The 144,179-nt window shown below is 45.2% G+C and overlaps 2 protein-coding genes and 1 long non-coding RNA gene across 13 annotated transcripts; 1 reads left to right on the top strand and 2 right to left on the bottom strand.

The window, feature by feature from the left end:
• Positions 1–965: 965 nt before the first annotated feature.
• Positions 966–105,355, bottom strand: LOC101939719 (beta-galactoside alpha-2,6-sialyltransferase 1-like). 11 transcript variants are annotated; one of them, XM_065556986.1, is made up of 10 exons: positions 103,939–104,626; positions 84,179–84,298; positions 83,509–83,562; positions 60,622–60,696; positions 34,091–34,237; positions 30,653–31,340; positions 27,318–27,415; positions 18,089–18,190; positions 14,228–14,402; positions 966–4,092 (listed from the first exon to the last, which is right to left on the bottom strand). In XM_065556986.1, the coding sequence occupies exons 6-10, from the start codon at positions 31,296–31,298 to the stop codon at positions 3,851–3,853; spliced, it is 1,263 nt and encodes a 420-aa protein (XP_065413058.1). In that variant the 5' UTR covers positions 31,299–31,340; positions 34,091–34,237; positions 60,622–60,696; positions 83,509–83,562; positions 84,179–84,298; positions 103,939–104,626; the 3' UTR covers positions 966–3,850. The 11 variants fall into 11 exon arrangements, with proteins under 11 accessions (XP_065413058.1, XP_065413063.1, XP_065413065.1 ...); XM_065556991.1 differs by lacking the exons at positions 83,509–83,562; positions 84,179–84,298 and adding an exon at positions 104,757–104,889 and having other exon boundaries at positions 103,939–104,050; XM_065556993.1 differs by lacking the exons at positions 83,509–83,562; positions 84,179–84,298 and adding an exon at positions 61,927–62,020 and having other exon boundaries at positions 103,939–104,623.
• Positions 73,772–79,523, bottom strand: LOC135973496 (uncharacterized). The gene has a single exon (XM_065556984.1). It carries the CDS (start codon positions 79,505–79,507, stop codon positions 74,888–74,890), a length of 4,620 nt encoding a protein of 1,539 aa, XP_065413056.1. The 5' UTR covers positions 79,508–79,523; the 3' UTR covers positions 73,772–74,887.
• LOC135973497 (uncharacterized) lies at positions 93,483–100,538 on the top strand. Its single transcript, XR_010590376.1, has 3 exons — positions 93,483–95,853; positions 96,494–96,579; positions 100,428–100,538. It is a non-coding gene; the product is annotated as an uncharacterized LOC135973497 (long non-coding RNA).
• Positions 105,356–144,179: the final 38,824 nt, after the last annotated feature.

The following is a 144,179-nucleotide window of genomic DNA, read 5'->3' on the forward strand; positions in this document are numbered from 1 at the left end:
ATTAGGAAAGTCCCATCCAGAACCCACTTGCTACCTCACTGGAGACATTCACCAGCAGCCACTTCCCCAAAAACCAAGATAGGTCCTATTCCTGTCAGGATGTTGCTTTCTCTCTAGAGGCCCACAACACATCTAGCTTCTATCGTGTTCTCCTCCTTACTGGGGAAAAGTTTGCTTCTTATATCTGGCTTCCCCTTTCCCAGCAGGCCTTGCTTTTCATCTACAATTCCCGTAAGAACTGGGAATCACATCTCCCAGAATTCCCTTGCTATGCTGGGCTGGCCTGGCTCCAGGCCTGAGTTTACAGGGACAGCACACCCTGTTTCTAATGGTTATATATGACAAATAAGGGTCTAATTCTGCCTCCTTCATTCGTGGAGGAGTATTTTAGCACACAGCTAGTCCCACCGACTTCAGTGGGGCTGCTTGCAGAGTGACGTACCCTTAAACATAAGTAACAAAGGCAGAATTGGGCTCTGAAATAGCATGAGTAGGCTAGATTGCATCTGGTCCCTACTAGATGTTCTACTGCCCCACAAGCAACACAGAGGATGGGATGGGAATCCCCAGGAACTGGCCTGTGGTTCTGCTCAAACCTGGGGAGAAGGAGGTGTAAGGAGCTTTCCCCATTTGTTTGGTCTGTATAAATACCAGACAGAATTTCAGTCTGTGCTCAGGGAGCTGCCTCCCTGCTCCCACTCAAAATCAGCAAGGAGGAAGGTGGGCTGGGGCTCTACCTTGCTCACCCAACATCCACAGAGCCAGCCAGACACATGTAAGAAAGTGAGCTGCATCTAGTAATGGAGTGTAGTTTTGTGGACACTACTTGTGCACCTCTCAGAGTTCCAGCAGACTTTCTAATAGACAGATAGGGATGTCAGCAAGAAAGATGGGAGTGGAATGGAGTTATCTGGTCTGAAAGATTAATTCAACCAGATTCTGAAATAAGGACTTCAGCAGCCATGGAATTGGTAAACATTTGCCCATATTTATTTTTCTAAAAGCCACCATGTTACAGGTACTCCCTTCCATATAAGGTCCAGTATAAGAATGGAGTGCAAAGACAGTGTAATGACCAATGCAGGCAGCACCTGCACCAACAGGTAGTGCTGTGTCTTTTACCTTAATGGTGTTGTCTTGTTTTGATATTATGTTGTCATCTTGGCTGGGGTGGAGATGGCGCTAGGAGAAAATTGAGTCCTGTGTGTGCTGAAGTTTTTATGTAGTGTCCCCAAAAATTCTTGTTGACCTGGCGTTGTTGGCAAATATTGTGTAATAACCGTGATTCAAATTCCTTCTCCTGTTCATTGAAGATGCAACTTGGCAGGCTGAACTGTCACATTATTTGCAGCACCCCACTACATCCTTTGATTTCTATAAGTGAGTAATACAGTAGAGTGGTGAGGAGATGTTTGCTATGTCTCTCTTGAATTATTCTTTCTCTCAAGCTTTTGCAAGCCCATAAATGGAAGGGAGGAAAAGGAGGGGAGAGAAATTAAACAACATTTAATATCCTCATGTTAGTTTAATTTAAGAATGATACAGATAGCACCTCTTTAAAAAAAGACAAACTTTATTACAAATTGTACATCTTCTTTGGATCCTTCAGTATTATTTCAAACTATTTTAAAAGATCAGTGTTCAGAAATTTTTTAAAAATGATGAGTTTGGTACTTCCACTTAAAATTTAAAATACTGCTACATAATTAATGAAAATAGCTTGATGGTTTCATTCTGCACAACAATGGAAATTGGTAATGAGTTACTGATTGGAACTCACTACTACCCAGACACAGCTTTTGCAGAACTGTACAGAAATTTAAAAAAGCATTATTTAAATGTTGGACCAGATTCTGATCTCGTATACATTGGTGTAAATCCACTGTAGCCTCTCTAGATTTACACTGGTTTGCGGAGATCAGAATCTGAGCCAATGTCTTCACAAGGTTTTATTAAAAGCAATAGGAATTCTCATTTTACCAGTACCATGATGCGAATTTTCTCACTAGGACTTTATTCGGCTAAGCCCTGATCTCGCAACTGGACCTGCACAGAGCCCTACTAAAGTCAACTGGTCTTCACATGGGATGAAAGGGTTCCTCTGTAGATCCAGATCAATGGTGGCCAAGCTCTCCCATGAATCCAGTGGGACATACAAGTTTAACAGAAGGCAGAATTTAACCCAATGGGTTCTTCACAATGGGAACAAAGTCTGTTGCTATGCAACTGTTTTCCTACCACAGTGATGCATATTATGGACAGCAAAAGTAGCATCTACTTCTTACACCCAAAACTATTAAAACCCATATCACTCAAAACCAGATAAATGACATTACTGACGGAAAGTTAAATAATATCAACGTTGTCATAAATATAGGTAGGATCATGAAACAGCATATTAATTGTTGAGCATTTGTACTTCCTATCAGGTGTTCCAGCCATGGTTACACTGGCACAATGCCATGGACCTGAGTAGGGTTACACCAGTGTACACAACAGAAGAGTGTGACCTGGTGGCTTCAGCTTGGAAGCGAAGATCCTATGAATCTGAACCATGAGAAAAGGGATAGTGGATCTGGAATAGGTGAACAGAGGGAATGGAGACAAACCGAGGTGACCCTCTGCCCAGACCAAAGAAAAACTATGATTGGGGGAAATCAAAAAGACTACTCCTTCCATGAACTCTGGGGACAAAAATCACATCAAGGGGGCAGGAAGGAGTCAAAAAGCTCTGCCCACCTCCTTTTTGCACTGGCTTGAAGAGCAGAGTGCAGCTCCCCCTTCCCAGCTGCTATTTCAAGAGATAGTGTAATGTGCTCATTCCCTGTGCACTTGGAAAGGGTGTATATGTGTGTGAGAGAGAGACACTATCTGAATGTCAGGAATAGCTAACAGAGGTCAACTTGGATAGCTGATGAAACCTAGAAGGGGAGATCTGGTCTGCGGCTGGCTAGTAGCCCCATGGCTTATTTAGTTGCCTGTGACTATGTAGCATTTTTGTCCTAAATTACTAATGGGGAGACTTTCACAGGGCCCAAATGGCAACTGGGCACCAACCCCCATTACAGTTGCAAACTGCCATTCATGCCTTTCAAAAGTCTTCCCCAAAATGATTTGGAATTAAAATATCCTGTTTCCCTAACAGGACGCTACATTGAACAAACTGGACTGAGTGGTCACCAGACATTTAAATTCAATTTAGCAATTCACTGAACATCATAATTTTTACAAAGGTAAAAATTTCAAAATAAATTGACACTGAACAATTCCTCCTTGATTTGGCAGAATCACCATCACAATTCCAGAATATAAAGGACTGTTTCTCGAGGTCGTTAGGACTATAATTAAAGTAATAGATTTTAACATGTTGAATTACTGCCTATCTTAACAGGCAGCCTTCACAGTGGGTCCATAATGGTAGGCCTGTCTTTAAGATTCCAGAACTATGGGATTATTTTTAGCCATTCTTTTATAAAATGGGCCAGATTTTCTGCTGGCATAATTCCACTGAGTTCAGTGGAGTGACACCAGCAATACGTTGGTTTACACTGCATAGAAAACAACTCAGGTGGCCAATTACAGCTGAAGGTACTCAGCCCCTCAGACCCACTAATCTGACTGGAAGTTCACACAGTAGATATTGGATAATTGTGGTGGAGGATGTGTAATTCTTTCTGCTATTGTACAGATCGGAGAAGTTGCATCACAGGAATCCTAAGGGGTGTAAGGTGTGCATTATGGAAGAACTGTCAGGGCACATCAATGTTTAGGCCTAACAATCTCAACAGTATCCTTCTAAAAGTGCCTTGAAAATCAACAGAAGTATCTATGCACAGTAGAAGTTGAGTTGCTAACAGTGCATGTTTCTGAAACCGGGCAAAGTCACTTTCCCATGGGTGTAAATTAACTCATTTTGGCCTTGGTTAATGTGCTTCACCAAGTTTTTCTCGAACAGCAGTGGGTGGTAAGCACCCATGGTGCAGGCGCGGTCGTGGTATCTCTGGTAATAGTGGCAGATATCTGTCTGTCGTTTGGAAGGGAGGAATTCATAAACATCCACTTCATCACAGAGGGTCATCATGATCACAATGCCTGGCAGGGGGAGAGCAAGAACCAGTTAGTCAACCTCAGGGCAAACAGGTTATGAAACAAACCATCTTCTTGCTTAAATATGAGGCAGGAGGTTTAAGCGAAATATCCCCTTCTGTCTTCAAAGATGGGAGGCGGTGGGGTTTCCCTGCAAGAAGTGTTCTTCGTAAAGTTCAGACCACATGGAGAGGGAGAAAAGACTATGACTGGAGGAGGCTATTTTCTGAAGCTCCTTGAAGTCTGCACAATTGTTGAGCCATTCGCTCATTCACATACAAATTGGTTACACCTCCAAAATCACAGATGCTGTGACTGGCATCTGCATCCTGCTAGACACAGCACAATCTGCCCCATTAAAGCCTCATGAAGATACTGTGTGACAGCAATATGCCATGAGTTATAAGATCAGCATTAAAAAATGCTACTACTTCTTGATAGCTGTGTGAAAACTTGCTGCGTAGCCAAGCATGCACTATATCAGCGGTTCTCAAACTGTGGGTCGGGACCCCAAAGAGGGTAACAACCCTGTTTTAATAGGGTCAGTAGGGCTGGTTTAGACTTGCTGGGGCCCAGGGCTGAAGCCAAAGCCAGAGCGCAACCACCCATGGCTGAAGCCAAAGCCTGAGGGCTTCAGCTTCGGCCATTGGTGGCGGGGCTCAGGTTACAGGTCCCCCGCCCAGGGCAGCGAGGCTGGGGCTTTGGCCCCCTCACCTGGGGCAGTGGGACTGCGGCAGACTCAGGCTTCGGTCCTCCCTCCTATTTAACTTGGCCAAACTTCCCAGTCTCAAGTCTAGGGTAGGGTTTTGTGTTGTGGGGGAGGAGTGCAACACCTCACCTAATGAATGCACAGCCATTAAAATCACAAGTCTAGAGAGGGCTTGTTTTGCAGTTCAACACCGCTGCACAGTATGCTACTGTTCAAGCTCAAAGCAATTTCCCTAGATGGAGCAATGTTGTCCTCATGTGTCTTATGTGAAGTATACAAGCAATTCTAGAATGCAATTAATAATGATAATCAGCCAGATTCTGTGGTGTGTTCTGTGCAAAGCAACTGTTAGAGAGGTAACAATTAATCCCGGTTTACAGGCTGCTTTACATTGCTAAAGCATTGCAAAGCACCCAGGGCATACCAGGGAATCTAGATCAATATTTATTTTCTAGCATCCCACTGAATTATGCTGAGTTTCAGATCTGAATAGATTTGTGACATCTGGAAGAACGACTAGGGAATCTACTAATGCTACACAACAAATTCTTTTTAATTTTGTGACTACTTTGTCAAATTGTATTCCCCGTTTTTTTTTTTTTTTAAATTTGATCAGAATTTACCATAAGTAACTATTTCCAGTTACATGGGGCCTTCCAAAGGTTCCCAGAGCACACTGAACAATTTAAGCTTCATACCATCACTGGGATATACAATGTAGTTGTAGCTGTGTTGGTCACAGGATATTAGAGAAACAAGGTGGGAGAGGTAAGTAAAGGTTACTTACTGCAACTGAAGGTTCTTTGAGATGTGTGGTCCCTATCTGTATTCCACACATGGGTACACATGCACACCATGTGCCTGAGTCCAGAAATTCTTCAAAGCAGTCTCCATTGACCCGGCACATGCACAGTAACTCTCCTCATGCTCCCGACTGAGAGTATAAGAGGCAGTGTGAATCAACACCATTCCAGTTCCTCTTCTTACTGCAATCCAACGAGATCCAAAGCAGAGAACATGGAATGCGGGTAGTGAAATACAGATAGGGACCACGCATCTCAAAGAACTTCCAATTACAGCAAGTAATCCTCATTTCTTCTTCAAGTGCTGGTCCCTATGTGTATTCCATATCTGGGTGACTGTCTAACAACATTCAGACCGGAAGATGATGTGAGGAAACTGGCAGCAGAGAGGTTTGTAGTACTGCCGTTCCTACAGCTGCGTTCACCATTGCTGCTTGAGTTAGAGAATAGTTTAATGTCAAAGTATGAATGCCCTGTAGATGTCCTGTAGTGGAACATCCAATAAGGATGTCGGGGAGGCAGCTTGTGTCCACGTGAAGTGAGCTGTGATATGCCCAGGATGGGGGAGCTTCGATGTTTTGTAGTGTTCTGAGATGCATCCCGAAACCCACTTAGAAATCCTCTGTAATGATATAGCCTGTCCCTGTGACCTTTCTGCCACAAGAAAAAAGAATTTCTGAGATTTTCTAATGTGTTTGGTTCTCTGCAGGTAGAATGCCAGGACGAGCCTGATGTTAAGGGAGTGAGGTCTCTTTTCTCAGACGAAGCATGGGAAGAAGAGGAGGTTACTCACCCTGTGCAGTAACCGACGTTCTTTGAGATGAGTGTCCCTGTGGGTGCTCCACTCCAGCTCAAGGTGCATCCCAGTGCCTTTGATCGGAGATTTCTACAGCAGTACCTCTACGGGCCATGCATGTGCTGTGCCTGCCTCACAAACTGTCAGTGTTTGAATAGCATGTGCATGGCCTGGGCTCCTCAGTTCCTTCTCTACAACAGAGTGCGTTCCAGCTTCCGAAGTAGAGGGGAGGAGGCCGGGTAATGGAGCACCCACAGCGACACTCATCTCGAAGAATGTCAGTTACTGCACCTGGTGAGTAACCTCCTCTTCTTGTTCGAGAGAGGTCCCTGTGGGTGCTCCACTCCAGGTGACTGAAAAGCAGTATCCCTTAGGATGGTTGGGACTTCGGATCAGGTAAGAAGGCTGTTGACAAGACAGCTCTACCCATCTTGATGTCGGATGCTGCAGTGTGCATGACAGCACAGTGATTGGCGAAGGTAAGGTTTGATGCCCAGGTAGCTGCCTTGCATATGTCAAAAAGCAGGACATTACGGAGCAAGGCAGTGGAGGTGGAGACAGCTCTAGTGGAGTGTGTCCTAATTGATGTAGGAGGGTGTATTTGCTTCATTTGGTAACAAGAGACGTATGCAGTCAGAAATCCATTTGTAGAGTCTCTGTGTAGAAATAGCCTTTCCCTGTGATCGCTGAGTAGCAGAGACAAAAAGTTTGGGGTTTTTTTCTAAATGGTTTTGTTCTATCCAGGTAAAAGGACAGTACCCTGCATCCACCAAGAGTGTGCACTGCCGTTTCAAAAGCATTAGTGTGAGGTTTTGGGGAAAACATTGATAGGTGTATAGGCTCACTGAGGTGAAAGGAAGAGTGTATCTTAGGTAGGAACTTTGGATGTGTGCAGAGTATGACCTTATTGCGGAAGAACGTGTTATACGGAGAGTCCACGATAAGCGCTCCCATTTCTCCTATTCATCTGGCAGATGTGATTGCTGTCAGGAAGGCGGTCTTCATGGATAGGTGGAGAAGGGAGCAGGTAGCCACTGGCTCACAGGGTTTGTCCATCAGGGCTTTGAGGACTAGGTGTAGGTCCCAGGGTGTAGGGGCGGTTTTACGTCTGGATATAATGTCTGAATACCATTCAGGAACCTTTTGGTGATTGGATGGGCAAAGACTGTAGCATTGTCAATCTTATGGTGAAATGCAGTGGACTTTGAGTGAGCTCGTGGAGAGACCAGATGTTTTAAGGTGTAGCAGGTAATCTAGTATCATTGGGAGTGAGGCAGAAACTGGAGAGGTCTGTTTGTCAGTGCACCAAGATGTGAACCGTTTCCATTTATGCAGGTAAGTAGTGCGCGTGGTATGTGTTCTGTTGTGTAGTAAGACTGTGTGCACTTGGTCCGAACAGGTTAACTCCTCATTAGAGAACCATTGATTAGCCAGGCCCTCAGGTGGAGACACTGTACGTCGGGCTGAAATAGCTGTCCCTGGCGTTTTGATAGGAGGTTGCTGAGCGGAGGAAGGGGAATCGGTGGCTTGACTGACATCCGCGTGAGAAAGGGATACCACGGTTGTCTGGACCATGCTGGGGCTATTAGAATGATGTTGGATCTGTCTGTTCTTATCTTCTGTATAACTCTGTTCAAGAAAGGTATTGGTGGGAACACATACATGAGAGTTTCGTTCCATCGGAGCATGAAGGCCTCTCCTCAGTAGTGTTTCCCCAGGCCTGCTCTGGAGCAGAATGTTGGGCATTTTTTGTTTATTGCTGTGGCAAATAGATCCAGTTGGGGATAACCCCACTTCTGGAAAACGTTGGATAGAATGGTGTCATTGAGTTCCCATTCATGCTGTATGGGGAAGGATCGACTGAGCTCGTCTGCGGTGGTCTGAGAATCTGGCAGGTATGAGGTGGAGATATGGATATTGTGTTGAAGGCACCAGTTCCATAGTTTTACCGCCTCTGTGCAGAGGGAGTGGGACCGGGCTCCCCCCGTCTGTTGACATAAAACATGCACGCGATGTTGTCGGTCATGATCCGAATTCAGCGGTTTTGGATAATGGGAAGGAAATGGAGGCAGGCATTGCATTCGGCCCTGAGCGCTAGCAAATTTATGTGAAGCTTGGTTTCTGTAGAGGACCGGAGGCCCTGAGTGGTGAGGTGGCCCATGTGCGCTCCCCATCCTGTGAGGGATGCATCTGTAGTGATGGTCATTGAAGGGGGATCTTGTCGGAAGGGAACCCCAGTACAGAGGTTGATGGGAGAGGTCCACCACAGAAGTGACTTTGACTTTTGGGAGCATAATTAGTCCTTGACTTTCAGGGGTACAGTTAGTAATTTGTTTAGCCTGTGCGTATTCGGTTTGTATACTGTGGCTAGACAACCCTGAAGGCATCGCATGTACAGGTGAGCATTTGTGACCACAAATGTGCAAGCGGCCCTGTGTCCTAAGAGCTGCAGGGAATCTCGGACTGTAGTCTGTGGGCTGGCACGTATCTGGGTAATAAGGGTGCCCATTGTGTGGAATCTGTCCTGGGGAAGAGAGGCAAGACCACTGGGGGAATCGATGTGGGCGCCGATGAAGTCTATTTGTTGGGTAGGCTGTAAGGTAGATTTGTTTTTGTTTATTTGCAGACTTAGGGTGCGGAAGCAGTGGAGGGTTGTAAAAGTTGTGTGGATTGCTTCCAAGTGAATGGGGAATTTAAGGAGACAATTGTCCAGGTAAGGAAAAATGAGGACCCTTTTTTTTCTGAGATGTGCTATTACAACTGCTAGCATCTTTGAGTAGACACATGGTGCAGTGGAGAGGCCAAATGGAAGGACTCTGAATTGATAGTGTTGCACTCCCACGGCAAATCTGAGGAAATGTCCATGGGCAAGGTGGATAGTGAAATGGAAATATGCATCTTGGAGGTCGAGGGTTGAAAACTAATCTCCCTGCTCCAGCGTCGGAATTATCATTGGAAGAGTAACCATCCAGAATTTCTGTTTCTTGATGAACTTGTTTAAATGTCAAAGATCGAGGATAGGGTGCCATCTGCCATTTTTCTTTTCTGTCAATAAGTAGTTGGAGTAAAACCCTTTCCCTCTGTGTTGAGGCAGTACTTCCTCTATCACTCCTAGTTGCTTGAGGTGTTGTACCTCCTGACAGAGTAAATGTTCGTGAGAGGTGTCCCCAAAGAGGGATGGGGTGGAAGGGTGCGTGGAAGGTAAGCGAGGAAGGGGATGGCATAACCCGATCTGATAATTTCCAGGATCCATATGTCTATAGTGATGGCTTCCCAGTTGGCAAGGAATGGATGTAGACAGTGTCCAAAGAAATGGATGGTTGGAGTTGGCTCTGGAGAGGGTGCGAGGCTTTCTATACCCTCGAGCAAGACTTCAAATTTGTTATTTGAGTTAGGAGGGTGGGTCGCCATTGTTTGTGGAAGGCAACGTCGTTGGGTTCTGGGTCTATGGCATTGTTGTTGCTGTGTATATTGTCTTAAAGGTTGATGTTGCACAAAGGTATGGTAGCATGGTTGTTGATATTGCTGATGCTTATATTGTCTCTTTTTTGTGACAGGTGTTTCGATGCCTAGAGATCGGAGTGTGGTGGATGAGTTCTTCATGAAATGGAGGACCTCATTGGTCATAGAGGCGAAGAGTTTGTCCCCATCGAGGGGATATCTTCAACAGTGTTCTGTATCTCCTTGGGAAAAGAGGAATAAGCAAAGGAATAATCAGTTTGAGGTTTGCAGGTGATGCAAGATATCAGGTTACTCATCACGTAGAATCGGTCTGCAGGCAGGAAAGCTGTCATAGAGATTGAATCCAGCCGTGCTCCTATAAAATGTACTATCCTGGTGGGTGACAAAAAGAACTTATCTTCGTTTATGCAAACACCTACAGTGGCAAGAAGGCACAAAGGAAACTCTGTTGCTGATATAACTTCTTGCCAATATTGGCCTACCAAAAGCCAATCATCCAGGTATGGAAATACCATATATCCCTGATGTCTCATGTGGGCTGCTACCATGGTGAAAACTTTTGTGAACACATTTGGAGCTGCTGTGAGCCCACAGCGAAGGACACAGAACTGGTAGCGCTCTTGGTCAACCATGAAATGCAGAAATCTCCTGTGTGATGGGTGAATGTCCATGTGGAACCATGCTTCCTCTATGCTGAGAGCCGCAAACCACACTCACTCCTGAAGAGAGGTTTATAGTGTAGTCATCCTGAATTTCAGCTTTTGGATAAAGATGTTGCATTGCCAAAGGTCCATGATGAGGTCCATGTCTTTTCTGAGGGTTAGAAAATATGGGGAGTAGAACCCTCTTCCTTGGTACTCCCTTGGGACCTCTCTATCACCCCCTGGTGTAACAAGGATTGATGAGAGGGGTCCCTGAAGGGGGGTCAGGCACGTGTTTTGTGAGGAGGGAAAGAAAACTCTATGGAGTATCCTATGTGCAAGTGTTGACATGCACATCAAAAATGGCCTTTGGCCTATGGTTGGCAATACATGGAGGGTGCAGCAGTGAAGGGAGCTGAGAAATGAGACCTCTGAATCCTTTGTCACTTATGAGAAAGATTCACGTGGATGCTGGTAGTATGGGATATGCAAAGGGGATAGTCGTGGTCAAAAGGGCTATTCCTAGCATTTCCTCCTGGGGGCTGGTGTGTAAATCACAGGGTGGATCTCAAGTCCTTTAGAGAGCGTAGAGACTCATCTGTCTTTTCATTAAAAAGGCTGGACTTGTCAAAGATCTTGACAGGAGCTACGAGACCCTTTTGCATGACCAGTCCTGGGGCTAAAGATCTGGATGCTGTATCTGTGGCATCTACCGCAGCCTAGAGAGCCACCTTTGCTACCAGCCTCCCCTCATCCAGAAAGGACTGGAATTGGGCTCATTCTTCCATGGAGAGTTTGTCTTTACATTCTGTAGGCCTGGTGTAGGTGTTAAAATTGTATTTTGCTAATAAAGCTTGGTAATCAACTATAAAAAACTGGAGGACTGCAGAGGAGAAAACCTTCCTACCCAGGAGGTCCACTCTCTTTGAGCCTTTATGGGCCAAAGTAGATTTTTGGTAGCGTGGCTGAGCTCTCTCTGTAGTCACCTGTACCACCAACAAGTTACAGGCAGGATGAGAAAACAAGAAGTCAGCATCCTTGGCCAGCACAAAATAGCATCTTTCTTTTTGGCATAGGGGCACAAGATGCTGTGTGTGCTAAACCTCTCTGGCTGGTTCTAATATGGCCTGATTAGTTTGGAAGGGCCACCCTGGTCAGTCTCTGTGGTTGTAAAATGTCCAGTAGTTGCTTCTGAGGGTCCTGGACCTCCTCTAGAGGAATTTGTAGATCATTAGCAACCCTGTGCAACAACTCCTGGTATTGCTGGTGGTCATCCAGTGGAGAGGGCAATGAAGGCGTGACAGTGGTGTCTGGAGAGGATGATGAGGCTCCCATCGGAACCGGTTCTGGTTCTTCCTCCTCATACACATATGGAACCAGCTGATGAGAGGAGGAGGAGTGGTATGACTCCTGAGAGGGGTCCGGGCACCTGCAATAAGGAAAGATCCATTGCTCATGGTGGCCCCCTGGGGAATCAATATTAGGTGTCCCTTGGAGGGTCATAACCTGACAGATAATAGTGTCTCGACTGTCTGTTAGGGCTCCTGTGCCTTCGCAGAGATACTGGTGCAGCTATCTCCTCCAACTCCTCTGATTCCATAAGTACCGGGGCACTCCTGTGCGATGGATAGAGATGGGACTTCTCTTGAGACAATGGTAACAATTCCCCCTCCAGGATAAGGATATCTCTCAGGAGGGCAGGGCCCAAAAGGAGTGGAGACTGCAGGTAGGGGAAGAAGACATCCTCTGACGTTACAAAGGTCTCCACACAGCCCTGGGTCTGAGAAGTTCCCATAGAAACTCCTGAAGAGCCCAGTTCATCTGATGCAGCCAGTCTTTGGATAGATGAGATGGTACCTATGATGAATACTGTCGGAACCAGCGGCTCCTTTTTCCTTGCTTCTTGAAACCCGGGACCCTGGGCACAGTCCAGGGACCGAGGACGATTTCCCCTGACTGGAGGGGGGGAGTATTCTATTCTATACTAACTAGAGTTCCTAAGCTAAGATATAAACTATTTACAAATACATTTTACAGGCTGTGCAATAGCAGAGGACATGATTCTGACTCAGACCATGGGGCAGTAAGAAGAAACTGGAGAGGTGTCGAGCCACACTGCCTCTTATGCCCTCAGTCAGGCGCATGAGGAGTGTTACTGTGTATGTGTGGGTCAACGGCCACTGCTTTGAAGAAACTCCAGACTCAGGCACTTGGCATGCATGCGTACCCCTGGCGTGGGTTTAGCAGGTCAGATCACAGCCAGAATGGTTATTAGGGTCACTGCGCATAGGGCTTGGCCAGCAGGGCCATAGCGGGTATGCTGGTCCCTACGTCTATTTCACACATGGGAAGAATATCTTTTATTGAACCAACTTCAATTGGTGAAAGAGACAAGTTTTCAAGCTACACAGAGCTCTTCTGTAGAGATCACCTGAAGAAGAGCTCCATGTAAGCTCAAAAACTTGTGTGTGTCTCTCTCTCTATCATGACTGGGAGACAGATTATACTCATTTTACAAATGGGGAAACTGAGGCATAAAAAGGTCAAGAGACTGAGCTGTGCGGGAGTCCTGCCTTCTCAATCCTTTGCTCTAATCAATAATCATTTGCATTGTGTTTTCCTTCTAAAATCAGCTGTTTCCCCCATTACACATTAGTGCTGAACGTGAGCCAGCAATGATTTAATAGCTTGGAAGGCAGAAATATGAGTTTGTAGAAAGAAGCAAGAAATCTGATTGGCAGAAATATAATCAGCTAACCTAACTTTGTTAAGGTCTAGTTCTGCACACCCATGGAGGGAGGGGGGAGAATATCTTACAGTGTGAGTGCCCTCTTGCAAGCAGTAGGATGGTAACCAAAGCAGAACAATTTTGCCACCTACAAAGCAAACAAGACAACTCCACTGTAAGTGGTTTTCTTATAAATCGCTCCTTAGCGGTCAGTTCCTTTTCATTTTGTTGCTGATTAAATAAGGTTGTGAAAAGGAGAAAACCTGGCCACAATAGAATTTCTGTCTGGGAGGGGAATGGGCCTCTTCACTAATGTTTTGAGATCAGCACAAGGTGATGAAACAAAAGGGCTTTAGAATGAGGGATAAGGCTGGCTGAGGGGGAATTATTTACCATTTTTAGTTATTACTGAGTTCTGACAACTTTTTCCCTTATCAAATCTTTCTTTTTGAACTGTGCTTATCCCATAATAGGTAATGGCTCATCAATTTGAAAATAAAACTTTGTTGACTGCAATAGTGAGCTGATAAATTTATTCGCTTGTTAAAATTAAAAAAAGCAATGAAAAGGAATAGCAGTGAAAGCCCTGAAAGACATCACTGTGCTTCAGATCAGACCAGATATGAGTTGCTCTTTTCCTATTGGCTAGAAATGCTGGTGACCAGTAAAAGGTGATTGCACCTTTTATTGACAATTGACATTGTTGCACCTAACATTCCAGCCTCCATCTGTTTTTAATCTGAGTATAGCTATTTCTGGAGTCAGTGCTACACGGAACAGTTTGAGAGCTGCTGCTGAGAAATGCTGTTTTCTAACATACTTAAGCTGCTGTTTTGAGATGGGAAACGTTGCCTTTTACTGAAGTTGAACATTGTTAGGAATCTCCAAAGGGCTGCTTTGAATCTGATAAACAGAAAGCACGACCCTTATCAGCTCTTCAATAAACGGAAAAGCCCCATCCAAAACTAATAAAGCCAAATATTTACTGGGCAGGTACATTACCAAGCATTCCAGAAGAAGGTGGATTGGGCTGAATTTCCTCCAGCGAGTTCTCCTGCAGAATATCCCAGAGCTGCCACTGCATTTTTGGGTTCAGGATATAAAAGGGCTGTTCCGGATGTCTAGTACGATACACCTTGTAGTTTGCAAAGAAACTGTAGTCTGGTTTTCTGTACCACTAAAACAGAATTAACAAGTCAGATCCTTTCCCCCTCCCCTCAAGGACAAGATCTCTCACAAAACACCTAAGGAATCTATTATTGTTCTGCACTGCTGTGGGATGCAGTAACTTATCTTTCATGTAACAGGTTGCCCTTTGAAATTCCACCTGCATTCTAATTCAGAGGGCAAGGTGCTGATGGAAGAGCTATCATGCAAGAGACAGGTGAGCCCATGGCACCCACAACAGAACACAAAAGTCTACAACAATATCCACTATGTAACTTTAAAGATGCTGTGAAAGAAATTTCTTTACAAGTGGAATGTAATTTGACATGCAATCACACCAGGCTGTATTGCAATTCATAAAGCAATGCAGAGAAATGGCATATCCCCCCCACCCCGCCTTCTTGCAGTCTCTATTATAAGACACCCTCATACTGAAGACTGACGGGGAATCATCTCATCTTTTAGTAGATTGTTATGGAGTTCTAATCCTTCTAAGTTTCTCATCTCTAATGCATTAAGATCTTCCACATGTCAGTGGTGGGTGTGTCAGTGATCCAGTTCACAAAAGTGTCTTATCAACTATTTCATTTTTATTTGCATTTAGGGTCTGATCCAAAATTCACTGAAGTCAGTGGAAAGAACTCCAAGGACTTCAATAGACTTTTGGATCAGGTCTTTAATGTCTTCCTGATATTTAAATTGGGAGATTCAGGGAGAAGATTTTGCTACATGAAAGCGAGCAGCCCACTAGCAATAAAATCTGTAAAAGATCCAATTTCTTTTCCGTTTCATTCTCAAACATTTTAGGAGATACTACACTGTATCGTCTCTCCTTCTAGAATACCCAGCTGGCAGGACTGTTCATGTGGCCTAGAAAGACATTGAAAGGACAATCTTACGTGCAGTGAGTCATTTTTATACCATTCTTAATTGTTATATTAATCTCAGAGAACAAAAGGTCATATTCCAAGGCTGGTACACAAGCATCTTTGTCACAACATTGCATCAGAAGATGATAATGTACAGTATGTGCAGTGAACTGTAATTGTGTGTATTTGTGAGCTTTCAAATTTATAAGCTTTCCTCTCACTACCTTACTTCAGTAAAAATACTGAAGGAGGGCTTATGTTTCATTAAACTCTCGGACCATCTAGAAGAGAGGTTTTACTAGGCAATAAGTACCAGCCTAGCTCAGTAGAGGCTCTTAAGCATGCTAAATATATACCCTTGCTTCTTTGGGGGCGTAGAACTAGACAAAGGCTTGGACATTCAGATGACATTTTATAAGCAATGTCTCTGATCTAGGAAGTCAGGGTGTGACCTAAAGACTAAGGAGAGACAGCAGAGCTGAGGACTGTAGCAGATGTACACTCCAAAGGATCAGCAACCCTTTAGAGATATAACTCTTTGTGTGTTACAAATAGCACCATGGGTTACTGAAGCTGCACGAATTTTAAAAATCAAATTAACTTTTCACTGTTTGAGGTTTGTTTCCCTTCTACATTGCTCTCAGCTTTAACAATAAACTAGTTTATAAACACTTGTTTATAGCTAATTTCCAAATGACTTCACTTAGATTCTGATGCAGTAGCACAATGCTGCGAAGTGGGGTTTAGGAACACTGCAGGGACTCCTTGTTTAGTCGTATCTGTACCGATTCAAAGTGAAGATTGCATGGAAGTGTTTTTATAATCCTTGGCTTTCTAAAAGTTAAAAACGATTGTGAATGGGAACCAATCTGGTAGGTTACCTCTGAGCACACTTCCCGCATCGGGCTCCGCACATGAGATAGGCATTTGCTCACCTATCTCCTCCTGGTTTGTGGATTGCTCCGGGGCTTAGGTTGGGGATAGGTGTCCAGACACCTAGAGTCAGGTGGCAGTGGGCATGCTTGGAGGCAGAAACTTATTCTGGAGGGAACTTTTAGGCTGAAAATGTAGGTGTCAAGTTTAGGTGCCTACAGGATTTGGCAGGAGTTTTGCGAATGGTAGTGTAGCCTAAAAATGGGATTTACGATCAGGACCTAAGTGACGTGTTCCAGGTGACACAGAAAGTCTGTGGCAGAGCAAGGAATTGAACCCGGGCCTCCTAGGCTAGCACTGGTGCAATGTGCCTCTCTTTCTGAAAGATAACTTTCAATCACACAGTCCAGAGTTTTCAGTCCTGCTCCTGTAGAGGGGGGACAGGTGTTTCAGAGTTACATATCTTCTGTCTGCTAATTACACTGGACTGGCTTTTGAAGCTGTTGCTGTTTATCATTTTGCATGCTTTGCTTGCTGAGATTGTTTGATGTAGTATAATCCTTAGCTTTGTTATTGCGCCACTTGAGTGATGGTCCTGTGCTTTCTGGCCCTGCAATATTATGCTGAAGCTCCATAAATTAGCATATTGACAGAATATTTACTTATTATTGAAACTGTCAAGGTAAGTTATTGTTTTGTACAATGATGTAACTATTGACTTCAACTGAGATACCCCAGTGCAAATCAGGAATGAGGAGACATGACAGAAAAGGGAGAACAATGAGGCCAAATCAAAGGATGCTGCAGTATCTCAGATATTGAAATTCTTCTTCAGTGCAAATGCTGAGAGGTATTTTTAATTATTTTAAAAATGGAACAAACTCTCCCATTTCCGACTATACAGACTGCACAATCAATAAAAACGTCGCAAAAAGAGAAGAACATCCCTTGATTTTATTTTCTTATAATTTAAAGGGAGGAGATGGTTCAAAGCTTCTGACTTCTGATTGGATGAGGGGGGCACCACAGGATACCGTTCTGCAATAAAGTTCTGAATATACTGCCAACATGGGTGATCTACCCAATTACTAAGAGAGGGAGTTGTGATGACTACTAATGGAGCTATTGTGCAGCTACTCTGCAGTCACTACACAAGTAACTCCAGTTTATGAATCCAATACCTACAGAAATCCAGCTGACATGAGTAAAGGAATTTGCTGCCCTTTTAATAGAGCTTTCTTATCAATTATAAGCCATTAAAATATACCTTATGACAGACTGGTGCTTTCAAAACCAAAATGGCCACTGTGGTCAGACTGTCCAGCCTAACGTATGGATTCTTGAGACAATGGAGACTAGCACTCTCCCGCAAGTTTGAGAATGTTATATACAGTAGTGGTCACCTTAATGTGAGATCAGTCAATGGGAAACTTACTGTGGCAATAAAAGATAGACAACTCAGGGCCCTTCACCCTTGTCTGGAAAAGACACACATTTCCTATCAGTAGGGCTATGGTTTTGTCATGGAAATGTTTTGTCATGGAAAGGGGGCAAGCCAGGGATCTCGGGGGTAGGGGCAGAGAGGAGAGAAATGGACAGCGAACCCACTCTGCACTCTCTATGCACCTGCTGCTCCTGACCTGTGGGGCTGGGCCCGGCTCCCCACTCTGGGCATTGCAACCTAGCACACAAGGTCTCAGCATCACATGGGGGCATTTCATGAACTTTACTCAAATTCACAGTTTCCCTGACTGCTGTGACAAAAATCACAGGAGCTGATCGCATACCGGGATGGAAAAAGGAACTTGCGAACACATACATTGCTACATCTAGCATGCCAGAGGAATAAACAACAACTTTAAAAGGAATGACCCTCAACATGCAGGCATGTATGGCAAGAAATGAGGTCACAGCTACCCTGTAAATCTCATTTACAACACTGTTCTTCACTTACCTCATTAATTTCGGCATGATAAGGTGCTGGATCCCAGACAATTAAGATTCCAGTATTGTACAACGTATCTGTAAGGAACTTCTGCTCTTCGACAGTTACAAGCTTGAATGAGAAAAGGAAAGATGATTTCTAACACAGCAGAATATGTATCAATCTGTGGAAGGTCAGGCAGTAAAGTATTACTAAGCATGGCTATACCCATCGACTACTAAGGACGAGGTGGTAGGATTGGTTGAAGTTCAGAAAGTGTTCCATTATCCTTGGATTATACATGCTATAGAAAAGTATTTCCTCGTGTGAGCTAGCAACCATGCCCTGGCCTTTTAATTCTGCTGCTACTCCTGCCTCCAGCAGGTCAGGATCTAGTGGAGTGTCAAAGGAGCAGTGGTTGCATACCTATGCATATCAAATCTCCCTTTCTACCTGACTTTACTCAGAAAGGAGAGGATATGGGCAACACACAGCGGCTTGGAGTGCATGTGGACTTCAGCCACTATAATTACAGTCACTCAAATTAGTCGGGAGAAGAGTAGTAGTGGTAACTGAGACATCTAATTCTACATGCATTTCTCCAACTCTGTTGCAATTATAGACACAGTGCCAAAAAGGAAAAACATATGGATAGGGTAACAGGCTGCTCAGATCACATTTCACTAAAAAAAAAAAGCATGCATGGGCCAAGTTTTAACAATCAACACTTCACAGTCACGGTAAATACAAACCCACAGAGTTACACTCAGAATAATGTTCCAAGTGTCAATTCCCCCAAACAGCCACTGGTGCTAAGTTACAGTGACAAAAATCAGCCAGGGGCAGCTTTATCCTTTTAGTGATCCAACAACTGCCACAGGGCAGGTGAGAGTTGAACTTGGGGAAGTCCACTTTGGAGCTCTGTTTACAGGAGAAACAGAGTTGAATGAGGGGCTTGTCCTTTTATTAATTAGCACAATTCAAACAGACGCTGCTTGTTAACATCTGGTTAGGAAGAGGGCAGTCAGAAAACCCTGACTATGCCAGACAGCCCCTCAGAAATCCAAGCCAAACGGGAGCTATTTCAGAACGAGTTGATTCATCTTTTTAAATATGCTATTTCCCCCTCCCCCCCCCGCCTCCCCAGCCATTGCTAGCATCCCATCGCTATTCTGGCTGTCCCCATTACCAGTACATCACAACCATGTCTGCCTGGCCATTCCAGATGCTTATTATTCTATAACTGAAAAAGAGTTTGCTGGTATATGTTCTTAATTTAAAAAGAGAGAGAGAAAATTAGGTTTGAGGCCCAGAGTCCTGCCATGTGTACTGCATAGCTTCCTCAGCCTATACCATTTAATACATTTTAGTCACTTTTAAAAATGTGGCTGTCAAGTTTGAAAGTGCAGCTTGGTGCACACAATCCTTTCCAGGTGCAAATGACAGGATGTAAGTTTTTAACTCCCAGGATTGTGGGAGCTAAAAGCATTTGGAGAGGACGGGATTGCAGGGAGAGGGCGAGGAAGAGTGGCAGAGAGTAGCAGTGACCGTGGTGTCAGAGTGGGGTGAAGGCAGGAAGGGGAGGAGGGACACAGCAGAGCCGAGGGAGAGGGGATTCTTGCCAGATATTTTACAAAACAAAATGGATCCTTTTTAGCACCATCCTGGGCAGAAGAGAAGGTGGGCCAAGAAGAGCATTTCAGGAAAGATTCCAAGTGTTGGTAGGCATAGGTAGGAGGTGCAAGACTCATGGTCCTTGACACAGGGTCATGAAGTGTCTAAAGGTCTAAGCTGACGGAAGAGAGTTCTCCCATTGGCTTAATAACTCCACCTCCCTGAAAGGCAGTGACTATGTCAGCGGGAAAAGCTCTCCCACCAACATAGCGCTGTCTACACCAGCGCATAGGTCGATATAACTACGTTGGTCAGGGGTGTGGATTATTCACACCCCTGAGACACGTAGTTATACCAAAGTAATTTTGGAGTGTAGACCCGGGCTCAGAGAGGAGAAGCAGAGTTGTTCAGAAAGGAAGGGGAGAGAATGAAAGAGTATGAATCCAGCAGTCACAGGCCTCTCTCTAGACTCATCCAGCAGCACGAACGCACAGAGATGTAGCAAATGTGAGAGGACCTTTTCAAGATCAGAACTGTAGGGTTGTTGCCATCTTTCCTGCCCCCATTTTTAAGCAGGGCAGGTACTAAGTACAACTGGATGCAAAGACATAGGCACTAAACTTCTTCTGCAGTTGTCACTGCCCCCTACTTCTGCAACCAATCTGATAACTTCCTGCAACCTCATTCACACCCTGCTATTGTTTGCTCTGCATGGCGTTAATTTGTTGACTATCAGTTCTAGGTTCCACATTTAATCAACAGAGCTAACTGATCTCACCACTTATTGCCTTTAGTGCCTATCTGTTCTGCTTAATCAATTGATTGATTCTTTCCACTCAACCAACTGTCATTTAATTGCTACCACACTTACTTGTCTTGCCCAGCTGTTTTGCTCCTAATTAACTGCCGAGGCATTGATTATTGCCTATTTGTTCTGTTCTTATTTAGCTGATTTCATTGTTTCCTGATTGCCTTGCTAATTCACCATATAACTTGCTAGTACATTTATCATCTATGTAATCTCGTTTGGATTAATTAACTCATTTGATTATAGCCTTTTAGACCACATTTGCTGACGTGTACCCGAAGAATGGTATCCCTTTACCTACCCCAGCCTCCTACCTCGTACTTTGTTGTGTCATTGTCTTCCTCTCTACTTCTCCATCATCCATCTTCCCTTCCGTTTAACACTCATTATCCCAGAACACATGGATCCACGTGGGGAGTTGTATTGGAATAACTACAGCTGCATAATTATATATATACAGTTGCAGAAGCAGGACAAATGTTTTCACTGGCACCGTTTGCATATCATAGCTAGGCTGGCACTGGATATGTGGCCCCAGGAGATAGCTTCCAAAGTGGAGAACATACTATTGACCCAGTAACACAATTACACACAGACGCGTAAGGACTTAAATTGTCGAACATGTCTTATGGGAAGATCAGTTTACAAAGGGACAAAGTCCAATTCTTAATTTATGTTGTATCCATTAGTCAGGAAGCAGAGACCACTGGGACACAGCAGGCAGCAAGATAACACAAATCATGGGAGAGGAGAATTCTGATGAGGAAGTTAGATAAGATTTATGAGCAACAAAAATTCATGTAAAGGAAGAGGAACAAACATGGATTAGAGAATTTGGTTGCAAATTCCAAGGCAGTACAGGGGATTTACCCAGGAATTTTAATAGAATACATGTAGCTAAACCCTCTGTACTTCTTTGAAAAAAGTCAACCCTTATTCCAAAGCAGCAACCTGGAACTCAGGGCTAGTCTACACTGGCAACACTAAAGCGCTGCCGCGGCAGTGCTTTAACATGGCTTGTGTGGTCCCGGCAGAGCGCTGGGAGAAAGCTCTCTCAGCGCTCTAAAAAAACCACCTCCATGTACACTGTCTATACTGGCGCTTGACAGCGCTGAACCTTGCTGCGCTCAGGGGTGTTTTTTCACACCCCTGAGCAAGAAAGTTGCAGCACTGTAAATTGCCAGTGTATACAAGCCCTCATTCTCTGAGAGCAGATGACTGAACTTCAATCCCATAGAGCGAGGAGACAGAATGAAGAGGTGAGCAGGTAGTGAACTGGCCTGTTCTGGAGTATGAAGCTCTGGTTTTTGTCTTATCTGGGTGGTTTCAACCTGTGCCCCTTTCACTAGATTGTAACAAGCTCTTCCTGATTAACCCAGCTAAGTAGTGATGGCTTCAAAACACTTACTGGATGGATAGCTGGGGTGCTGTGACCATTGCTTATTTCACAACTCTCTCACTGTTTAATTGTACTCCCCTTGTCTGCCCATTGTAATTACTTGTTGTCTGTTGTCAAGTCAAATTTATTAATAGCAACTTAGCCGTAAGCCAATTCACCAAAACCAAAACATATTACAATAAAACTTAAAAGTAAATCCAGGATTTTAAAATATTACAATACATATAAATAAAAATTTAAAAGAACATAAATCAGTTAAAACATATAATCACCATGCCATTTGTCTTTTCCTGATTTTAGCTGCTGGCCATGCAAATAGGGCAACCACTCGGATCACAGATACATTGTTAGTCCCTAATAAATATTCTGTTATCTGAGAGGTTGTAGAAAAAGGCGCCCAGGACAAAAAAAGCATGGAAAACCATTCTGACCTCAAGTGGCAATACAAATTACAGTATAATAAATAATAGGGTAGGCCTTCTGCCTGCCCAGAGCTGCATGGACAGAGGTGGTTACGTTTCTCAGTGCCAGTATATCAGCCTTCTGATTTAAGCTGTCTGCATAGACTGAAAACTGAGAGCTGTTAAGGCCCTCCTTAACTTGTTATTGGACAAACTCTCTAGATATCCATGAGTCTTTTTAATAAGGGGGAATCAAGGTGACATAGTTGTAATGGAAACAAGAGCCTTGTTTAGTTGCTTATTAATATCCTCTAATCTCAACTTGATTAGGGATTTCACATACTTAAACAAATCTAATCATTTTGAATTCTGGGAAGCCTAGAGAATGCAAAAAATTTTGAATATACTCTCACCAAGGAAATGTACATGATAAAGCCCAACTGAGCTGTTCCTCTAAGCACAGCCTTGGCAAACGTGGGTACATACAACGAATGAAAAAAGCCAAAATTAATATGTTTCAGAGTGATAGCCGCGTTACCCTGTATCAGCAAAAAGAACAAGGAGTATTTGTGGCACCTTAGAGACTAACAAATGTATTTGGGCATAAGCTTTCATGGGCTAAAACCCACTTCATCAGATGCATGCAGTGGAAAATACAGTAGGAAGATATATACAGAGAACATGAAAAAATGGGGGTTGCCATACCAACTCTCACAAGACTAATCAATTAAGGTGGGCTATCATCAGCAGAAGAAAAAAAAAACATTTGTAGTGATAATCAGGATGGCCCATTTCAAACAGTTGACAAGAAGGTGTGAGATATAGTAGGGGAAAAAATAGCATGGGGAAATCGTTTTTAGTTTGTGTAATGACCCATCCACTCCCAATCTTTATTAAAGCCTAATTTAATGGTGTCCAGTTTGCAAAGTAATGGTTGAACTTTGTGACTTTGTCCTCACCCACAACTATTTCACATGTGGGGACAATGTATACCTTCAAGTTAGCGGCACTGCTATGAGTACCCACATGGCCCCACAGTATGCTAACATTTTTATGGCAGACTTAGAACAACGCTTCCTCAGCTCTCGTCCCCTAATGCCCTACTCTACTTATGCTACATTGATGACATCTTCATCATCTGGACCCATGGAAAAGAAGCCCTTGAGGAATTCCACCATGATTTCAACAATTTCCATCCCGCCATCAACCTCAGTCTGGACCAGTCCACACAAGAGATCCACTTCCTGGACACTATAGTGCTAATAAGCGATGGTCACATAAACACCACCCTATACCGGAAACCTACTGACCGCTATACTTATCTACATGCCTCAAGCTTTCATACAGACCACATCACACAATCCATTGTCTACAGCCAAGCTCTAAGATACAACCGCATTTGCTCCAATCCCTCAGATCAGACAGAGACAAACACCTACAAGATCTCTATCAAGCCTTCTTAAAACTACAATACCCACCCGGTCAAGTGAAGAAACAGATTGACATAGCCAGATTGACATAGCCAGAAGAGTACTCAGAAGTTACCTACTACGGGACAGGCCCAACAAAGAAAGTAACAGAATGCCACTAGCCATCAGCTTCAATCCTCAACTAAAACCTCTCCAGCACATCATCAAGGATCTACAACCTATCCTGAAGGACGATCACTCACTCTCACAGATCTTGGGAGACAGGCCAGTCCTCGCCTACCTGAAGCAAATACTCACCAGCAACCAAGCACCACACAATAAAAACACTAACCCAGGAATCTATCCTTGCAACGAAGACCATTGCCAACTCTGTCCACATATCTATTCAAGGGACACCATCATAGGTCCTAATCACATCAGCCACACACCATCAGGGGCTCATTCATCTGCAACCGGACAGTCTCTATGCAAAAGAATAAATGGACACAAATCAGACGTCAAGAATTATAACATTCAAAAACCAGTTGGAGAACACTTCAACCTCACTGGACACTCAAGTACAGACCTAAAAGTCGTAATTCTTCCACAACAAAACTTCAAAAACAGACTCCAACATAAAACTGGAGAACTGGAATTAATTTAATTAATAACAATTAAACAGCCCTATAATCCAAGCCCTGCAAGGGCAAGTCAGCTGACACAGGCCAGCTGTAGGTGTTAAAAGTGCAGTGTAGACATGCCCTACAAGGCAAGAAAGTGACTGACTATATTCCAGTCAGAAATTTAAACTGGCCTTGTTTTTCCAATTTTTCAGTTGCCCTTGTATCCAATAGTGACCATCAACCCCTACAGGTTAATTTCTGGCTCCTGGCCCCAACTCATCGGTCATTCCCTGTTGGGCAGTGTTTCACTTTTAATTTTGAAGTCTTAATGTGAGGCGAATTAAGTTGAATCCATTGATTAAATCTAAAAGTAAAGAAAATATTACTTCTAGTTATCTGCTAGGGCTAAAAAACCTCCCAAAACAGTTTTTAAATCTTAGAGATGCAAGTCTATCCCTTCATGTATTTCATGACATTATACCAAAATTACAGGTTGTCTCTTGTGTCTCTTAGCGCTTGTCTACACATGAAAGTTATTCCAGAATGAGATAGGGTGTGAATGTAAAGCACAACAGCTATTTCAGAATAACTCAATTTGCGAACACACTTATTCTAGCCAAAGTGGATTAAACTAATCTGGAAAAAGAGACTCTTATTCTGAGTAAATTATCTAAGGGCACGTCTTCACTACCCGCCGGATTGGCGAGTAGCAATCGATCTATTGGGGATCGACTTATTGGGTCTAGTGAAGACGCGATAAAATCGATCCCTGATCGCTCTGCAGTTGACTCCGGAAATCCACCGCGGCAAGAGGCGGAAGCGGAGTTGACGGCGGAGCGGCAGCGGTCGACTCGCCGCCGTCCTCACAGCCAGGTAAGTCGACCTAAAATACGCAACTTCAGCTACGCTATTCACGTAGCTGAAGTTGCGTATCTTAGGTCAACCCCCTCCCGTAGTATAGACCTAGCCTAAGCGCCAAGTTCTTCAGGAATAGCTGTTCCGGAGTAGCTATTCTGGAATAGCTCCATGTATAGACGAGCCCTCTCTTCGGCTGTGACCTCTTAACAGGAATAGCCTTTTTGTCATGTTTGTACCATGCTTAGCACTTTGGGGCTCTGATCCTTCATTGATGGTCTGCTGCAATACTCCTCTGCTCTTAAAACTAAGCGCCCAATCGAACATTCATTGAACTCAATGGAAGACTCTCATTGACTTCGACATGCTTTGCATTAGGCCACATAACCTTAGAACAAATGTGTCGGGAAACACCTCAGATTAAATCTTTTCTGGTTCTTTATGTAAAAAAACGATGTGCGAAACACCGGGTGCCTCACTCCTTGTTCATCACTCATCTCCACAATGGCTGAAGAAGTCTCCCGTTAAGATGCTGGGGAGCTCATACCCATCTTACTTACATCCCCTGGGACAGGCCAAGGCTTTGACAATCTCCTATACAAGGCATTCACAATTGTTTATATAACTCTGATCAATGTGCTGTCCACATGGTCCACAGCATCCTCAGCAAAGACAATGATTTTTTTAAAAGTCAGCATATAAACAAATACATCCGTCCTTGGGACGGAGGGGACTTCTCTTTCTTTCTGAACTTAATATGGCTTATGGGAAACTCTGCCAACAGACCTTTTCTTTTTAGGGTGGAATGATTCACTCTCATTTTTCCCCCCACGGCTTCTATGATAGGAAAACCATAATCCCCTCCAACTTTCTTAATTTGAAGGGAATCCTCAACAGAGTGACCTTTTCCTCCTCCTGTTTATCAAGGGCTTGCGTAACTTTGTCAACTAATGTGGTCAGTTTCTTATGAAATCTGCCTGTCATCCAACTGAGGCAGAGGAGAGGAGACATGGACACACTTAAAGGAAGAAACGTCTGTCTTGAACTTCTTGGAGTTTTTAGATTTCTTGCAGGATTTTCTGGCTTGGAAAGTTTAGAAAGGGCAAATGCTTCAAAACACATAATGCTACAGCCCTGCTTTGCATTCTCCAGCCTGAGAGGTTCCACCCATCTGACAAGAGTAAATAGGCCAAGTGGGAAGAAGAGCTGCAGGAGAAAGGCCTGAGAAGTAAGATGTAGAAAGCAGAAAGTCTCAGTGGCTTAGTTCTCAAAGGAGCGTGAGGCAGGGATATGTGTCACAATGTGGATGTGCAGAGCTGTCTCTGATGAGACAATGAGCAGGATATATCCTGTGACGGGTGTTCTGTACAGGTGAATACACCATAAATAAAAAGCTGTATTTGAAATACAGCATGAAATGATACAGCACAACTATTAAAAACCTATTGGGGGGGGGGGGGGGGGGGCGCCTGGCCGCACCTCTGCATAGGAGCCAGAGAGGGGACATGCTGCTGCTTCTGGGAGCTGTTTGAGGTATGCGCTGCAAGGAGCCTGCACCCCTGACCCCCTCCTGCACCCCAACCCCTGGCTCAGCCCTGATCCCCCTCCCGCCCTCCGAACCCTGCTGTCCCAGCCCGGAGCAACCTCCTGCACCCCAAACCCCTCATCCTCAGCCAGAGACCTCACCCCCCCCAAACCCCAACTCCCTGCTTCAGTCCAGCCTCCCGCACACTGAACTCCTCATTTCTGGCCCCATCCCAGAGCCCTCACCCCCTCCCGCACCCCAGCCCCCAATTTCGTAAGCATTCATGGCCCGTCATACAATTTCCATACCCATATGTGGCCCTCGGGCCAAAAAGTTTGTCCACCCCGCTCTAGAAATGACACCTCCAGATGCTGCTACATAAAGGTCCGAAGAGTGTGAGGTAGAGATTTCATGTTCATAGCCAGAGATGTGGCTCTATTCTTCCATAAATACTGTAAGAAAAGCTGCCACTCACCATTAATCACTCTGCTCTTGGTGTTATTCCTACCTCAATCCTTGCAGTGAAGGAGAGACTGCACAATAAGAGACCTGAATTGGGCCCTCAGACACGTACTCAATACATTTGCACTCTCTGTTGTGTAGCACGCATGCCAGGCAGACTTACCTGGGAATTAACAAGGCGGACTGTTGTCTTTTCCCCTACATCATTCTGAAACCCTATGGTAGGAGCCCCATTAAATCTCAAAACTGCGTCGTGGAGGTCTGAAAGCAGTAAAGAGGGAAGAGTTATTAAAAGTTAACCGATGGCTATTATGTGTGAGTGGGGGAAAACCATCTAACTCAGGTATGTTAAAAATATGTCAGGGATATAATCAATGCAGAATTTTCCTTATAATAGCTGTTTGTTAGAGATACAGAGCTGGATTCATCAGAAGTATTAAAAAGGTTGATTCTTTTCATGCTGGTATTTAAATGATTACTATGTGTGCTGTTTTCTCTGTCTTCTAATTTGGTTTAAATGAAACTAACCATTTTCAGCTGTATGTATTTTATTGTAAAAACTCAGCACACATGTAGAGAACACAAGTGACATCCAAGAAACCTGCTCAATACATGCTTGGGTAAATAGTTCTCCTTGTGATTCGTTACAAATCAGTGACTGGGAAATAATGAAGAGGAATGTCCTTTATTTCTCAGGGCCTGAAAAACCTGATACTCAATAGCCTGTGGACTGAGCCTAGTAGCTAGGGTGAAAAATAACTATGCTACCTCACTGCTCAACATGATGCCTCCTGCACTTTAAAGGAATACAACAGCTGTGTAATGTTTATAGGTACTTTGCCAAATGTAACTTACTATACTCTTAGTAGTGTTATACTTTCCCTTCATGGCTTCACTCTCTTTTCTTTCCTAGAACAGATGACTGCATAGCTTTTCCTGAGTTTTGTTTCTGTGTCTTCCTTCATATTCTCGCTTCCCTATTATTGGCTAGGCAGCAGTTCTGCAGAAAAGGACCTGGGGATTACAGTGGACGAGAAGCTGGATATGAGTCAGCAGTGTGCCCTCATTACCAAGAAGGCCAATGGCATATTGGGCTTTATTAGTAGGAGCATTGCCAGCAGATCGAGGGAAGTGATTATTCCCCTCTATTTGGCACTGGTGAGGCCAGACCTGGAGTATTGCATCCAGTTTTAGTCCCCCCACTACAGAAGGGATGTGGACAAACTGGAGAGAGTCCAGTGGAGGGCAACAAAAATGATTAGGGTGCTGGGGCACATGATTTATGAGGAGAGGCTGAGGGAACTGGGATTAGTTTGCAGAAGAGAAAAGTCAGGGGGTATATAGCGGGGTGGTTACCCCACTCCTGCCCTGAAGGGCTTAAAACAGCCCTGGGGGAAGGTTGTGGCTGGGAGCTGCTAAGCTGGGATGATTGGGAAGCAGCTGCAGCTGGGCCACACCCCAATCAGGCCTCCGCTGGCCCTATATAAAAAGGCTGTGAGTCAGAAACCAAGCAGTTTCTCTCTGCTTTCAGAGGGAGAAGGGCCTGGCTGTAGTGAACTAGAGGCAGAGTACCTGAGTGGAGCAGGGCTGGGGACAGGCTGGGGAGCTCCAGCCTGGAAAGCCCTAGGCTGTGGCCTAGTAGGAGACCAAGGGGTACTGGGGGTTGCTGAGGGCAGCCTAGGGGTAGGCCAAGACAGCAGGTCCAAACCCAACCTTGCCTGTGATGAGTGGCCTATACTGCAGTCTGCCCCAGGGAGTGAGGGTTAGTTGGTGACTGGCAGTGGCCTTATTCTGAGGCAAGGTAGGGATAGTGGGTGGGGGTTCCCTGGGGAGGGGAGACCCTAGTACTGAGGGGTGTACTGCCAGAGGGCAGCACCCCCAGATAAAAGGGCACTGGTGTCTGGGAGGGACACAGGGGCTGGAGGACAGGCAGACCACTGGCCTGCAGGGGGCGCACCAATGTTGAAATGAGCTAATTCCTGAGCTGACCAGCAGGAGGTGCTGCAGGGGTGAGTCTGCTCCTCTACAGGGGATTTGACAGCAGCCTTTAACTACCTGAAGGGGGTTCCAAAGAGGATGGAGCTCAGCTGTTCTCAATGGTGGCATATGACAGAACAAGAAGCACTGGTCTCAAGTTGCAGTGGGGGAGGTCTAGGTTGGATATTAGGAAACACTATTTCACTAGGAGGATGGTGAAGCACTGGAATGGGTTACCTAGGGAGGTGGTGGAATCTCCATCCTTAGAGGTTTTTAAGGCCCAGCTTGACAAAGCCCTGGCTGGGATGATTTAGTTGGGAATTGGTCCTGCTTTGAGCAGCGGATTGGACTAGATGACCTCCTGAGGTCTCTTCCAACCCTAATATTCTATGATTACTAATATTATCTATTTGGATTGCAGTAGCGCTTAACAGCCCCAACTACACCAAGGCTGGGCTAGGCCAGAGGTTCTGCTGTTACAGAGAACGGATGCGCTAAATAATGAATAATACCACCTAAACTTTTCTATAGATTTTTTTTTCATCAGTAGATCTAAAAGCACTTTAAAAAGGAAAACTGTGTTATTACTCCTAGTTTAACTGAGTGAAACTGAGGCACAGAGCGGCAAAGTGACATGCCCAAAGTCACCTGGCAGGCCAATATTAGAGTCAGGAATAGAAATCAGGTCTCCTGAGTGATAGGCCAGTGATCTACCCACTAGGAAACACTGCTGCCTCCTCTCCTCCTTCTCCAGAGCCAAAGTGCTTGTCTACATGTTTTATCAGTTATACTGGTATAATGCTATCAGCATAGTTAAACTGATACAGTGATACCAGTGTAACTACCCCATATGGATACCCATTCCCATTTAAGAGTGGCTTTATTCCCCCCACCAGTTTAGTTTAAACTTCTTCCAAAGTGACATAAGTTAAACCAAACAAAGGCACTCAAATGGGAATCGGAATGTTCACCCGGGGAGTTACACCGGTATCACTAGAGTGCTTCCTGCAGCTGCCATGGCCATCTCCTGTTCCCAGCCTGCCCTACCCTCTCTCTTTGGGGAATCCGGCTCCCTAGAGGTCCCCAGAGTGGAGACTGCAGCTGCTTTGTACTGCTGCAACCCTTCCCTTGCTGTGGGAATTCTATCACGGGGGGTCTCCATCATATTGTATGGGGGCAGAAATCAGCATGGATCTTGAGCTGGATCCTGGCCCACACTTAGTTCAATTAAACCAATTGTGTTTTCAAGTGTTAAAGATTAATGTACACATTTGAAATGTGTACTAAGGGTACACACTAAGGGTACCTGCTCATTCTCTCTGCTCTCCACCACACACACCTGCAATCAATAAGAATCTTAATTGAATATTTCAAGTTGGTGCAAGTGTCTTTGTGAATTCTCAGATTAATTTGAAATGGAGAAAATCCTATGGGTAAATCAAGTGCGATGGCGGATTGTTCTAGCCTCACAGAGTTCAAAAGCCAGATGATATTGTTTTATCCTAACAGAGTAATACCAACCTATCTCTGGTCCCAGATGCGAGGACTTCAGAGATCCTGCTGAGGACACAACAGCGCATTGACGGAAGTGGCCAACTTCTTGGCTGAGGTTTTTTCTTGGTAGATACATCTGCCATTCAGAGGTATTGAATGGACCGTCTGACCCATGGATCATTGTCACATTCACTCTGTCCCGGAGCTGGCACAGCAGTTTCTCCGGACTGAGTTTGGCAGTATTCCTTTGCCCTTTGTAAGTCACATTGTACTTGTTCATGGACAGGTAATTGTTTTTGACCTTTCGCAGCCTGGGTATGAGATTCTTTGATGAACTGTCCTCATTCCAGACATTCACAGAGAGCAATGATTTCTTGTACTTTGCCACTGCATTGTTTCCTGGAGGGGTTGGAGAGATGCTGCCATTTACTTTCTCCATTTTGACCAGTAAAGCAACAGATAACTGGTCGTTCTCATTGACATCTTTGCTTGAAAGAAGTCGGGATGTAAGTACATCTCCTTTTCCCAGAGCTCTGGGAATCTGAAAACTTTTGCTTTCTGTTTTGAAGGGAATATAGTAGCCTTTTCTTATTTCCCCCCACAAGCAAATAGTCAGAAACACAAGCAATAACAAGAGTCCACGCATTTTTTTCAATAGATTGATGCGAACCATAATGTATGGTGCATCAGAATGAGGTGATTAACGATGCTGGGCCTGAAAAAGAGGCAAGAAACAACTAATCAAAAGAAGCAGTGGGGGAACTAGAATTTTTTTCCAGACTTCTCAATCCATCTAAAGGCCTGATCTAAAGCCACTAGCATCAATGGAAAGACTTTACTGGGCTTGGATGAGGTCCTAAATTCAATATCAACCCAGGCCCATGCTCCTTATTGAGTTATATGGGAGACCTCCCTCATCCCCAATTCTATATTTTTCCTTCTCCAAAGAGTGTATGGGTGCAGAACTTTCATGCCAGGTTAGGTGAAAATCCCCACTTTACTATTTTTTAAATAGATATTTAATGTCTGAAACAACATCACCATCATCAAGGCTCCCTGCCTGAATCTGTCCCTGGTTCTTGCCTGTGGTCAGAAACTACCATTTCAATAACAAAGTTTGTTTAAAGAACACTGTGGAAAATGCAAATTTTATAAACATCATGTGAGTTTCAAGATAGCTACACTGAAACCTTAGTGAGCTCATAGGAAACTTCTGCAAATCTGTAAGTGACTGACAGCACTCCCAACATGTAGTGTCATTAAACAGCTGGCTGGAGCCAATGAGTCTACATTAGTGTTTTGTTTTTTTAATTTTTTTATTCTCAAAATGCTCTTGGTTTGATATTAATTTAGGGTACAATACAGAATATCTGGGGGAAGCGAGGAAGCTTTCTGCAGCACAGTGCTCCAACAAATGCAGAACACCCCACCTTCAGCAGAAAATAATTTCAGCAGCTGCATGGAGGAGACGGAGAGTTTGTTGTTTAGGGGAAAGACATTCTGTTGCTAGAGTGTTGTGATGCAGAGGCAGAAAATCAACAGCAGGAAAACACAGGTCAATTCATTATTCAACCTCTGTTCAAAGCCCAAGGAAACACAAGGGGACAGGTGTAAACGAAGATATGCTGGCAGTCTAAAAGCAGCTGTGGCATTTACAGCAGTGCATGGTGCCTGGACATAGGTGGGCAATGAAGGTGACCAGAGAGCATGGTTGCCAGCTCTGTACATGCCAGTGCCTTCAGGTGTGTTGCTCAAGCTATGTCGATACTTAGCTGTGCCGCTGTAGCACTTCTGTGTAGCCACTCGCTACAGCAATGGGAGGGTTTCTCCTATCACATTAGTTCATCCACCTCCCCAAGAGGCAGTAGCTAGGTTGATGGAAGAATTTGTCCATCGACCTAGTGCTGTCTACACTAGGGTTAGGTTGGCTTAACTACGTCGCTCAGGGGTGTAGGTTTTTCACACCCCTGAGTGACGTAGGCAGGCCAACTTAACTTTTTAGTGTAGACCCGCCCTCATGATATGAGAGCAGCAAAGAGAGGGCAGATGCTCGAGTGGTGTAATAGGGCCAAGAACAAGGAATTGGAACTGCTGTGCAGAGGAGCTGGGCACTGGCTCTCCATACCCTACATGTCTGTATCTGACTCCCAGGGTGAAGAGAGTAGTCTGGCCACCTTGCAATCCAACACAGGGGAATGGTTTCCCACTCCAGAAGTGCACAGGAGTTGGTGGGGAACTAGCAACCATACGCACAGTGCCTGTTACTTGGGATCGGTGCTGGAAGTAATTTTTCTGGGCTAGAGCCATAGGCAACGCTTCTGTTCTTCGGGATGTATTAATTTCATTGTTCAGGGTTTATTTTTAGCAATTTTTGAGTTCTATGTAAATGTCCAAAAACAAGTGGGGTTCAGGGTTTACTGTAATTAATTTAGTATACATCATAATGAGTTATATTACTTATTACAGTAGTATATATAATGAGTACTCTTTTTAATGTTTCTTAGTGCATTTTAATATAGTGCTGTTTGAAACAGTACTACAATTAAAGCACACTAAGGAACCTTTAGTGCACACCAGCAGGGTATAGGGTACAGGCTCCATCTACGCTAGTGTGAATAGGTTCAGCACCTGAAATACAGGCAATCGAATTTTGACCTCTTGGAGCCAGTCTCATACTTCTGATTGAACAAACCCAGTATCCCCAAGTTCCAGCCATTCATTCATAAGCAATGATGTCTGACCATATAAAGTTCCCTTTATTTTCTATTTCTATCATCCGTGAACTCCCAGAGAAAGGAATGGAGCCACTTAAAAGGCAGGTGATGGTACAGACTGAGCCATGAAAAATAGATATGCAAAACTAGGGCCCAAATACGCAAACCTTTCCTTGTGTTTGTCTTAGGACTGGTCTACCTTTCAGACTTAGGTGGCTTAACTACAGCCTTCAGGGCTTTCACACCCCATGCAATGTAACTAAGATGACTTAAGCGCTGGTGTAGACATCACTAGGTCAATGGAAGAATTCTTCTGCAGGCCTAGCTACTGCCTCTTGGAGAGGTGGAGTTTACTACCGTGACAGAAGAACTCCTTCTGTTACTCTAGTAATTGTCTACACTACAGTGCTGCAGCTCTGCTGCTGTAGCATTTCTAGGGTAGACATAACCCCAGCAACAGGAGCAGTCCCATTGAAGTCAGCAGGACTCATGTGAGTGAAGACTACTCAAGTCCATATAGAGCTGATCCTGGGATCCACTAAAATCAACAGGAACTTTGCCAACTTGCTCATAGGAGCAAGCCCCTGTGAACTTAACACTTAACCAGTGTCTAGCACTTTACATCCTCAAAGCGCTGTCCAAATGTTGACTGACTAAAGGATTGTTATCCCAATAAAGACAATAAAATCTATTATTAGACTTCAAAACAAAGTCTCCTCTGTATTATTTGAACTGCTAATGTATTTGTTACCTGTTGTTGGCTAATACTTGAGTTAGAGCAATCACTGCTCATTTTTAAGTATCTGCAGGTTTTCTAACAATGGTGAGAAGCTGTGTTCTCTTACAAATCCAACACATCAGATTGATGAGCAGATTTCAAATAAAGGTCACAAGCCACCTGCAAAAAAAGAGAACTTTATTAGAGAAATATCAAATAGCATAGGGAACCAACAAGGATTTTCTTAGGTATGTGTTGAAGTCTTGCAGAGAGAATTCTGATAGCCAGACCTGGCTACCGTCAGCAGCAAAAAAATGTTAATCAAGTAAAATCCTTCTGAGAGCTCAAACGTCTATTGAAATGAGCAGGAATTGTTCAAACTTTGCCTGTGACAAAGCAAAACATCTATCTTTCTCAGTTTAAAAAAAAAAAACCTAGAGAGTCTCACACCAAAATTTAGAGCCACCTAGCAGTTTGCATGTTCCGTCCGCAGCCTGGCTAGCAAGGATATTACAGTGCCCCCAGTATGTTTTTGGCAAATTTAAAGTGAATATGTAATGTCATTTTTAGAATCATCTAGTTAAACAGTGTCTTTGCGAGTTTCTCCTGAGTCTTAGACGCTCTGTCTTCTGACTAGTCACTTTTTGCTCTGCAAATATTTTACTGTAGGTTCTGCAAAATAAAGTGTTGTTCTTGTCTTATTCCTTCAGCACAAAAGCCACACCACCAAACACACATGAGCCTGCTGGACAGGCTCAGTATTGCTTTTCACAATAGCACTAAAGTATTTTGCATTCAAGTATCATCCAGAGGCCCCATTAGATGAGGGCCCCACGGCACTGAGTGCTCTGCAAACGCTAGCCTAAAATAGATTATTTCCTGTTTTCAAAAACGATGTGGAGGAAGGAAACCATTACAAAGCAAGTGATGGAAGGAGCTACAGTGAAAGAGCGGGGGAGACTTTACAAACCATTATGACCCTGCAAAAAGTTACACACATGCTTAACTTTACGTTAACACTGAAGTCAGCAAAACTATGCACATGAATTAGGTACACTTGTAATTGTTTGCAGGACAGGGGCCTAGATTATTAAAACTTCTTTTAATGTCAATAGTCAGATAACATTAAAAGAGAGTGCAAATCGGCAGATTTGCAACACACATGCATTCAACCCACAGAATCAGTTGTTAAAATTCAAATATGTCCCCACTTTCATTAATGAAATTTTAATCACAAGTGTTTGTTATAATGTGCTTCAGTAGGACATAATGGTATTTGCCTTTATTGACAGTTGTACATTAAACTATTTTTTTTATAAATCTGTTGCTTGAAAGAGTTAAAGGAAGTTGTGAACTTAAAAAATTCCCTTCAGTCAGGGGTTTTGGGGTTTGTTTTTAAACCTGTTATTGTTTCAAGTAACAAAATTACAACAACAGATTGGAGGAAAAAATATCAATTTCATCAGTTTGTTTACTTGGTGTAGTGGAGAGCATCCCTGCTGGAACTAGGGGTGCTGCACCCCTTTGCTTGAAGTAGTAATAACAAACAGCAAATACATTGTTTCCAACATCAGCACCCCTGCCTTGTGCCTAATCAGCTTCATGGTTTTCCCTGTACTGTTGGTAGCTCTAATTCTGCAATCAATTATGCATATACTTAATTGTTCACATTGGTAATCTCATTGGAACAAATCCCCTATTGTTTGTGTGGACCTTCTGCTCGTCAAGAAGGGAGCGAAAATCATTTACCAAGTAGGAAAAATGTGGCTGTGAAACCTAATGATTTGTCAGGAAGCCTCCCGGGTAGGAGTACCACCTAAAACTGTATGTAATGCTGACAGACCACGGTCGTCGTTGGGTGGGACTAAACCGGGGATCTCTAGAGCCTAGTGCATGAGCCTCTACTGCATGAGCTAAAAGCCAACTGGATGTTAGCAAAGCTGTAGAGCAGACTCATTTTCTCTCTCTCTCTAAGTGGTCTCGGTGTCACTAGATGGAACACAACACCACACCCAGAAGTTGTGTGGGTTAAATATACATTTTTTTTAAATGTCAAGCTGATGGTGTCCATTTAATACACAGAGAATCTCCTCATAGTTTTTACCCTCTTCAATCTAATATGAACTGGCACAGCTCCGCTGACTTCAGTGGATCTATGCCAGTTTATACAAGCTGAGAGTCTGGCAATTATTTTTGGAAATTAGTACTAAGTTACTATTCATCTTTTTGCATAAGCTGGGACACAACATTAACACAGTCCACAAAAGATGGAGCTCTGAAAATACCATGTCACTGTGCATAAAGCAAGCCAGAGCATTGACAAGAATACAGTGTATTGTATACAAGGTCTGCCATGAAGCTGGTAGTGCAAGGTGTTCCCAGGCTGCTTTACAGTTTGGCTTGGTGTGTCACACTGCCGTAGTTGAGCTCAGCAGAGGTGCTTGAGCTGGACCCCCCTTGATATAAGCTAGAGGGAGCTACTGGCAGCATTCTGTGTGCGGGAGATTTTGACTTTGGAAATCCCTCCTTGCCACAGCCCAGATCTATCAGCCTTGCAGGCGTGCTGAAAAACCCATCTTTCCTCCCCACCTCTCAGACTTCTGGGCAGGTGGAGGGTAAAGAGGTTCAGTGGCTATTTATTAATGGGCAGTCTTTTATATTGTGTTAATATATGGGCACCTACAAGTGTTTTTATATACTGGGGGGAATAAAATCTGCCAATTTCTTGTTTTTAAGAGCATAAAGGGTTGTATCTTTTGGGTCTAACCGTTTAAGTGGGAAGTGGGACTGACCTTTTCATTGCTAGGGCATTCTTTAAATCATTTACATTTTCCATGGTTAACGTTTCCCAAATTTCTTCAAACTATTTATTTAACCTAGTGACATCCTTCCCTCCCTTTTCATTTAGCTGTGATTTCACATGGGACTGCAGCCAGGAAATGCGAGAGTAGTTTGGCATTTAGCTCACATTTTCTCTTGACTGGTAGATCAGGGAGAGTAGCCAATAGGTCATATAGAAGCAGAGTCGTTACCAAAAAAATTATAGGCACCTTCACAACTTGTTTGAACTCATTCAACAGCCTGTTCCCCTCTAAGCAGCATAACCATCAAGCCTGTGTGTGTTTTAGTGCTTCCCCAACTATAGGTCTAACACTCCCCTCGATCTGTCCAGTAGGAGGTTGCCAATTCACATTGATGGGAAATCAGGTGCTTAGCACCATATTATAGCGTCCTGATCTTTGAGGGAGACCTTTAGGTGCTTCTGTAGCACAAATAATACATTGCTCCATTTTATAAGCTGGAAAGGAAAGTGAACAAACAGTTTAAAAATGGACACTACTGAATCACAAAATGTCCTCTGTTCATTTATTTTCACAACCATGGGTTAGTATTAATAATACTTCATGGTGTACTGATGTAGCATATTTGTAAAACATCACATGAGATTAACAACATGAGATTTCCCTAGATCATCCTGCGACTGAATCTGCTCTGGCAAGCGGGAAGAGAATCATTTTTCTGTGTAAATGAAAAAAAAAGAAAGGTGCAAATTAGGATAGTGCAGATAGGTGATGTTCTATTTACATAGCTGTAGATAAAATATTTGTTACAGACAGCCACATTCATTCATACACCACAGGGGTGAACATATATGTGCTCTTATAAGTGAAACTTCAGAAAGCCTACAAATATCATAATTATACCTCTTATATCAGGAATGCAGAGGTCAGATACCAGTACAGTCAAATAGGTATTTATAGCAATAATACAACATGTTGTTTTCTTCAAATCTACTGACACCTGTCAAGTGAGATTATCAAGAGTCAACTTCTACAAAGCAATAGTGCACCAATTTGTCAGCCAACGATGACAAAAATGTAAGTATTCTAGTGCCAAATCTTGGTCCTATGCACAAAGCTGAGTCAAAAGACTTTGCAGACTTCCCTAGAGCATTCCAGGAGCGAAATCCTATTCACAGGCTCGAAGATAGGCAGGCATAAGCATAAGTACCTTGCTGAACTCAACCACCAATTCTGTACCTGTAAGTATATTAGTCACAAGCCTGCCTCCTCCCACTCCCCAAACTCCTTCATGCAGCACAGGGACAGCTTCATCAAAGATCCCACTGATTTATAATGGTGAGCAATACCTATGTTAGCCTACGCCACTGAGTGGGGTGAAAGGGCAGCAGATTGCAGTGGCGGGAGGGACAGCTGCAATTGATAGCCTGCTGGGCAGCTGCTGCACAGGGAACTTAGGGGAGCGGGGAGCTGATAGGGAGAGCTGATAGGGGGCTGCCGGTCCATCCTGGTTCCAAGCCCCCACCAGCTAGCTGCAACGGGCTGCTCTTTCTGCAAGCAGTGGACAAAACAGGCGGCTGCCAAACGACGTTAGAAGGGAGCACTGCACAACTTTAAATGAGCATGTTCCCTAACTGATCAGCAATGTAACAACAAAACAACGTTAACTTTGACGACTTTAAGTGAGGAGTTACTGTACACTACAGTGCTACATCGGCTGGTGAAGACACGTTGTGCCAATGGGAGAGTGCTCTTCTGTCAGCATAGTTACTCTACCTCGGTGAGAAGCGGAAGTTATGTCAGCGGAAGAGTGTCTCCTGCCGACATAGTGCCGGTGTGGAAACTTGCATCGCTTGAGGGAGTGTGTGGCTTTTTCACACCCCTGAGCAATGTAAGTTATATTGACTTAGGCTGTAGCGTAGACCTGCCCTAAGGGAAGAATAAGGAGCATACTTAGTGTTATGGAGGCCTAAGCTAGCAGACCAAAAAAGATGTGAACTAGGCTTATTGGAAAAGGAGGTTGGAATCTGAAGCAGAAGACATAAGGGGTGAATAACAAGGAAGGGGTAGGTGAGAACCAAACCATTACATTCAAAGATGGAGGAAGAATTAGCGCCCCCCAGAAATAAATCACATTAAATCCATGTCTGCTCTTCTAAAAAGTAAGAATTCCTTCACAAGGGCCTAGTTGATGCGCTGGCAAATGCCCAGGCCCTCTCTAGATAAGCCACGCCTGTGTCACTCTTGCAAAACTGATGAGGTAACTTTGGTTTTGTGATTAAACTATCTGATAAGGATAGAATGGAACATGGGTACACATTTGCCAAAGCATAGGAACTGTCCCTCTGAAAGAGTCATTAACAGATCCTATTCTCAGCAGATCCAGTTGATCCCAATAGAAAACATGTACCCCTATTTCAAGTTCTCAGATCTGAACCTGTTAGAGAGCAGGAGAGAAAGATAACTGCTCAATTAGAAAACAAGTAAGAATTAAATGTAAGGAGGAGATAATGCTATCAGTGAGGCCCTCATTTCTGGTTGTGTCCGCACTTCTTCAGCTCTATTCTCAGAAGTTTACATCAACAGTACATGGGTGCTATGGAAGGGAACTTTGCATTCAATATATCAGCATCCCCCACCCCCTTTTTATTTGCCAAACTTTAAAAGCAAGAGTTTTGCTTTTGCTCTTTGTAAGCATTCAAATAACATTGGTAAAAAGCTGTGTCAGACATCTGCGAGGAGTCTTAATTTCAAAAAGTGACCACCAAAATGGCATGCACAAAATGATCTACAGTGCACCCAATTTCCTACTTATGGCCCAGAACCTCAGCTGCTGTAAATCAGGATAGCTGTGTAAAGACAATGAACTGCGTATACCATCTGAAGATCTAGTCCCAAATGTATAAATCCTGCATTTTCATTTACAATTAAGCACAGGCATTAATTTTAAACATTCTGAATTTAATTGGTTTGCATTAGCGTTACTGAAATAAAGAAATGTTGTGTGTTTAATGCAGAATCAATTCCAAGACACAGGATTGGGAAATGAGTTCAATTAATAGCTATGGTACATTCTAATAGCAACTGGTGGAAGAAAATAAAAGATCATTTGTCCAATAGTACTAGTCTATGTCTAAGGACTAGACATAGTTCTCCAAAAGAGGAACTTGAGATTCCTGTTTCTATTCTTGTCCAGCCAGAAACTCGCTTTCAAACATACATACAGGAAATTGAGAAAGAAAAGTGGAGAGACTTGCCAAGCATCACACAAATAATCAGAGCTCAGGAATATCTGCCTTTCAGTCATGTGCTCAGTCCACTAGGCCATGCTGTCTCTCCTTCTCATAACACAAGAACTAAGGGTCACCAAATGAAATTAATAGGCAGCGGGTTTAAAACAAACGAAAGGAATTATTTCTTCACACAACGCACAGTCAACTTGTGGAACTCTTTGCCAGAGGATGTTGTGAAGGCCAAGACTATAACATGGTTCAAAAAAGAACCATGCTCTGAAGTGTCCCTACCCTCTGTTTTCCAGAAGCTGGGAATGGGTGACAGGGGATGGATCACTTGATGATTACCTGTTCTATTCATTCCCTCTGAAGCACCTGGCATTGGCCATTGTTGGAAGACAGGATACTGGGCTAGATGGACTATTGGTCTGAACCAGCATGGCCATTCTTATGTTCTTATTTACAACCTAGGAGGTGCCTTCATGCCCACGGTATCTGGAATGTACATGTTCAAAACAAAGAGATAAGGGGTACATCATGGTACCAGAAAAACAAGGCAGAAAGATTATTGGATAAATCTAGCCTCAGATGGTCCATACAGTACCTTATTACTTTTAAACTGGTTGGGTATAAAAAGGGTAGCTTTAAGGGTATAACTTTGAAACAAGCCTTCTTCCTAAGGTGAATTCAACAACACTGCATGAGATTGCTCTCCGGAAATTGGTATTGTATTGAACCCATTTTTTCCTGTACTGTACTATTATTGCCTTTTAGCAGGCAGCCTGATTGACATTGGTTATTGAGTTTCTTTAGTATATTTTGTAATGAAACAAATTGGGGTCGAGCAATTGACTATACAATTTACCAACAAGTGTCATGGCAACAGCCAAAATAACTGCAATGTCACACACTGCTTTATCCATGAGAGACTCTTGACACAATGCATTAATGTAAAGAAAAGATGGAACAGTAGCTGCATCAATATGTCCCCGGTCAACAGGCACAGGCATGTCCCTTCAGAACTACTACACTGAAAGGAGGAACCCAGTTCTCTTCTCACAACAGTTTTACACAAAGTATACCTTAGCTAGGGGCCTTACATTGGTCCTTAAATCGAATATTCAACCAGACTATCTTATGTCCATCACTGGTGATCTTATTGTAAGCGGGGGAATGGTCCCGCTATTGTGGGGAACTTTCCTGGCTTCTGCACTACCCCGGTGAAGTGGGCTAGCGAAAGGATCCGAGTCCTCGCTCCCACTTCCTTTACCCAGAGGCCTCCCTGTCCTTGAGGTCTCCCCTTCCACTCTCCTGTCTGGCAGAGTCCTCGTAAACCCCGAAAAGGCTGGGCCCAGGATTCCTGGGGGGCTCGACCCCCAACCCTGCTGTGATCACCCAGGACAGGGGCTAGGGTGTCCCCACTCCGGGGTACTCTCTTTGCACTGGGCACCTCCCTGATCATTTCATACAATTTAAAGCAAATACAAGTTGTTTAATTAACAACTAAGTTAAAAAAAAGAATAAGGAAAAATGGGAAAAGTTAAAGGAAAACATATCACCCTGCTCTGTGGCAGGGAACATCACAAACTGTCTCTGGAACGTCAGAGCAGTTCACAGTCTGTTCCTTGTAGGCCCCAGGCTCCTTCTCAGGCCCTGGCTGTGCTGCAGAGACGCTGCGAATTGGACACTTGCTCTGGTGGTGGCCACACGCTCTCAGGCTCTAGGTGGCAGGACTCTTTTTCCCAGCATTGCCACCGCCCTGTCAGGGTTACGATCCCCTTCCAAGTCTGGCCTGCAGAGCCTCTTGGCTGAGGTGTCTCCCTGCACTGGGCCCACTGCCCAGGGTCCCCCTCCTCTCTTACCGCACCCAGCTCCAGACTGCTCCAGCCCCAGCTCCAGCTCCAGCTCCAGCTCCACTCTGCCTCAGCACGGCTGCTGCTCTGCCTTCAGCTCCCTGGGCTGCTTCTCTGGCCTCTCTGGCTCTGGTTGCTGCAGCTCTCCTGCTGCTCAATCTGGGCTGTGCCCTGGCTTTGGGGCTGCAGCTCTGCTTCCAGCAACTTAGCGTGGGCCCCTGCTCTCTCCTTAGCTCGGACCCAGTCTGTCTGACTCAGGCCATTCCAGTTCACACGGAGGACGGGACCCCCTGGCCTTCTGACTCCCTGATTAGCCTGCCCGCCCTGTCAATCAAGCTGATCTGGAGCACTGGCCTTTCCCCATTGTTCCTGGGGACAATCTCAGGCTCCTGATTTCCCATCGACCCTTCCCCTTTTAGTGCTGGGAGCTAGCAACCAAAACACCCCCACTGAATGTTAGTAAGGGGGCAACAGTCCCCTTACATTATCATACCACTGCAGCTTTTGGTAACCACATGATTGCCAGCCACGTAGTGGCATTCCTTGGTAAACATTCTTCGGAATTCATTGATCTTCCATTCTAATAATATGTCCATGTCAAGAAAGTTGGAAACTGAACCAATGCTGGTGGAGGCAATTACTGGTTTCTACTTCAAGTATCTTCATTGCTGATCTTGTCCTGCCACTTAATATGGAGCAGCTGACAGACTATGAGAATCGGAAACAACAAACCAGTGTTCTTCAGCCTTCCTCAGTGACCATGTTTCACTGCCGTACAATCGAGTTGGGATAAGTGTGGTTCTATAGACCCACAGCCTTGTAGCAAACTTGATGTGACAACATTTCCAGAAATGCCACTGAAAGACCCAAAACATGGCAGCAGCTACTGCTATACAAGCGGCCATATATTTTGAGGATCCTCCAGAACAGTCTATGAATCTTTCTAAGCATTTGACATCAGCCACCTGCACAATATCCCACGTGGACAGGTTAAATCTGAGCTGGCTGAAACCAGGAGCTCAAGTCTGCTTGATGGTAATGGCTAGGTTTTATCCAGACTAATAACCTGTGGTGCTTCTTGCCCAACTACTTAAGTGCTTGAAGTTAAACACATGCTCAAGTCTTTTTCAGGATTGGAGACTAGTTGAGAAGAGAATCAATCCATGGTTTCCAAAGGATGGCCAGTACCTTCTTTACAACCACTTCAGGTTCAAAGGAACACATGAAGTCAATGGAGCTAAGTTGATGTACGCTAGCTGAAGATATGGCCCAAAGTGAGCTGTATTTTCATTTGGCCTCTCTAACTGCACAAACTCTATTTGTAGATACATCTGTTTGTGTAAGCAAAAACCTCCACTTGTGGATACAAACTGATGTCCCCAGAGAGACTGAAAGTAAAATTAGGAAAGACTAATGCAAGTTTGATTCAAAGGGTGCAAATAGCCTACAGTTACACCATCCCAGGCTGTGATTTTATCAGATCTCCAAAACTAACCCGATTCATGCCTACTAAGTACTTGTACAACAAAACAGAACAAAAACTCTCAGATACAGCAGGAATGGGCATTGGTAATTCAATAGGGGATGTTCTTTCCTCCCAATCAGCTCTGAACCAATGCCCATAGACTTTGTGAGGGGCACTGTGCTACTCACACTTCTGTCTTACAGATGAGGCATAAAACAGAGGTCCTAATTGGCTGTGATCATTAGTGATCCCATGGCATTTTTCACAAAACTGGTGCTTGTTAGCCTTAGCACACTGGCAAACTACCCACTTGGGGAGTTATGCTTTGCTTTTGTTTTAATACCAACATCTCTTTGCCAAACCCAAATTCAATCCATCTCAAATTCCACATGCTGCTTGTACTCCCAGAGATTTTTTTTCTGCCTTGTTTATAAGCCCCTTTGTAATGAAAGGCAGTACACAAACATTAAATAATATTCTATCGCCCCTCAGTGCCTGTCCAATTATGAGGTGTTATCAATAAATCTTGTGCCACTTGTCATTAATCTGCACACTACAACAATATTTCCATATTTCAGTATCCAGACTTTTACAGATCATTCGCGTGGTACCTTTCAGGGTTGATTTAAGAGTTGTTATTCTTGGCTCATACTAACTGGGAGAAAAATCTAATTCCCTCTGTTTCAGCTAAAATAATGAAATGGAACAATAGAAATTTACACAAAACTCGACTTGATGAACACTACTTTGATGCCAGGTATGGATCTGTTCAGAAAACTTGAGCCAGATTATGTCTTTTGATACATGCACACATGCAGGGTGGATTTGATTTAAATCAAATTGATTTAAATCACTAGTCAGGCAGACTCGATTTAATCATGGATTTCTACATAAAAGTGCATTCTCGTTGGTTGTTATAACCTTAATACATATCCTTCACAACTCAGAGCTAGATATAGGTTTCATTTTTAGAAGGTACACACTATACATTTTTTAAGTGATTTATTTTGAAAACTCAGAGCTAGATATAGGTTTCATTTTTAGAAGGTACACACTATACATTTTTTAAGTGATTTATTTTGAAAACTTTTCAGATTAGTTTTACAGCTATATCAGAAAATGAATGATTGTTTGGTTATTTCATTTACCAAAGGTAATTGAAGCAGATATTTATGAAGTCACTGAGGTGAACTATCTCCAATTCAACAGGTTAATCATTAATATTTGGAGGATTGTCTTGCCATGCTGTATTAGGAGGAGAACATCACTAGACAGACATTTAAGTTGTTTTATTTAGCTAAAACAACAACATTATGTATTCTGGATTTTTTTCTTCAACAGCAAACATATAATATTTTAACAAAACAAGCATATGAATTTTTGAATTTAGTTAAACATTCAAGTTTTTTCAAATCAGGTTTGTTTTTGTTAAAATTGCTTTTAACTAAAATAATTAAATGAACATTTTTTTTTTAAACCCAAAAATTAAAACAACAGACAGGTCAACATGAGAAACTTAAAATACTGGCTTCTGCAGCTAACTTGGTCGTCTTCACCTTCATTTTCCTGTTTATTCATAGTCCGGAAAAGAAAAACAAGCTTTCCTGCTTTTTCAGGTCCTAAACGATTTCTCAGTTGGAATGAATTAGTCCAAAGGAAGAAAATATTCTTTCTACACCCGCAGAAGAAGCTACTGCTGTTAAATGTGAGATTATCACTTCAACAATCTCTGAATCCAAGTGCTTAAGTGACTTCCACCAGTTCACTGGTGTGACTTTCTTTAAAATATCATCAGCAAACATGTATTTCTTGAATGGTTCTTATTCCCAAACTGGGTCTCTGTTACGGCCTGCTGCCATTATTGGTTTTCCCTTCTAGTGAGAGAATGGTATGGTAGATCTCAAATCAATGACGGTTACACTCAAAGACCTCAAAACTTCTGGAATATGCTGCTCAAACAGTTTCACTTTTGTTTCTATTGCCTGTCCCTCCTGTCTCACATTTATCTCCAGACTTCTTCTTCCCATTCTACCCTATTCATTGAACTTTTCGAAACTTCGCACTTTTAGAGAGAGGTAAGGGATTGACTCTGTGTACACAAATTTGCAGAGGGACTATAGGGTTGAGGTCTGTTATTTCTCACCTCTATATATTATTTATTTAAAAACATTTTTGCTGTTAACAAGCATTTCATCTCTGAAGACACAAATCCACAGTTTGAGAACTACAAAACTAAGCATCTCTGATAGTATCTTCTAGACTGAGCACTGAGTCCCATTGGGTAGATAGAGAGATTAACCTAAATAATCTATATAGAAGCCCCAGGAACCCCATAAGATTGGGTACCTAATCCATGAACTATTGGAACTCATTACAAAACTTTTCTTAAACATTACATGAATATATTGTCTCATGCTACAGAATTAGAATTTATAATCCCTATTCCATGAGGAGATATCTTTGAGCTATAATGTATCTTAATTAAAATGATCTTTAGATAGGTTTTTTTCCTCAAAAAGTATTTTATAAACAAAAAATCCAATTTACATAAAAAAAACATTGATTTTTATCCACCCTGTACACATGTACCACCTAATGAAGTCAATAGTAGTTTGGTATATAGGATAAAACCCTGGTCCTATGGAAGTTAAAATGGCAATGCTACCACCGATTTCAATAGGCCTAGGATTTTGCTGGGGTCTAATCCAAATATTACTGAAACAAATAGGAGCCTTGCTAGTGACTTCAATGACTTTGAATCATGCCCATGTACCTGAAAGAAATATTTCACCCCTTCCATGAAGGAAATAAAAAAATCTCTGCTTTTCTAAGAAATCCACATGATCTATCATTTGTGATAGCTCGTTACTAATGGATATATTTGAAAAACCAAACACACTTCTGACATCGATACATCATGAGAAACCACCTAACGTTCAGCACACCCAGACTAAGCGAACAGGAAAAAATGAACCAAGAAAATAATATCATTGTGAAGGTGTTTTTATATTAAAGAAGGGTTGGTATGGATACGTGCTAGATAGTCATGAGAATGACTTGTTGAAAACACATTACAGCTAGTGTTAAATAATTTTCAGCCTAAAATATCAATAGCTTAACCATACATACACTACTACATCTTATCTGTACAAGAAGACAGTCACTGAAGAGAAGAAAAAAGAGAACAGAAGATAACATATTTAATAATCAGTTATATCTTATCCTTTTCAACAGGAAAAGGGAGAAAATGTGAAGTACAATAATATGAAAAATGTTGAGATGTCTTCCAAACCCCAGTATGTCTGAACATAATATATACCACAGTAGGGCAGACAAATCAGTACCTCCCATGGGCCATACACCATTTGCCCAAACTGGTAAAATAAAAATTGAAGTGAATAATATGTGAATGTTGAGAGCTACTGTACAAAAAACTCCTGAGCAACAACAAGGTGAATTACATGTAGGACTGTAACTGAAAAACCAAATGAAGTAGATATGCATGGATCCATATTAAATAAAGCCATAACATGGGAACATTAGTCAATGAATAGGGTGTATCTCATCAGGATCATCCGCTCAGCCCACCTGGGTGATCTCATTCCTATTTTATAGCATCTCTCTGCCTGAGCGCTGATTGGCTCAGTTCTCAAATTATGAATATTTATGACTTCACCCACCATGGAAAATAACTCTTTGGCTCATGGAAAAACACTGATCTGCCCAATAACTACCAGCCCGTGCTTCTGGATGGTTCTGGGCACTTCAAATAAATGGCCTTGCTCTGTGTTCTTCCATGTGCACACAGATAGAGATAAAAACAGAAATCTATCACTTTCTCAACAGCCTCCCTCTCAGTCTCTAAACAAATAAAATACTGCAGTGCAAAATGCATGTGGGTTACAGCAGAACCGTTGGAGGTTTTTTTGTGAGGAATAGGGAGTTAAGTAACAAGAGAGAAGGAGCAGTGGTGCAACATGGGCAGCAGGTACCATAGGCTGGGGGAGGCTGTGCCTTCCTAAACAGCCAGGCGTGGTCCTGCCCATGCTCCGCCCCCAGGCCCCTCCTCCTGCTTCCCGCTCTGCCTGCCGCGCACCACCCATTTTCCCATTGATATGGGTCTGGGGAGACTGCAGTTGCACGCTGCCCACCCTCCTGATGCTCTGGGGTTTCTGCCTGCCTTCCCGGTGCTCCAGCGCTGGGGTTGTGCCATCTGCCCTCGCAGCTCTCCGGGGCTGGGGCCACGCTGCCCGCCAACCCTCCCTGTGCTCTGGGGGAGGCTAGCCTGGGGTGGGGGCCAATGGCCCTGGTGGTGGGGGCCTTCAGGCTCCAGCGGCAGGGGAGGTGCATCACAGAAGGGGAAGGTCTGGGGGCTGGCCTCCCCCAGCTGGCGGTTCATGTGCCGCCCATGGTGTGCAACCAAAAAGAAGCAACACTGGTGTCAAAGCAAGAGGACACTGTAGGAAGAAGGAGCAACAGTCTTTAGAGAGCAGCCTTCTAGTGTTGATCTCAATATCTGGGAACTGGAGAAAACAAGTCATAAAAAAGACCCTATTGAGGAACTTTTCAAGAAATTCCTGTACTCTGGGTAAAAACATGAACATGTGCCAAGTGTAAACATGGATGAACTGGTGATTAAACTTACTTTTGCAACATTTGTATAGACTGCCTACCATGTCTTATTATGCTAGTAAATGATCACTTAGATTATTGCCATAAATTTATGTTTTGGGTGGATACTTTCTTCGGAATTTCAAAATGTTTGTGTTCAAAATATAATTGACATATTAATTTGTTGTGGGAGTATTTATCAATTACTTTTTTAGTGTTACTGCTGGATTTCCGAAATGATTTGTTTTTATTGCTCAATATAACCATGGAATCATAGAACCACAGGGTTAGGAGGGACCGCAAGGGTCATCTAGTATAACCCCCTGCCAAGATACAAACATCCTAGGTGAAGATTTCCTGTTTAAAAGTCAAGTTTTAATAGGCATTTGTGAATGATAACATTTAATTTTTTCAAACTGTTTGGTACGTTGTCAGAGATAAGGATTTACACAGATTTAGATAATTCTTATTATTTATTAAATTCCCCTATAAACTAGGTTTAGAATAAATTACATCATTTAAACAATGGTACAAACAGCTATAGGAAGAATCTTCCATTTACAATCTCATTTTTTATAAAGCAGGGCACTCAGTACTATTCAGTGAGAGTGACTTTTTATACCATTTTGGTTCAGGGTCCAGTCTAGTCATAAGGGGTCATGAACATCTGTCATCTGCAATGTCTACAACTTCAGTCATCTGTTGGTACCACCAGCAGTTTGCAACTAAACATATGTCAGACAGTAAATTACCTGTATCAAAAAAAAAAAAAAGCTTTCTTCTTTTTCCAATAAACCCATGGATGAGTTCATAATCAGGATTAGCAAATTCCAGCAAGACTCCACAGATTAAAAAATTACTTGGTTCATTTATGCAATAAATTCTCCCTTTCATCTTGTTCAGAATGAACATTTCATTGACATGGTTCAATCATTATGACCAGGCTGCACTCCATTCGGCAGAGCAGACATTGTTGGAAGGTTCCTGGATACAATATATGAGATGAAAATTGACAGTGTGCAAAAAACATTTATAGGAAATTTGCTAATCTGAGATTTGATGGTAAAGCAATGCATACAGTGATCTGTGCAAGTGTGACAACAGAAAATGAGATTATCTCACAGAAACAATTGATACATCAGGAAATGCCCCTACAGCAGAATACTTAAAAGAAGCAGCAGTAAAAGCTATTAAAAAACTGTGAATTAAAATGGCAGTGTCAAGCAAGTAGCTTTGTCACAGACAATGCTGCCAAGATGAGAAGAAATCTAGCAGAAAACAATGGAGGGAACCTGACGCTTATAACACATGGATTCAGTGCTCATTTGATGTATCTTTTAGCCAACGACTTAAGTACAACTGCAGGAAATAAGGAACATATTGCAATTTGCAATTAATAAATTGCAAAATACTTCTGAGACAACCACTTTGCTTTAGTTTCACCAAAGAGAGGAGAATCCAAATTAATTCTCCCCCACAATGTAAGGTGGAACTCAGTGGTTGACTGTTGTGATCTATTTATTAAGAACTGGCCATTTCTGATGATAATTTTGGAAGAAAATTGTGACAAAATACATGGAACAAATCATGAGAAGAAAGAGAAATGTATAAGATATGCTGAATATACTGAAACGTATTTCCATAGCCTGAGACAAACTGCAGACAGATTGCTGCAGTCTTGCTGCTGCTGTTGAAATTTGAAAAGAACTTCAAGAGACATTGAAGAAAGAAATACCCAATAACAAAGTTAAATGGCAGACAGTAAAGAAGTGGATGGACCAAGTACTTACTCCACCTCATTTTCTTGCCACATTCTCAACCCAAAGTACAAGATTAGTTGCCTAACTGTTGAAGAAGAAGATACGGTTATGACATGGGCATCTAATTCAGTCCTGCCAACCATAATACATTTCAGAGCTGTATATGTTTGTTTGATGATATTCTAAAGAAAGTCGCACCATTGAACTGATGGAAGTCACTAGCTAAGCACCTGGAACCAGACTTTGTTGAAAAGGCTGAAGGACAGTCAACTTAGGAAACCACGGTCTCATTTTCAAGGGACTTAGGCAAGTAGAAACTTAAAGCTCCAGTCACTTTCACAGGCTGACCTGAAATAATCAGTTTAATACACTGACTCCAGTTAATCCCCCTGTTTAATAAATTGTTTAGTTGCAAATGTGAAACATATTTTTACAAGAGAAGTTTATGTATCCAAAACATTTAAGTTTGTTTTTTTTAATAAAAATATATTTTGTGTGCTATTTTGTGTTTACTGGTAATTACATTTCTCTCCTAATGCAGGCTTGACACAAATCATAAGCAAAAAGTTAAATATGCAGTTAATAAGCAATATATTATTCACAATTTTCTAACATACTAAAATGCATAATTAATAAGAATCTGAAAATATTAACCTCTACAATTTCTTAAATAAATGTACACCTCTACCCCGATGTAACACTGTCCTCAGGAGCCAAAAAATCTTACCGTGTTATAGGTGAAACCATGTTATATCGAACTTGCTTTGATCTGCCGGAGTGCGCAGCCCCGCCCCCCTGGAGCGCTGCTTTACCGCGTTATATCCTAATTCGTGTTATATCGGGTCGCGTTATATTGGGGTAGAGGTGTCTATCATTATAGTATACCCTCTTGGCTAACAAAAAGATGTACCAAATCTAGTCTAAAAGCTCTATTTACCTTTAAAACAATATATTTTAATGGTTATATCAACCAATGAGAATGCCCCTTTCTTTAGAAAATAATTGAAGAACAAATGGAAAAGTTGATTAAAATTGATTATTTGAATTGAGGCTTTCCACTTGGTGATTTAAACCATGATTTAAATCGCCTTGATTTAAAAATCACCTTGATTGAAATCGATCCACTCAGCAATAAACACTGTTGAACTGACAGCCGGACTCTTGGAAACCAAAATATTTTCAGTAGCAGACACTGTACGTGCATTTTGGCAAGTAATATTAGTTGAGTCAAATTCTAATGCAGTGTCTTCACACAATTGGACATAATAGATTTAAGCAAATATTGTTCCACATTAGTTCTACTCCCAGGCATTTCAAAGATATTACAGGATGCTGAAGTTATAACAGATGATGCCTTAATTTAGAAACCTTAAAAAACACAATAAAAGATTTAAGCAGGATTTTGCAGAAAGAGAAACCCTAGCACTGAACTTAAAGGCTAAAATTGGCCTTACAGAAGCTATCTATATTAGACATAAATTGAACAGATATGGCTTACTTGCTGACCCAGATACATTAATGCAACAGTTTAAATGCCCCCTCTTAAATCAGATCCACTGAGATTTAGGGTCATGCCAAACTATTTTGTAAATCATTCCAAATCTATCTCTGGTCAATAAGGCCCTAAGGGAGTTGCTGGAAAATGACCTTGCCTGGCACTGCACCGGCAGACAGACATCAACAGGCATCTGAACAGTTAACAGAGAATGATCACAAATCCCTGCTGGGCCAGTTTCTCAACTGCTATAAACTGGGTTAGCTCCAACCAATGGGACTACACTAGTTCACACCAGCTGAAGATCTGACCCACTGTGTTTTGACTCAACATGAGTCCCAAGAAACCCAGAAAGAGGCATAAAAGACTGGACTAAGCTATTTACTTATTTATTTAATTTCTATTTTATCCACCCACCTAAAACCCTCGGCACATTAAGCACCGCAAAAACAGCTTGAAACATACAAAACACCTCTGAAAAGTCTTACATTTTAAAATCCGTGAGTGAAAACTTCTTAAGCATCAGCAAATCCCCATCACAACCCCTTTGCCATCACCACTCACTCCCTGGGAGAACAGGTCTGATGAACAGTGTCTCCAAAACCCAACTCTGGGCCCTAATGAATCAAGAAAGGTAGCAGGTTCAGGAGACTGGGACTGAGAACTCCTTACCAGTAGCTCCATCCTGAGTAAATCCCTGTCTGCCACCCACTGGAGTCAAGGGAGACTGACTTTAGTGGGCACTGGAACTCAGAGTTTTGTATTGCACAGTATCTGAATGCCAGTGCCTTGGACCAGCAACAGTACTGTGCAGAGAGGACTGAGATCTCTCTGGTATGTGGGACCAAAATCATTAGGGTTTTATATGTCAAAGTTAACATTCAACTGCATCCTGAAATTGACTGGTAGCCAGCACAGAGCACCAGTGTGATGGGACCTCTGTGAAATACTGCTTAATTAATACATGGGACGTTACTTTCTGTACTAGCTGCAGTTTCTTGACGGACTGAAAGCATGGCCCTCACGGGGACTGTGTTGTAATAATTCAGCCTCCAGGTGGAAAATCACAGACAAGGCCCAACACCAGCCAAAAAGGATGTGAGCTTCTTGCCAAGTGCAGCTGAGAGACATGAGCGAGTCAGGGAGAGAAGGGGAAGCAGTCAGCTGCTCGCCACTTCCTTCCTGCTTCCCCCTTCACTTCCCTTGCTCTGGGGGAGTAAAGCTGGTGGACAAGAAAAACTTTGCAAGTTTTTTTTTCTTCTCAAAATTTATGAAAAATTCTCTCAAAGTCTGCAAAGATTTGAGCAGATCGAGGTGGAAGGACTAAGGGCAAGGGAAGGGGGACCCCAGAGAGCTAGGGCTGCTGCCAAGACTAAGCTCCAAAGACAGGGATAGTTCCAAGGAAGGCAGCAGCCAGCAGAGCAAGGAGACATTTTTGGATCACTGCTCTACAGCCAAAATGCTTCTGAAATAAATGTAGTCGAACTGTACTAATTCTGGGTCACTGAGAACAAAAATGATGCTTAAAATTGTTATCAGCTCTAGAAATCATACAGTGTCGTGCTCTCTTATTTGTCAGTGTTTGATTTTGCAAAGGAACACATTTCTGTTTAGCCAAAGTGAGCAGAGATGCCTCATACTTGTGTGAACAGTGCAGATAACTTCTGCTATGTTTGTGGTGAAGTGACTTTTGCATCACTGAAGCGCAGTATAATCACTATGGTTAAGAAAGCCTATCACCTTTATTTTGGCTGCAAAATTGGAGATCAGGACAAGAGGTGGGCCCCACACATATGCTGCAACATTTGTGCAACAAATCTTTGCCAGTGGTTGAACAGGAAAAGGAAAAATGCCTTTTGCAGTGCCAATGATTTGGAGAGAGCCAACAGATCATACCAGCAATTCTTACTTCTGCATGGTGCCTCCAGTTGGGAAAGGTGTGTCAAAGAAGAAAAAGTGGACTGTGCATTATCCAAACATTCCATCGGCTATATGCCCAGTACCCCACGGAGAAGGACTGCCGGTTCCTGATGCACCAGAATCATTCTCACTTGAGTCAGACGAGGAAGAGGAAGAGGATGAAACTTCAGGTCCTGAACCATCAATGTCACAGGACCCACATTTTCTCCCATCCTCCTCCTCTGAACTACACCTCATAACACAAGGCGAACTGAATGACCTTGTCAGGGTTTTGGAACTACCCAAGAGTAAGGCAGAGCTGTTGGGCTCCAGACTACAGCAGTGAAATCTCCTGGCAGGTGATGTTAGGGTTTCCATGTTCCGTGACCATCAAAAGGATCTTGTCCCATTCTTCTTCACGGAAGGTGATCTTGTAGCCTGCAACAACATCGATGGTGTGATGGCAGCCCTCAACGTCGTTCACGATCCAGATGAGTGGAGACTGTTCACTCATTCATCGAAGACGAGTCTTAAAGATGTTTTAGTGCATAATGGCAATGTCTTGCCATCAATTCCAGTTGGTCATGCAGTCCATATGAAGGAAACCTATGACAACATGAAACAACTTTTGAGGTGCATAAACTAGGACCGACATCAGTGGCAGCTTTGTGGCGATTTGAAGGTTTTTGCTCTCTTGCTGGGTCTGCAGACTGGATACACAAAGTACTGCTGTTTTCTCTGCGAATGGGATAGTCGTGCAAGAGATTCCCCCTACATCAAGAAAGATTGGCCACTCCGACAGTCATTGGAGCCTGGGAGGAAAAGTGTTCAGCATCCACCACTTGTTGAATCAAGGAACATTTTGTTACCACCCTTACACATTAAGCTGGGTCTGATGAAGAACTTTGTCAAGGCCATTGACAAAACATAAGCAGCTTTCAAGTACCTCCGTGGAAAATTTCCAAGGTTAAGTGAAGCTAAGATAAAGGAAGGTGTCTTTGTTGGTCCTCAGATTCGTGAACTTCTTCGAGATGATGCATTTGACCATGCACCGCGTGGCAAGGAAAAGACGGCATGGAAAGCCTTCCAGTTAGTGGCAATAAATTTTCTCGGAAACAACAAGGCAGACAACTACAGGTTGTTGGTGGAAAACCTCCTCAAGGCATACAAAAGCCTTGGTTGCAACATGTCACTAAAGATACATTTTTTGCACTCTCATCTAGATTTTTTTCCACCGAACTGCGGAGCAGTGAGCGACGAGCACGGCGAGCGATTTCACCAGGACATTGCAACAATGGAGAAACGCTATCAGGGCAAATGGAGCCCATCAATGCTTGCAGACTATTGCTGGACAGTGACAAGGGATGCTCCATTTAATGAATACAAGAGACAAGCCAAGAAGCGCCGAGTAGACACTGAATAGGACTAAACTATGTACAGAATAGTTTTTTGCCTTTTGTTTCATAATACATTTTATTTATATAACCCTTTTGCTGATTTTTAAAGTGTTACATAAACAGGACAGGTGAAATATTATCATGTAAAGCAACCATAAACACATGAAAAGACCTAGGTTTACAATTTATGATTAAAACTCTACTATCCACACAATATACATAGACATAAAATGTAAAAATCTTAAATATCCACACAATATACATAGACATAAAATGTAAAAACTTAAACATTATCCAACCAGTTGTTTTAATTGTCATATTTGAATTCAGCACATCAAAATACATAATAAATAGCACATTTTATCTCTGAAGCAGACGACTTCTCAAAAATTGTAGACCAGTGATTTGAGATTTTCCTTAAAATTGTTTTTGTTCCAGCTCTAGTTGCCAGACCTGACAGTGAAGTGAGAATGGTGAGCACATTAGTGTTTTGCAATTTTTGATCAATTTTGGGCAAGGAGATAGAAAGCATAATAAACCCTTTAATTTCAAGCACTTGCCAAGGCAGACTCCACTCTCTTCCCAGGGGTACAGTGTAACTCTTAGCGGAGGCAACACCAAACTAAATACAGGCCAATTCATTTCTTTCTCTCACATTCACTAGCTATAACATTCAGAAACTATTTGTCTAATAAACCTTGACATGAACATTTTACATGTTTACAGAGCTTAGAGGCATGAAATCACATGGTGACTCAAGTGTCCAAAAGTCATTGAAACAATTAGACAGTTATTCTTTCCTATAACAGATAAGGTCGGCTTTATTTTCCAGTTATATTAGTCTGGAATCACCATAAAGTAGCAGCATCACCTTTTTTTGCACAAATGTCAAATGCATACACCACAATTACATAATAGTAGATTCCAAATTTGATCTTAAATATTTAACAGACAAAGAGAAGGTTAACAAGTGACGATCACAGTCTGTAAGTGTCCACATGGGGAAGAGAATGATGGGCTCTTCGATCTAGCAAAGAAAGGTATAACATGATCTAATGGCTGGAAGTTGAAGTTAGACAAAGTCAAACTGAATAAGGCATAAATTAAAGGAAAAGGAACTATTTTGGGGAAATTCTATTGCCTGAGTTATACAGGAAGTCAGACTACCACAATGGTCCCTTCTGGCCTTGCAATCTATGAGCCACCTATCTGCAAAGTCCAAGTAATTGCTGATAAGCATCTCCCCAAACAAGAACAAATACTTCAATTATTTTTTTCGGGTGCGGGGGCGGGGGGGGAGAGGAGAGAGAGTCTGAATGCCAACAGCTCAGCTTTCAATGAGCATCCCTGCAGTCACAAATCAATGTGTGAGAGCACTGGGAAAAAAACAACAACTTGATAGGGAGACAAAAACCAAAAGAAGTTTTAAGCAAGGAATAATGTAAATATTATTTACAGTCCCCTTTGATATTCTTTGGACCTGTGCATGATGCTTCTTAACATTTCTAGTTATTACAATGACACACCTATGTCTGAGCATTTCTGCTGTGGGTATAAACAGATGTAAGCAGAGTCAGGATAAGCTCTACCCTGACATCTGGTGGTGAATTATGGTGAGGGTTGAAAAGAACTTCAGGGGCTGATCTTGTTTGCATAGGCACAACCACCCGCCTAGCCTGGGACAACAACTGAAAGTGGTTACTTTGGCTGGTGTGGGATCCCCAGTTTCTCTGTTATTGGGGCAGGAAGAATAAAGTGTTGTTACCCTGATTCTGTGAACCAAGGCCAGTGGAACTGTTGTATGACAGAGGGACTCACCAGTAACTAAGTAGCACTTGCTAGACAAGGGGCATGGGTTACAAAACCCAGTGAATTGAGAGAGGTTGGGGATAGGTACGATGTGTACCTGATGGTATGGGCCCCTTTTGGGGGCCTGGAACACCAGATGCATTACCCCTTCCTCTCTCCACTGTTGAATAGCAGAGCTAAGTTTGCTTCCATTAGGAGTCTAGCTAGAAGTTGCTGAACTGAATTCACTTTGGGCCAATGGTGCATCAGCCCTGGGGCTCCCCTACTACAAGCTGAAATCACTAAGAGCTGAAATCACTAAAAGAGCTAAAATTGCTGAGCTGAGATCATGGAGTGCTGTGTTAACCAGTGGGGGAGCCTGAAGATATATTGCTAAGCAGCTGGCAGAGCCGAGCAGTTTGTGGGACGGTTGGAGCGGCCCATGGAACAGCGAGTGGAGCAGCACGGAGCTGAGCCATTTGCGGTGGCAGCTGGAGCAGTTCATGGGACAGCTGGTGGAGTGGAGCAGCTGGCAGAGCTGAGCAGTTTGTGGGACGGTTGGAGCGGCCCACGGAATGGGGAGCAGAGCAGAGCGGAGCAGTTTGCGGGGATGGCTGGAGGAGTGGAGTGGAGCCGTGTGGCGCGGCTGGTAGAGCGGAGCCATTAATGGTAAAGGCTGCAGCAGAACTCCACGGAGAGGTGGGGCAGTTGGCCTCGGACCACGTAAGGTGCCCCTTAACATCCCGTGTGCCCCCCCCACCCATTTCCACCCAGGCTAGGGGGGTAAAACTCTGCAGATAAACTTTTGAACTCTGGGGCGGCACTGACCAGGGACAGAGACTTTGGGGTTGTTGGACTTTGGGGTGATTGGACTTAAGACCCTGAGGGGAAAAGGACACTACCAAATTTACTTGGAGGTGGGTCTTTTGCTCATGGTTTGTGTTATGAATCCTGTTTGTGGTGTTTCCCCAACATAATGCCGCATTGTTTCCCTCCTTTATTAAAAGGTTTTTGCTACACTCAGACTCCGTGCTTGCGAGAGGGGAAGTATTGCCTCCTAGAGGCGCCTGGGGGGGGGGGGTGGTATGTAATTGTCCCAAGTCACTGGGTGGGGGCTCAAGCCGGTTTTGCATTGTGTTATTGAAACAGAACCCCTAGATACTGAACCCGGCCCTTGTTGCTGCCAACTCAGAGGGGCAGAAGGGTTACACATACATTCAAAAGAAACTGAGGTCCAGATTTAGACAAGCATTTAAGCATGTGCCTAAGTCCCACTGAAGTCAAGTCACATGAAAAAGAGCATTGCTGAATCGAAACCTAAATTGCCAGTGATAGCTTACTGTGGCACAGCAGACTACAGATGCGTGACCAAAAAAAGTTTGATGGCTTGGGCTGGATGTTTGTCTTCTTAGCCTAAAAAATACTAAATAAAATGTATCTCTGAAACAGGGCTGTATATATCACAGGCCATTTCCAACACTTGCAGGTTTCACTACTAACAGCTTCTCTTGTAAATCACAGCTTCTAGACAATACCAGGGAGTGCAAAGTAGGATGACCAGATCACCCAGATCAAATATCGGGAGGCGGGGGGGCGGGCAGCGGGGAAAAAAATGGCGGCTGATAGGTCAGATACAGCTGATAGTGTGTTTTTGTCTTGTATAATTTTCCTGTGTGAGTTCATTCAAGAGTGCAGTGATTGTCTGGTTTCACCCACTTAGTTAGTGGGGCATTTAGTGCACTGGATGAAGTATACCACATTGTGATAGGCATATGTAAGACTCATGGATCTTGACAGCTGTGTTGTGGGGGGGTGTTGATCATTGTAGCAGTGGAGATATGTCTGCAGGTTTTGCATCGATTGTTCTGGTCAGATGCCACTGGAGAAGTTGGGGGGTTGTTTGAAGGCCTAAAGTGGGTTATAGTTGTTTGATGATCCCCTGATTGGCTGCTCCCTGCAGGTCCTCTGATTGGCTGCTTCCCCCGCAGCCATTCTAGGCCACTTGGAGAACCTCTCTTCTGCTCCTCTCTGTGACGGGGTGTTGCAGGACCCTGAGGCCTCCAACAGGTAGCCTCTGAGCCTAGTCAACCCCATCATAGTATCTCATAAGAGTTGTAGTTTGGGTGGCTTTATGTTCCAGTTCTTCTCTCCAAGCCGGGCTCCCCTGATGGACTACATCTCTCATGATGTAAACCATGGCCAGGGTCTTCCATGCTATACCACCTCCCCTCTCCAAGAAGGGAAGCCATGATCAGAGATGTAGTACAACCAGGAACCCCAGCCCACAGAGGAGAACTGGAACATAAAGCACCCAACTGGCAACTCCCATGATGCACCAAGATGGCATTTCCATTTTCATATTCAATTTTTCAGTATTCAAAATTCCACTAGAAAAAAATTTTGAAGTTTTATCTTGAGAAAAACAAAAGAAAAAAAAACAAAACAAAAACACATTTTTGACCAGATCTGCTTCCCTCCCATTTAGCAACATATGGACAAAGTGGTCAAGACCCTCAAGTTGAGAACCCCGATTTAAAACAACACAGGGATAACATCCCAAAACTAAAACTTTTTTTCTGATTTAGAAAATTACATTTTTTGGCAAATTGAGCAGTCTGCTGAGCTTTCTGAAGTGCAAGCAGCAGAAATTGTGTTTTAAAACATTAATGATACGTTCAAGAACATTTGTATCAGTTCCTTATTAAAAGAAAGCGGATCTCCAAAATATTATTTTTTAATATACAGTATTTGCATGGGGATGGGGTCAAAGTTAAAGTGTGTGTCCAAACTGGGTAGTTTTTAAAATCGTATTTCCTATCCGGGAGTTTGTTTTCTTTACCTCTTTCAACATAGTTAACAAGCTAAAAATGTGAAACTGACTAACTATACTGGAGAACGGACCATACACAGTAAACAATTATAATAATAGAGATTATCTTCTTCTTGAAACTCCTTCAGTAACAGTAATTTTAATAAATAAATAAATCCAGTGCCCATGCTCAGTACATGATTTTCAAAAACTCATAAAACTCACTCAAACCCAATTTCCTCTTGAACAAAGCCATTTTGTGAGTTTTGTTCCAATGTTCAGCTACCTTCCAGTTTGCTCACAGGGCCAGGTTGCTAGAATGTTTCCACAATAGAAAAGTGTTTATTGTTTTTTCATCTCCTCACATTCAAGAATGGCTGAACAGTTTTTGCTCAAACTCTTTTTTAAAGGTAACTTTTGGCAGAGGCTAAACTGGAAAATTTCAGCTGAAAGTTGCAGTAAATTCTGAGTGAGGAAGCAAGAGAGTTGAATGAAAACTATCTCATAGTGTTAGCTAGAGGAGCTAGTTCTGCTATAATCTCTTAATGTTTATTTCTGTGAATTGCAATTATTGGGAAGAGATTAAAGCCCTCATTTCAGGGCAACCCATCTCCATCATTATGGCCTACATGCTTTCCTAGATTTACATGAGCAGAACTAGAAAGAGGTGCAGGAGGGAACCGTGTTAGGGATATGATGCTCTCTGGAATAGTTCCTGGTTGGATCTATCCCATAAGAAGTTAATATTGCTTCATGGCCTATTCCCGCTGGTGGAGATTCCTCTATAGCTGCTGGAAACCCCACCAGGATTCTACCAAAGACAACATGGCTCCTGCTGGAGGAGAATACAGAATGGCCAGCCCTCCACTCAGCTGCCTCTGTGTACCTGCCATGTGGCTATTGATACTGAGAGGTCAGAAGGCCAATAAACTCTCCCTGCTTGGGCACAATTTTACCGGATTCCTGTGCACTCCTTCCACAGGGTTCTGCTACAGGAGTGAATGCTGCAGCTCAGTGGCCATCCTCAGGATGGACTGGCAGATGGACACCCGCCAAAACCTCCCACAACATATCTCGACCCAGTTGGTTCTCTCTTACTTTGTCCATCTTTTCTCACATTCCCTCCTTTACTCTTTGCTCTGCAATTCTTTGCCTTTTTTCCCTCTTTTACATGTCTCTCCTCTTCCCCTCCCCTGCTCCCCACGTCCTCCCTGCTAATTCTGATCCCCCTCCCCATACCCCCACTCACCAAAAGTCTACACTGCTTTAGTATTCCGGGGGAGGGAGGCTCCCAACGGTGCAACACAAGGCTGAACCAAGTGCCACAGGAGCAAGGCAATGAAGCTTGGGGCTACTCCTATTGCTATCCACCTGAGCATGCAGAGACAATGGGAATAGGAAGGGAGGGTGCAACAAAACATTTACAGTGTAGTTCCTAAGTTTTTTTACTCACACTTTCATGCTTCCCACCAACTAGTCTGATACACCAAAGGAGGCTCCGCCCTCATGCTAGGAAACATTGCTCTACCTGGAAGAAAAGCAGCAAGTGATTAATTTAAAGAGTATTCTGTTCAGACAGAGATCCTGGAGTAGGAAGGAATCCCTAATGAACCTTTCAATCAAAACCTCAGCTAAGGAAGCTTGGCTACTTGAGAATGCATTCATCCAGGGCAGAGACTCATAATCCCATCTACAGCTGTATGACTTCTAACATTACACTGCTAAAACAAAAACAAAAAACCACAATTCCCGTAGCAGCAGCAAGCTTGTTCAGATCATTGCGCAAGAGAAGATGTTCAATGGGCAGTTGGGGTATACTTCTCGGAAATGCACAGAGCTTAAATTTTACATTACTTAACCCTGACAGGTGAGTGGGATCAAAGTGTACTGTAAAAATCCACGTGAGAGTGAAAAAAAAAAACTGTTCTGACAGTGAACTATCTGAATTTACCAGCAACCTTTGCACACCATGAAAACACGTTTATTTCCTCTTGTTATCTTAAAGGGGTACAATCATCAAAAAAACCCACTTTGTTCTAGAACTTGTAGCTAGACAAGGTTAAAGCAATTTGAACTGTAAATCAGAGGCTGAGGGACAGATTTTCAAAAGAGCTCAGCTCCCAGCAGTTCCTGGATGAATACTGGGAGTATTTGAAAGTCTGGCCACTTTGTTTTGGTGCCCAAACAGGAGCCAGGGCCCTCACTGAGCAAAGTACTGAAGCACCTAGCTAAGTTTATGCACACAAACAGGGCAATGGGACTGACAACTCCTGTTCTTAAAGTCAGGCACATGCTTATTTTGCTGAACTGGGGCCTCAGCTCTTTGGAAAGTCTGGCCCCAATCATGGTTGATGAGCACTTATGAAAATCTGCCCCTAAATGGGCCAGGATCCTCAATCAATGTAGCTACTACACCAAGTTAGACCACCTGAGGAGTTCTTCCCTATTCTCTATATTTTCAGTCTGTTTACTTTGAGCATTTGGTGGCATTCTGTATATAGTCAGTCTCACTTTGCCCTTGTGAAGTCATTTAGGGCCTGACCCAAAGCCCACTGAAATCACTAGGTGTCTTTCCACTCACTTCAATGGGCTTTGTATCAGACCCTTACTCACTTCTCGCTCCTGTTTGCATGGAAATTTCACACAGTAACAAGGGAGAGAAAATCTTTTTTTAAACGGTAGTTGTAAAACCACAAAAATAGCAAAACTCCAGGGCTAATGCAGCACCTGACACTACTTTCCACTTGGTTAAACTTACTCGATTCCAAATTGACTGTGTAACGTACCACTTTTCTCTTTTCTGCCCCCAGTGAACACCTCTGAGTGATTAATCTTGCAATACTAAAGGCGATCTAAAAGAGGAGGAAAGTATGTGTCATTTCTAGCTAGTGATGTATAAAGGTGGTCAGAAAGGTGTTTAACGTGTTTTTCTTTGCTTGTTTTTTATATTAGATATTCAGATCTTCTCTACCCTGGTTAAAATTGTTGTGAACACAACTCAGCAAACCAGGGAAAACCTTGACATTCCTTAATATTAAAACCTCTTTAAAGTAAAAGCACAACAAGAACCTTTCAGATCTTTTCCGTGCAAGAAACAAGAAGGGAACAAAACCAAATGTTCTTTATTTGCTTTTACTTTGCAGGTCACCTTTAAATTTCTATTATGTTTCTCCCTGTGGTGCATTATGGTGTAACATGCTAAATAAGGCCCTGAACCTGAGAAGTTTTATGCAGGTACTTAGCTTTATACACTGCAAGCTGTTCCACTGACTTCATTGGAACTACTTGATTGAAGTGCAGAAAGTTAAGCTCTTGAGTAACCTTTTGTAAAATCGGAATCATAAGCCAGGACCCTACAGCAAGGTCTAAGAAGGTGCAGAGTTCTGCCCATGTGATGCTCATTGCAGGACTGGGGCCTTCGTAATTTTACGCACATTACTCACAAGAGTAGCCTCAGCAGAACCACCCATAAGGAACTTCACTCATTTACATAAGTGTTTGCAGGATCAGGGCCTAAAGTAAGGAACTCAAAGCATGCAACATGTTGAATGAACTGTGCATGTCCTTTTAATAACTAAACAACCTGAGGAAGCTTAGTCTCATGACATATTTTATAAGATTAGAAATGCAACCCTACAAAGGGTATTCTGGAAGGAAGAAAGGAAAGAAAGAACAGCCTGTAATCAGCTACACAAAAAGCTCTCAGACTATTTTCAGCAGCATTGTCATGTGCGTGGGTTTAGAAAGCTGCCCATTAGATTCAATTCCAGGCCATCAGTGGCTGATATTTTTTTTTAAGGATTTCATGGGTCTCGCAATCCCTACTTCAGAACCCATGTTCCCGTATATGTTGTATATAGAGTAACTGAGATTTAAAATAATTGGATCTTTAACATTTAATTGCTTTTTAAATATACACATACATACTTTGGGCCTTTGGAATGTAATACAGGATTACAAAATGGAGCTCTTGTGCTCTCTTATCCTAACCCTGAGAAACCTTCCCAAAACTTTTGTCAAAACCAATACACTTCCTCAAAAAGTTTTGGTTTTGACAAATCAGTTTTTTCCAACCAGTTCTATTCAAAACATTATGTAACAGAAGTTGGCTTTAACTCATCTCTCTGAGTATTACCGCATTAGCAAGGTCCATCCAAACTTAATTTGCACCAGGAAAACCTGGTATTCTCTCTATTTGCCACTGTAAGTTATGGACAATGAGAATGCAGAACATGTAAACCAAGATTATACAAATTGATATTAGTGAATTCCACATCATATCAATCTCCCTCCTCTGCTCTTCTGCCTACATTTTAGATTTTTGTCTCATTTTCTCCTTCTTTTCACTAAGTTAGAATACTAGAAAACAAAAAACAACACAGAAAAGGAAATACATTGGGGCTGTGATGCCAGACTGAGATTTCTACAATGTAAATTCCACATGGAGTCTGATCCATAGATCTAACAGCTGTAGGCTGGGCAAGCCTATCAATTGACCAGTCCAATAATGTCAACTGACCACCTATTACACTGGTCTACAATTTTTGAGAAGTCGTCAGCTTCAGAGATAAAATGTGCTATTTATTATGTATTTTGATGTGCTGAATTCAAATATGACAATTAAAACAACTGATTGGCTACTGTTTCTAAGATATTTAAGTTTTTACATTTTATGTCTATGTATATTGTGTAGATGGTAGAGTTTTAATCATAAATTGTAAACCTAGGTCTTTTCATGTGTTTATGGTTGCTTTACATGATAATATTTCACCTGTCCTGTTTATGTAACACTTTAAAAATCAGCAAAAGGGTTATATAAATAAAATGTATTATGAAACAAAAGGCAAAAAACTATTCTGTACATAGTTTAGTCCCATTCAGTGTCTACTTGGCGCTTCTTGGCTTGTCTCTTGTATTCATTAAATGGAGCATCTCTTGTCACTGTCCAGCAATAGTCTGCAAGCATTGATGGGCTCCATTTGCCCTGATAGCATTTCTCCATTGTTGCAATGTCCTGGTGAAATCGCTCACCGTGCTCGTCGCTCACTGCTCCGCAGTTCGGTGGAAAAAAATCTAGATGAGAGTGCAAAAAATGTATCTTTAGTGACATGTTGCAACCAAGGCTTTTGTATGCCTTGAGGAGGTTTTCCACCAACAACCTGTAGTTGTCTGCCTTGTTGTTTCCGAGAAAATTTATTGCCACTAACTGGAAGGCTTTCCGTGCTGTCTTTTCCTTGCCACGCAGTGCATGGTCAAATGCATCATCTCGAAAAAGTTCACGAATCTGAGGACCAACAAAGACACCTTCCTTTATCTTAGCTTCACGTAACCTTGGAAATTTTCCACGGAGGTACTTGAAAGCTGCTTGTGTTTTGTCAATGGCCTTGACAAAATTCTTCATCAGACCCAGCTTGATGTGTAAAGGAGGTAACAAAATCTTCCTTGATTCAACAAGTGGTGGATGCTGAACACTTTTCCTCCCAGGCTCCAATGACTGTCGGAGTGGCCAATCTTTCTTGATGTAGTGGGAATCTCTTGCATGACTATCCCATTCGCAGAAAAAACAGCAGTACTTTGTGTATCCAGTCTGCAGACCAAGCAAGAGAGCAACAACCTTCAAATCGCCACAAAGCTGCCACTGATGTCGGTCCTAGTTTATGCACCTCAAAAGTTGTTTCATGTTGTCATAGGTTTCCTTCATATGGACTGCATGACCTACTGGAATTGATGGCAAGACATTGCCATTATGCACTAAAACATCTTTAAGACTCGTCTTCGATGAATGAGTGAACAGTCTCCACTCATCTGGATCGTGAACGACGTTGAGGGCTGCCATCACACCATCGATGTTGTTGCAGGCTACAAGACCACCTTCCGTGAAGAAGAATGGGACAAGATCCTTTTGATGATCATGGAACATGGAAACCCTAACATCACCTGCCAGGAGATTCCACTGCTGTAGTCTGGAGCCCAACAGCTCTGCCTTACTCTTGGGTAGTTCCAAATCCCTGACAAGGTCATTTAGTTCGCCTTGTGTTATGAGGTGTAGTTCAGAGGAGGAAGATGGAAGAAAATGTGGGTCCTGTGACATTGATGGTTCAGGACCAGAAGTTTCATCCTCTTCCTCTTCCTCGTCTGACTCAAGTGAGAATGATTCTGGTGCATCAGGAACCGGCAGTCCTTCTCCGTGGGGTACTGGGCGTATAGCTGATGGAATGTTTGGATAATCCACAGTCCACTTTTTCTTCTTTGACACACCTTTCCCAACTGGAGGCTCCATGCAGAAGTAACAATTGCTGGTATGATCTGTTGGCTCTTTCCAAATCATTGGCACTGCAAAAGGCATTTTTCCTTTTTCTGTTCAACCACTGGCAAAGATTTGTTGCACAGGTGTTGCAGCATATGTGTGGGGCCCACCTCTTGTCCTGATCTCCAATTTTGCAGCCAAAATAAAGATGATAGGCTTTCTTAACCATAGTGATTATACTGCGCTTCAGTGATGCAAAAGTCACTTCACCACAAACATAGCAGAAGTTATCTGCACTGTTCACACAAGTATGAGGCATCTCTGCTTACTTTGGCTAAACAGAAATGTGTTCCTTTGCAAAATTAAACACTGACAAGTAAGAGAGCACGACACTGTATGATTTCTAGAGCTGATAACAATTTTAAGCATCATTTTTGTTCTCAGTGACCCAGAATTAGTACAGTTCGACTACATTTATTTCAGAAGCATTGTGGCTGTAGAGCAGTGATCCAAAAATGTCTCCTTGCTCTGCTGGCTGCTGCCTTCCTTGGAACTATCCCTGTCTTTGGAGCTTAGTCTTGGCAGCAGCCCTAGCTCTCTGGGGTCCCCCTTCCCTTGCCCTTAGTCCTTCCACCTCGATCTGCTCAAATCTTTGCAGACTTTGAGAGAATTTTTCATAAATTTTGAGAAGAAAAAAAAACTTGCAAAGTTTTTCTTGTCCACCAGCTTTACTCCCCCAGAGCAAGGGAAGTGAAGGGGGAAGCAGGAAGGAAGTGGCGAGCAGCTGACTGCTTCCGCTTCTCTCCCTGACTCGCTCATGTCTCTCAGCTGCACTTGGCAAGAAGCTCACATCCTTTTTGGCTGGTGTTGGGCCTTGTCTGTGACTTTCCACCTGGAGGCTGGATTATTACAACACAGTCCCTGTGAGGGCCATGCTTTCAATCCCTCAAGAAACTGCAGCTAGTACAGAAAGTAACGGCCCATGTATTAATTAAGCAGTATTTCACAGAGGTCCCATCACACTGGTGCTCTGTGCCGGCTACCAGTCAATTTCAGGATGCAGTTGAATGTTAACTTTGACATATAAAACCCTAATGATTTTGGTCCCACATACCAGAGAGATCTCAGTCCTCCCTGCACAGTACTGTTGCTGGTCCAAGGCACTGGCATTCAGACACTGTGCAATACAAAACTCTGAGTTCCAGTGCCCATTAAAGTCAGTCTCCCTTGACTCCAGTGGGTGGCAGACAGGGATTTACTCAGGATGGAGCTTCTGGTAAGGAGTTCTAAGTCCCAGTCTCCTGAACCTGCTACCTTTCTTGATTCATTAGAGCCCAGAGTTGGGTTTTGGAGACACTGTTCATCAGACCTGTTCTCCCAGGGAGTGAGTGGTGATGGCAATGTCTCTTGAAGTTCTTTTCAAATTTCAACAGCAGCAGCAAGACTGCAGCAATCTGTCTGCAGTTTGTCTCAGGCTATGGAAATACGTTTCAGTATATTCAGCATAGGCCTGGTCTACACTACGACTTTAATTCGGATTTATCAGCTTTAATTCGAATTTACCCTGTAACCGTCCTCACAACGACGCTATTTATTTCGATGTAAAGGGCCCTTTAAATCGATTTCTGTACTCCACCCCGACGAGCGGAGTGGCGCCAAAATCGATTTTAACATTTCGAATTAGGTATAGTGTGGCCGCAATTCGATGGTATTGGCCTCCGGGAGCTATCCCACATTGCATCATTGTGACCACTCTGGACAGCAATCTAAACTCGGATGCACTGGCCAGGTAGACAGGAAAAGCCCCGCGAACATTTGAATTTCATTTCCTGTTTGCCCAGCGTGGAGAGCACAAGTAACCACAGATAGCTCATCAGCATAGGTAACCATGCAGGCTGATAATCGAAAAAGAGCACCAGCATGGACCGTGAGGGAGGTACTGGATCTGATCGCTGTATGGGGAGAGGATTCAGTGCTTGCAGAACTTCGTTCTAAAAGACGAAATGCAAAAACTTTTGAAAAAATCTCCAAGGGCATGATGGAGAGAGGCCACAATAGGGACTCTGAGCAGTGCCGCGTGAAAGTCAAGGAGCTCAGACAAGCGTATCAAAAAACAAAGGAGGCAAACGGTCGCTCCGGGTCAGAGCCGCGGACATGCCGCTTCTACGCCGAGCTGCATGCAATTCTAGGGGGGGCTGCCACCACTACCCCACCTGTGATCGTGGATTCTGGGTCGGGGATAGTCTCATCAGCGACGCCTGAGGATTCTGCCGATGGGGGAGAGGAGGAGGAGGAGGATGAGGATGAGCTTGCAGAGAGCACACAGCACTCCGTTCTCCCCAACAGCCAGGATCTTTTTCTCACCCTGACTGAAGTACCCTCCCAAGCCTCCCAAGCCAGTACCCAAGACTCTGACCCCATGGAAGGGACCTCAGGTGAGTTTACCTTTTAAAATATAAAACTTGTTTTAAAAGCAAACGGTTTTTAATGATTACTTTGCCCTGAGGACTTGGGATGCATTCGCGGTCAGTTCAGCTACTGGAAAAGTCTGTTAACGTGTCTGGGGATGGAGCGGAAATCCTCCAGGGACATCTCCATGAAGCTCTCCTGGAGGTACTCCGAAAGCCTTGCCAGAAGGTTTCTGGGCAGTGCATCCTTATTCCCTCCTCCATGGTAGGACACTTGACCACGCCATGCTTGCAGCAAGTAATCTGGTATCATTGCCTGACAAAGCCTGGCAGCGTATGGTCCCGGTGTTTGCTGGGATTCAAGCAACATCCGTTCTTTATCTTGTTGTGTAATCCTCAGGAGAGTGATATCACTCCTGGTAACCTGGTTGAAATACGGGAACTTAATTAAGGGGACAGAGGTGGCCGTTCCTACTGGGCTGTTTGCCTGTGGCGGAAAATAAATCCTTCCCTGCAGTTAGCCAAGCGCAGATGGGAAATTGGCCCTGAGTTTTTCGCGTTTGGCTAGCAGGGATCTTCCCTGTTACCAGCCACGCGGTGGGGGGAGGGGTACCGTGATCATCCCAGAGAATTCATGGCGAGAGGGGGGGGGGTGGCGCGGGGGGGGGGGGGGGGTTAGTTTGGTGACTGCAGGGATCTTCCCTGATACCAGCCACGCGGTGGGGGGGAGGGGTACAGCGATCATCCCAGAGAATTCATGGCGAGAGGGGGGGGGGGTGGTTAGTTTGTTTTCTGGTGCTGCTGAATGTTAACAGAAAAACCGCAGCACTCTACTTGCCTGAAGGGGCCCAGACAAGCCCCCCCACACTGCCCCCCCCCCAACTGGCTGAGATTGGCCAGGCTTCTGCAGCACTCTACAAGCTATGCTTGGTATGTGGGAAAGGAGGGCGCAGAAGCTTACCATGGCCGCATGCAAGCCGAATTCTGTTGCCCAGACCTGTGATCTCTAGCAGCAAAGCCACAGGCACTCAGCATTAAGAGGCAAAATGCGACCTTGCACAGAAATCACATGTGCTATGTAATGTGAACAGTGTTGGTCACCGTGAAAGAGTATAAGCATTGTTCTGCAAAATGTAGCTTTTAAAACAATTCTCTCTTTTTTCCCCTCCCTACAGCAGCTGCAAATTCCTCAAGCCTCCCTCCTCCATCCCGAAGGTTATCACAGATAAGGCGTCGTAAGAAGAGAACACGAGACGAGATGTTTTCGGAAATTATGGAATCCAGCCGCAGTGACAGAGCTCATCTGAATGAGTGGAAGGAAACAGTTTCAAAGTATAGGAAAGAAGTCAGTGAACATGAGGACAGGAGGGACCAACGTGAGGAGAGGAGGGACCAACGTAAGGAGAGGAGAGACGCTCGAGATGAGAGGTGGCAGCAGGAAGACCAGAGGATGAAGGATGCAACGCTGGGGCTGCTCCGGCGTCTGGCGGAGGTTCAGGAACGGCTGCTGGAAAACAGACTGCCGCTTCAGCCCCTGTTCCACCCTCCCCCCTCCCCATGTTCCGTATCCTCCTCACCCAGACGTGTAAGAACGCGGGGGGGGAGGCTCCGTACACCTTCCCATTCCACCCCAGTAGACAGCCCAAGCAAAAGGCTGTCATTTTTTTAACCTTTTCTTTGTGGCTTTTTCCTTCCCAGCAATCCTCCTCCCAAATACCACCCGGGTTCCCTCCCTCTTTTTCTAATCTATTAATAAAAAATAAATGATTTTTAAATGATAGTGACTTTATTTGGTTTGAAAGAAAGCTGGGGGAAGGGGCAGGGTGGGTTCCTTACAGAAAATCAGTCAATAAAGGGGGCGGGTTTTCATGAAGGAGAAACAAACAGATATTTCACACTGTAGCCTGGCCAGCCATGAAACTGGTTTTTAAAGCTTCTCTGATGCACAGCGCTTCATGGTGTGCTCTTCTAATCGCCCTGGTGTCTGGCTGCGCGTAATCAGCAGCCAGGCGATTTGCCTCAGCCTCCCACCCCGCCATAAAGGTCTCCCCCTTACTTTCACAGAGATTGTGGAGCACACAGCAAGCAGAAATAACAATGGGGAGATTTCTTTGGCTGAGGTCAGAGCGAGTCAATAATGATCTCCAGCGACCTTTTAAACGGCCAAATGCACATTCTACCACCATTCTGCACTTGCTCAGCCTGTAGTTAAACAGCTCCTGACTCCTGTCCAGGCTGCCTGTGTATGGCTTCATAAGCCATGGCATTAAGGGGTAGGCTGGGTCCCCAAGAATAACTATGGGCATTTCAACATCCCCAACGGTTATTTTCTGGTCCGGAAAGTAAGTCCCTTGCTGCAGCCCTTTAAACAGAGTAGTGTTCCTGAAGACGCGAGCGTCATGAACCCTTCCCGCCCAGCCCGCGTTGATGTTGGTGAAACGTCCCTTGTGATCCACAAGTGCTTGCAGCACCATTGAAAAGTACCCCTTGCGGTTTATGTACTCGGTGGCTTGGTGCTCCGGTGCCAAGATAGGGATATGGGTTCCGTCTATTGCCCCACCACAGTTAGGGAATCCCATTGCAGCAAAACCATCCACTATAGCCTGCACATTTCCCAGAGTCACAAACTTTCGTAGCAGCACCTGAGTGATTGCTTTGGCTACTTGCATCACAGCAGCCCCCACAGTAGATTTGCCCACTCCAAATTGATTCCCGACTGACCGGTAGCTGTCTGGCGTTGCAAGCTTCCACAGGGCTATCGCCACGCGCTTCTCAACTGTGAGGGCTGCTCTCATCTTGGTATTCTGGCGTTTCAGGGCAGGGGACAGCAAGTCACAAAGTTCCATGAAAGTGCCCTTACGCATGCGAAAGTTCCGCAGCCACTGGGAATCGTCCCAGACCTGCAACACTATGCGGTCCCACCAGTCTGTGCTTGTTTCCCTTGCCCAGAATCGGCGTTCCATGGATAGAATCTGCCCCATTAACAACATGATCTCCAAAGCACCGGGGGCCGTGGTTTCACAGAATTCTGTATCCGTGTCCGTGTCCATGTCCTCATCATGCTTGTCGCTGCGCTGCCGCCGCCGCTGCCTCCTCACCTCGTTTTTCTGGTCCTGGCTGAGCATAAACTCCACAAGAACGCGCGAGGTGTTTACAATATTCATGACTGCTGTCCTGAGCTCAGCGGGCTCCATGCTTGCCGTGGTATGGAGTCTGCAGTGTTCACCCACCCAGGAAAAAAGGCGCGAAAATGGTTGTCTGCCGTCCGTTGCTTTCATGCAGGGAGGGAGGGAGGGAGGAGGTGAGGCTGTACCCAGAACCACCTGCGACGATGTTTTTTGTCCCATCAGGCACTGGGATCTTAACCCACAATCCCAATGGGCGCGGGAGACTGCGGGAACTATGGGATAGCTATGGAATTGCTACCCACAGTGCAACGGTGCAGAAATCGACGCTAGCCCCGGTACTTGGACGCACACCACCGAATTAATGTGCTTAGTGTGGCCGCATTCATTTCGACTTTATACAACCTGTTTTTCAAATCCGAATTATCTAAATTCGGATTAATCCCGTAGTGTAGACATACCCTAAGATACACGTTGGACCCCCATTACCATCGTTATCGGAGCACCTCACCATCTTTAATGTATTTATTCTCACAACACCCAGTGAGGGAGGTCAGTGCTATTATCCCCATTGTACAGAGAGGCTAAGCACAGTCACACAGGAAGTCTGTGGTGAGGTAAGAATTGCACCCAGGTGTCCCAAGTCCCAGACTAGTGTGCTAACAACTGGACTCAATGTAAATTAGAGAAATGTGACCCTCAAAAGCACCGGATACTCAAGGACTCTGAACTAAAAACTGGCCTGTACGTTTCACTAGGACAAGCTTTTTCCCAGTGACAGAAAGACCAGAGTGACAGCAAGTCACAGTATTTCCCTTTCTGATCCTGTCTAGGGTTGGAAAGATTAGAAGCATCCTAAAATGACTGACCTTCCACTAAGACTCACCCTGATTTTTGAGATCCAGGCTCCTGTGAATGAAGTCCATGATAAAGCATAAATTCATATAAACTGACTCAATTGATATTTGGCTGTATGGAGCATATTGCTGAGGTTCATAAGTAAAACACTTTTCATTTCATTACTGGAAGCAAAATATCAATCTACATCTTTCAGGCTACCTGAGCAATAGATGCACTACTGATCCTGCCAGAGTCCAAGCTATTTATTCTCTGGGGGGAGGGGAAAGGGACAAAAAAGCAAAACAAAAACCAAGAATCAACAGCATGAAGTTTAGGAATTTAAACCCTAAGAGTCAGGAAATTCCAAAGTGAAGGTTCTCACAGTAATTAGCTCATCTGCAATGACATATTGTTCTGAGCAGTCTATGTAGTCAGCCCCCACTCACCCATGCATCACTCGTAAAATGATGTTCTTCAAACACAGCTCTTTCTCCTCCTCTGAGTTGCCATTCCCTCATCTCTCACTACTGTCCCTGCCTTACGCACATTCCACAGGCAAAAATGAGGAGGTTAAGTTCATTCAAATTATTCTCTGTAAATAATTTGCTTGGCTCTAGTAAAATAGATTTGGCTTCCTTCTCTCCTCCTCCATCCAAGCAACTTGGGAAATATATATATATATATAACATAATGTGAAACACCTTTCTTTTTCCCCACAGTAGTGAGGGTGCCAAGAAGAGAGATAATACTGCATTGTGCCAACTGAAAAAGAAATTTCAAGGGAAAATTCTGCCAATAAGCTATAAGTTAGTGAGAAGTCATTCTGGAGAATGTTAGGTTATTTTTATATGAATACTTTAATTATCAGAGTCTCAAAAGTGACTGTTCAAGTTGACAGTGTCTCTTTAAGCAACTTGCCAAGGTCACATAGCAAGTCTGTGGCACAGCCAGAAAAGAATACCAGATCTCCCAAGTCAAATCCCAGTCCAGTACCTTGACCACCAGTTTTGCCATTCAGTTAGGAAGTCTTGCACGAGAGCCAACCAATAATAATATGTGGTTTGTGGTATTCAGGCTGCTCTTCATTAACACTTCCTCAGACATATTAAAGGTTAATGATCAGGGATGAAGAATTGGTTCTTTAAAATTAAAAAAAGATGCAAAGGTTGCCGAACATTTCGAACAATCCTGCACTATTAAACCAGGCATGGATTTCAAGGTTTAAAGCAGTACCCCCCAAAATGAATCCAATATAAGTATGCAAAACCCATCAAACACCAACCAGATATCCTGCTGGGAAAACTAACATCATAAGGAGCCAGGCACAGTGTAGGCATTATATAAGTTTCTCCAGACAGCTCAGCTTCTGGCAATGCACCTCAGCTTTGACCTGCAGAACCCCTTGATGTCTATGTCATCCTGAGTCTCTACTGGGGAAAAAAAAAGTTGCAGGCTAACAAATACAAAATAGGCCCCTGATCCTGCCAATCCTATCCCTGCGGCAAACCCCGCACACACACAGTCCCATTGATTGCAATAAGAGTCCTTGCAAGAACCAGGAATAGGTCCACATTTTTTGATTGCAGGATCACATATAAACAAGTAGGGGGTACCCGCCAATACGCAGTACCGGCAAGAGATTTTTAGCAGGTATGGGATACCAGAAAGACTTGGGGCTAGCTCCCCACTACGGAGAGGGAGGGGATGGGGCTGCGCTCTGCTCCTTAAAAGAGCAGAATGTGCCTAGGGAGAGCATTCATTCTTTAAATGGCTTTGTTTTTAAGTTTGTTAGCATATGTATTGTGCTGTTATGTTGGTCAGGAGTCCTCAAGAGGGGAGGGAGGGGGATGGAAGATGTTTAAACAGTGTTTTTGATTCTGTTTCTCCCTATTGGTCTGAATTATCCATGATATCCATACTGCATCACATCAAGTCCAGATCATTAGAGGAATGCCTCTGTTGGATCACAGAAACCCCCTTGGGAGCTGCCACCCAATGTGCAAAGACTACCCCTGCTTCTGTTTTCCCTGCCAGCTCAGGACTCCAGCACCCTGTCTTGCTGAGCCAGACACTCCTGTTTGGCTCCAGACACAGACCCAGGGTCTGAATCACTTGTCCCGAAGCTGCAAGTTTACCTGAAAACAGCTCGCAGTAGTGCGCTTGTCTTTAGCACTCAGATGCCCAACTCCCAATGGGGTCTAAACCCAGATAAATCCGTTTTGCCCTGTATAAAGCTTATGCAGGGCAAACTCATAAATTGTTCGCCCTCTATAACACTGATAGAGAGATATGCACAGTTGTTTGCTCCCCCAGGTATTAATACATACTCTGAGTGAATTACTAAATAGAAAGTGATTTTATTAAATACAGACAGTAGGATTTAAGTGGTTCAAAGTAGTAACAGACAGAACAAAGTAAGTCACCAAGCAAAATAAAATAAAATGCGCAAATCTATGCCTAATCAAACTGAATACAGATAATTTCCTCACCAGTTCCAGAGTGCTCCCTTTTACAGGCTAATCTCCTTTTAGCCTGGGTCCAGCAATCACTCACACCCCCTGCAGTTACTGTCCTTTGTTTCAGTCTCCTTCAAGTATCCTGGGGGGGGTGGAGAGGCTCCTTCTTTAGCTAGCTGAAGACAAAATGGAGGGGTCTCCCCTGGGTTTAAATAGACTCTCTCTTGTGGGTGGAGACCCCCCTCCTCCCTCCTCTGCAAAGTCCAGCTCCAAGATGGAGTTTTGGAGTCACCTGGGCAAGTCACATGCCCCTGCATGACTCAGTCTTTGCAGGCCGACGCCATTGTCCACATGGCATCTTGCATGTCTCCAGGAAGACTTCTCATGTGGATTGGAGCATTCCAAGATGCATTGTTCCCCAAGTGTTTCCTGATCAGGTACTTAACCTGGTGAATTCCTTCCTAAAGAAGCTGACCAAATGCCTCACAGAGCTTACTTAGAAATCAAGCAAGCATACAGCCAGTTATATCATACATACATTTATAAACGTCCCCCCATAAAGCCTTATGGGGTACGCTGTCACACCCTCCCCCTGAACTTACTGCCAGAGACTTGGACACTGTCCATGGCGGAGGCAGTATACCTAAAGTTCCTCTTTTCTGGACAGGGCATCTGCTACCCAGTTCTCCTTTCCTTTAATATGAGTAATCTCCATGTCAAACTCCTGTAGGACCAGGCTCCAGCGTAGCAGTTTGGAGTTGGTGCCCTTAGTTCGGTGGAGCCATACTAAAGCTGAATGGTCAGTTAGAATTCTGAACCTCCTATTAAAAAGGTAAGGTCTCAATTGTTTGACGGCCCACACAATGGCATAGCATTCCTTCTCTATGACAGAGTAATTCTGTTCGGCCGGGGACAGTTTTTTGCTCAGGAAGGCAATGGGATGCTTCTTACTGTCTTCCCCTGTCTGCATCAGCACAGCACCCAACCCTGTGTCTGACGCGTCAGTGCACAACTCAAAAGGCTTTTCGAAGTCAGGGCTGGCCAGCACAGGCTTCGCAGACAGGAGTGCTTTCACCTTGTTGAAGCCCTTTTGGCATGCCTCTGACCAAATGACCTTATTAGGTTGATGCTTTTTACATAAGTCCGTGATTGGGGACACAACGTCACTGAACCCCACCACAAACCTCCTGTAATAGTTTGCCAAGCCTATGAAGGATTGGACTTGCCTTTTAGTCTGGGGTACAGGCCATTTCACGATGGCTTCCACCTTAAGAGGGTCGGGGGATATTTTACCCCCCCCTACCCAGTGCCCCAGATAAGGGACTTTGGCTGCCCCTATCTTGCACTTGGAGGGCTTCACAGTTAGCCCAGCCTCTTTGAGCTTTGATAGCACGACTTCCAGGTGCTCTTTGTGGTCACCCCAGGTGTTGCTGAATACAGCAATGTCATCTATATACGCCCTAGCATAATGCTGTAAGCCATTTAACACTCTGTTGACCAATCTCTGGAAGGTGGCACCCGCATTTACCAGACCAAAAGGTAACACTGTGAATTCATAGAGCCCTATGTCCGTGATAAAAGCTGATTTTTGTTGTGCCTCTCCCTCCAGAGGGATCTGCCAGTAACCTTTGGTCAGATCAAAGGTACTAAGGTACTTGGCTTGGCTCAGCACATCCAGCATGTCATCAATTCTTGGCATGGGGTATGCATCTGTTACAGTGACAGCATTGAGTTTTCTATAGTCTACACAAAATCTAACGGTGCCATCTCTTTTGGGGACCAAGACCACAGGGGAAGCCCATGCACTGTCGGAATCCTTAATTACCCCCAAGTCCAACATGCTTTGTATCTCAGCCTGAATTTGCTCCTTCACCTTGCCGGTGGCCCTATAAGGCCTGGAAGGAGGAGGTTGAGCCCCTTTCGTGAGGATCCTATGGGACAGCAAGTGCGTCCTCCCTGGTTTGTTGGAAAACACCTCACTGTACTTCTGCAGTGTTGACAACGCTTCCCTCCTTTCGAGTGGTGTCAGCTCACTACAGATTTCTATACTTTCAAGGGACGACCCGTCTTGGCATTCAGCCATCAGATCAGTGAGTGGGTGTGCCTCAGTTTCCCCTTCGACACAACAGATCATGTTTACCTCGGCCACTCTGCTGTGATAGGCCTTGAGTCTGTTTACATGTACCAACTGGGGTACCGCATCATCCAGGGGCTTTTTAACTTTGTAAGTGTCCTCATTCGCCACTTCAACCACTTCAAAGGGCCCCTCCCAGGAGTTTTGCATCTTGAACTTTTTGGCAGGGCCGAGTACCATGACCAAATCTCCTACATCAAAAGTGCGTTTACAAGTATTTTTATCATACCACGCCTTTTGCTTGGCCTGACTGCTCTGGAGGTTGTTTTGTACAATCTCCATCATGTCTTTCAACTCCCTCCTGAACCTCTGGACATACTCAGTTACAGGTTCCTCCCTTACCGTGTTGCATCCTTCCCAGGTATCCCTGATGAGATCGAGGGGTCCTCTCACTTTCCTCCCATACAGAAGGTCAAATGGGGAAAAGCCTGTGGACTCTTGGGGTACCTCCCTGTAGGCATACAGCAGGAACGGTAATAGTTCATCCCAACTTTGGCCCCTCTTTTTGGCATACATCCCCAGCATGGATTTTAGGGTCCCATTGAATCTTTCCACCAGCCCATTGGCCTGGGGGTGGTAGGGGGCCGTCTTAAGCTGTTTCACTCCACACACCTTCCATAGCTCATTGAACAACTGCGACATAAAGTTTGCCCCCCGATCAGACAAAATCTCTTTAGGGAAGCCCACTCTGCTGAATATGGTGAGCAGAGCTCTTGCCACAGTCTCGGCTTCTATGTTAGACAGTGCAATTGCCTCAGGGTACCGAGTGGCGAAGTCTACTACCACCAAGATATACTTGTTCCCTCTCCGAGTGGGGCGTGGCATAGGACCCACTATGTCTATTGCCACTCTTTGGAATGCCTCCTGGATGATGGGCAAGGGACGCAGCGGAGCCTTCTGGGGTCCCCCCGGCTTCTTCCTCTCCTGACACACCGCACAAGTCCTACAATAATCCCTCACATCGTTCTGTATCCCTGGCCAGTAGAAATTCCTCCTCAGCCTGTCATATGTCCTCTGTACCCCCAAGTGACCAGCAAAGGGACTGTCATGCGCTACCAGCACTAATTCCCCCCGGTGTTGGCTGGGTACAACCAACTGCTTATAGGGTTGACCGGGACCCTGGTTTTTACCTACAGGGGCCTGCCTGTACAGTTTCCCGTCTTCTTCAAAAAACTTCTCCCCCCCCTCCCTTCCTGGAGTTCCCTCCGAGATACACTGTCTTATACTTTCAAGGGAGGGGTCCGCCCTTTGTCTAGCTGCAAATTCCTGACAGACAACCCTTGAGATAGCGTCCCCGTCCCTGAGCACTGACTGCATCTCCCCTGCCCCCACCCCTGGGAGCCTGTTGTCCTCAGCCAGACAGAGGCCTGGCTCTGTCTCTCCCATATTTGGAAGTACCCCGCCCCCCTGCACTGTCCTGTCACTGAGACCTTCCCCCAACTCCCCTATGGGTTCCAAGGTCCCCGCCCCATCCCTGGGGGCTCCCTCTGAGTCACCCACTACCATGTTCCCTGGGGCAGGAGGGGTTGGCTGTTCAGCTGCATCAGACCTACAGTCATCAGCCGGAACAGCCTCCCCCTCACAGCCTTTCTTCATGCTGCGAGTTACCACACTAACAGTCCTAGTTCTGCTGAAAAAATCATTTCCCAGCAACATGTCCGCGGGGATGTCCTCGAGCATCCCCACCAGTAAATCCCTTTCCCTACCTTCCCATTCCACATGAACCTTAGCCAGGGGCACAGGGAACCTCTGTGGCCCCACCCCCTTAATGTGGGTCGTCTGCCCAGTCAGGACACTAGCGTCTGGGACCACACTCGGTCGAACCAGAGAGAACTGAGCCCCCGTATCCCTCCATCCCAGACACTCCATGCCATCAATCTTGACGACCTTGATGTGTTCCCTGTCCGCTTCACCAGGCCCCATGTCCACCAAGCTGGTGTGATAAGAGGTGGGGGTGCCCTCTGGGCCCTCAGGGCTGAAGGCAACCGAGCTAACATGGGACAAGGGAGGCTTACTCTCCTTCAATTTGGGACAGCTACTCCTCAGGTGCCCTGGGGAATTGCAGTGAAAGCACCTTCTGGGATCCCCGGCTTGTGTAGGAAATTTGGGACGAGTAACAGGAGAATGGGGGGGTGACTGCCCAGGCTCCTTTTTCCCAGACCCCGGAGTAAAACGGTGATTCTGCTTTCCCCCAACCTTATACCCCTCTGCCAGTGGTTTATGTTTGATCGCGGCTTGGGCCTGTTCATAAGAGTCAGCATACTCAGCTAATTCACCCACCGCATTTACCTTTTTGTCCCACAAATACTGTTTAACCTCATCACTGCACATATTCAGGAAGTGTTCCTGAGTAACCAGATCACACATCCCTTCAAAGCTGGTAACGCCTCTCCCCCGCACCCATTTATCTACCAAATCTCTCATTTCATTGGCATAAGCCACATTACTTAATCCAGATCCCCTCTTAAGGCTCCTGAATTTAACCCTGTAGGTTTCAGGTGTAACCTGAAACTGTTTCAAAACCAGTTCTTTAAATTTACCATAGTTTGAAGCATCATCAATAGGCATCTTATTGAATATGTCCAGAGCTCTGCCAGTCAATTTTGCTATCAATGTGGTCATCTTCTGATCTTCAGGGATGGCATGGAGGGTGCACAGTCTCTCAAAGGTGATGAAATATTCGGCAATATCGCTGGACTCATCATACTGTGGACATAGCCGCTCCCATTTATGGATTTTCGGGGAAGTGGAGCCAGCAGGGGGAGGGTTTCGTCTCTTTGACTCCATAACAGCCAGTTCATGCTTCCGGGCCTCCCTCTGGGCCTCCATAGCCCTCTCGTGGGCAGCTGCCTCTGCCTCCGCCCTCGCTGCCTCTGCCTCCGCCCTCGCTGCCTCGACCTCCATAGCTCTCTTGTGGGCAGCCTCTTCCCTTGCATGTTCTGCCTCCATGGCACTAATTTCTAATTGTCTTAGTTCCAGCCGTCTCTTATGTTCACTTTCTCTCTCTTTTGCTTCCAACCTGGCCAGCTTTAGTTTAATAGCAGCGTCACTGGTACTCATTGTCCTGCTTTCTCGTGCTGGGCTACAACCACTCTGCAGTTCACTGGAATTGAGATCACTGGTACTCATTGTCTTGCTTTCTTGTGCTGGGTCACAACCACTCTGCAGTTCACTGAAACTGAGATGCACTCAGCTCAGGGGATTCTTAGTTAATAGAGTTTCCTTTTCTGTCCCTACTTCCCTTGCCCGAAATAAGCAAACAGAAAATAACAAACCAGTAACCACTTTGTCTGTTCTCCAGCCACCACACTTAAAACTCACTTAAAATCACTACCAGTATCTCAAAGCAATCAACTATGCACAGATCCTGCTCGACTACGCCACTGTGACGGGTTGGATCACAGAAACCCCCTTGGGAGCTGCCACCCAATGTGCAAAGACTACCCCTGCTTCTGTTTTCCCTGCCAGCTCAGGACTCCAGCACCCTGTCTTGCTGAGCCAGACACTCCTGTTTGGCTCCAGACACAGACCCAGGGTCTGAATCACTTGTCCCGAAGCTGCAAGTTTACCTGAAAACAGCTCGCAGTAGTGCGCTTGTCTTTAGCACTCAGATGCCCAACTCCCAATGGGGTCTAAACCCAGATAAATCCGTTTTGCCCTGTATAAAGCTTATGCAGGGCAAACTCATAAATTGTTCGCCCTCTATAACACTGATAGAGAGATATGCACAGTTGTTTGCTCCCCCAGGTATTAATACATACTCTGAGTGAATTACTAAATAGAAAGTGATTTTATTAAATACAGACAGTAGGATTTAAGTGGTTCAAAGTAGTAACAGACAGAACAAAGTAAGTCACCAAGCAAAATAAAATAAAATGCGCAAATCTATGCCTAATCAAACTGAATACAGATAATTTCCTCACCAGTTCCAGAGTGCTCCCTTTTACAGGCTAATCTCCTTTTAGCCTGGGTCCAGCAATCACTCACACCCCCTGCAGTTACTGTCCTTTGTTTCAGTCTCCTTCAAGTATCCTGGGGGGGGTGGAGAGGCTCCTTCTTTAGCTAGCTGAAGACAAAATGGAGGGGTCTCCCCTGGGTTTAAATAGACTCTCTCTTGTGGGTGGAGACCCCCCTCCTCCCTCCTCTGCAAAGTCCAGCTCCAAGATGGAGTTTTGGAGTCACCTGGGCAAGTCACATGCCCCTGCATGACTCAGTCTTTGCAGGCCGACGCCATTGTCCACATGGCATCTTGCATGTCTCCAGGAAGACTTCTCATGTGGATTGGAGCATTCCAAGATGCATTGTTCCCCAAGTGTTTCCTGATCAGGTACTTAACCTGGTGAATTCCTTCCTAAAGAAGCTGACCAAATGCCTCACAGAGCTTACTTAGAAATCAAGCAAGCATACAGCCAGTTATATCATACATACATTTATAAACGTCCCCCCATAAAGCCTTATGGGGTACGCTGTCACAATGTATTGTGCTGTTATGTTGGTCAGGAGTCCTCAAGAGGGGAGGGAGGGGGATGGAAGATGTTTAAACAGTGTTTTTGATTCTGTTTCTCCCTATTGGTCTGAATTATCCATGATATCCATACTGCATCACATCAAGTCCAGATCATTAGAGGAATGCCTCTGCTTGCACTGACCAGAGGATGTTTGGATTCTGATATCAGCCCAGTTCTGCAGCCTGACAGGAATCAGGTGTTGTCCCCAGTGTAAACACAGAATTCTTCTTTGCAGCCAAACTAGTCTAACATGCATTTTGTTAACTGGAACTGGAGCATCAAAACAAAGAAAACAAATGCCCCATGCTTTGTGGGTGAGAGAACTATAAATGAAGATTATAATGCCAGACACTGACAGCCTTAAACCAGCCGCCTCAGGAACCTGCCAAGAACTTTGCTGAAAATATGTTCCTCATCTTAGCAACGGAGCTAAGACTTATCACACATCTGCCCACCTTTATTCGAATGAAGCTCCTTCTGATCTGATAGCTCAGGCATTGTCAGTTTCATCCAGAACAATTTACAAACTTGGAACCTAATCCTATAAACCCTTAATCATTTGATCAATTCCACTGAAGACCATGGGACTATTTGCATGACTATGGACCACTTTTGTGGACTGGTAAGAGTTTCAGGAGTCTGTTCCTATAAAGGAAGTTGAATCCCCCATTGAAATGCAATGTTTGAGTACAATACCATAAAGCAGTTTAGGATACAGTGCTACTTAAAATTTGTCTTTTAATAAGACATACATATGCTGAAATGGCTCCTCACCCAACTCCCATATTCCATATGAACAGACTGAATATTACATATGTAACCCTTCTGCCCATCTAAGTTGGCAGCAACAAGGGCCGGGTTCTGTATCTAGGGGTTCCGTTTCAATAACACAATGCAAAACCGGCTCGAGCCCCCACCCAGTGACCTGGGACAATTACATACCACCCCCTGGGCACCTCTAAGAGGCAATACTTCCCCTCTCGCAAGCACGGAGTCTGAGTGTAACAGAAAATGTTTAATAACATGAGGTAAACAACATCAGCATTAAATTGGAAAAACACCACAACTAGAGTTCTTAGACCAAACCATGAGCGAAGACCCACCCCAGCAAATTGGGCCGTGTCCTCTCCCGTTGGTTCTTGAAACCAGCGACCCAAGAATCACCAAAGTCCCAAAAGTCCACCAATCCCAAAGTCTCTTGGGTCCAGCAACCCAAGAATCACAAAAGTCCCAAAAGTCCGACAACCCCCCAAAGTCTCTGTCCATGATCAGTGCAGCCCCAGAGTTCAAAAGGGGGGGGGGTGAGCAGGGCGTTAAGGGGCACCTTATGTGATCCGAGGCCAACCGGCTGCTTCTCTGTGGGGTTCCACCGCAGCCTTCACCACGAACTGCTCCACTCCACCCGCAGTCCCACTCCTGCCGTCCCACGAACTGCTCTGGCAGCTGCTCCGCTCCGCTCCGCTCACCGACCTGTGAGCCGCTCCGCTCCGCTCCGCTCACCGACCTGTGAGCCACGCTGCTCGGCTCCGCTCCGCTCACCGACCTGTGAGCCGCACCGCTCCGCTCCGCTCACCGACCTGTGAGCCACTCCGCTCCGCTCCGCCCGTCCCTTGGGCCGCTCCCACAAGGCTCTGCTCTGCTAGCTGCTCCTCCAGCCGCTCCGCTCCGCTCACCCCCGCTAAGCTAAGTTAGCTTAGCAATATAGCTTCAGGCTCTCCCACTAGTTAACACAGCCTCAGTGATCTCAGCTCTTAAATAGCTTTAGCTCTTTTGTGATTTCAGCTCTTAGTGATTTCAGCTAGTAGTAGGGGAGCCCCAGTGCTGGTGCACTATTGGCCCAAAGTGAACTCAGCTCAGCAGTCTGTAACTAGACTCCTAAGGAAATCAAAGTTAGCTCTGACATTCAACAGTGGAGAGAGGAGGTAGTGCAATTGGTGTTTCAACCCCCTCAGGGAGGGGGCCATAACATCAGGTACAAATACCTGTCCCCATCCTCTCTCAATTCACTGGGTTTTGTAACCCATGCCCCTTGACAAGCAAATGCTACTTAGGTAATGGTGAATGACTCACTCAGTCCTTCTGTCATACAACAGTTCCACTGGCCTTGATTCACAGAATCAGGGTAACAAAACTTTATTCTTCCTGCCCCAATAACAGAGAAACTGGGGATCCCACACCAGCCAAAGTCACCACTTTGAGTTGCTGTGGTTTCATGCCAGGCGAGTGGGTGTGCCTATGCAAACAAGATCAGCCCCTGGAGTTCTTTTCCACACTCGCCATAATTCACCACCAGATGTCAGGGTAGAGCTCATCCTGACTCTGCTTACACATATGTGGGGGCAAAGTGAGTAGTTAAGCATGTTGGTGTTTGTATATACAAAGGGGGGTGTCAGAGGGGACGGAGAGAGTGTGGGGGCCCCAGGCTGGGGGCAGGGTCACATGGAGTTTCACGTGGGGGAGGTCACATGCCCCCCTTGTGGCCCTCCATGAGTACAGTACCAGCAAGAAATGATTTCTACTCACACCACTGGGTATAAAAAGAGCGTCAAGCATTAACCCACCAACTATCCATGTCAGGAACAAAACAACATCTGTTTTCATTAAAATTATACGGAAACTTACTTCCTCCTGAAAGAGGATAAGGTCCCAAGTTGGATAACACGAGACTGATCACTTCTGTAAAACCATAAAAAGGAACAACCATAAAACCTTCATCCACTGTACTGGACAACAGAAAGCACAAAACAGGACAGTTCTATGTTCAGAACGGAAACCCAATCAGTAAGGGACTAAACATTTACTCCTTCTGGATAATATATTCCAAAACTCAGAGATGTAAAGCAAATCTGAAATGTGCAGTGCATTTCTAGAGAATTTATGTCTTGTACGCTGTCCAATCAGACTTCTGGGAATTACCTCCGCATTCCATTCAATGTATAGTAATATACTGTAATAGTTACAAAAGGCAAACATTAAAATACAGTACTGCGTATTAAAATTTTATTCATGGCTGCCTGCTACTTTTATTCTTCTGTAACATATTAGAGTATAGTTGAGAAATAATAGCTCCTTCACTAATTTGGGGGGAGGGAATTTCAGCCCTACCGATGAAGGATTTACAACGTAAGTGTTAACTTGGGTTAATACTAGGAAAACTGCCAACTAAAGATTATATATATATAGACCTAGTGCTCACCTCAAACTCAGTACCTCAGCCAATAAACTGTTTACCCTCCCTCCCATCTTCAATGCCCCATTGTGTAGGGCAGAGTATGGTGGAATATAGACTCACTTGTTCCCTCCTGACTGGAGACCCTTTCTGTTAAGTGACAAAAGATTACAGACAAGACTGATGTCACCAAAGCATCCACCCAGTTATGAAATCTGTAGATCAGACTCCCTCTTTCTGTTCCTAAGGAGAAAAAATGGGAAAAGTCAAATTATAAAAGAAAAGCAGAGTTTCCCATTGTCTAGGTATTCTTGGCACTGCATACTTAAGGGCTATACTGTGGGGGATTATGGGAAGGCTTCAGAATAACTCTGGGTACTTTGGTAAAAGGGAGCATGACAGAGCAGCACCCACACCACCCTATAACTGAGTGCACCTCACACAGCACTGGCCTGACACCACTGGTTGATGCAAAAGGAAATGCTCACCCCTACCCACTCTGAGAAGTCCAGCACCACTGCTGTTATGGACTCACTTTCCCTGGGTCTGCTCCAAAGCCCATTGAAGTCAATGAGAAGTCCTTCCATTGGATCAGCCCCCCGGTGCTCAAGAAGTGCAAAGAATGACTCTGGTTGACACCTTTGCAGGTGAACAAGGCCGTCTGACCTCTTGTTCACCAGCACAATGCCAGCCACAATCTAGCACTGAATCAGCACCTACGATGTCTTCTTATACCCATGATCCAGAGTACACTTTCACCAGGATAACTACATTCAAATAACAAGAACAGTTATCTCTATGGGGGTGATGGAGAGGATGGTTTTTAAAAACACTGCAGAGGTAACATCAGCTCTATAGTTAGATTTGTGTCCTGTGGTTGTCGCAGTAGCTTACAGGCATATTTTAGTTACTAACTATTTGGCAGCTGCAGGTTCCCAAAAGAAATAAATGTTGCCAGCATAATTTTGGCAGAGCACAACATAGAGCAATCTATTTCTGTATTTGCATATTTCCACTGTACCGAGACAAGTTCTCATTGCCTGTGGAGGAGAGAAGGAGAGAGGTTATGTCTCCTTTTCCCCCACTGCCTCTGTGGGGGAGCAGTGGTGCCACCCTGCATTGCCAGTTTCTATTAGATAAAAAGCTGAGAGAAACTAAAGGATGTTTGAAAAGCCAGTGGGCAATATGAGTAAACAAGATACCATCTTGCCTGGAACCCTCACTGGTTTCTGGGCAGACTTTACTAATGAAACAGAAAAGAATAAATTGCAGCAGAGAATTAAATTCAAAACTTGATAAACTTGCTGACAGAGTTATAAACTTGGGAGACATCCAGGCCTCTGCAGCAGCTTACCATGCAAGAGGCAAATATTGGAGAGGTGATGGCAAACCTGATTAAAGAAAACAAGCCATTTAGACACTACAAAGAATCAAACCACAAGTCACTGAATTATATGAAGAAAATGAATCCGCAAACTCAATTGTTTCTTTTGAGAATGGGCTTCCTAGAGCTCACAGAGCCAAATTATATTTAATGTCTGAGATCGGCAGACAAAAATGCACGTTTGCACACCTACATTTGCAAGGGCAACTACCTACCACAACTGCACACATATATCCAGCATGCAGGTATCCAAGTACCTATTTGCACACACAAATGTACAAGTCATGGATGCAACTGTGGTAACTGTGCAAATTTGCACACCTGTCTGTGAGCACAAACATCATTTTTTTTTAAATCTGACCTTTAAACAAGAGGTGGAAGGTGTCCCTTTATCATGTATGTGGAGCAGAGCCTTCAGATGGATCCTGAAGGTGTCTGAAAGCACTGTTAATAATGATAAAAAACAAGAACGGACTCTTCTGCTGTCTGAAAACAATACACTGATATAGTCCCATAGGTTTGCATGGCACTTTACAGACACAAAAAAATATATTGACGGGCACTGAAAGATGTATCCAGCGGGACTTGAAAGAAAACTAGTTGCCTACTCTCGAACATTTCCCTAGTGAGTGGGGAAGCCAATCCTATAAGCTTCTGCAGAATCTGAGCTTTTTGAAAAGCTGCGGTCCTAGCCTTTTCTGTTGCAATGCTAAACTTCAGAATAAAGAGGAGTGTAGATCAAAGCAGTGCTGTCTTCTCGAAACTGTAGGCTAACAGCTGCAGCACTTGTAACAGTTCACAGCTTTCCAAACTGCAGCAGAAAGAAAGCTGACCAGAAAGCTGTGATGAAGAGTTTGAAGCATGTTGTGTTGGTCTTGCTCATTAGCTCAGTAACCTATATCAGTGTTTCTTAAATGCACTGTGGCTGCTTCTGGTCACCAGCAGATTTTTATGACAGCCTCTAAAGTGCTGCAACAATCACTGAGCTGTTACCTATTAATGTCGCTTTGTAAACAAAATAAATCATAATACGCACTGATTCCCTTCTAAATATTACAGTTCAGTACAGACAGAGCTGAACTACAAAGGCATGGGGTTTTTTTCAAGTCACAAAGCATATTCACTGACTAATCACTATGTTTACATCTCGCGCTACCGTAGCTCCGTAAATGGCTGTTGGCCAACGTCACTGTTGGGAAGATCGCCGGTGTTTGGGTAGGTTGAGAGTGTTGGTGACAGAAGGTGGAAGAGTTAAAAATGCCAATGGATATCGGAAAGTTTTTTTAAAAATCAGTTACAGAAAATGACCCTGAATGTGATACAGAGACGGTCCCCACAGAGCCACCTGCTGCTAAGAAAAGGAGAACACAGAAGGAAGAAAAACAAACATTTCTGGACCAGTGGGAAATGCAGTTTTGTGTTTCTGAAGCCATCTGATTTCATTTCTGAGCAAGTTGCAGTGTGCGCTGTTTGTACGAAAGAAATGCATCAAATTAAAATGTCTGCAATGCAATGTCACTATAGCATTCATGCAGGGAAAGTTGAACAGAATTACCACAGTGAGTTTCAGAGGCACAAGCTGTTAAACAATGCAAAAACCAAGCTTGAAAAATAACAGTGACAGCTCAGAGATATATATATTTTTTTTTAATAAAATGGATCAGATATGGGTGGCTACTTTTAAAGTTGCACTACTTTTGGGGAAAGCAAGAAAACCACTCGGCAAGGGAGCATTCATGAAGAAAACTGTTCTGGCCGTACAACCAGAAAATACACTTTTCAGAGATATACCACTGAGCAATGACATGTTACAGAGGAGCACACGAGATCTGGCAAATTTTCTACAAAACAAAACAACTGAAAAAGTCACAGTGAGCCCTTTCTACAGCCTGTGCTTGGATGAGAGCCTTGATGTCATGAGGAATCCCAAGGTCATCATATGTGTTCACTTTTTGGACTGTGATCACCATTGTTCTTCTGAAGGTATTTTACGTCAGGTGAGCCTCAGTGATAGGCCAACTGGCAAACACATTTTTCAATGGGTTCAGGCAAGAATGGAATGCCACCACATTAGCTTTGCCAATCTGTGTGGCTTGACAGTGGACAGGATAGCAGCTATGTAAGTGCACAAGGTGAGTGCTGAACTGCTTCCAAGAAAGCTGCACTCTGAAGCTTTTTTTGTTTCCCTGTTTTGCCCATCAAGAAGCTTCAATGAAAAGCATGGATGAGGTTGATTCCATAGTGAAAAAGTGCATTACTGCTCTCAACGCCAGCGATGTCAATGAAGGGAGATCAGCAACTTTGTGCGAAACGAGCTGCGAGACACCTACGGTGCTGAATTACAACCCAATCCGCTGGCTTAGTTTTAACAACAGTGAACAGAGGCTGTTTGAGCTCCAGGAAGAGCTCGTTGAGGTTCTGAACACAGTTTTGCCGGAACTGTCCCAAAAGCAACAAGATCCAGAAGCACATGGCTGTTTGCTTTTTTTGAAAGAGTGTTTACCCACGCTTGCTTCCGTAAACCTGGAGCTTCAGAAACCTCAGCTAACTTTATCTGACAGCATTGAAGTAATTAATACATTCAGGAAGACAATCATTGATATCGTCCAGCCCCTACATGAGGAAAGAGACTTTTCAGTTTTTTAGGAGCTTAGTCAGTTTCTCAGCTGTCAGGATAAGAATGTGCAGCGAAAGGTCTATTTCACTGTATCTGAATACCTGAGTATCCTCTTGAAGGATCTTGAAAATCATTTAAGTGAGGGAAACTTTTTCAGTCAGTACTCCTTCGTGACCGACCCATTCAGCAATTCTGGTTGAGGCTTTTTGGCTGCAAACAAACTGCCTTACAAAACAGATTAGCTTCCTTTGACTCTTCAGATTTGAGCAGTCTCAAATACCTCATTCTGTAAATGCGCAGTGATGCAAGAATGAAAATATATTTCAGTCAGCCCGGTATTACAGTACAGAAGTTCTGTAGTAATGTGTATCTGTTTGAGGACATCTACAAGCCCCTAGCTAAAGTTGCTTTTCTTTTCTTGTCCCTCTTTTCTACTACTGTGCTGTGTGCACGGCATTTTCTGAAGAACAAATACCAAAACTGCCTCACTGATGCTAACCTGGAAGCTTCTCTTCTAGTTTCACAGGAGACTCAAGATCCTGCAGACTTTCCATTCAAAGAGCTCCTGAACTTTTGCAAGTTGTCTGATCCACACAATGGATGTGTTAAAACCCAGAACTTTAATTTCATTATCACACTGTATTAGTAAAGTACAATATAATAGGAATATGTTTTTAGTTACTACTGTATTATCATTTTTATTACTGGATTGGATTGATTTTTTTTATCCGTGAACGAGGAAGAAATTTTGGACACATTTGCAGATATGTTTTTTCATTATTATTTAGACTTTTATTATGTAAAAGCATTTTTAAATTTAGTTCAGAATTGTTGTACAGATATCCACCTTTTACCAAAAAAGCAAAAGAAACAACAAAAAAGACAAGAACGTGCAAAGCACCTTATTTGTGTTTCTATTGTGTTTAGAGGCAGTAAAGAATAGAGACAACTGTAAATTATTTTTTATTATTGAGTCTGCAAAAAAAAACAACACAAATAAATTACCATGATTTGCATATGTAAATGTGCATATTTATTTGTTTTCCCTAAAGTTAATTAAGTATTTCAGGAAAAACTGTCAGAGCGGCAACCAACAAATTTGCTGTGAGAACCCCTGAAAATAAAGTCACTGTTCTTGTAAGTAAGCACAAGGAGCTCAGACAAAAAACCAGGGGATTCTGCCTAACTAGAGCAGACAGAGAATTCCACTTGATAATCAGCCTTCCTCTCCCATGATCTAAAACAGACTGCGCATTATTCAAGTATCTGCTGAGCTCCCCAGGGTAAGATGCAGACCTCGCCATGAATCCACAGAAGCAGGGGTGAAAGTTGGCCGGTACGGGCCGGTACAGTGTACCAGTAAGAAGTGGCTGCCAGTACCGGCCCATATGCAGCCGACATTAAGTGCTTTAATATCGCTGTCCCTTTTCACACACACACACACACACACACACACACACACACACACACACACACACACACACACACACACACACAGAGGCGACCCTACTGGCAGGGCCGCCGACTGGGGGGCAAAAGGGGCAGCTGCCCTGAGGGCCAGTTATTTAAAAGGGCCCGGGGCTTCCAGACACCGACGCCCCTACTGCAGCAGCGGGTGGAGCCCCGAGCCCTTTTAAATCGCTGCCGGGGCTCTGGATAGCACAGGCCAGGCAGCGTGGATGGGCTGACTCAGGGAGGCTGACCCCCCCCAGTCCCGCCCTGTCCCTTCCACCCGAGGTGCCGGGCAACCGTACAGGTAAGTCTTCTATGTTACTTTCACCCCTGCACAGAAGCCACTTTCCCAGGGGATATGTACAGTACCTAGTAGCCAACAGCCCATTCTCCATTGCACTTTCTACAGGAGAGTGAGAAATTAAAAGGAAAAAATCTAAGAACGAAGGGGCAGGAATCACCTAATCTCCTTTCACTGGGGCAGCATGACAAAGTCCATTCTGCTCTGAATTAGGCTAACAGCCGGTCCTGAGGAAGAAGGACAATAAAAGCATAAGGAGATGGTATTAAGATATTTAGATCCTCATACAGTTAGCTTTTAAATGGTCCCGACTCATCTCTGAAGTTAACACCTTGTGGGGTTAGTAACATTAGGAGAGTGTCTACACATTTATTGCTGCTATAAACAGGTGGAAACAGCTGTCTGTATAGCCATCTATGTATTTATATGGCTTTCTTTGCCATGGTATCCTAAAGCCCTGCCTAAGTAGCTAAGAAAAACAAATACAAAAATAAACTCTTGCTTTGCCAGCTGTAGGGGAAAATTTGGATAGGTAGTGGACTTTTTTCAGTATTATATATATATATACACACACACACACACCCAGATGGGTGAGTGTGCATTCACATGCAAGCTTGTGCACATGAGATTCACAGATGGGCCAACAAGGAAAAGCTACCTGAAGAAACTGGGATTGCATTAGGTTCCACTGAAGTCAGTGGCATTTTTATTTCTTGTAGGAGTGAATTCCTTAGTCTAGATCCAGCTCCCACTGAAGTTCTGACTATCTCCAGTGCTCACATGTATTCCTGTATGTCTCAGCTGACCCAACCCAATGGGGTGCTCAATCCAACAAAAATTAGGCAAGGGACCTTGAACGGCACTCAGTTTTCAACGGGGAGTCAGCACAAAGAGTGGAGCACTGTGGTGGTGTATTCACAGCAACCAAGTTGCCGAGTAGATGGATTGCTGCATTTTGTGCTAGTGGGAGTCGTTAGAAGGGGTGTGGTTTTATTCCCAGGTATTCTGAATTGCAGTAATTAAGCCTGGCAGTCACAGATAGAAAGATCATCATGGCCATAACTAATAGGATGGGGCAACAGTCTTCTAGCCAGTCACAGGATTAGTGGGCATTTTTTAAAGCCATGGATACTTGCATATTGAATAGCATTGAAAAATCCAAAAGTAACCTGCAGCAACATTATAACCAATGGGCAGATGCCCTCAACAGAGGAGAGTTCCTCAATGTGCTTCCTATCAGTATCACCTCTATCTTGCCTCTCTTGAGCTTTGGCCTGCTTCTCTCCATCCAGCTGCTGTCCTCTGCATGGCACGGGAAGACGGTGCTGTTTACACTGATGGTTTGTTATTGAGTGTTGAAATGTGTAGTGTTTCGTGTTAAGAAAAACAGCTTTAAATAATCGGTTTAAAGAGACACAGAATCACAGAGTTTCTAAAGTAAAATATTGAGAGGAGTAGGTTCAGAGAAGGGCGATGAGAATGGCTTGAGGTCTAGAAATCACATCTTACAATGAAAGCCAAAGGTGCTAAAGAGAAAGGTAAGAGATGCCTTGATCACAGTCTATAATTACCTACAGGGGTAAAAGATGTGATGCTTTTTAATCTAGCAGACAAAGATGTTACAAGAGCCAAAGACTAGAAGTTGAAGTCAACAAGTTTCAAACTAAATAAGATGTGTATTTTTAACAGTGAGGGCAATAAACCACTGGAACAGATTATCATAGGAAGTAGTGGACTCTCGATTACTTCTTAGGGTATGTCTACACCCAGCCGCTAATTCGGCGGCTGGCAATCGAAGTTCTGGGTTCGACTTATCGCGTCTTGTCTGGACGCGATAAGTCGAACCAGGAAGTGCTTGCCGTCGACTGCGGTACTCCAGCTAAACGAGAGGAGTACCGCGGAGTCGACGGGGGAGCCTGCCTGCCGCGTGTGGACCGAGGTAAGTTCGAACTAAGGTACTTCGAACTTCAGCTACGTTATTCACGTAGCTGAAGTTGCGTACCTTAGTTCGATTTGGGGGTTTAGTGTATACCAAGCCTTAGAGTCTTTAAATCAATGTCCTTCTAAAAGACATTCTAGTTCACCTGAAATTTGATGGGCTATGCACATGAATCACTGGGGAATTCTACAGTCTGTGTTATGCAGGAGATCAGACTATTTGATCAATGATCCCTTTTGGCCTTGAAGTCTATGAAAAGTTTGGACCTACCAATCTTCACAGCATCCCTTTCACATTCTAGTTTTTAAACTGGCACATTTGAATTTACGTAAAAGGCAAGTTCAAAAACAATCACATACCCTTTACTATTGGCATTGGAGCTAAATGTTGCCAGTCAAGTGACACAACTTTTAAATACACACTTGGTGATGAAGACTTATATGTGGATGGAGATTAAGTAATACCAGATCTCATAAGTCTGCACTTTGTCAATTATTAGACGTAATCCAACTCTGTCTCACATTGGGAACCCTACTTTCCTCACACACATTTCCAAATTACATCATGTGATTTAGTCAGTAACAGCTACAAGCACTTTGCTAAAATTCAGGCATTTCTATCATTTGTCTGGATACAACTTCAAGTCTCAGTAAACAAGGCCAGGTTTAACTCTATGCACTGTTCCAAGGTTTGACTTAACCAAGTTAAAACAAGTTTCCAAAGAAACAGTAACCTCATTATTTTACAAAGCGTCCTTGTTGCCACAGCCTTGTCGCAAACTTTGGTTGCAAAGGACTTTCTGTCTTATAGGAACATAAGGCCAACTCAAGAAAATGTTAGGTGATGTCTGAGAGTTCCTAACAGACATTACAGGGAATTTGGTACATGTCCAAAGAGAGGATGACTCTTCTTAGTCAAAGAAACAATTTTAAACTCACTTTTCTATTTAGCCAGAGAGGTACCTAATGGGAGCAATGTGTCATAAAGGCCTGTAAATAAAAGCCTCAATCCCTTGTGTCCACTGCCTGAAACTGAATTCTTTCCTCAGTAAGATTGGGGGTATTTTGTCTATTAAAAAGGAGGTACCGTGAAGATACACAAAAATATGGCTCTGGTTATCTCCTCCACTTCCATAAGGGGAGAAGAGTCAGAGTGGACAGATCTAGCTTGGGAGACACAAAATGGGGGAGCACCATTTCTGTGACACTGTCCCTCCCTCTTGGACCTCCCAAGAAGCCTCTTTGTTGGAGCTCTTCTTGGTTAGTCCACCCCAGATTTTCAGGGCTATGAGGGGCTGATGCCAGCCAATTGCCATTCTCTGCAACATGCTGGCCTCCACAGGCCAAGGATATGTTCCTGCCAACACTTTGGGAGAGCTACATAAATAAAAGGAAATAGGTTATTTAACTTAGGCTCAGCACATGTGTCTCCCGCAAAGCAGCAGCTTCTGATGAGCCAAGTAGCTGTGTTGCCAGTGAGGGGGAGAACCCAGGAGAATAGCAGAGGGCTGCTCCTCCAAGACTGGAGCTTCCCTTTTCTGTTTATTCCCAAAGTCTGCAGGGTCAGGAGATAAAAACCCACTCCACAGTCCCATAAACCCTCCCACTTCTGAGGGAAAAGGAAGTTCACCTCCCAAGAATTTCATGGGCCTTTCTCCCAAATATTTCCTTGGGAGGATACAAAATGACCCCATGTCTTTAAGAATTCCTTACCTCTGTTATTTAAGACCTTGGAAATACTATAGATTCTGCAAAACGCTACTGTAATAAGAATTGCTGTAGCACTGTAAGTATGGTGTTTCATTTCTTCCTGGACTAGAACAGATGAATCCCAATCCATTGCAGTAAAAAGAATTTTTACTTTTACTAACCAGTAGCAGTTAAAAGAATTAAGCCCCCACCACATTTAAGGCACGTCTACACATACAGCACTCAGCGTATCTGATAAAGAGGCTCTATGCCAATGGGAGAGCTCTCCCATGAGCATAATAAACCACCTCTGCGAGCAGCAGAAGTTATGTCGGCGGGACATAGCGCTGTCCACACTGGTGCTTATGTCAGTGTAACTTATGTCACTCAGGAGCTTGGTTTATTCAGACTCCTGAGCGACATAAGTTCTGCATACATAAGCTGTAGTGTAAACATAGCCTTAGAGGTAGGGTGACCATACATTCCATTTTGGCCAGGACAGTCCTTTTTGTAAGCCCTGTCCCAGCCGTTCTGACTTTTTTGGCAAAACTGGGTGGACCACAAGCTAAATATGAGTCAACAGCGTGATGCTGTTGCAAAAAAAGCAAACATGATTCTGGGATGCATTAACAGGTGTGTTGTGAGCAAGACACGAGAAGTCATTCTTCCGCTCTACTCTGTGCTGGTTAGGCCTCAACTGGAGTATTGTGTCCAGTTCTGGGCACCACATTTCAAGAAAGATGTGCAGAAATTGGAGAGGGTCCAGAGAAGAGCAACAAGAATGACTAAAGGTCTTGAGAACATGGCCTATGAAGGAAGGCTGAAAGAATTGGGTTTGTTTAGTTTGGAAAAGAGAAGACTGAGAGGGGACATGATAGCAGTTTTCAGGTATCTAAAAGGGTGTCATAAGGAGGAGGGAGAAAACTTGTTCACCTTAGCCTCTAAGGATAGAACAAGAAGCAACGGGCTTAAACTACAGCAAGAGAGGTTTAGGTTGGACATTAGGAAAAAGTTTCTAACTGTCAGGGTGGTTAATACTGGAATAGATTGCCTAGGGAGGTTGTGGAATCTCCATCTCTGGAGATATTTAAGAGTAGGTTAGATAAATGTCTATCCAGGATGGTCTAGACAGTATTTGGTCCTGCCATGAGGGCAGGGGACTAGACTCGATGACCTCTTGAGGTCCCTTCCAGACCTAGAATCTATGAATTGCTGAATATTTCATCACCTTTGAGAGGTTGTGTGTACTCCATGAAATTCCTGAAGACCAAAACATGACCATTTTGATTGCAAAGTTGTCTGGGAGAGCTCTATATATATTCAATAAGATGCCAATTAGAGATGCTTCAGATTATGGTAAATTCAAGGAAATGGTTTTAAAACAGTTTCAGATTACACCTGAAACATATAGAGTAAAATTTAGTGGGTTAAGAGGGGTGCTGGGACGAGTAATGTAGTATATGTAAACCATATGAGAGATTTGATGGTAAGTGGGTAAGGGGAAAAGGTATTACAAGCTTTGAAGGAATGTGTGATCTTGTTGCTCAGGAATATTTCCTGAGTATATGTAGTGATGACGTAAAACAGTGTTTACGGGGGAAAAAGTGAAAACTGTTGAAGAACTTGCTATTCTAGCTGATGAATTTGAACAAACCCAAGCATCTTTAGAAATAAATCACAGACGGAGGGGTTTAAGTTTGGTGGGAAGCAGGGTCCCCATTTTGCCCCTGGGAAGAAGGACGGTGGATGGGAGTCTGGACGTTTACCTCCCAAAGTCCATTCCTCTAGTCCTCATCCCAAATCTCCTGTAAAAACAGAAGAGCCCAGCAGGTGCTATCACTGTAATTCCACTGAGCACCGAAGGAATAAATGCCCTGTGCCGGGGGGAAACAGGCAGCAAGCAGCCCATGGAAATGCTGCTACCCAGAGCACAGAGGCACCTCAGGCAATTGCCACTTATCATACAGGGTTTGTAAAAGTAGCCTCTGCACAGCCAGGCAGGAAGCACATAAAGGCTGTCAAAATTAATGGCAAAGAACCCCTTGGGTGGAGGGATACAGGTGCAGAAATTTCTGTAGTCAAGCGAAAACTTGTTCAGGAAAAAGACTTACTGCCAAGGAAGATGGCACAGCTTTTGTTAGTAGAAGGTCACAAAATCCTTGTGCCTTTGGCTAAAGTGCACATGGAAACTGAGGACTTGGAAGCTGAATTGACTGTGGCAGCTGTACCAGTCACTATTATTACTGGGGAACGACCTTTTCAATGTAGCTCAGGCTGTAAAGGGGTCTGCCAGCAGCAAGGAGGAATACCGTACTGAAACCCCAGAGGGAAAGGGTGAAGTCTCAGAAACTGCGGGGGAGACGGGAGAGTGCCTCTTTAATTCCTCTGCAGCAATGGGAAACAGTCTGCTACCAGGGGTGAGTGTGGTTGAGACCAGTTCCTCCTGCCCAATAGCTAAAGGCAGCATTTCCTCCCGGGGGGCAGGGAGCGTATTGCCAGTCAGTGAAAAAACTGTCCAGGTTGCAGGCTGCTCACAGTTGAGCAGTTGAGCAAGAGACAGACCTCACTCTAGGGGGCATAGGAAGATGTGTCCTAGAGGGAAGCCCGGAGGAGGGTAATGGAATCCTCAAGACCACTGCGATGGCTGAGGGTTCTGTAGTGGCTGCCAGTGAAAGGACTGTTCTGGCTGTTAGCTGAGCCCTTCACAGCTGATCAGAGGATACATCCCACTCTAGAAAGCACAGAGGTGTGTGTCTTAGAGGGGGGTCCAGAGGGGGAAGTTGAGAAGAAATTTGGGGAATTATGGGAATATCTCCTCACTGATTACATGGGAGGGTTTGCCCAGGACAGAACTGCTGTTCCAGCATCTGTGCTCCCAGGCACCCGACCTGTGTCTCAGGTTTTAAGAGGGAACTGTGTAACTGACCTCCCAAGGGGAGCAGTCATACAGCTGACCTCTTGGGGACAGACAGAGGGGTGGCAGAGGGTATCCCAATCCAGGTCCCACTTTTGCTATTCCTGATGTACTTGTGAAAACTAACTCTGTCTCTTTAGTAGGATTCTTATCCTGTCTTAAAGACTTGAGTGTCAGTGAAAATGCTAATGACCCACCGGAGAAAGGGGAGGAGGAAGCCATTTCCCAGGTGGGTAAGATTACTCCTGAGAGAATTATGCACCACTGTGCATGCACAGAATTCATGTACCCCGAAGATTTCTTTGCTTCCCTGCAGAAAAATGACTTTCTGACAGGAAAGCAAAGGGAAGATGCAAAACCAGTCACACGCCACTCCCTTGCTGTGAGGTACATCATTTCAGGCACCCTGAGCAGCTGGTGGAGAGGTAAATCACCGCAGGGCTGGGGACACCCAGCCAGTGGCTTCTACCCTGAGCCGGGATCAGCTGCTAGTCCTGGCTGTGCTGGAGGCAGGAGAGGATGGGACTTCCTCTTCCCCTACAAGGAGTGGCTGGGGCTGCATCAGACCGACCCCCAGAAACCTTCCCCAGCTGCAGGAAGCTCAGCATCCTCCCCTGCTTCCTGCCTCCATCGTGCCTCAGCTGTGGGGGGAGGGGTCACTGTATGGGGAGCTGCTCCCTCATCCACCCAACCCCTGTGCATCCCGAACCTCCCATACCTAGACACCCCTGCCAAACCTCGCCCTGTACGTCCAGAACCCCCCTAGCCCTCCATACCTGAAGCCCACCCCACTGAATCTCAACCCCCCTGCATCCAGAGCCCCTGCCTCCAGACCCACACCCCTGCACCAAGATCACCCCACTGAGCTCCCTGCACTCAAACCCCCACCCTGAGGAGTCCCACCGCCCTGAGCCCCACATCCAGCCCCCGATGCCACTGACACCCAACTAGCTGCACCCAGGCTCCCACCCCACCAAGCCCCACTCCCCCAGCATCCAGCCCCCCACCACCGCTGAAACCCCACACCAGACCCTCCGCTGAGCCACAACCACTTTCTCCTGGAAGCCCCTGCAGAGTCCCATTGCCCCTGCACCTGGAACCCCCCCAATGAGCCTCTGCGCATCCAGATCCCCCCCACACTTAGACACCCACTGAGCTGCTTGCACCCAGATTGTCCCACACAGAATCCTCTCACCCCACACCTGGATCCCCCCACACTTGGATCCTGCCTGGTTGAACCTGCCTGCCCGACACCTGGGGCTCCTGGTGCAGAGGAGCAGGGCCCCAGGGTGTTTCTGGGGCAGGCCCAGCCCTTGTACTGTGTCAGGGTCAGGTGCAAGGGGTGGAGGCCTGCAAGGTGATCTCCCCCACTTCGTGTAGCGAGTGGCCTGTGCTCCCTGCTGCCATGCTGGAGCCTCTGCATTTATTTATTGACAAATAAATCTGCAGAATTATGCATAATTTTAAAATATTGTGCAGAGAATTCTTATATTTTTGGCACAGAATGCCCTCAGGAGTATAAGATCCATCAAGCTGCTAAGGAAAAACTGCTAAAAGATCACAGCCCTCTAGAAGAAGGGGGTGGGGAAAGTCCCAATGTTTGGAGTGAGAATGAGAAAGAAACCATGTAGGGAGGGAGGGATTTTTTGCATGGGCATAACCCTGGAGATGGAATGCAACTCCACAGGGGCCAACCTGTAACATGCTAGATCCTCTTACATTCTTATCTCTCCAAAGTCCCAAAGTCATACATAAACTGAGAACCTTTACTAAAGGGGATACTGGACAAAACACTATAGGGGAAGAAAGACTCATAAGATAAGTCTCATGATTAGGGCTACGATTTTGTCATGGAGGTCACGGAATCCGTGACTTCCAGAGACCTCCGTGACTTGAGCCCCCAGGGCCTGGGAGCTGTAGGGTCCCCCGCCACTCCTGGCAGCTGGGAACTACGGGGGCTGAACTCCCAGCCGCAGAGGGCAGCAGGGGTGCCCCGCAGCTCCCAGCCGGGGCGGGAAGCTGGCGTGGCTCGGACCTCCCAGGCAGCAGTGGGCAGGGGTGCCCTGGATCTCCCAGACAGTGGGGAGACCCCGAGCTCCCGGCTACCACACGCAGCAGGGCCCCCATGAGCCCCCCAGCCACCGTGGGAACCCTGGAGCCACCGCCGCCGGCCAGGGTGCCCCGGAGCATGGACCCCCACCATGGGCAGTGGGAGGGACACTGCAGCTTCGAGCCAGGCCCCCCCTGGTAGTGTGGGGAGCCTGCAGCTCCTCATTTTGTCATACATATTTTTAGTAAAAGTCACGGATAGGTCACGGGCTTCCATGAATTGTTCTTTATTGCCCATGAGAGGTCCATGATTTTTACTAAAAATATATGTGACAAAATCTTAGCCTTACTCATCATAAGGTTATGACGAAGAATTTGGTGCTGATGGTAAATCCTTTAAAAATGTATAACATACATGATTTTGGGGCGGGGGGGGAATTTAAACATGGTAAAAGTGATATCAAGGCAGTCCAATAACGATACTGCTTCTCAGCTAATACAAAGGGTTCCCATCATATGAAAAAGGTATATAAGGCAGGGGAGTGACATCATCAGGGTTCTTCACTGATGCCCCACCCAAAGAGACTCCTGGAAACAACTGAGGAACAAAGACTGAACTGGGGGGAAGTGCTGGACCCAGGTTAAAGGGATTTTTTTAGCCTTTGAATGAAACACCTGGGGATTCCAAGCAGTAAGTTAGTGCAACCTGCCCCTTAAGAGCCTGCAGCCTGCTTGCATCAACATTTAGAGTGAGAATTTGCTATTCATATCCGATCTATGTAGAATATTAAGCTTAATTTGCGTGTTTTGTTTATTTGCTAGGTAATCTGCTTTGATGCATTTGCTATCCCTTATAATCACTTAAAATCTATCTTTTGTAGTTAATAAACTTAAACTTCCAGTGCAAGATGGTATAATTTGGGGTTTACACTCCAGAGAGGTGGTGCATGCCTCCTCTGACTAACCTCCTCTTCTACTGTGCTAAGCAAAAGGGAAATGTTTGAGGGGAAACTAGAGAGTATAGCAGGTGTAGAACATAATACTCCCAAATATTTAGTGCAGATCCAGCAAAATGGGAAAGTTGGGTGCAATCTTTTTGTAAACTAGCTTGTGATGTGCGCATTACAGCACAGATAAGAGAGTGAGTAACTCACCTTATTTAACCCTCTTTTAGCCATGAGTGTAACAAATGTGGAAGGACAGAAAAGGAGTATGTGCACTAGAAGTTACATCTATTTTTCAGGTTTCAGAGTAGCAGCCGTGTTAGTCTGTATCCGCAAAAAGAACAGGAGTACTTGTGGCACCTTAGAGACTAACAAATTTATTTGAGCATAAACTACAGCCCACTTCATCGGATGCATGTAGTGGAAAATACAGTAGGTACTGTATACAGTACTGCATTTTCCACTACATGCATCTGATGAAGTGGGCTGTAGCCCATGAAAACTGATGCTCACATAAATTTGTTAGTCTCTAAGTTGCCACAAGTACTCCTGTTCTTTTATCTATTTTTCAGCTATCCAAACTCATTTTCTGTAATCTGCATCTTCCACCCTTGAGTAATGCCAGTGAAACTCCACTGCTATTTTTGGACAAGATGACATGGTGCTGAATTATTTAAACAACCAAAGATTTAAGCTGCTGCTTAAATGTGTCTTAAATTATGAAAATACACAGTTTATGAAAGGATACTTATAAAATGGAGGGCTTGCACCTTATGCTAGAAAATTTTATTTCAACAGGCAGGAAGGCTTTTCACAACATTTAACAATAAGACCTTTTGAAATCCTCTTTTTCACCCAGAGCTCAGAAAGAATCTTTCTTCCATTATGTTCAGCAGCTATGGGATTTTTCTGACACTTGTCCCTATCAGATGTTTTGTTTTTAATGCTATCAGCGATTATATCAGTTTACAGTAAACAGTTATGTGATATTATCAAAAACACTTCTTCTAATGAAACCACTAATTCCAGTAATTCCTCTTTCATGTTCTCAATTTGTATTCTATTGTGACTTCCCTTAAAATAGGTATGCGAGTAATGTGAACTGGATCTGACCCTCCCCAAAAAAGTGACAAAGAATGGAGAAGATAAAAAATGTTAAATGGGTAAACTGATGTTTTTCCTAACGCTAGTCTGATTTTTAAAATAAAAATATAAAAAAATTAAATAATGAAGTATCTACAAGCTACTGCAAATGGCTATGCTAGGAATTAAATAATCAAATACATAATTAACTCAAATGAGTGGCTTCATCTGAAAACAAATTACGTTCCTAGGAAGGTGTGGAAGAGAACAAAGAACCAAACATACTTCCAGGAAACTTCTAGGCACCTCATCTGACCTTCTTTCATACTACTATAATTCTAGAGGGTGGAAAAAATCCTAGATTATCTACTCCTTTGCTAAATGCAACAATAAAGAGCCACACAGGTTAATCCCTCCTCTACTGGTTCTGCAGCACCTAACTAAAACCCTATTCCCAGAGTAGTACTGACATCAACGGATGAGACCTGCGTGCAAAGATGTTTTGGCAGGTTGTGGCAATTACCAGTTTGGGCGTGTCAAGGTTTCTTCCCCACTCTGAACTTTAGGGTACAGATGTGGGGGCCTGCATGAAAATTTCTAAGCTTAACTACCAGATTAGATCTGGTCCACTGCCACCACTTCCAATGTGCTAATTTACTTTCCTGGGTAGCCTTGAGAGACTTTTCACGAATTCCCTGGTGAATACAGATCCAAACCCCTTGGATCTTAAAACAAGGAGAAATTAACCATCCCCCCTCCTTTCTCCCACCAACTCCTCGTGGATCAAGATCCAACCCCCTTGGATCTAAAAACAAGGAAAAATCAATCAGGTTCTTAAAAAGAAGGCTTTTAATTAAAGAAAAAGGTAAAAATCATCTCTGTAAAATCAGGATGGAAAATAACTTTACAGGGTAATCAAACTTAAAGAGCCCAAAGGAACCCCCTCTAGCCTTAGGTTCAAAGTTACAGCAAATAGAGGTAAACACCCTAGTAAAAGGTACATTTACAAGTTGAGAAAACAAAGATAAAACTACCATGCCTTGACTGGCTGTACTTGCAAGTTTGAAATATGAGAGACTTGTTCAGAAAGATTTGGAGAGCATGGATTGATGTCTGGTCCCTTTTAATCCCAAGAGCACTCTACCACCAAAACAAAGAGCACAAACAAAAGCCTTCCCCCCACCAAGATTTGGAAGTATCTTGTCCCCTTATTGGTCCTTTGGGTCAGGTTTCAGCCAGGTTACCTGAGCTTCTTAACCCTTTACAGGTAAAAGGATTTTGGAGTCTCTGGCCAGGAGGGATTTTATAGTATTGTACATAGCAGGGCTGTTGCCCTTCCCTTTATAGTTATGACAGGGCTCCATTCAACATATGGCACTGCCAGAGGCCCCCAATCCTCCCCTTCTGTTGCTCTCCCAAAAATAATACAAAAAGAAGAAGAAAAAAGGTAGCGTTAGAGGTTGTGGTAGTGATGCGAAGTGAGGAACATTACAAATGGGCATATACAGATGATAGAGGGGGAGGGAAAAAGAGAGGTAGCAAAGCCACAGGAATACATAAGCATAGCTCCATTTACAAGCTGACATTCTGCCCCTTCATGCTTATGCTTTTACAAAGGGGGGGGGGATTTGTCTCGTCTTACGCGGGGTTCCGTTCCGCGGTTAGCGCATAAAGCGAAAACTGCGTATAGCCAAAATTCCATTGAGTTCAATGGCGGGCGGAATCGCCCGCACTACAGGTATAGTATTAAAATAGTTATTTTTTTCTTTTGTTTTGTTTTTGTTTTGTTTTTGCCAACCGTGTAAAGTTGAAATCGCGCATGTTAAATGCGTGTAAGACGCGACAGACCTGTATATAAAATTAATTGAAAATATTCTTTTCTGAAACTGAGAGAAAACACTTCAAGATCAGACTACCACCTCTGTCTAGTACAGCCACTAAGAACAACAAGTTCTTCTGGTGATTTTTCCCATCAAAACAGCATTGTCACCCTCACATTATAGAGCATAGTTTAACCCAACCATTCTTTTCATTAATGTTATGGCAGCAATTTAAACCAGGGCCAAAGTCTGTGCTCCTCACTTGAGCAGAAAGCCCATGGGACTTTTGCTTAACCAACGATGGCAGAATTTGGCCCAGAGGTGAATACTATCAAAAATCTACAAGCAGTAGCATATTTAAACCCTCAAATTCAACAAATTTAAAAATGCAGTCCACCTGCTGTCTGGCAACATCAAATGTTCAATCTGTCAGTTTGAAAACAAAATATCTGGAGTATACTTGTGCAGTGAAGTATTTGTACATAGCACTCTACTAACGTGAAATCCGCAAACAAAATCCAAATCTTTATGTACAAGCTTCGTTGCGGAGACCTGCTAGCAATGCATGCAATATAAAAATTAGAATCTCTATTGGTCTTCTTTAAAGTAACACACACAGCATATTTTTGAAAGGAAATTACTCGAGTACTAACAGCAGTACATAAACCATTAAAGTGTTTCTATATATATAGATATAGATATAGAGCGAGAACAAACATTTATATTTCAAAAGGGGAAAACTACATGGAGCTTATAGAAATGCAGTATTGATTGTTACATTATCTCAGTAGGTTGCGCTTTCTACATTTTGAACTGATGGTCAACATTTGCCAATTTATTCAGCACATCAAATTTCATGGGAGTTTTTGCAACAGGAATAGGAGTTAGCATACAAGGAAGGACCCAGAGATTAATACCAAACCCCTTTATTTAGGAAGTGTTTTGAGCAAAGTTTAAAGATTCAAAAATCAAACAACATACATATCCAGAAAGATCAGGCTTTCACAGCAAAAATTCATAAAAAACCACTTTCTTTGGATGTGCAAGTTGAAATGTTTATCTCAACTCTTGAAGATTATCTACAGTTAGCCCTTTATTAGTTTCCAAGTGGAAACTTGCAACTATACAACAAAGGGTATCTTCTGTTTCTTTTGTTTTCTTTTAATTCTTCATCTTTAAAAAATAAAAGAATTACATTATTTTAAAAAAGCACAGACTTCTGCCACTAAAATCTACACCAAAAATAACTGCTGGTCTTTTGGAGAAGCAACAGGTGATTAATCATTTCTTTTTTAGACTATGTTGCAGCCAAACTCCTGACAAAAAGGATTTATTTAATTTATTTATAGGAACATTTTATTTAAAAAGTACTTGATAACAACTAGGATTTCTCTCTAGGGAATTGCATGAGCTTTTTTTGGGGGGCGGGGGCAATGCAGTGTCCAGAGTTGAACTTGAAGTGCAATTAAATTTTTGCTTAAAAAAAAAAAATCCCCAGCAATTTCAGTGCCCTCCCTCAACCTCTGCAGAGAGGAAACAGCCCAGGATCAGACTCATGCCATTGTGCCCAGAGAAGTGTCCACTCTCTTCCCAACCCCAATACCCGAGTCCAGGTCGGGTTCCCTTGGCTGTGCCAATCACACGCCTGCCCGGTGCCTTGCAGCAGACCCAGAAGTTGCTGGTGCTACTCACTTGGGGTTGCAGCTGCTGCGCTAAGCACGGCCCGGGCAGCTCAGCCGCTGGTCTCCGGGTCCCTTTGTTACCGCCCGGTCACTTCACAGCTATTCACAAGCCACAGTCCTCACTGGTTGCTCGCCAGCGGGGGGGGGGGCGGGAGAGAAGATAAGATCATCCCCAAGCGACAGCCCGGCCCCGGGGAGAGGAGGATGGGGAGGATGTTATGCAAAACTGGGAGGCCAGGGTGCTGTACAGCGGCCCCGCGAGTCCCGGGGATGGGGGCCCGGCGCTGAGCCTATCTGCTGCGGGGAGAGGTGCCCCACCGCTGCCCCCTCCCCACGAGCCAGGGTAGCCGGACTCCCCGGCCGCTCCCCTCCTTGCAGCCCCCGCAATCCCGGCTCCCCCTCCCCGTGGGGAGGGGCACAACGGTCCCTAGCAGGGGGCTGGCGGCGGCAGAGCCCCCACGTGTTTCCCTCCCCGCCCCACGGGGGCCTGCCGCAGAAATCAGAGTCCAAACGACCCCGGGGAGCCAGCGCCCAGCCTGCCGCGGAGCCCCGGCCGAGTTCCCCTCACCCTCCCCGGCCAATGCACGCGCGGAGGGATGGGCCGCGGTCCTCTGCAGCCTTTGTCTGAGCCGCAGCACAGAACGCGCCTCGTGAGCCGGGCACGGGCGGAGGAAGGGAGCCCGCCCGCCGGCGCGTGCTGCTCGTTCCGACCCCCCAGCGGGCACCGACCCCCTGCCCCCCTTCACCCAGCCACCCACTCACAGGAGCCCAACGCCTCCTGCCCCGCCGGAATTCCACCGCCCAGCTGCAGCCTGAGACCTGCCCTACCTCCTCAGTGCTGTGCGGTGGGGCTCCGTCTCCCTCCCATCCCCTGCCCCTGGGCTCTCCCCGCCACACTGCCCAGCCAGTGCCTATGGGCTGGGAAGACAAGGCCAGCAGCGTGGTGCGGATCCGCTCCCCCGGCATAGCGGAAACAATGGTGAGGGGGGCTGCCAGTAACAAGGCGAGGCTTTGTGTGTGTCCGAAAGCCCAGGGTCGTGAAAGACGACGACGGAGACTAAAAGCTGATAATAAGAGCTCAGTGTACTGAGGAGCCTTGAATGAAACAGATCTCCCTCAACTTCCCTTTCAGCTCTAACATAAACCTAGGGTGACCAGATGTCCCAATTTTATAGGGACAGTCCCGATTTTGGGGGTCTTTTTCTTATATAGGCTCCTATTACCCCCCACCCTGTCCAGATTTTTCACATTTGCTGTCTGGTCACCCTACATAAACCCCTCCATCCATGCTGTCTCCTCATGCCCCCCCACACACACACACACCTGGACTGGTCGGGTTGGCTGTTCCGGATTCTCCACTGCCCTGGCCCTTGCAGTCTTTTACTCCAGGTGGGTGTCACACTAGCAGCATTTTACTCTGCAGAAGTGTAATGACTACATGAGGTGCAAGGGGGAGGGAGCGACATTGGAGGACTGATCATGCTTTTGTTACAAATGTACCTTCCAAGCCTTGCCTGAAAGAAGCTATATCATATGCAGAAGTGAAAGTAAGCCGGTACGCCCCTTTACGGCATACCAGCAAGAACTGGTGCACCGTACGGGGGCGGCTGGCTTCCGCAGGCGGCAATTTAAAGGGCCTGGGACTCCCCCCCAATCCCTGCCTCTTCTGCCTGAGGCCCCGCCCCCTCCGGGGCCCAGAGCTGGCCCCAACCCAGCCCCCTACCTCTAAGTCACTATTTCTACTTTCACCTCTGATCATATGCAAAGTATTGAAATTAGTACTTTCAGTACAAAGTACTGAAACAAATAGCAGACTTGCACTACTTTTTATGAATCGCCGTTCTCAGTTGGGGGGCAAGATAGTCTCTCAGTGCAATTCCGTGTGTATTTTTTAAAATTCATACTTTTGTCCCCTCTTCATGTTGTCCCTCAGACTTTTGTATCAACTATAGATATAGAAAGGGAACAGAAAACCCACTGTTCTGTTCCTTGCTTGGGGAGCAGGGAGTGTACTCATGCTATGAACTGGATTGTTATTGATAATGAAAGCCCTGGTCTACACTACAGAGTTAGTTCAATATAAGGCGACTTACATCGACCTAACTCTGTAAGTTCTTCACTAAAATAGAGCTCCCGCCAATGTAACTCACCCACTACACCAACTCCATCTCCCTGAAAGGAGTAGCACTTAAGTCAATGTGTTGCCAACTCTCATGATTTTGTCATGAGTCTCATGATAATAATTATTTTCCATAAAGCCCCAGCTCCTGGAGTCAAGTGGATATGTGATGATTTCAGCCTTCATTCTTAAAGAAAAAGTAAGTTTCTAGCCCTGATGGCTGTGGAGAAAACTTCAAAATGTGACCCAAGTGCACCCTAAAAGCTCAAAAAGCAGATGGCAAATAAATGTATTATTTTTACATCATAATCTCATGATTTTAAAGCCAGTCTCATGATTTTTGGAGAGCCTGACTCATGCTTTCTGAACATTTGGGGTTGCCAATACTGTGTTTGCAGTTCTTGCATTGGTCTGACCTTGCTTTTCACCTGTAGTTTTTGCTGAATCCTCAATCATCCACATTAAAATGAGACTTCATCATCAACAGTAGAGCTATGCTTAACAATAGTTGCATTCATGCCAACAACGCTCAGGAGCCTCTGACAAAAAGATCAACCCCCCCCCCTACTTCTTTCTGGTATTGCACTAGAAAGTCATATGACCTGCTTCTATTCCACTATTCAAGACCTTCAGTAAGGCCATGTCTACACTAGCAAGCTTACAGCAGCTGAGCTACACAGATACAGGTGTGCCACTGTAAGATTGCTCATGTAGCCGTCTATGCTGATGGGAGAGAGCTTTCCCGTCAACACAATAAAACCACCTAAACGATTGGTGGTAGCTATATCAGTGGGAGAGCGTCTCCCTCCAGCAGAGCACTTATGCACACGAGCACTTATGCTGGCAAAATTTATGTTGCTCAGGGGTCTATTTTTTCACACCCCTGAGCAACAAAAGTTTTGCCAACATAAGGGGTAGTGTAGACATGGGCTGCCATTGTCCCTGCCAGCAAAAATGGTTAGTACAGGGGTGGGCAAACTTTTTGGCCCGAGGGCCACATCTGGGTATGGAAATTGTATGGCGGGCCATGAATGCACACGGAATTGCGGGTTGGGGTGCGGGAGAGGGTGAGGGCTCTGGGGTGGGGCTGGGAACGAGGGGCTGGGGATGCAGGAGGGTGCTCTGGGCTGGGACCAAGGGGTTCAGAGGGCAGGAGAGGGATCAGGGCTGGGGCAGGTGTGCACAGGGGATCAGGGGTCCCCCCTCCGGCTCCTACACGGAGGTACGGCCAGGTGGCTCTGTGCGCTGCCCCATCCGCAGGCACCGCCCCTTTAGCTCCCATTGGCCGTGGTTCCTGGCCAATGGGAGCTGTGGGGGCGGCACTTGGGGCAGGGGCAGCGTGTGGAACCCCCTGGCTGCCCCTACACGTAGGAGCTGGAGGGGGGACATGCCGCTGCTTCCAGGAGCCACACGGAGTAGGGCAAGCCCTCGACACTGCTCCCTGGCTGGAGCGCCAGAGCGGGGCAAGCCCTGGACCCCACTCCCCAGCAAGAGGGCTGGATTCAAATGTCTGAAGGGCCAGATGCAGCCCCCAGGCCCTAGTTTGCTCATGCCTGGGTTATTAGAACTGGTATTTAAATATGAAGCACCAGGCCATTCTACTTATCGTTCCAACAATAAATGTAATTATTCCCTTGCAAGTATGTACTATAATAGGGTCTTTCTAAGTGATATTGAGGTCATTTAGAGTGTCTATTGTTGTACAAAAGTTTCCCCCTCCCCTTCCATAGCAGCGGTCTTGGATCAATCCATTACGCCTCCACTCCTGTCATCCACGGGAAGACTTTTTGAAAAAGACTCTGCACCTTTTCCCCCAGTGAAAGTGACCTTGTGTATATGACAAATACAACCATGTCAGGGAAACGTTACAGCACAGTTGTCCTCTAACTTGATTGCAACGTGATTCTATTTTGAAGTGTACCTTAACAGTATTTTGTAATCAGGCTGCAGCCAAACAACTTTCCTTGGCTTGTTGGTTTAGTGTGTTTTGGGGAGCTTTTCTGGCTCCCCTCTCTTCCCGCAGTGCTGGCTATTTTGGCTGACCTTGGAACTGACAGTTCATGGTGTGGCAGAAACTGTGGAAGTGGGATGCACATCAGGCACCCAAGAGCAAAATATAGCCTAGACATAGCATCATAAAGCGTGGCTCATGCTACTCTCTCTCCCGAAGCGGAGAAAGAGGACAAAGCTGCTCTTCCTCTATCAAGATTGATACAAGCGCAAGTAAATATTATGATTATCTGCATAAATATATTTCCTAAACTATATATAAATTATCCTCCAAACAAGCTGCTAATGGAGCAACTGTTGTCACAAAAACTTCAACTCTGGAACACAAGAGATCCTTGGCACATGACCAAAATAATGCTCTCACTCAGGCCTATGCAATTCTTTTGAAATCTGCATTTTGCTGGGGGCAGAATTTGACTTGCTCTATAGCATGGGTCACCTCTATTAGAGAAGTGCTAGAAAAGAGGCACAGAACCTATGACATCCCACTGTAGGGATATTAAAGAAGGTACTAACAGTGATTCCCCCAAGTGACAGTGACCCCCTCATAATTTGTCCCCCACACTTTAAAATCCAACAGTTTCACCAAGTACAAAAATCTCTTGGGTCTTCTGTTAAAACTTGTAAGTTACTGTCTGTAGAAAACATTGATTATATCTATCCTGTGAAAGATACTTTATTACTATGTAAAACTTACAAACAAGTTAATTGACTTTGTTCTTGAAGTAATTGTAAACAAACACTATAAGCTGTTAAGTGATTTTCACTTCATTCAAGGGCTCCTAGGACAGACCCCCACCCTCTGTGATTAAAGGACCGGGAGTCTCAAATGAATTAGCACACACCCTGAAAGTGGTGGAGACAGTAAATTAAAATATGGTTAAGATATGGAATGTATGCTGATGAATGCTTGATATACATGAATGGTTAGGGAGGTGCCAGCCTAGAAAGGGAGTATCCATCGGCCGAAGAATGTGTCAAGTGGATGACCAGAAAACCCCCGGAGGGTAAACTGGGATCCACCCCATCACCTGGAAGGATGAGAAACACAAACTTTGGACAGTGTGGAGCCACCAGGAATGTGCCACTTTGGACAGGAATGTGCCATCTGCTGATTGAGTCAGCAACAGCAGGATGAAACAGTTCCCATAGACTAACATAGGAATTAATTCCTATAAGAATGGACTCTAAAGACTGATGACTTTGAGTCTCTGGTTCTGCTGCCAGCCTCCAGGAGCATCAGGTGCACCTGACACAGACTCGGCTCCATCCTCATGACCAAGATACCTGGCCAGTAACTTGGCATGAGCAACTTCTAGGCTGGTAACTATAACACCTATACAGAACTTGAATGAATGATTGTGGGAATGAACCTCTCTCTCTCTCTATATATATATATATATATATGTGTGTGTGTGTGTGTGAGAGAGAGAGAGAGAGAAATAAGTAGTCAAACAACGTTGTTTACTTTTATCTTTTGCTTTATCAGTATATTTACAATAAATGTGGCATCTTTGCCTTATCCCTCTTAATAAGATCCTGCTGGTTTTTATTCTATTGGTATAACATTTTGGTGGTTTTTATTCTATTGGTATAACACCACTGCCAAGAGTGAAGGGGAAGCGTTAACAACCAATTGAAACCTAAAAAATGGGATGATTGAAAGGTTGAGTTTGTGCAGTTCTTCTGGCAGAAGTGCTTTTGCTTATCCCTAACTGTGTTGCAGATCTGCTATGAAAGGATCAAGGTCAGAATGAGATCCTTAACTGAGTATTTTTCCAAACTCTTTTGTGCTTAAATCTCTGTGTTTTAGTAACTCTGAGCAATATCTCTTTTCATAGGATATGAAATATCTCTGATTGCTGAGATATGATACACAGTTAATAGATTGCTCTGCACAATTTCACTGTTCATTAGCTCTAGTCTCTCCTATGGCATCACTCACCATGCTCCACCAATGACACCAGCCTCAATAATGCAATTACCTGCTTCTTCCACAATTACACCATGCATTCCCACTCACCCATACATGGAATGCTCTACTATCTCCAGGCCACCACTACCTTTTCATCTTTCTAATTCCCCTCCTTTTATGCTGCCCAAAGAAAATGACACAACAATTACAAGTTTTAAAAAAGTTTTGAAAAAGCTTTCGTGGGTAAAAAACCCACTTCTTCAGATGCATGTAGATGTCTCCATGCATCTGAAGAAGTGGGTTTTTTACCTGCAAAAGCTTATGCCCAAATAAATCTGTTAGTCTTTAAGGTGCTACCAGATTCCTCGTTGTTTTTGTGGATACAGACTAACACGGCTACCCCTCTGATAAAAAAAAGTCTTGAACTATTAAGAGGTTTGTAAGCCTTAACTGAGACACTGAATGGTCACATTACAGGTTACAGCAATGTACTAGTATTATTGTTCATTGTCCTGCCACACCCCATACTTTCCCTGTTGCTGCAGAGAGGCATTTTGGGAAAATATGTACTGCTATGGCATGTAGTTCATCTGCATCCATGGATGCATACACTTCCCCTTGCTCAGATGATGCTTACTTCTGACAGCAGAAATCTGTGCACAGGGGTTGTGGATGGGTCTATGGCAGTCAGAATAAAAGCAAGTGTGAGTATTGATTTTGCCGAGTTAATTTGTGTATAGTTTGTTGGCAAAGGGGAAAAGCTCTGAACTATGATGTTGCCTCTTAGCACGGCCACATGGTGTTGGGCAAAGTGATCTAAGCACGCAATTCATTATGCATTGATATTTCCTGTTTGTGGTTTTAGAAAGTGATTAAAAACAAGATATTATGCAGATTGCAGTAGCAGTAACTGATAGATAGTAACCTGATGTCACTCTGGTGCTGAATTATTCACATTATGCACTCAGCAACCTAAGAGGATTACATTGTCTCTGATTGCAGTTACAGATAGCACCACCTGAAGGGGAGGCAGGAGGAACCCATCTATTGTTTACAAAATCTGTGTCAGTGAGTTGCAATATACTGGAGAAGAGTAAAGGTTTCCCTGAAAGCACTGACTTCTCAGGAGCTGGATTATGCAAAAAATCTTAAAGAAGTAGAAAGAGTCAAATCATCCAGAGTTAAATGAAAAGAATGTAACAGGCCCCAGACTTTTGGTTCTTAATGAAACTAGATCTTTACCTTAGTAAGGACTGCAGGAGTAGCAGATCCAAATAAAACAAACCCAAGTCTGCAAAACTGGTCGGTGTCTCTTCACTGTGCAGATGGCAAAAGCAGAGCCTCCTCAAGACAGGTCATTAAGACAAGAAGAGGGGATACACAATTATCCCACATGGTGTTTGTTTAAACCAGGGGCAGGCAACCTTTCAGAAGTGGTGTGCCGAGTCTTCATTTATTCACTTTAATTTAAGGTTTCGTGTGCCGGTAATACATTTTAACATTTTTCAGAAGGTCTCCCTCTATAAGTCTATCTTTACATACAACAATAGTTTAGTTATATAAGTAAACAAGGTTTTCAAAATGTTTAAGAAACTTCATTTAAAATTAAATTAAAATGCTGATCTTACGCCACCAGCCTGCTCAGCTCGCTGCCAGCCTGGGGTTCTGTTCATCTAGGCCGGCAGTGGGCTGAGCAGGGCCTGCGGCCGGGACGCCGGCTGGCAAGGGGCCGGCAGCCGGGACCCCAGACCTTGGGGGGGTGCAGGGTTCAGGGCAGAGGGCTGGGGGGTGTGGGGGTGCAGGGCAGAAGGCTGGGTGTGTTGGGGGTTTCAGGGGTCAGGGCAGAAGGCTGGGTGTGGGGGGGTTCAGGGCAGAGGGCTGGGTGTGGGGGGGTGCAGGGCAGAAGGCGGGGTGTGTGGTGGTTCAGGGGTCAGGGCAGAGGGCTGGGGGTGTGTGGGGGTGCAGGGTAGAAGGCGGGGGGGGGGCTCAGGGCAGAGGTGCCCTGTTCCACCCCCTTCCCCAAGGCCCCGACCCTACCTCTTCTCTGCTTCCTATACGGAGCAGGGAGCATGCTGCCACTCCTCCCCCTCCCCCTTGCAAGGGCCATCAGCTGATCGGCAGCAGGGAGAGGGAGGAAGAGGGGCCAGAAAGCACCACACTGGGGGAAGAAGCGGGGAGGAGGGAAGCTTGGCTGCCACAGAACCAAGCTTCTGCCTCCTGCCCCCACAGGGGAGAGTGGTGGGCAGGGGGGCTGAGTGGGGCTGGGGGCCGGGACCACGGCAGGCAGCAGCGTGCCACTCAAAATCGGCTTGTGTGCCGTAGGTTGCCGACCGACCCCTGGTTTAAACAGAGCTAGCAGGCGACCATAACGTGACCAAAACTTTAAACTCCTAGGATGGGGGTTATAAATCCAGGGATTCCCAATTGAGCCAGAACAGCTGGCAGGTATAATGTATGAGAGGCAAAGCAGTCACACTTACAGAGCCGGTGCAACCACTAGGCGAACTAGGTGGTCGCCTAGGGCGCCAAGTGGTTGGGGGAGCCAAAAAGCGGTGCCCTGGCTCGGCAGGGAGGAGCCGCCTTCCGGAGGCACCGGAGAGCCAGAGCTTCGGCTTGCGGGGGCAGTGAGCCCCAGCCATGGAGGAGCTGGCACGGCACAGGGGGGGCAGCAGCCCTGTAAAGATGGCGGCGCTGCTAGCGGGGAGCAGCCGCACCCCACGCCCTTACTGCCCAAGCTGCAGCTCGGCGCCCCTTCTCCAGGGGCTCCTGCAGGCTGCAGCAGATGCATGCGGGTGCCGGCCCCCATGCGCCCCCCGGCTTCCCTCTCGCCGCGCTTGGGTTCTGCAGCTCCCGGGCCTGTGAGCAGCTGCCACTGGGGTGCGGGGCCCTGAGCCTGCTCCAGGAGGGATGGCAGCAGCTCACATACCCGGGAGCCGGAGAGCCGAAGCGCAGCGAGTGGGGAGCCAGGGGGCGCACGGGGGCTGTGCTGGGCCGCAGCCTGGGCAGGCGCGCCGCCCAGCTCTTCCCTCATTGTGCTCAGGTTCTGTGGCTCCTGGGCATAGGAGAAGGATGGCTGTAGGCGGGAAACAGCAGCAGCAGTGCAGCTTCTCCTGCCCCATGGCCGGCTATGCTCCCTGCCTGCCCCTGCTGCTAGGGAGGCTGCCACCGCCCTGGGCTCCCCCCGAGCAGTGCCCAGTTCCTGCTGCTCTTGGCCGGCAGGTGCGGGGCCCCAGCCAAGCCCAACCCCTTGCGTCGCCTCTGCGGTGGCACCCCCAGTCTGTGTCCTCCCAGGCGGCCATGGTGGTGGCGGCCACGCTGGCAGCGGCCAGGGAGCTTGAGAGGAGGAGTGGCTCCCGGGCAAGCGGGGGAAACTCCGAGGTGAAGAGGCGACTGGCGCGGCCCGAGCGCTGGAGACTGACAGGTACCTGCCCCTACCCCATCCCGGCACCGCCTGCCCCCCAGCCGAGTGAGCGCTACCTGCCCCACCAGCCTCAGTGTCCTGCCCCATACTGTCAGCCACCCAAAGCTCACTGTGACACCAGCACCCCTTGGCAAAGGGCCCCCTGATCTTCACAAACAGCTGTCACCGCAGGCCTGACAAACTCACTGCACCCCACACATGTCTTACAGGGCACTTACCCATAAAGAGGAACGTGGAAGGGATCTACACGAGGCTGGTAACTTGTCAAGAGTGAGAATCTTTATGAAATGTGTGCATGGGTAATATTGAAGGAATAATGTATTTACCTTAAAAGTCTGCTTTACAGACTTGGAGTAGAAATTAGTCACTGGGGATAATGGCCCTTTGGGGCAAGGGGGATTTGTCACCCTGCCTAACCTGGCTGGTGATGCAATGCAAGATGCAATTGTTTAGCTTTGCACAATAGCACTGGTCTACAATTTTTGAGAAGTCGTCTGCTTCAGAGATAAAATGTGCTATTTAATATGTATTTTGATGTGCTGAATTCAAATATGACAATTAAAACAACTGATTGGCTACTGTTTCTAAGATATTTAAGTTTTTACATTTTATGTCTATGTATATTGTGTAGATAGTAGAGTTTTAATCATAAATTGTAAACCTAGGTCTTCTCATGTGTTTATGGTTGCTTTACATGATAATATTTCACCTGTCCTGTTTATGTAACACTTTAAAAATCAGCAAAAGGGTTATATAAATAAAATGTATTATGAAACAAAAGGCAAAAAACTATTAGGTACATAGTTTAGGAGTGATTATATCAGTTTACAATAAACAGTTGTGAGATTATCAAAAACACTTCCTCTAATGAAACCACTAATTCCAGTAATTCATCTTTCATTTTCTCAATTTGTATTTTATTGTGACTTCCCTTAAAATAGGTATGCGAGTAATGTGAACTGGATTTGGCCCTCCCAAAAAAAGTGACAAAGAATGGAGAAGATAAAAAATGTTAAATGGGTAAACTGATGTTTCTCCTAACTCTAGTCTGATTTTCCCATCAAAACAGCATTGTCACCCTCACATTATAGAGTATAGTTTAACCCAACCGATCTTTTCATTAATGTTACGGCAGCAATTTAAACCAGGGCCAAAGTCTGTGCTCCTCACTTGAGCAGAAAGCCAATGGGACTTTTGCTTAATCAACGATGGCAGAATTTGGCCCAGAGGTGAATACTATCAAAAATCTACAAGCAGTAGCATATTTAAATCCTCAAATTCAACAAATTTAAAAATGCAGTCCACCTGCTGTCTGGCAACATCAAATGTTCAATCTGTCAGTTTGAAAACAAAATATCTGGAGTATACTTGTGCAGTGAAGTATTCGTACATAGCACTCTACTAACGTGAAATCTGCAAACAAAATCCAAATCTTTATGTACAAGCTTCGTTGCGGAGACCTGCTAGCAATGCATGCAATATGAAAATTAGAATCTCTATTGGTCTTCTTTAAAGTAACACACACAGCATATTTTTGAAAGGAAATTACTTGAGTACTAACAGCGGTACATAAACCATTAAAGTGTTTCTATATATATAGATATAGATATAGAGCGAGAACAAACATTTATATTTCAAAAGGGGAAAACTACATGGAGCTTATAGAAATGCAGTATTGATTGTTACATTATCTCAGTGGGTTGCCCTTTCTACATATTGAACTGATGGTCAACATTTGCCAACTTATTCAGCACATCAAATTTCATGGGAGTTTTTGCAACAGGAACAGGAGTTAGCATACAAGGAAGGACCCAGAGATTAATACCAAACCCCTTTATTTAGGAAGTGTTTTGAGCAAAGTTTAAAGATTCAAAAATCAAACAACATACATATCCAGAAAGATCAGGCTTTCATAGCAAAAATTCATAAAAAAACACTTTCTTTGGATGTGCAAGTTGAAATGTTTATCTCAACTCTTGAAGATTATCTACAGTTAGCCCTTTATTAGTTTCCAAGTGGAAACTTGCAACTATACAACAAAGGGTATCTTCTGTTTCTTTTGTTTTCTTTTAATTCTTCATCTTTAAAAAATAAAAGAATTACATTATTTTAAAAAAGCACAGACTTCTGCCACTAAAATCTACACCAAAAATAACTGCTGGTCTTTTGGAGAAGCAACAGGTGATTAATCATTTCTCTTTTAGACTATGTTGCAGCCAAACTCCTGATAGAAAGGATTTAGTTAATTTATTTATAGGAACATTTTATTTAAAAAGTATTTGATAACTAGGATTTCTCTCTAGGGAATTTCATGAGCTTTTTTGGGGGGTGGGAGGGTGGGGGAGGCAATGCAGTGTCCATAGTTAAACTTGAAGTGCAATTAAATTTTTGCTTAAAAAAAAAAATCCACTAGCAATTTCAGTGCCCTCCCTCCACCCCTGCAAAGAGGAAACAGCCCAGGATCAGACTCATGCCATTGTGCCCAGAGAAGTGTCCACTCTCTTCCCAACCCCAATACCCGAGTCCAGGTCGGGTTCCCTTGGCTGTGCCAATCACACGCCTGCCCGGTGCCTTGCAGCAGACCCAGAAGTTGCTGGTGCTACTCATTTGGGGTTGCAGCTACTGCGCTAAGCACGGCCCGGGCAGCTCAGCCGCTGGTCTCTGGGTCCCTTTGTTGCCGCCCGGTCACTTCACAGCTATTCACAAGCCAGAGTCCTCACTGGTTGCTAGCCAACGAGGGGTGCACAAACAGCTCCAGCTCCCAATTCCCTACTTTGGGTGACTTTGGGTGCACTGAGCATTCCCAGTAACCTTCCCTGTTGCCACTGCCCTCTCTCTGCCCTTACTTCTACTTACGATTTGCTGCCTCTTCTTTGGAGGGGTTTAAAAGGATTAAGGGGGGGCAAATCACAGCGGGGGGCTGTCAGGGTCTGATCAGGGGGCAGAAATTTACTGGCCAGGGGGGATCAAGCTACTGGGTAGTGGCAGAAGAGGGGCTGAAGGGGAAAAACCAGGGATGGGGCGTGGTAGCCAGGGTTAAACCCAGGGGGTGAGGAGATGCTGTCAGACCCTGTGGGGGGACAAAATCCCCATTTAGGGAGGAGGGAACAGTGACCCCATGGGATGAGCCACCTGCTGTGCTCGCAAATCTACGGGTGTGGGGGGTGCAGAGGCTGTTTTCATTCTGCTCACAGGATGCTGCATGTTAGCCCCAGAGCAGAGGATGGGTTCCTGGGGCTGGGTTCTTAAAGGCACAGGCAACCCAATTCCTAGACTGTCAAAGCTTAGACGCCACAGCTCTTCTCTATCATATAGAAGTGTTGCAGGGCTACTTTACTGCTACAGCCAGGAGACTGAATGCGCTGAAATATTATACAGACACCCCCTCCCTCCAACTCTGCATCTCACATTTTGAATATGTAAAAGTGTCTATCAGTTTCTATGTCTATATGAAATCACTGCAGCTCCTTTCTCTTATATAACGTGCTGAGTTGCTAACTCCCTCCCAGAGCCCACATGTCTGCACCCCATCCTGTACCCCAATCCCCTGCCCAGCTTAAAGCCTGCACCCCTCACTCAAACTCCCTATAGCCTGCAACCTTCCTGCACCCCAACTCCATCCCAGAGCCTGCACCCCAAAAAGAGCCAGATTAACCTTTTGTGGGCCCGGTGCTAAATATATTTGAGCCCCCCCCCCCATGGGGGAAATGGGGACATGGGGCAGGGGGGCAGAGTCCTTAGAGTGAGGGGCTGGCCGGGGACAATGGGAAGATGGGTCACGGCCTGGCAGGGAGAGCCCCACTCCACCCAGCCCAGTACAAGGGCACGGTTTACAAACCGGGAGCTGCCAGATACACACTGGCCAGCCCGGCCCTGCGCTGCCATCGTGCTTCTTCACCTTGGGGGCGGGCCCATGCTGCACCATGCTACACCCCTGCCCAGAACCCCTCTGACTCCCTATGCCCAGTGCCACACCACCCAGAGACCTCCACAAACCCCCATGCCCAGTGCCCTCCCACAGACCACTTCCCCACCCACTCAGATCCTCTCACTGCCCAGTGCCCCCCTAGCTGAACACGCCCCACAGTCCTCCCACAACTGCACAGTGCCCTGCACCTCCCCGCCCAGAGTGCCCCCACAGATCCCCTCACTGCCCAGTGCCCCCACTGCCACAACTGCACAGTGCCCTGCACCTCCCCACCCAGAGCCCCCCCAGATTCCCTCACTGCCCAGTTCCCACCACTGCCCTAACTGCACAGTGCCCCGCACAGACCCCCCACACTTCCCAGCACCCCAACATCTCCCCCCCCCACTGCCCAGCATCCCCCAAGACCCACTAGAAACCTACTCTCCCACACCCTAATCCCCAGCCACAGTAGCCAGCCCTGATGGGAGTGTGAGCCGGCAGCACAGCCAGAGCTGGTCCTGGGGCAGGATAACTCCGGCCCCTTGGGAGTGGTGCGATCAGCCAGGCTGGAGCAGGAGCAGAGCCTACCAGGCTCCCTCAGGACCCACATGCCTTGCAGGACCCAGCTGAGCCTCACACACACTCACTGTCCTGTGACTGGCTGAGACTGGCCCAGCCTCTGCACGAGTCCCAGGTGGCTCTTCCCCCAGGGAGGCAGGTGAGGCATTACAGGTCCCAGGCAGCGGAGATAGCTCAGAGCTGGAGCAGTGCTGGGGAACGGGGCAGATCCCTGGGACGTGACTCCCAAGATCCCACCCAGCCCACCCACACCCATTGGCCCCGTGGCCAGCAGCCCTGCCGAGCCCGCATGGTTGTCCCCAGCTGCTGGATGATGAGCCCCCTACACCAGTGGCGTAGCCAGGTTCTAACATCAGGGGAGCAAACACATTAAAAAAAAGGCACCACCCAACATATCAAATTACTAATTACATACAAAATAAATATGTATAACAAATTTTAAAGTAAGTAAAATAAAAACACAAGAATGATCCAGCCCCAGAAGGGTTTGCACAGCTGGCATTTTGCAGGAGAACTTTAGATTATACTTAGATATACTTTCGATTCTAGAGAATCTACAGAATACAGTAGTTTATAATTGTCACAGGTTTAAAAAAAAATAAAAAAATACTGGCCATTTTTTCCAGTTACTAATTTCATTTTAAAATCAATCAATGAAATGCACTTTATTTATAATAGATCGTAATACTAAAGTCACCAAAAAGGCATGACAAATACAAGTTTTATGAGAATTGGTGAGCAAAGATCTCATAGCTCTTCGGTGTTGGAGAAAGCATAATTTCCCTTAAAGTAGCTTTATTCATGGTTTAAAAAAAAAAAAAAAACAACAACAACAACAGAAGACATCTCTATGACACAGGTATAAGTAACATCTCCCTCACACCAAACAGGAACTTTTCCACAGTTCATTGCAATTTGGAAGTGTGATTATTATACCTTGTCGTACAAACACCATTACATATGGACAAAGGTCAGTAATCCTCCTCCCCCCCCATACTGAGTTGTGCTTCTGCATAAGGTATCTATCTGAGATGAATATTGAGGTCCCAGCTCTTCAGGAAGCAGTAAAGAGTCAGCAGCCAAGCCACAGGTTGAATCCTATTGCAAACAGTATGGGTGACACATGAGGCATTCTCAAGCAAGAGGAGATTACTGGAAAACTTTAAATAAGACAGAAAGAATAAACTTTTCCTAGGTTTTGTTTCTGTTGGATTTATTGTATTATGTACAGTAAGTGTTTAATATAAAAATCAGGTAGTAGGGTTTACAATGTTATAACAAGAGATTATGCTATTACCATTACCCAGTCAACTTACACATTACTATTTTGAATTAGTGATCATTCACAGAGAGAAAGAAGAAAGCTGAATTTAGAGAATAATTATTAATCAGATTCACCAGCCACTTTGCTCCAGTCCATAGCACAAAGCACCATAAACCCAGTAGAATCTGGCCAAGAGAATATTCACCTCAAATTGGCATCTGCTACACTCCCTCCCCGCCCCCCATTCCAGTCACCACTATTCAGGATATAGCTAAGTGAAAAGGTGGCATGGCTGAAGCATTTAGCAGGCAATTGAAAACTAGTGTAGAGGACAGTAGCCCTGAGAACACTGCTTAATTCTGAGCACTGGGTCTGCAGCTAGTCAGCTGTGAGATGCAGGAGACATAACTGGCACCTTAAAGCACCTTTACCCCGCTTTCCTTCACAAACTGCACTAAGCACAGTTTAGATACAGCCCTGTATCTGATCCACAGTATCTGCCACACTTCTGGGTCTCCTGGAAATGAGTACACTTTGTGTATAAGAGTGTGCACTAAAGTATTTCTCCCTTAAAAAAAAAAAAAGTCTTTAACATTCTATCCTAAATTTTTGCACAAAACCAGTGATATCCATGAGAGTTCTGCACATAGATCAATGCCAGTATATAGTAGCCTCCAACTTTTTTTACAGCTTTCCAGTGTTTTATATGAGACATTATTTCCCCTAGACCAGTTTCATAATTCTCTACAGATTTGTCACCAAGATCAAGGACTGCAGTGAAAAGACAGCAAGGTCTGTGTGCTGGACTGCCCCAGGCGAGGGGCCAGACCTGGCTATGTGGATGGGTTAGAGGGGTCTGTAATGGGCCCCTTCCCAGGGTGGGCCTAGTGCCACGGCGCCATTATAAACCCGGTACTGACCCCAAGCCCCCTCCCACAGCAAAACTCCCTTGGACCTTTTCTGGATGCCACCAAAAAAAAAATATAAAAACCTGCTGTCCCGGTGTTACTTTACTACTCCAGGAGACTTGATGCAGTGAAATAATTTCCCTACATTCCATCAAACTCTGTGTCACACATTTTGAGTATTTAAGAGTCTATCATAACTATTTACAAAAACAACAAGGAATCTGGTGGCACCTTAAAGACTAACAGATTTATTTGGGCATAAGCTTTCGTGAGTAAAAACCTCACTTCTTCGGATGCATAGAGTGAAAGTTACAACAAATCTACATGGACACACCCCCAGAACCCCGACAAGGGGTATTCTATCTGCTACCCAAGATCCATAAACCCGGAAACCCAGGACACCCCATCATCTCAGGCATTGGCACTCTGACAGCAGGATTATCTGGCTATTTGGACTCTCTCCTCAGACCCTATGCTACCAGCACTCCCAGCTATCTTCGAGACACCACCGACTTCCTGAGGAAACTACAATGCATTGATGTTCTTCCTAAAAACACCATCCTGGCCACCATGGATGTAGAAGCACTTTATACCAATATTCCACATGAGGATGGACTACAAGCTGTCAGGAACAGTATCCCTGATGAGGCCACAGCACATCTGGTGGCTGAGCTTTGTGACTTTGTCCTCACCCACAACCACTTCAGATTTGGGGACAACTTATACCTTCAAGTCAGTGGCACTGCTATGGGTACCCGCATGGCCCCACAGTATGCCAACATTTTTATGGCTGACTTAGAACAACGCTTCCTCAGCTCTCGTCCCCTAGTGCCCCCTCCTCTACTTGCGCTACATTGATGACATCTTCATCATATGGACCCACAGAAAGGAGGCCCTTGAAGAATTCCACCTGGACTTCAACAATTTCCACCCCACCATCAACCTCAGCCTGGACCAGTCCACACAAGAGATCCACTTCCTGGACACTACAGTACAAATAAGTGATGGTCACATAAACACCACCCTATACCGGAAACCTACTGACCGCTATACGTACCTACATGCCTCCAGCTTCCATCCAAGACACATCACACGATCCATTGTCTACAGCCAAGCCCTAAGAGACAACCGAATTTGCTCCAACCCCTCAGACAGAGACAAACACCTACAAGATCTTTATCAAGCATTCGTAAAACTACAATACCCACCTGGGGAAGTGAGGAAACAGATTGACAGAGCAAGACGGGTACCCAGAAATCACCTACTACAGGACAGGCCCAACAAGGACAATAACAGAACACCACTGGCCATCACATACAGCCCCCAGCTAAAACCTCTCCAGCGCATTATCCACGATCTACAACCTATCCTGGAAAATGATCCCTCACTCTCACAGACCTTGGGAGGCAGGCCAGTCCTCGCTTACAGACAACCCCCCAACCTGAAGCAAATACTCACCAGCAACTACACACCACACCACAGAAACACCAACCCAGGAACCTATCCCTGTAGCAAACCTCGATGCCTACTCTGTCCCCATATCTACTCTGGCAACAACATCAGAGGACCCAACCACATCAGCCACACCATCAAGGGCTCATTCACCTGCACATCCACTAATGTCATATATGCCATCATGTGCCAGCAATGCCCCTCTGCCATGTACATTGGCCAAACCGGACAGTCCCTCCGCAAAAGAATAAATGGACACAAATCGGACATCAGGAATGGTAACATACATAAGCCAGTAAGTGAACACTTCAATCTCCCTGGTCATTCTATTACAGATTTAAAAGTCACTATCATTGAACAAAAAAACTTCAGAAACAGACTTCAAAGAGAAACAGCAGAACTAAAATTCATTTGCAAATTCAACACCATTAATCTGGGCTTGAATAGGGACTGGGAGTGGCTGGCTCATTACAGAAGCAGCTTTTCCTCTCCTGGAATTGACACCTCCTCATCTACTATTGGGAGTGGACTACATCCACCCTGATTGAATTGGCCCTGTCAACACTGGTTCTCCACTTGCGAAGTAACTCCCTGCTCTCCATGTGTCAGTATATAATGCCTGCATCTGTAACTTTCACTCTATGCATCCGAAGAAGTGAGGTTTTTACTCACGAAAGCTTATGCCCAAATAAATCTGTTAGTCTTTAAGGTGCCACCAGACTCCTTGTTGTTTTTGTAGATACAGACTAACACGGCTACCCCCTGATACTTGATATCATAACTATTTGTCTATGTGAAGTCTCATAACAGTTCACAAATTTTAGGATTGCCTTTTGCTGCATTTATCTTGCCTGTGAATCCAGCCCTTACAGTCCCATGTTCACGCGTCATTGCTTGTGTGTAGAAGCTGATTCACAAATACTCAGTAAGTGTATTATATGGTGTCATCTTACATCCTTCCCAAGGGCAAAAATCTTCTGCAATAATGAAGGCTTGGGTTCATGACCAGTGGCTGCAGAACTTTTGCATGCGCAGGTCCACATTTCTGCATCTGTGTGCAAAACTCACCAAAATAAACGCTGTACTGACAATGGAGAAGAAAAAATAATTGCACTATGGGGATCTGCAACACCAGATTCTTATTGGTCAATCAGTGGTCTCTCTCCTAAACCAAGGAGGAATGGATTTCTTTAAGGTAAGTAGTCACAACATATTGTTAAAGCTCATTTCATGCTCAATGCCCTGTTAAGACCTCTGCAGTCACGGATAATACCTGTCTTCTTGGGGAACCAGGGCACAGTATCCAGTCTGACTCATGAAAGGACACCCCCCCTTACCCCCCCGCTTGAACCAAAACTGATCAGAGAAAAAACTTGCATAGAGCAGTGAATGGCGGTGTGAGACACACCTAGATCCCTGGTGACAAGTTTCAGGCAACATCCCTATCCTCATCTGCATTAAAGATGGGACAACCAGACATCGCATTAGCATATAGAATGGGAAAAAAGCGAACCGTACAGAACTCTGGAACCAAAAAAGCAGGGAACAACGGCATCATGGGAGATCTGTGCTCCAGATGTTAATGAACCTATGCTGCACACACCTAGCTCAGCAGTTAGACCAATTATAGTAGTGAAACTTTGATTGATATCCAAAATACTGAAGCAGACGAATTTCATTGTCAGCCCCCTAAAGGAACACCAGCCATAGTTAGAAGTGATCAGCTCCTATTGTCTAGCCTAAAGAAATTCCTTGAGTCATCAGTTTACCCATAAACAAATCTAGTGCCCTCCCTTCAACCATTGTATTTTCTTTACAAAAACCCATCTACTGACTCTCCAGTAAGATTTCTGATGCATGCATAGACTCAAATTCTGCCTGAGTTCCGCTGGGGTTTCATCTACTCCTGACTGATCCAAGACTCTAAGCTACGATCATCACCTGGGAGGCCTCACGAGTTGAAGCTTCCTGGAGTGGATGAGATAGGGTGACCAGATTGCAAGAGTGAAATATCAGGACACATTGGGCGAGCGGCGGGGGGAAAGGGGTGACCAGGGGGGTAACGGGGGAGACGACAATGACGATGATAAACACAGGTGCACAGCCCCGACCAGAGCCATGAGAGGGGGCACACAGCCCTAGGAAGCTGCAAGAGGGGTTGTATGGCCCCTGCTGCAGCCCACACCACAAGCCACAGGGCAAGGACTCATGGCCTCAGCTCCAGCCCCCAGTAGAAGCCACGGGGCCAGGGGCACAGGGCTCCAGCTCCAGCCCCCGGCTAAAGCTGCAGGACAGGGACGCAGGATCCTGGTTGCAAAGTCAGATCCAGTTGCAGGGCAGGGGAGCAAAGGGTCCCGGTTCTAGCTCTGGCTCCAGTTGCAGTCACAGAGAGGAGGCCCCTAGTCCTGCCTTCAGCCACTGACAGCTGAAGCAAACTACATCACAGAGGTCTGGAATCAGAGAGTCTAAATTATAGACTTAGTCCTAATACATATTTAAACATACAGATTTATTTGTACACTAAACAAATAACGGGTAAAGGGCTGGGCTTTTTATTCAGTCTATAAATCAACTTCCCAATTTGCATACCTCTCAGATATGCCAGAAGTCTAGTACTTCTTGGATGACTTTGCCATAGTCATGATTTGCTTCTGGGCAATCAGAAAGCTGTAGAAATCCTTGCAACTCATCCGGAAATTCATCCTCACCAAGTCTATGCTGCTTCGATTCCGGACATCAGTCCATGCATCTTTCATGATTGAAAATACAAGCTGTGAGTATGCATTGCTTATGTGTATACTGAGCACGTATGACACCAGCTTTGCCATGGGGAGCCGGGCCACCAGGACCCACCTCTTGCGGCCGCTCCATGCTGCTCCCAGTACCGCTTTCCGCCGGCGCGGCTGCCCTGTCAGCCGCTTTTGAATCTTTAAATAGCCATCTGGGGGAAAACCCGGACATTTTTAGCTTTTTACAAATTATCTCCGGACGGCTATTTAAAGACCCAAAAGCCGGACATGTCCAGGGAAACCCGGACGTATGGTAACACTAACAAAGTCAAACATATCCTTCAATGCTGCTACTGTTAGCAGAGCTGCTGAAATGATTGAACATCTTAATCACCAGAGTCTCAATGTCAACTTGTAGGGTATTGCTAGCATGTTTCACGGTGTTATGCACAACATGGGCAGGGCAGGTTGCTGGCAAGATATTTTCATTTTGTTTTTTTCAATTCTGGTACACTGATTGTCGCTTTCCATAATTCATGTTTGCATTATCAGCACTGTAGGAAGACACTTTGTTTAGGTCTAGTTTGTGTGTCACAAGTTTTTCCAAGATGTGTTGCTTATTGCCTCTGCAGTCTCTTCGCTTTGCTCATAGAAGTCTAACAGTTTATCTTGGAACTCATGTTCAGGTGTCCAGTATCTCACTGATAAGGGGAAGTTTTCACATTGCCCTTGTTAGATGCATCTGTGGCAACTGAGAAATAGGGACCATCTGGCTTGCTGAGGTCTTTTAAAAAAATTTGTTGAGAGTGGTGACAGCAGATTTTTGATCAATGCCTCTGCTTTCGTCCCGCCACAGCTGATGTGCTTCGCAATCGTTGAATCTGGATACAAGGTAGGTGCCAGTTTAAGTTCACAGTCACATGAGCGATGGGAGTGTTGATGGACTACTGTATGGTAAACTTGAGTTAGCTCAGTAGCAATAACCTTGTTATTGAAGGATTCATTTGGCTTGCTGGGGAAAAAAAAAAAAGTGAGTCCAGGGTATTGCTCTTGTGAGTCTGGGTGTTTTGTCTATGATTTTTTGATTCAGCATGATGCTTAACATCAGACTCACCACCATGGCAAATGCTAAATTCCTTCCTGCATGCTTTACAAAAGGCTTTTGAAACACACTCAGAGGATTTCCGAATCCAGGTGTAAGTGGCTTCCCATTCTGTCCTGTATCTGCACTGTCTTTTTTGTTTTTTGGTACTTGGCTCCTCCCTTACCGTTGCCATTTCAGGTGGGGTTTTTGGCTGAAGACCGTTAGCTAGATAGCTAGCCACTGAAAAGAACTGCGCAGTCTCTGTGCTTCTTACATGTTATTACGTGCCCACTGTAGTTTGTCCTACGGTATGCACCATGGTTCACAACTGTAAACTACATATTCCTACCGTAAATTTACATTACATCGGAAAACAACCTGAAAAACCAAAATTGCCAGTAGATAACCGATCACAATTGGGTTTAATGGGACATTCCCAATCAACTAATTTTCTATTTCACTACCAAATGTAAAATTTTACCTGAATATCAGGACAAATGGTGTCCCAATTGTACATCAAGCAGATGTACACTGCCAGGGGCAATCCCTGCTTGCTAATGTGGGTAAGTGAACTGGGCAGCAGCTTAGCAGTGCTCAGCCCCAGCCTGCCCTGCATAGAATCAGCATCTGCAGAGGCAGGTGCCTCCTTTCTTTGGCTCTGCCATGAGCAAGGTGGACCGGTCTGCACACACTCTGCTGGAGAGGAGGATGCAGCCTCTGACACTTACCTCAGGGACCTACCAGCCGCTTCCTGGGAGCCACCTCAAGTAAACACTGCTGGGACCCACCCCTGCATTCCCTACCCCCGCCTTCAGTTGAGGAGGTGAGCAGCAGGAAGGGCAGGGCCAGCCAGGGACAATGGGGCATGAATAGCATGGCCAGAGGCACACTGGTCTGGCTGACCCTGTGCTACCAGGATGCCCCTTCCTGTTGGGGGTGGGCCCATGATGCACCACACACCTCCCCTGCCCAGTGCCCCCTGGATCCATTATGCTTTGCACCCCCTGAACCCACTATGCCCAGAGCTCCCCCACAACAAATGCACAGTGTTGTGCACACCACCCCTACCCAGCACTCACCCACCCACAGCCCCACCACAGCTGCCCAGCACCCCACACAGAACACCCCTACTCGCTAGTCTCCCAATACACAGATTTCCCCTCCCTCCCTGTGCCCTTCCCCACAGCCCCACCACCACAACTACACAATGCCCCACACAGAACCCCCCCCAGCCCAGTGCCCTGACACACACATCTCCCCCACTTCCCAGCACCCCCCCCCCAACAGGCCCCCACTGCCTAGCACCCCAAAACAAAAATCTCCCCCACTGCCCAGCGCCCTCCACACCCTCACAGCCCAGCACCCACCCACACACACACCCCTCCCAGACACTCACTCCATCACACCCTGCCCCCTTCCCTGGCTGCACTCACCAGCCCTGCCCTGCTGGGAGGTCTCTGGCTCCTAGGGTGAGAGGAGTCTCCAGACTCTCCACGTGCTGCGCCCGCCACAAGCATGAGCTCCGTGGCGGGTGGCTCCCATTGGCCAGGAAAGGCGAGCACCAGCGGGAGCTGCCAGAGCGGGGCTTTCAGGCACCGGCAGCATGCAGAGCCCTCCCCTCCCCCAGCCAGAGGGACCTGCCAAGGGGCGAGGTAAGTCCCAGCGGTGCTTACCTGGAGCGGCTCCCAGGAAGCATCTGGCAAGCAGGTCCCTCTGGCTCCTAGGGTTGTGGGTCAGGTTGAGGGGGAAGGATGGGGGGTCTCTGCCTGCAAGCCCCGCCCCTGCAGCGGGTGGCGGAGACCTCCGCGCCACCTCTGTGCCTAGGGCTGCACTGCAGGCTCCTACCAGCGCGCAGGCGCCGGGAGCTGCGCTGCCCCAGGAAGAAGAGGTGAGCGGCGCCGCCAGCAGCTTGCGGTCCTTCTCCATCAGACGGTCCCGATATCGGGACAAAATGCATCCTGACCGATGTAAGGTCAGGACACTGTTCAAGTCCCCTAAAATCGGGACTGTCCCGATAATATCGGGACGTCTGGTCACCCTAGGGTGAGATCCCTCATTTTCCCTCTGTTTCCTTTTCTACCTCGGGTATTAACCTTTAATAATGTAACTTATTTTGTTTAGGCTCTCCTTGAGTAGTTATCACTATTAGTCCATAAATAACTTTACTCTTGTGTTTGTATCTTCCACATTTATTCTGCAGCAATGCTTCTTTTATCTAAGGCCTTGGCTACACTTACCCGCTAGTTCGGCGGCTGGCAATCGAACTTCTGGGTTCGACTTATCGCATCTAGTCTGGACGCGATAAGTCGAACCCGGAAGTGCTCGCCGTCGACTGCGGTACTCCAGCTCGGCAAGAGGAGTACCGCGGAGTCGACGGGGGAGCCTGCCTGCCGAGTGTGGACCAAGGTAAGTTCGAACTAAGGTACTTCGAACTTCAGCTACGTTATTCACGTAGCTGAAGTTGCGTACCTTAGTTCGAATTAGGGGGGTAGTGTAGACCTGGCCTCAGCTACAGATCCCTGTAGCGCCCAAAAATACTCTGGGGTTTGCTCATCAAGTGGGTTACTACCAGTACGTTTGTGATGTAAGAGTGGGGATAGGGACATGCTAAATCTGGGATAAATAAGGGTGTCAGCTTGAAAGTGTTGTTTGACTCATTCCATTGGGCACACAAGCAGTACATTGATAGACTTATACAACCACCCCACCTACAGAAGAGTAACCCTAATAAATGAGCATACCCCAAAGTATTGTGCAAAGCTGGTCACAAATTGTTGAACGCAGGCAGCATGTGACCCTAATCACATGTTAATTGTTGAGTAGTTGCTGTGGAGTAGGGAAACTGAGGCTCAGACCTAAGCAAGCTCCCTTTTTCAGACCAAGCTCCTTTAGCGCTCTCTCTCTCTCTCACACACAATCTCCTGTTAAGAATCTTGCTTAGAATACCTGTAGAACTGTGCAAGAAGGAGTTAAGCGTTGTGCCTTAAAAATAAAGGTTTTACAGCAATACTGTTAGTAGTGAAAAAGAGGTGCTTTACAACAGCTTTATACACAAGCAGTACATTAACAGAATTATCAGGAGGAAAAAACCCAAACAAGTAACCCCAATAAATGAGCATACCTCAAGTAATGGGCAAATCTGGTAAAAGTACACAAATACTAATGGTCTTCCTAGCTAACTGCATGAATAATCAAGAATCTTTACAATAACTGTATAGTCATTTCTTAAATGGTTTGCATACCTGTAATCATGGTGATTTATTTATTGCTCCCCATTTCTCTATTGTTTATCTGTGTGGTCTCTGTCTGGTTATTTCTAATGGGATTGATTCATCAAATATTACTGAAATTGTGCCTTTACTTTTATCATGTGTTGTAGGTTATTGATGCATATTTGAGCTGTGTGGTTGAGGAAGCAGATGGAAAGGTAGACTACTTACTATGATGGTACATGAAAGTATACATTGATTCAATAAGTAAACAATCACATGTGGCACAACATATTTAAGTCCAAATACCCTGGAAATATCAACATAAACCTGAAATTGCAACATTTCAGTGTATTTACTGCTGCCAAACATTTACTGAAATGTATTTGGAGGTGCATATTGGACATACAATACTTGACTAACTGAGGGCCACAGTTAGTGGCTGTACAGTTCAGTGGGTCCATTAAACACAAGTATGCGAACAGCTTAATCAATTTTTTACATTAAGTAAGACAGAGCACATTGATTACAAATCTTTGTTTTTACAGGACTCTTGCATATCTGATTTGTAACACTAAGGATCCCTTGCATGTCTGTCTATATTAAATTCATTATGTTTTTGATGTGCCAGAATTATTAATGCATTAATAACTTCGTTGACAGTCAACAGGTACAAGCTATCTCATCAGTAGTTTCCACTGTCATTCTCTCAGGCAGAACACCACAAATGAAAGTGAAGGTAAATGCTAACACTTTCGTACATAGCATTAATTAATAAATCAAGATTTGCATTTTCAGTGTTGGTTGTAACATATTCATCATTTCATAGCGCTATATTTATTTTTAAGAAAGCGTGGAGGACTACTGCATATACTGCAACCTTGTCAACTGTGATAAGGAAAGTGAGGATTGCACGATGCTAAGAAATATAGCATTGTATAAGAAATAAATGCCATAAACTGCCCAAGGATCATGATTCTTGTAAAAATTCCATAGCAGTAAACATTTTAATCATGCTGATAGGCATATGTTAGGAAAAGCTGACATGTGGAAGGAATAGCATGAGTGACTGCAAAGTATGTTGAACATTATAACTTCTGTGATTTCATTTTCTCAATTGTTACTTATCAAAGGTCCAGTGTGATTCTTGCAAGAGGTGGGCACATATGCCCTGCATTACAGAAGGAACCAATCAAGACTACCTGACTGATGAGAAGAAAGAGTACAACTGCAAAAAAAAAAAAAAAAAAAAAGTGCATAGTTCACTTCTTTACAAAAAGGAAAAAACCACCATTATGTTTAAATGCCTCTTGTTCAAAACATAATGCAACCAAAAGAATTTTTTTAATTTATATACCAGATTATAATAATAAATGTTTTTTATTTTAAAAAAGTTCTCTGTATTTGTGTTCATGTGTATAATGCCAATCATAAAAGCAGCAAGGAGGAAGCAAATCATGACTGTTTTCGACCACAAAACCACTTCCCTCCTGATTCGCAACCATCCCTGGACCAGTGACAGGTGCATGGGCAGTCAAGTCATTGGAAATATGCAAGGAGGAAGCCAGTGAAAAAAAATGAAAGGGGTCACTCTGGTAGCACCTTGGCTCAGGGGCATGCTCTGTACCCCCAAACCTTACCTCCCTCACTTTTCACGTATTCACACACAAAAAAGTGAAACAGCGCGCCTCAATCATCCAATAGACCAATTTGTCACATTAGCCAGGAGGAAGCAGATCATGAGTGTTTTTGACCAAAAACCCCATGCCTCCTGATTCGCAACCCCATGGACCAGGCAGTAGCAAGTCCTGAGCAGTAGCCCAGATTGTCACATTGCATGGCGGAAACTGCACCTAGTTGCAGAACAGGAGGGTTGCTATGTGTTGTCACACCTGGAGAGAAGATAAGATCATCCCCAAGCCCACAGCCCAGCCTGGGGGGAGAAGGATGGGGAGGATGTTATGCAAAACTCGGAGGCCAGGGTGCTGTACAGCGGCCCCGTGAGTCTGGGGAGGGGTCCTGGCGCTGAGCCTACCTGCTGCAGGGAGAGGTGCCCCACCGCTGCCCCCTCCCCATGAGCCGAGGTGGCCGGGCTCCCCGGTTCCCCCGCTACACGGCCACTCCTGGGCGCTGCCCTCCCTGCAGCCCCCGCAATCCTGGCTCCCCCTCCCGTGGAGAAGGGCACAACAGTCCCCAGCAGGGGGCTGGCAGTGGAAGAGCCCCTCCGTGTTTCCCTCCCTGCCCCCCGTGGGCCAGCCGCAGAAATCAGAGAGAGTCCAAGCTGTATTGGAAGGGATTTAGCCAGGTCTGTAGCTGCACTTAAAGTATTAGAAATATTCCCAAAATAATTGCAGGGTTTAAGCAGTTGGGGTACCTGAGTGGCACCAGTGCTACTCATGGCACACATATAACCATCCTATGCTCACCTTTTGAAGCAGATGAGTACATTAACAGCAAAGAATACTACTCCATTATGCATGCCGTTTGGACACCACAACACATTAATGGGTGTCTACATCAGATGAACAGGCAGGGTGCATAATGCCAAGGTGTTATGAAGGTCCAGCCTGTCTGAACATAGACAAGTTGGTACATTGTCCCCCCCAATACAGTTATCAATGGGCTGACCTTCTCCAATGATTTTAGTTGACTCCGCATACCCTCTGCTGCCCTGGTTGACAAAGTGTTATTCTGATTTACACTAACAGGACAAGAGGAAGTTCACTGCACACTGAGCAATTGGTGGAATGTGCCATTGGCCAATGGAAAGAAAGATGATACAGGATCTGTTACAGCAATAGCCATGAAGGACACCTTGTGTGGTCACATTCTCAAGCTGCATGGGAATACACTGGTTAATGGATGTGTCTGGCACACTAGGGCTGGTGCTAGAGATAAAATATGTTTATGCATGCATTAAAGAAATAAACATTCCTTCCACTTTAAAGTTTATTGAAGCTAAATGTGGAGAGACCAGCTGGTCTAGTCTGGTTCAAAGATCATAGGCAGTATATTTTCTGTATTAACGTTAAGTGTGCAGGTTGATAAATTACAGTTAACAAGAGAAATCATTAGCTGGTGTAAAGCAGCACAGCTCAACTGAAATCAGTCAGTTGTCACCACATGAAGAGCTCACCCTATGTTTTTAAGTATATGCCAAAATGCCCAGATGTGCCAAGAGTTAACAGGGCTGTAGGAACTTTATATTTTATTTTCTTACTTTAAAACACCTGTTTGAGTTAAGCTTTCATTTAAAAAAATATCAGTTGAATAATATTGTGCAATACCACACCAGAAAAAATTGCAGAAATATCTAAAGACAGTAGGACCATGGTTCTTCTGTCTAATGGAAAGACTGTTTTTGGGAGGATTTTATTATTTGTTTCAGTAAGACATTAGCAATCTCTCATATGCTATTTTAGTATTCAATAGTTAGCATTAACTAGTTAACTTTACATTTCCAACACACTTGACAAATTCTAATCTTGAATTCATATGTAAAATAGTCAAATAGCTGAAATTTCATTTGCAAATTGCAAACTGTGAAAGTTTAGAGACAGATTCTGCAACCCTTACTCCTATTGAGTAACTTATTCATGCAAGAGAGGTTTCAGAGTGGCAGCCGTATTAGCCTGCATCAGCAAAACAACAAGGAGTCCTTAGAGACTAACAAATTTATTTGGGCATAAGCTTTCGTGGGCTAAAACCCACTTCATCAGATGCATGGTGTGTAACATACAGTAGGGAGGTATAAATACACAGCATATGAAAAGTTGGGAGTTGCCTTACCAAATGGGGCGGGGGGATCAGTGCTAACCAATTCAATTAATGTAGAAGTGGGCTATTCTCAACAGTTGACAAGAAGGGGTGGAAATCACTTTTGTAGAGCTAATGAGGCCAGTGTAAACAAGGTCGCCCATTTCAAACAGTTGACAAAAAGGTGCGAGTATCAGCAGGGGGAAATTAGTTTTTGTAGTGATCTGTGACAGGGTTGGGACTCACCACCGCTGCACCTCCCACTGGTTGCTCTGGGAATTAGCTCAGTCCATGGGGAGTGCCCTCTGCTGGTGGTGTCCCGTCCATTGTCTGTTCCTCACTGGTGTCTGGACCCATGTTGCTCCCCGTTCGGCGGCATCCTCTTCAGGACACTGCTCTCCAGCAGTGCCCCCTAGTCCATCCTCACCCCCTTCCGGGAGGGGGGGGGGGGTTTAACAGCAGTCTTTCTCTGCACCCCAGCCACAGTGGTCAACCACACCCCAAAGTGTGACCCCCATGTGTCAGGGGTCTGATGCAGTCTGCTACTGCCACATCCAATGGCTGGGTGTCCGTGCAAGGGGGGGACCCAGGCCCACCCTCCACACTGGGTCCCGACCCAGGGACCGTTTGGCAGCAGCCTTCCTGCCCTCCTTCTCGCCCATTGTGCATCTCTCTCCCTGGGCCACTTCCCCTTTGGTCCCCTTCAGCCTGGCAGGTAGTGGGCTGGAGATTCCTACGACTCCCCCGAGCCTGCCCTGTGCTGTGCTGTGCTGTGCTGTGCTGTGCTGTGCTGTGCTGTGCACTAATCTCCTCACACAGGAGACAGACCTTCACCCTTTGAAGGCCTGGGAGAGACTGCCTGCTCCTCTCCTAGGCAGCCTTTATATAGGGCCTAGCCTAGCTCTGATTGGCTGGCTCTAATCTCAGCCCTAATTGGCTCTCAGTAGGCCCTTCTCTAATTGGCTGCCGGCCTGTGCAGCTGCTCTGGCCTACTCTAGCCTCCTCTCGCATGGGGGTGGGGCAGCTGCCCCACCACATGATCCATCCTCTCCCAGCATTTATTCAGGCCTAATTTGATGGTGTCCAGTTTGCAAATTAATTCCAGTTCTGCAGTTTCTTGTTGGAGTCTGTTTTTGAAGTTTTTTTGTTGAAGAATTGCCACTTTTAAGTCTGTTATTGAGTGTCCAGGGAGACTGAAGTGTTGGTTTTTGAATGTTATAATTCCTGATGTCAGATTTGTGTCCATTTATTCTTTTGCATAGAGACTGTCCGGTTTGGCCAATGTACATGGCAGAGGGGCATTGCTGGCACATCTACCAAAGTGATACATGCCATCATGTGCCAGCAATGCCCCTCTGCCATGTACATTGGCCAAACCCCCCACTTGGTAAGGCAACTCCCATCTTTTCCCATGTTTTTAAATAAAGACACAGTTCAAAGTTGTGGCTGCAGCAGGGCAGTCAAAACCAGGAGAATGGGAAAAGATTCTGGATTTGTTTTTTGGTAACAAAATAGCAGATAAGAGATGTAGTAAAAGAGAGAAAGACAGTGCCCCACACTGAGCCTTAAGGTGGCTCTGTGTAATTAAACTGTTGCTTTTCTAAGGGTACATAAAAACTCTGTGAGCACAAAAGAAATAGTTACACTTTATGTAAAAATTGATATGGCTAATGTTATAGAAGTTAAACTATGAAAGGAATGTGCATTTTCCCCAGAACATGTGCAGTGTATATTGTAGAAGGGGTAAGAGAAATGCAAAAACCTTATAAACTTGCTCTGCCGTATAAAAGGGGAAACTGAGGCACAAACTCAAACATTAACAGAAGACGTTTTGGCACTAATTCAGGAAAGAGTGTTCAAAGTAGCCTTAGACAAGGTTCAGTTGGTGCTACCTCAGGTTACACACATGGGCATAGTCATTGGACAAGAAGAGGGACAGGTAGATCAGAGGAAGGTAAGGGCACTGGTAGAAATGCTGGCCCATACTGAGACCCACTCTTTAAGAGTACTGCTAGGAAGATTCAATTTTCTTAGCTCACACATTTATAAATATGCTGAAATAACTCACTCATTGTGGAAACTGCTAAAGAAAAAGACAAAATGGGAATGGGGAAAAGAGCAGGACTCCGCTTTAACCCTGCTAAAACAGAAGGCTCTCAGAGCCCCAGTCCTGTGTTTCCCTGATGAATCACAGCCTTTTGTTATTCATTTGGCAGCTAACAACATGGCCTTGGCTGCCACACTATTACAAAATATTGAAAATCAGGCATGTAAAAGCCCACAACAAGGGAACAGGCAAGGAAGCCATTTGGAACAGTCAGGTAAATACAATAGCCCGGCAACATAGTATAGCAATTGTAACTAGAAGCCAAGCTAAAGGCACCCCCACGGAGGCCCCTGAGCCAATGGATTCTGCTGTATCCCATCAGTTCATGCATGAGGGAGTAAAAGGAACCTGGAATAGGGTAAAACAAGTTGCCGAATGGAAAAACATGGAAGCTGATGTTAGAACATGGGTAAGGAATTGCATTCGGTGTGCACAGGTTAAAGCACGATCCCATGATGCACCAACAGAGGCTCGGACCCTGGCATAGACTTCAGATTGATTTTATTGACAAGTTGCCAAGAAGTAAAGGCGGCTTTCAATACTTGTTAATAATAATTGATTCTTTTTCAGGATGGGTAGAAGCATTTCCCACTATAACTAATAGCACCAAGGTAATAGCTAAGAAGTTTTTAATGAGGCGGTATGTAGATATGGTACCCCTGAAATAATAGATTCCGATAAAATGGGGGGGGCATTTGTGGGAGAAGTTTATACATCAATGTTACAAGCATAAGAAATTAAACAAAAATTCCATATATCATACCACCCACAATCCTTAGGTCAGGTAGAGCACATGAACAGCACCATTAAGGAAGCATTACGGAAAGTAGTAAGCCATACTGGAAAGGATTGGCCAGACAAGCTGCCTCTGATTCTAGCAGCTATTTGCAGCAGCGACAGGCTGAAAACCAAGCCTTTCCAAGTCATGTTTAGACACTCAATGCACCTTATGATTGACCCTTGCCACTTAATACAAGATCAGGGAGAGACCCCTAATGTAACACAGCATGGATATTTGCAGTGGCTTAAACAACTGCAAGAAGATAAAACCACTCTTCAATATAGGGTCAATCAAGCTATCGAACAAATGAATAAAAAAATCCATGCACAAAAGCATACCGAAACAGCCTATGGGAAACAAGGGATCAAGTCATGTATCTCAAATTGGGAAAAAGGGGCCACTCCCTGGAATTACAATGAACAGGACCCTATTCCATAGTGGACCGCCTCAGCCCATTGGTATACCATATTGAACTTTTGCATGAATAATAATGTCTTGGACTTTTTACAAGAAAGGACTCCTGGGATTCGGAACATAAGACGCTGCTCGACCACTACTACCCTCCAAATCCATGAAACATCAGGTTTGGCAGTCCCTGTTCATGGGGGCCTGTATGTCCCAGCAGGGCCGGCTCTAGGCACCAGCAAAACAAGCTGGTGCTTGGGGCGGCACATTTTTAGGGGCGGCATGCTGGCGCGGGCCATGCTGCCCCTAAAAATGTGCCCCGGCTGCCCTAACTCACCTCCGCTGCTGCCGCTCGCGCGCCGCTGCTCGCTCTCCCTCCCAGGCTCTCAAACCCGGGAGTGAGGGGGAGATCCCAAGCGGCCGCGGCGCGCGAAACAGCTGATTCGCGTGCCGCGGCCGCTTGAGATCTCCCCCTCCCTCCCGGGTTTGAGAGCCTGGGGGAGGGGGGAGCAGCGGCGCGCGAATCAGCTTTTTCGCGCGCCATGGCCGCTCGGGATCTCCCCCTCCCTCCCAGGTTTGAGAGCCTGGGAGGGAGGGGGAGACCCCAAGTGGCTGCGGTGCATGCGTTGCTTCTCCCTCTCCCTCCCTCCCTCCTAGGCTTGAGAGCCTGGGGGGAGGAGGCAGGGCTGGGGATTTGGGGAAGGGGTGGAGTTGAGACGGGGCCGGGGGTGGGGTAAGAAAAAAATGGGGGGGCGGCGGGGGCGGACAAAATTGTTTTTGCTTGGGGCAGCAAAAATCCTAGAGCTGGCCCTGTGTCCCAGATATTTAAAAATATCTTGGGGGAGCACACCGCAATCTCTTCCCTAGTCAAAGATAATTTCCTCCTAACTAATCAATTGTGGATCCCCGTCAGGGAACCAGGAATCCTCTTAGAATGTATGATAAATATACAAAACAAATCCTGAGGCCACTAGGAAATACCAATATTTATGCCTGGGATGGGGAAGTGGGACTTAAGGTTCACCTTATGAACATCACAGGAACAGCTGGAATTGGGAAATAAAACTGCCTTAGCCATGGGATGCACTGACATGCAGATTCTCAGTTTAGCATCACTTGAACATGAAATGTTCTGGATAATATCAGGAAATGTTAAAGTATTGGAACACCTTTTAAAACAATGGAAAAGATCTTTGTTTGATGCATATAAGCATGAATGGATACAGTAAGTCTCTAGCATGGCTAAGCCTGGACTATTACTCGGAAAAAATATTGTCAAAATTGCCCATCAACAATCTGTGGAGGCAGAGCAATGGAAAGTCAGTCCACTACCAAAATTGGCCATGGGATCTTTCTGGTTACCTAGCATTATGGGTCAGTGGGCCGGGAAAGAGAAAAGATTATTAGACACATGACAGTGTACAGAGTGGGACCCTCACAAATGGGTATGCCTCTCCCTGCCTGCCACCACAGAACCATGCAGTAGGGACACATCGCTAGGCACATGTGTCTGGGATGAGCTAGAAAATGTAACTCGTGTGGTATATAAGGGACAATGTGTATGTGTTGTGTCCTGGGAAACAATATTTTGAGAGGATTATAGTATTAGCTGGCCACCAGTGGATGAGTGTAGATGCAATGTAAGCATTTTATACACTAAGAATCACACTTATTACCTTCCCAAGCTGGAGAAAGTCCAAAGTACTATGATTGCCCCCTTAGCTAATTTCTCCACATCTCTCCGTTTGGCTTGGCAAGAGTTAGCTGATCATCTGCTTTTAGGTGCCAAAGTAACGCACTTTTTGCAAAAAAATCAAAAAGATATAGGGAAAGCGAGATCTCCAAATAACACATATAAATGGAGGCATGATTAAAATTGCTGACTCTGAAAGTTAACTCACTGCATATCATTGGTATGATGTTTTTACAGCCTGTTCGCCCACTTTCAAAGGCATATTGTCAATTATGCTTCATCCATTGTTAATTGTATTGGTACTATCCTGTACTTGCCTAATTGTGATGTTCTGTATGTGTTGTTGGACAAAAAGAATATTTGTTAAATTGCAACCGCAAGCTCAAATTGCCTCTCAATATGTGGCTATGAAACAATTATATAAGATATGACCCACTCAAGAATTGTTCTTGAAGGGTTTAAAGGGGATATGAAGGAGCAGGATTTTATAATTGTACTAAGAGAATTAATGTATGATTTGATTTCATCCTGCCAGCCACTCTTTTTGAATAGCAGAAAGGAATGACCCTCTGGGACTATGGGATTCCATTTCCCATCTGCATTACAAATTGGACCCTTTTAGTTTTTTGTTTTAAGGTTTAGTTAGTAAGAGACAGGATCCTGTATTGTGTCTATGTTAAGTAGATTTAGAGGAACATTGAAGGCCTGGGCCTCAATGTGAATGGTTTTGGTTATAAAATTTAGCAAGGTTTAATTTACAATGTCTTTTCACTCGATATAAAATACTGCTGTTTGTATTCTCAAAGGTCTCTGTAAAAGACTGTTTGCGTGAATGAGGAATGCATGCATCAGGAAAAGATAAGGTGTGAAGGCCATTGTTAACCAGATGGTCAAGAAGGGAGGAGCGAAGACACTTATCGAGACTTATTGACGCAAGAGAACCCTCAACGCGCATCCATGATTGAGGATGGGCAGATTGACGATCCTGAGGTGGAGGCTGGCACCCCTAAAGACAATTGATTAAATCAAATCTGGGACAGGATGACCCTCAGGTGTTTTGGAATGTTAACATCAAAAGAGAATACCAATTAAGGAGTAACCGGTCATAAAGTGACCCAGCAAAATCCATAGACTTCAACTGAGAAAAAGGACTATAAGAACAGGGTGCTTTGCCATGGGGCTTTGGGTTCATCTTGCCACTACTCCAGGAGCATCGGCTTGCGACCGACAGAGCCCGGCTCCCCTCTGCAACCAATCTGGCTGGCCACTAGATTGATCAAGACTCTGGAGTGGTAACTATAAACATCGACCGACGGGACTTTGTGAATGGTGTGTGTGTGTGTGTGACTGAGAAGCATATGCTAACTGCTGTATTCTCAATAAATGCGGCGTGTTGCCTTCTCCCCTATAAAAGATCTCGTGTGCTTTGTTTAAGCATAACAGGGCCAGGAGTCCTGGGGCAGACTACAGGGATTGTTATGCCTGTGGGAGGCAGGGACATTTGAGAGGGCACTGTCCCTATGGGTTGGGGGCAAGCAGCCTCAGCCAGAACAGGGGAAGGGACAAGACCCTGGGAAGGCCCGTTGGGTGAAGAAACCCAAGAGGGGATGGACATGTTGGACCTGTGGGCAGTGAGGGCACCTATGGAGGGATTGCCCAGACCCAGGAAGCACAGCCCAGGGCAGCCCAGGGAGGGCTAGGCCCAGGAAGGAGTTGGAAAGGCCCGAGGCCAGGAGGAGGCCAGGAGTTTGCTTCTTGTGCCAGGGGAGGGGCCATATTAAGAGGCAGCTCTGGGAAAGGGCTGCCCCGAGGAGCCAATCAGGCAAAGGCAGGTAGCAGCCAATCCAGGCCTGGTAGGGCTGGTATAAAAAGGGCTGTGAGCTAGGAGACAGAGGGTCTCACTCCAGCCTTGGGATGGGAAGGACTGGGCTGCCTGGGAGTACAGGGTACCGTCAACAGAGCAGGGCTGGGGAAGGGGCAGGCTGAGCTGGGGAGCTCAGGCCTGGCGACCTCCTAGGCTGAGGCCTGACAGGAAGGCCTAAGGAGGTACTGGGGCTGCAGGGAAAGGCAGCAGGTTTAACCCCCTAGCCAATGATGAGTGGCTACTTCAGACTGCAGTTTGCCCAGAGTGACAGGGCTAGATGAAGACTGGCAGTGGGTCACTGAGGCGAGGTGGGCTCTGGGGAATGGGGTTCCCTGGGTGAGGAGCAACACCCTGAGGTAAGGGGCACTGTAATTTGTGAGGTACATGAGGCCTACACAGGGTGGAAAGAAAGGGACTTCAGAGAGGCAGGTAAGAGCAGGGAGAAACCAGCCAGAAGAGGGTGCTCCTGAGCTAGATAAGTTAATTCCCGACTGACTAGGGTTACCATCTTTTAATTTTTAAAAAGGAGGACACTCCATGGGGCCCCGGCCCCGCCCCAACTCTGCCCCTTCCCCGCCCCCAGCCCCGCCCCAACTCTGCCCCCTCCCCTGAACGCTCCTCCCCCTCCCCTGCTTCCCGCAAATCAAATGTTCGTGGGAAGCCTGAAACAGGGAGGCAGCAGGTAAGCTGGGGCTGGGGCGGGGTACAGCACGGCCCAGTCCGGCCCCCCTGGCCAAGGAGCTCCCTCTGGCGGACGGTCGGCCCAGGCCAAGAGGCTCTGGCCCCGGCGTCTCCCGCCCGGCTTGGCTCGGGTCTTGGGGCACTGGCCCCCGGCCAAGTGCCCGCGCCCCCAGCCCCAGCCGAGCACCGTGCCCCCGGCTCCCGGCCCAGCACCGCGCCCCCGGCTCCTGGCCCCAGCCCCCGGCCCAGCACTGCACTCCCGGCCCGGCCCCCGGCCCAGCACCGCGCCCCCGGCTCCCGGCCCCAGCCCCCGGCCCAGCACCGCGCCCCTGGCCTGGCCCCCGGCCCAGCACCGCGCCCCCAGCCCGGCACCGCGCCCCCAGCCCGGCACCGCGCCCACGGCCCCTGGCCCGGCACCCCCGGCTCCTGCCGAGCAGTGCCGGGCCCGGCCCCGCACCGCCGGCCCCGGTCCCAGCGGCCCCGGCGGAGCACCGCCGAGCCCTCCCTCCCTATTTTCCTGGACATGTCCGGCTTTTGGGGATTTCCCCCCGGACGGGGATTTGAGGCCCAAAAAGCCGGACATGTCCGGGAAAATCCGAACGTATGGTAACCCTAGGACTGACCAGCAGGAGGCGCTGCACTGGTGAGTCAGCAGCCTTGCTACAGAGCTGCTTACATTCTCATGCCAACACATGATTGTCATATCTAATGCACATTCTCATATAAAAGTAAGGTCTGATACTCAGATATTGAGTGCCTGCAGCTCCTACTGACTTTGAGCAGACCTAGAGAGCTCAACAGCTCTAAAAACCAGGCCTTAAACCCACTGATATTTTAGTGGGGGGAGGGGGCAAACAACTTGTGTTGATGTATGGTTATTTTCTAGTCCCACAAATGAGAAATTGAATGTACTCAAGGTACAAAACAGAACTATTTGTGTTACTTTTCTGCCTTAGCAGCTGGCTCTAATGGAAGAATTTGTCAAGTACTATTGACTAGTGTATGAAAGCAAAGTATGCTCTGTAGCCTGAGCACCAGGAGCACTTACTATAAAACACTGCCCTACTACAGGTACTAGAATTGCTTTTGAAACACATAGTACATTGGAAAAATGTACAGCTGAGGCAAAAGAGAAGAAATGTTTGTTGCTAAAGGAAAAGTATGTAGGATTCTTGGGCTGGGATCCTGGATAAACAAATAAGTAAAGATAATTAAAAAGTTACCAACAAATACATATATATTTAGGAATTTCTTGGCCAAACTCAATACAATTACATGGACTTCAGTGGAAGTTTGCCTGAGTAACAATGAAGTTGTCACTCAACAGTGGGCTCAGGATTTGGATGTATACCCCATATACATAGTTTGCTTTAACTGAGTTATAAGGGTTCAAATAATAGAGCCCATGCATGCCTACTGCTCTTTAACAATAAGTGTTTGTCTCAAGTACCAATCTCTCAATGACCAGATTACTCTGTGAACAGTGCTTAAGAAACCTGAGTAGAATTTTTCATTCAGTGTTCATTGGTTGATCTAAAAGGAATATGCAATGAGACAGGGCTCCAAGGGAGAAAAACAACAGGCCTTAACCAAAAGCAAACCAAATTGCCATTATAATTGTGATAAATGAAGTGTGTGTGTGTGTGGGGGGGGGGGGGATGAAGAGCTCCCTTTTATGGACAGACAGCCAGCCAGTTAGCTATAAAAATTCCTTAGTAGTTGTTCTCTACTTGCTTTACCTGTAAAGGGTTAAAAAGTCTCCCTGCATAGGTAAAAGGAAGGGAGTGGGCACTTGAGCAAAAGAGCCAATGGGAAGGCTAGAACTTTCTAAAATTGGGGGGGGAAACTTCCCCTTTGTCTGTCTGTCTGTTGTTCTCGGGAAGAAGAAGGGACAGATCAGCGATGCTGTAAGAAGCTTTGGGCCAGGTATGAAAAATTATCAGATCATACCTAGAAACTACTCATTTAAAACCCCAGATATGTAAGTAGATCAGGAAATGTCTAAGAAGATGCAATTAGGTTTATCTCTGTTTGTTTCTTTATGGCTTGTGGACTCCTCTATGCTAACCCCAAATGCTTTTGTTTTGCTTGTAACCTTTAAGCTTGACCTCAGGAAGGTTATTCTTGATGTTTAATTCTTCTAAGTGGGTTTTTTAAATCTAGCAATAGCCTGAGTTTTCAAATGTATTTTCTTTTCTTTTCTTTTTTTTTAAATAAAATTTACCTTTTTTAAGAACAGGATTGGATTTTGTGTCCTAAGAGGTTTGTGCACATGTTGCTGAATTAGCTGGTGGCAACGGCTGATTTCCTTTGTTTTCTTTCTCAGCTCTTCCCCGGAGCTGGGGTGAAAGGGCTTGAGGGTACTCCACACCTTCTTGGTTTCTCAAAGGGGTTTTTGCACTTGGGTGGTGGCAGCATCTACCGATCCAAGCTCGGAGAAAAGCTGTAACCTTGGGAGTTTAATACAAGCCTGGAGTGGCCAGTATTAATTTTTAGAATCCTTGTGGGCCCCCACCTTCTGCACTCAAAGTGCCAGAGTGGCGAATCAGCCTTGACAACAATATAGCCATAACCTACCATTCTGTCAGGGTAAGGCAGCCACATCTCAGTTTCCCTCTCTAGTAGGATAATCTAGCCTTCTGGTCAAACCAACCCACATGTTCCAGGGTTTTAAGAGCCCCATAGTACAAGAGCTGTCTCCTCAGCAATCCTCCACCCAGTTCCTTATTCTGGGCCACCAGCTTCCCTCCAAAGCTCTGTGCACCCTCACACTGAGTCACAGTCCTCTGTCAAGGGTATATCAGCCTTCTTCTCTCTCCAGGGTACAGCAGTAATACTCTGTCTCTCCACCAAAGCCAATGTAGAGCTCACCTACTCCTTTCTATGACTCCAGCACAGTGGAACAGTTGTCTGGTCTGACCCCAAGCTACCCCAATACACTTTGCCCCGCCTCAGGGTATTCCAGGAAACCCTCCAGTTGCTATCCCCAGCCAGGCTCAGTACTCAAAGACCAGACAGTTTTCTCCCTCCTAGGCTTTTCTTTTCTTCTTATGTGTGTGCACATCTTGGGCCTCCTTCTAGGCCCTTTTCACAGGCTTCTTCCAAAGTTGACAAAACTCAGAGCACTTGCTCATTTCCCAGTTTTCCCTTCAGTAGATGGCCCACAGCCAGCTCCTTCCTGGCTTATCGCAACACACAGCCAAGAGCAAGTCTTTCTCCCTCCCTAGTGATTCCCCCTCACACAGCAGAAACAGACCTGTCTTTATAGTTTCCTTTCCCATTATGCCTGACTTATAGGTCTATAGCTCACATGTGGCCTGAGCTTGCCTTCAGCTAACAGGCCACATGTTACCCTGCACATTCGTAACATCCCATGCAAGACTACACCTTCAATGTCTTCAGACCTGGCTCATGTCTGTTTATACCCCAGCCAACACATTGTTTCCAAGTGAGCGACCATACCTGAGAGTTCTCAACTGGTGGAAGGATCCTCACAAGATTTGCGTTGAAGTCCCCTTTTTGCATCTGCTGCCATCAAGTGTCATCACCCCAAACACCTCCTTCTGAGCTGGGGTTCCCGTTTCCAAGACTCCACTGGGCAATAGACTCCAATGCATCTCTCTATGTCAACATTCTGGAATGCAGGGCAGCTTGCTACAGGTATCAGTACTTCCTTTGCAACATCAAGGGCTGCTCAACAACAGGGTAGCAATGTACTACGTAAATCATAAAGGGGGAGCAAGGTTCCAATCCTTATGTGCAGAATCACTAAAACTGTGGAACTGGTACATTTCCCACTGCATAGACATCTTGGTGGTCTACCTTCCAGGTCTGCAAAATACCATATCAGATTCCCTGAGCTTGATCTTTCAGAACATTTGCCTGTCATAGGGGTCTCGCAGAGGTAGATCTCTGCATTGCTATCCAATGGTAAGTGCCAATGGTTCTGCTCAAGCAGGTGTTATGATTTAACACTGTGGGGGATGCCTGCTCATCCCAAGGCCTTGCACCTCCTTGTAAACCTACCCTTTACCATAGATTCTCAAGGTCCTGAACAAACTGAAACAAGAGCAAGCAGTAGCTATTCTCTTAGCATCACCCTGGCTAAGACAAGCATGGTTCCCGGATTTAATTCGCCTCCCCCTGCAAAAAGAAGAACAGGAGTACTTGTGGCACCTTAGAGACTAACAAATTTATTAGAGCATAAACTTTCGTGGACTACAGCCCACTTCTTCGGATGCATATATATATATATATATGCATATATCTCTAAGGTGCCACAAGTACTCCTGTTCTTCTTTTTGCGGATACAGACTAACACGGCTGCTACTCTGAAACTCCCCCTGCAAATGACTCTCTGCCTTCCT

Source organism: Chrysemys picta, chromosome 9 (genome assembly GCF_011386835.1).
Source record: "Chrysemys picta bellii isolate R12L10 chromosome 9, ASM1138683v2, whole genome shotgun sequence".
In the NCBI taxonomy this organism is placed as follows: domain Eukaryota; kingdom Metazoa; phylum Chordata; order Testudines; family Emydidae; genus Chrysemys; species Chrysemys picta.

Coding starts and splice junctions, on each gene's coding strand:
- LOC101939719 (XM_065556989.1), bottom strand. CDS start 31,298: ATGGTTCGCATCAATCTATTGAAAAAAATGCGTGGACTCTTGTTATTG. Junction 27,416..30,652: donor GCATCTGGGACCAGAGATAG/GTTGGTATTACT, acceptor TACTGCTTTCAG/ACCTCCACGACGCAGTTTTG. Junction 4,093..14,227: donor ACCTTCTTCTGGAATGCTTG/GTAATGTACCTG, acceptor TCCCCCTGCCAG/GCATTGTGATCATGATGACC.
- LOC135973496 (XM_065556984.1), bottom strand. CDS start 79,507: ATGAGTACCAGTGATCTCAATTCCAGTGAACTGCAGAGTGGTTGTAGC.